Source organism: Castor canadensis, chromosome 4 (assembly GCF_047511655.1).
Source record: "Castor canadensis chromosome 4, mCasCan1.hap1v2, whole genome shotgun sequence".
Lineage (NCBI taxonomy): Eukaryota > Metazoa > Chordata > Mammalia > Rodentia > Castoridae > Castor > Castor canadensis.
This window is the reverse complement of record NC_133389.1, coordinates 118,245,199-118,389,377: the sequence shown is the minus strand read 5'-3', so window position 1 is coordinate 118,389,377 and position 144,179 is coordinate 118,245,199. Positions and strand designations below refer to the sequence as shown.

General features: G+C 34.6%; 1 pseudogene; it reads right to left on the bottom strand.

The window, feature by feature from the left end:
• Positions 1–83,643: 83,643 nt before the first annotated feature.
• On the bottom strand, positions 83,644–117,586 carry LOC109680595 (uncharacterized; annotated as a pseudogene).
• Between the last annotated feature and the right edge of the window lie 26,593 nt (positions 117,587–144,179).

The following is a 144,179-nucleotide window of genomic DNA, read 5'->3' as shown; positions in this document are numbered from 1 at the left end:
TCTATCCTTAGTTGCACAGACATAATAGGGACTTATAGGCTGAGGCCAAAACAGGGCATAATCAAATCTACAAATCCTCCTCCATCCAACACTTAGGCCCTCTTACAGAGGGTTGGTAATGGTTAAAGGAGTATTTTTTTTAACCAAAGTTTATTCTAACTTGAAAGAAAGGAGACGAAAAGATATCTTCCATTAGTATTAACAGTTAACCTATTTTACAAACAAATTTTATCAGATTTAATGTAAAGTCTAACAAGTTTTTTGTTACTTTTGTTTTTTAATTTACAATGGAAAAGGTTTGGCAAATATAGTTTCTTCATTGTTATATCCACCATTGTTTTTAGACTGTGCCATTGTCACAGGAAACTTTCAAAAAAGATTCAGGAAGAGTCCCAAAGAGCCAGCCCTCTGCCTAACATTCAAGATGCTTCTTTTTGCATTATTTGGGAATTGCTGAGGCAAAACCAAAAGTATGCCAAAGCATGCTGAAAACGTCATCCAGGTTCAGAGCTGAACTTGCCCAATGATTGATCTTGATGAATTTCTCTGCATTTTCCCCACGCAAGACACAGTTTTAACTATGAGTTAGACTGTGCATTATTATTCTAATATTTACATTTTTTCTTCCAATATTATTCCAATTTTTACATTTTTTTTCTTTATTGCTTTTCTGCACTGAAATTTGTTATTGGGTCCACATTCACTCGGCCCAATTCTGGATGGTGAACACATCAATTGCTGCCTTCTAGTTGCCAAACCTTCAATTAAATATCTCCATGAATCTAGTCCCTTACCTTGCTATAAGTGTTCATTTAAAAGGTTAAAATATGTGAGGAATCTCCCTGTATAGCTATCCTTATCTCAACTAGAAAAAAAACCTTGGTCCTCCTTATTAATGTTTATACTCTCTCTTCAACAAAATTAGAGATAAGGGCAAAACAGTTCCTGCTTGGAAGCAAGGGGGTAGGGGGGGAAGTGGGGAGAGAAATGACCCAAATATTGTATGCACATATGAATAAAAAGAAAATAAATACATAATAATAATAAAAAAGTTAAAGTAAGGTTGGATCACATTCTCATTTTGAGTTAAGCCAATTTGAATTCAGTTGTATGTCACTTTCAAACAAAGACTCCTAACAGGTTTATTGAACTACTTTGGAAAGTAGTCTCTTCAGAAAAAAAAAAAAAAAACCCAGCAGATAAAACCAATTTCTTAGGATGATGACAATTATGCATTTAAATCACTATCATATCAGGACAGGGAAACAGTAAATGTTTGCTTTTAAAAGTTGAACTGAAATTGCAACTTTAAACAATTAAGCAAGCATGGTGTTTTCATTTCCTTATAGTTCATAAGAACATTTTCATCAACTATTTGTGTCCATGGATGTCACTCAATTGGTTTTATTAGCCCAGCATGACCAACATGCTATTTTTTAAGGAAAATATCTCCTTTCCTTTAAACTCTTGCCCCATCCTTCCCTTTATGTGATCTGGATATAAATGGAAGCTGACATGTGACATCACATCAGGAGAATGGTCTCAGTACAAACATCATGTAGTATGGTTGCACACAACTCTTGACCTCAGTTGATACATTCAGGGAAGGGCTCCTAACACAAGTAAGACAAATCATATTCCCTTCTCTATTTGCCACAAGCAATCATTCAACAGGTACCCTACACAGCTGAATACATCAGACTTCTTTCTAACATTGTAGAAAAAGGAAAGTATCTGTAAAGTGTTATTTCTTTCTGGGAATTTGATGCAATGCATGGGAAATCAACTGCTATGTCTCCTGCTCAGAAGACTAGAGAAGCAGTGGGTAGGGAAGTAGCTCTATGGTATAACTCTTGACTAGCATGAGCTAGGCACCAGGTTTGATACGCAACACTGTTAAAAAAAAGAAGAAAAAGAAAAGCAATGATAGCAGGTCTTTGAAGAGAAAGAGAAGAATGAATCCTATGTTCAAAGAATAAATGCCAGCTGTGAAGGGTAAATATCAATGCTTAAATTTGTGATTGTTTTATGAAAATAAACTCTTCTATTGTAAAAAATCAATATTTCAATTGGGTTTTTATTCTATGAAACCTAATATCTTAGTTTATATGCAAGAATTTATTAATACAAAATATATTTTAAGAAGAAAAATATGTTGTCTTATACTAATTTAAAAGTTTATTAGAACTTAATAATTGAAATTGATTTTAAATGAAAACTAGATATCAAGACTCATAACTACAATAGTTAAGAGAATGTGGTATTGATATTTAAATAGGGAAAACCAGATATAGACTATAGGAAAGACTGTAACAATATTAATAATATACATACCAAACACTAGTCATCAGACTGGACTTTTTCCAAGCAGAAATTGCAAGGTCTTGACTGCAAGGCATCTAGTAGGGTCAAAACCTGTAATGATAAGATAAACAGGAAAAAAAACTGGATTAAGCAGAGGAAGAAGTCAAACTGTCAGGCAGAATAAAGCCTTGGTTGACTGTATTGCACTACCACCACTATATCTATGTCTATATCTATGTCTGTGTCTTTTTCTATGTCTAATCTATATCATCTATCTCTCTTTCTCTCTCTCTCTATATATAGGTACATACATACATATATAGATATATATACATATAGATATATGCATAGATATATACATGTGCCTGTATCATAACCTCTAGCTAACTAATAGTGAACTTATTTGGAAATAGAGTTTGTGTAGATGCAATTAGTTAATTAGTTTACTTAAAACGAAGTTATGCTGGAGTAAGTAGCCCCTAATTCAGTATAACTATGTCTTTTTATAAGAAGACAACCATGCAGAGTCAGAGACACAGGAAGAATGCCACAGGAAAATTGGAGTGGTGCATCTGCAAGTGAAGGTCTGTGTAAAGCTATGAGAAGCTAAGACATAGGTATGAAAGAGATTTTCCCTAAGATAGAATCAACTCTTGATGTTGGACTTCTGTCAGAACATTGATGCAATAAATTCTCACTTTAAACTACTTGTTTGTGGAACTTTATTAAGGCAACCCTAGGAAATTAATACACCAATGAAACAGGGAAGTTTGAAGCAAGAATTGCCATAGAAGTGTCTTAGTTTCTTGTTCTGTGTATTTGTTGTCAGGGCTCTCTAGAGGAACAAAATCAATAGAATGTATACATATGCATGTGTATGAATATATATAGTGATTTATTAGATTGACTTACATAGTCGAAGGCTGATTAATTCAACAATGACCATCAGCATGATGGAGAAACAGAGAACCCAGTATCTACTCAATTCCCAAAGTTGGAAGTCTCAGAACAAGGTGTGTGTGTGTCTGTGTCTGTGTGTGTGTGTGTGTTTGTGTGTGTGTGTTGGGGAAGCAGGGGGCATGACGTAGCTCCATTCCAAGGCTGAAGACCTGGAAGATCCCTGGAGTCCATGTTGAAAGGCTCAAAGTGGAGTCTGATGTTGGTGGGCAATGGCAGCAGCAACAGACACACATGTTCAGGAAGAATGAAGCTTTTATGCTCTGGCTGGCTTCTCTTGTTCACTTTTATTGCCCCTTGGCCTCCCACCTATTGTATTGTGTTGCCCACACTCAGGGCACATCTTCCTCCATTAATTGCTTTCCCACCTGCTAGTCCTCTCTGGAAGTGCCCTCACAGACATACCCAAAAGTGTGCTTTACCAATTTCCTGGGCACTCTCAATCCAGTCAATTTAAAAACAAGATTAACCACCACATTTTGGATTCTAACTGTCAGCTTTTTTGTCTTGATATTGGCTATTCACCAGCAATAGGGTTCCCTGGGAAGAGGACTGTCCTGATCAAAACAGCTGGGCAGACCTGAAGTACTTGGTAGCTGGAATCTGCTTGCAGCAATTCCTCCTCAAATCAAAATTCTGCATATGAATCTCTGTCTACAACAGACAATTCCTTATATGCCACTTAGCTTCTCTGTGTGTGTGCAGAAGTTCCAATCACCTCCTAAATGCTGGAGTGTTCCTGAGCAATTTCCTAAGCAATTGGTCCATTCTTCCAGCTTCTGCCAGTCTTAAGAAGAGTCTTATGACTTCGAATAGGTAAGGTATCATGCCACTCATCAAATCCAGAATCTCTCCAACTGACTTAACCTTACTTATAAACCTAAAGTCTTGGAGGAAAGTGGTGGTGGTTCCCGAAAGGAACAATGATGCTTTAAAATTATAAGTATCTGCATTATATTCCACCGTAGGGAAAATTTTGATCTTTTAATGCAGAGAAGTGGATTATTCTTGCAGACTAAATTGTTTCATAAAAGTCTGATACTCAAAATTGTGGGGAGAGGAGATCCACAAGATATTCTTATCTTTAGTATCAGAATCTCAGGACTTTATCCTGACATTGGTAAAGCAAATTTGCCTTGGATGGGCAGAGAACAGCATTTGAAGATCAGTCACTTGCACTATTATGTCCTAAGCTCTGTTTTCTGCTCTCTTTTCTTTCCATTTGGAGAACATGAGAGCTTTCCTTAAGCAACAAGTGAGACCCTATAGATTTTGCACTTTGTTACTCATCTATCTGTCATGTAGTATCTCTTGCAGAGTATCAATGAGGCTTAGCAGTAGCCACCTATCCCATTTTTCCTATAGCTACTATCTTCTTCTTACATCTTAGGCACCTGACACATTGTGTGCTGTACTGCATTTTCTTCTAGAGTGAAAGTTGTAACAACTGGGTCAACTATATTGTGTTAAAGGCTGGGTCCTCATCACTAGCTGGATAGTGATTGATCCAACTCTCCAAACCTAAATTATTACAGGTTTTCACAGCTCACTCCTAGTAAGTGCTGTGGGGAGGCAGAGTTTGAGATACACATACTCTTTTAGAAATAAACATAGAGTAGGCAACAATGGAAAAAGTGGAACTGGCAAGAGAAAAAAAGTCACTGTGATACAGATCTAATCAAACTACCACCTGCATTGGCAGAGAGATGTAAAACAAGTATTGCCATTCAGAGTGTCTTCCATTAAGCCCAAGTGGCCAGATGTTTACATTTTCACTCATGCACTCAGTTACCTGAACTGGCTTCCCTAGGAAAGATATAACCATGACGGAAGGAACTCTGTAGTTTAAGGGAGAAGTAGTTGAGGCACCTCAGTAGTTGATAGCTGAAAGTAGTTGGTTGGCAACATTTCCCATCACTGGCCAGAAAGCACTTCCTTAAAGGGGAATCTGAGCAGTTGATCTCTGTGGCAGCTATATTACATAGGGAAATGTATGTATAAAGCTGAAGTAGCAACCAAAACAAAATTGTAGCTATGTAAAAAGTATATTCTTTTAATTAAGAAAGGATAAAAATATGAGCCAAAATTCATTTATCATCTATATACCAGATGAACAAGATTAGCAGACAATAATGAGGAAGGAATGACATACTCAAATAACCACATTAGCAAAATCAACTATTTAGAAAAGTGATTTTGACATTCACTTTCTATCTATTATTTAAAATTTTGAGACATTTAAATAATTAAATGGCAAATTTAAACCATAAATATAAAGCCTATTTTAGCATGTAAGTGGTCTCAGAATAGATTTGCAGCATCTAATACAGAGTAAGGGTAGTGAACACACTATTTACTTGAAATAATTTGATTCTCTATAAATAAAGAAGTATAAATTTTCAAAAATCAAATAAATGGAAAACAATTCCTAAGATATTATTATAAAATTAGCAAATTCAAGGCTTCCTACATTGACCTTAGTGTTTTTTCATTGTTGGCTTCATAGATGTTGAATGTCTTTAAAAGTTTTAGAATGAAGAAAATTAAGTTGATTTTCAAAAGCAGCAGGCACTTAAGGATGATTTCTGGGGAAAGCACAGGATACATTTCCAGAAAGGTCATAGTTTATTCTTTCTCTCTATGCCTTTGTGTCTCTGTGTCCTCCTGTATGTCTGCTTCTTTGCATCTCTCTCTCCCCCTTCTTTTCTCCTCTCCACTGTGTTCTTTTTGTAAGCAGAAAGACTTTAACTTGAGTGGGATGTGTTCTTAAACAGAAAAGATTATACAAAGAACCCAAAAGAAAAAAACCAGTGTTTGAAATCATTGTCAAATTATCAGCAACCAGAGATATAGTTATCACAAACACAACAAAACAAAGTTTAGAAGTCTTAATACACAAGGAATTCTTCTAAATTAACAAATAATAATATGATACAATAGCAAAATGGGAAGACACCAATATTAATGATGCATTATTTTATTTTTGAAATAGTTTACTTTTTCCTAATATTACACCACAAGTAACCACAAATTTACATTGCACTTTACATGAGAAACTACTATTACCCTTCATAGTATGATAGTATTGTGACTGCTCATCTGGTAACATTTAGATTTGTAGCATGTAATAGAATAGAAATTTACATCCATATCTTGCTACATTATTATGGGAATATACGCAAACCTAAATGGTCAGAAACAGAATATTTTAATTCAGGATCAGAAAAAGAGACCCTTGTTTGAAATGCTCACATCTTTAAAAGAATTAAGATGTGAATTACTCAAATAATTTTCTAAATATTTCCTTTTATATTTGTAGATTTAGATTAGTACTGAACAAGTTGTATTACTAAACAGCAATAAGAACAATGAAACAGTAGCAAAAGGACATTCCTTCCTATGTGCTATTGCAACTCCACATTGGATATACAACATGAGGGTATGCAGAGACTCTTCAGGCTGTAGCCTTGTTCACTCAGCTTATAGGTCTGTAGGCTGTGTCCCCTTTATTTCTGCCTCATTGTATGCAGAAGAAAGCAAGGCATTTCTCATCTGGGCATAATGTCAATGGTTCTTCCAATTACTTCTGAATAAACTACCTATTTCCAAAACATTGTGGGACCTAGAAGTCAAGTCTACAAGGAGTCCCTCTGTTCCACATTATCTTCAGGATGTCATTTTCCACAGACCTCCAGGAGTATACATGCTGATACTTATTTGGCAATAAGGTTGCAGGCACATTTTGCCTGTCAAGCATATTATGATAAAAAAGGTGTGCCCCTGTTCATTTATGTTCCTGCTGTAAATCTGCTTTCTGGCCTCAGAGCTGATCTCATCAGGAGGAAACCTGGAGCAGCATTTCTAGACAGTTATATAGTGACTGTGACCCTGTGTGGCGCCTTGGCCTTTTCTTTTGGTGAATCAGGGCATAAGCACTGTCTTTGCAGATTTAAATAGACAGTTAGTGGAGATCAACAAGATCGTCTTTTGTGGGACATCCAGAAATTGCCCAGTTAAAATATTAAAAGTGGAGCAGTGTTATTGGCCTCATATGAATAATTTTTTGTTTCATTTTTCCTACTTGACATCTGTATAAAAGGCTTCATGGTAAAAGGGATGATATTATTGGCTTGATGGTGGGCCACCTTCAAAGTGGCAGCTGGGTCCTGATGTCTTTTCTTCTATAATGCATCCCAAGAGATCAGGACACCGGTGTCTACAGTCCTGCAGATTATAAGGTTTTTGGCTTTATGTGATGGGTCATACTGTGCCATGTAGTTAAGCTAGAGCTTGGTTTCCCAGAACTGCTTTCCCTGGTACAGTTGGATTCAGGTTGACCACAGTAGAAATTTGCACCTGAGTTCTGGAAGGACGGAGTAAAGGATACTCCATGTCTATACTCTGGGTATCTGTTGCAGTTCACACACACTGTTCTGGTCTGTTGACTCACCTTGTTGATATAGAACAACAATAGCTGGGCCAGAAGCAACTCTAGCTGCCAACTATACTCTTCTAGCATCTCTGAACCCTGGCCCATGGGCACAGACTGCTCCATGGTGAGCAGTGCCAGTTGCAGTCTGCAGTTCACCAGCACCACTGACATTAGGAACAGTGAAATACAGTTTCTAAGTTCCCATGTGTCTTCGCTCCCCCCACTTCCTGTCTTTCAACTGTCTGATTACTTCCTAGCTGTCTGGCCTGTTGATAGGGTGCCCAGTAACAGAAGCAGAAGAAATAGCCATCTGTACAAGGCTGAATCAGGTCCTAAATTGCAAAAAAATTAACTCTGTAACAAGACTTTTCTTTTATATTACTCAGAATGTATTCCATTTCAGGGCAATCTATAACTCACACACTATGTCTGAGAGAGCTCCCATATCACTCATTCTCTGCAGAACAACCAGAAAGAAAAACACATTTCTCTTTCCCCATTCAATGGATGAATATGTAGCTTTTTTTCCTTGATTGGGAAGATGGTAAGATTTTAATCCCTAAGTAATCATGTCCCTTTGCACTCTAGTGCTGCTGGTTAAGTAGAGACAGTAACTATCTGTCCCTTGGTGAATAAAATGCCAAACCACATACAACACCCACATTGCACTCCCTATTAAAATTTTACAGGTCAAAAATCCAAAACCCACTTAATAAAAATTGTTCTTCATCATAAGCGACAGGAAAGAACAGGTCAATCTATGGAATAATGGTGCAGTAATTAGAAACTTTGTAGTTGATAAAGTGTGACTGCTAATCAATGTTTGGCTAATTAATCAATATTTTAATCATTAGACCTTTTAAATTTGTTTTAATGAGTATTTCCTCTAATTCCCTTGATCCCATTGCTTCTAATACATCTAGTATCACTGTTAAAGAACAAAGTAAGGATTTGTCTGTTCAGAGTGTCCAGTATCTTTAAAGACTTTGTAGAGTAATATACCTCATGTGCACAAATATCTAAGAATGCCTAGACTTAGATGATTAAACAAGAAAGGTATAAAGTCTCCACATTATCATGGAACATTTGCTAATGGCAAAAAGTTATGATTTAGAACATCACATTAAAACCCTCATAAACTTTCCATTCTCAAAGAGCGTTTGGAAAATTGTGTTCCTTATCCACTGTTAGGATTGGGTAGGTTCGTGAAATCTTACTGTCTCCTGTTTCAGAATCCATATTTGCTTTTATACTATCTCTAAACTTCCATTGGCATGCATTCCCATTATTTTTCACTCATCACCTTTTTTTTGACCCCCTCACCTTGCTACTTATTTTCCACTTATACCTCCTCTGCCTCCTCTTCTCCCTCTTATTCAACAATAATTCCTCATTTATGGACTCTACACTGGCTCAAAATACCTCCAGGTAAATAACTGTATTTGGAAGTTATGAGAAGAACATCTATAAGGACAATGTGGATTACATCAACATTTTATTGAATGAGAAAAGATATGAGGTTTGGAAAGGTGCAAAAATGTGTCCAAAGTCTAAAATAGAACCTGAGTTCCCTAGGCACTCTTTTTATGTATTCAGTGTTCTTAGAATTGACTTGGAAATCTGACTTGGGCAGGAGGTTTTTCAACAAGTTCTAAAGGAAAAAAATCTTTCATTTCCCTGTAGTCATTGTGTAGCAGTTACTATTTCCCACAATATTTTCCTTATGTTTATTACACTGAAAAAAAGTAAAGATATAAGTTAAAAATTACCAAGAAGTACATTTGTATGTGCCTTTAAGACAGACTTAGGAACGTGACATTTTGACAATTCAGGAGCTCAAGCTGAGCGCCTATGAGAATATGGAGTTACAGCACTCAGGTCTCCCATAATGACATTGTACACTGTGTTAGTGCATAGCATGAACAGAGAGGAATCATTGGACTGTACAGGTTTCAGAGGGTCTGGAACACTAAACACTGTACCATGCAAAAATAAAAAAATGAAATCATGCCCATACTGAAGTACTTTTTGATATCCTGATTATTTTAGAAATTCAAGACACTTCATAAATTACCATAGTCACTGATGGAAAATACATTTACAGTTTTGCATTGAGTGCAATTGGTTTGCTCTAGATTTTGGTAATGACATATAATAGTCAACAGAGCCCTTGACAAGGATCATAGTATTCCAATTCCTCTGTCTTTCCCACAATGGTGGATTATGATTACCTTTAAAGTAGGATGTGACCATTGACTTGCTTAGGCCAGAAATGACATGTATCTCATTGGGGACAAGGGTTAAAAACCATTAGGTGATATTCCATCTTCTCTGACCTCTGTGGAAGAGATTGTGAAGGTGAGTCCTCTGACATTATGGGTCACTGAAGGATGACAGTGAGCACAGAAACCCCCGAGAACTGCACTGGACCTGTAGCTAGAGCCCCAAATTCATCTCAGTTGTGTGAAGCCTAATGGAGTATTTTTTGAGGAAGTTGTAGGGTGTTTGAAGTTGCTATGCACAATATTCTCCCTTTGCATGTTACTTAAAATAATTTTGTCTTCTGCAGCATGTCAGGAGAATAATATAGTCTCTTCTTGTATATGAATCTGACAAAAAACAGGTAACTAGGTTTTGTGTGTGGCTTTTAGGTAATCAGTTCCATTACTTTGTGATGATATTATCTAAGCCCTATTACATGCTAGAATCACAGTATTCTATTGAACAACTTTAACTCACCTTCTTTTTCTTTGAACTACATCTCCAATTGTTCTTTTGTGCCTTGTTTCTTATCACCCAATATTCAATGTAATTGGTCCGTCAATCACAAGTGAAGAAAATTCATGGAATGTGTTATAAAACACAATTATATCAAGCTTTTTTATACTTTCTGAATAAGGAATTAACTGCTATTTGGGGGGAAAATGCCATAGCCACATCTTTGCAATAAATTTTCTTTTGTATTTCTTATGAAATAGTGAAGGTATCATATTCAAAAATGAAGGATTGAAACTGGTATCTGGTGTACCTATTTTGATCATTTCAACCCTAACTTGTGTGACTCCTATATTAATTAGTTAGCATTATGTTTTGTCAGTCTTCTAGTGAGAGCCTCTGACACAAGAAGCCAAGAAATCTGGAGGTAAGCCATTAAGATCCTGAACCCTCAGATAGTAACAGATTTTGAGTTTTAGGGGGTCAAAAATAACACTACTGCTCCCAACCTGAAATCAGAACCAATTTACAGAGAATGATACAGGACTCAGACAGTCAGAGATCAAAATGTCAGCTTTATTACTGATAAAAGCAATAGTGAAGGACATAGCTTAGATAAGTCCTAATAGGCTTGCTAAGGATCCTCTGAATTGAAGTCACCCCTGCTTCCCATTACCACCAAACAGACAACAAACAAACCCCTGCTGTCCTCAGTAGTAGGAGCACAGCCTCCTCTACCAACTTTATCACATGGCTGACAGCAGGTGGGACTCTACCTTCTCTGTAGGCTGTCAGATTCCAGAGTGAAAAGCAAGACAAGCTGCAGCAAGCATGACTAGCTTATACTTCCATACCAAATGCACTGCTTCCCTCCTGGACAGGAGCTAAAAAGTGGGAGAAAGACTGAGAACCTCAAGCTGGGGCAGAGTTACTCTGCCTTGGCACTACTAACATTTTGGTTCAGATTAATTTTTTTGTTGTTCAGGGCCATCTTGTGAGTGGTAGTCTACCCAGTAGGTACCACCAGCATCTCCATTTGTTTTGACAACCAAAGGGTATTCAAATGTGTTGGGTGGTAGTGGAACTGCAGAATCTCATTTAGGCAGTGAGACCCACTGCTTAAAAACTTCTTTTACTTAGAAATGTGAGTGGGAAAATCTATTTTCTCCATTACTGAAAACTAGCAGTCCAGTAGCATTGCTTACTAGATTTAAAATTTTCCAATTCTTTGAAAAGTGAGCCTAGAAAAGTGCATTTCAAATTGGCAACAGTAAAGTAAAGCATAAGTAATGATCACTCAGACATTGTCAGGAGAAAAGTCAATATTAGCCAAGAATAATGAAAAGTATCATTATTTCTATCATTTTATAAAATATAAATTTTTATGTGAATATTTTTTGCAGTGCTGGGTATAAAATCCATGGCCTTGTGCATTCTAAACAACTGCTATACCACTGAACTACATCCCCAAACCTCATGTGAATATTACTGATAAAAATTAGTAAGGAAGATAAAGATAAAAAGGGAGGAAGTAGAGAATGAACATAACCAGATTAATCCCTCCAATATTTGCATGTTCCCTATATGCACAGCATTCTTCTAGATGTTGTGGGGTTTTATAAATTGTGTCTGTAGTATATCATCTAAACAATAGCTTCCTTGACATGAAAAATATGGGCATTGTGACATATACCCTTAAAACGTTCAATATCAGTATCATGCAGGATATCATTCAGTGCAGTAGAGTTCTCTTCTTTTGTCTTTTGGAATCTATGTTTATCTCCTTAAAGTGAAGAATGTCCTTTCTTTGTTTTCTGTCTCAGTCTGTAAGCCTGATGTCCATTTAGTTACAAAAGCTGTGCAGTGAAATATTAAAAAAGAAAAATCTTACCAATTCCTGGTCTTGGCTCACTGGTTTTAGGGGATTAGACAAAAACCAGGAATAAGAAAATAAAATCTGTACATGATGAGGATACAGATTAGGTTTAGTCATGTACCCCAAAGCAGAAGTTATTTAGAGGGCAAATGAAACTTTTGATCAGAAGAATTGGGGCATACTGAAAACCCAAACAGATCACGGCTGTCAATATTTTTGATGTCACACATACCTTCAAGAATCTGTTAAATACTACATGCCTTTTTTCATAAAGAAATGTGCACACATACATGCACAAATGCACATGATTTTGTCTAGGATTTCAGTGAGTCATGAGGATAAGGCTACCTTTTTGGTCAAAATTCTGAGTAGAAAGAAGCAGGCTCACTGTCTTTATCGGAATAAAAGAATACTTCTCAATTGCTACCTTGAAAAAATGTCTTCAATGAAATTATGTTATCAAAACAGAGTGTGGACAGTTATGTAGGCAATCTGGATCCAGAAATTTTTTTTGAAGGAAAGAGTATGCTTGACCTCAATTATCTTTTGATTATTTTATTGACCAAATTCATGAGTCTTCAATTTGCATTGCCTGTGGCCACAGCTTTGTTCTAAATAATTACATCTAAAAGTCTTCTTTTTCAATTATACCATAACACTAATCCCTTAATTATAAAATTTTAAAATTTGAGATAGAAGAAAGAACAGATTTGAAAGGTATAATTTCAGATATACCTTTCAAAAATGACTTTAACAGGTAGCTATTATGTTCTTAGAACCTAAGTCACACTCCATAACTTGGTTCCATCAATTTTCTTGTATTTCTTTAGATATTCTCCCTTGACTTTCTATCTTTTGTTTAATTTTTCTGTTCTGTTTAATTTTTCTAGTTCTGCATATAACATGTTCTTGACTGCACTATTGTTTACTGTTTGCTAACAAAAAGCATATATAGAAAGTGTTAAGTATCTTCCATTCATCACAGTCCCAACTTGGCACTTTGGTAAGCTACAATAAGAACTAATATGTATTAAGTGTCTATTATATGCCAGGCACTGTCCTAACTACCTTCCTTTGCCATCTTATTTTATTATCAAGAAATACTACCATGTCACTACTTTTATGATTATTCCTATACCCCCAAATAATGGACCTGAGGCTTAACAAATTAAATCACTTTGATCACTACTACTAAAATTTACACAGAAGGAATGCAAACTCAGGCCTTTGATTCCCAGTCCTCAGCTTTTAATATCTTTACTATAGTAGCCAAATGGCATATAAAAGTTGCATTTCTTTAATTTTTTTATTTCTCTTCTTTATAACCACTATTCTTATTTTAAAATTTTTTCATCTCCATACATCTTTCAATATGTGTGTTTTGCATGTAATTCATAAACAATGTTAATTTTAATATTTCTCCAGTTGATCAAGGTGGAAATGGCTATGTTCACATAACAAGCATAGGTATATTGCACACATAATCCCAAAACAGCCTTTCCTACTGCTCTGCTGCATTTTAAGTGTTTATAAAGGTTTGGCTTAACTTGCTCTTGAAGTCTATTAAGTCTATCTCCAAAATTCTTTCTTTTATGGGTCTGAAAAAAAGGTATTGTAAATATTTTAAATTGATACATTGATTTTTCTCTGATTTTAAATGTCTCATACTTCATAAGAGAAAGAAACCTAGTGAAGTGAAATGAAGTGAAGAGAGCACTTCAAGGGAGTTTAGAGGCTGGAATTTTATTCTTGACTCCGGTACTGATCTATTATATGCCCTTGGATTTGACCTCACAGCACTGGACTTGGTGAAGAGGTGTATTGGCTTCTCTGCTAACATGCACTCAATGGGCCAGATCTTTCAAATGAGCCAATTGCACTTGGGATTAAGTTAAGCCATTTGGAGGGGCCTTAACCCTTTTTGGTCAATGAATTTTTTATGCACGAGCAGAATAGCTTACTACACGTTGCCTGCTGCCCTTCAATACCCCTTCTCCCCCAATTGCCTAACTTACGCAGAAAGTGTCACGCTCAGTCAATAACTAAGCAGTACTTGAGAGAAGTGCTGAGCAGTGGAAAAAAGAGGGAATGGCAAGTAAATGAGGCGACCCTCAACAAACAGGTGAACAAACTGTAGAAATCAATGACATGAAACTGGACTGCTTTCCTCTCTTCATTGAATTTAGATGCCTTTTTGTCTCTTCTCCCTTTTGCTGGCTGCCAGAATTCCAGGAGCAAAAGTATCATAGGACAGTCCTACATAGCCACCCCACTGCCTGAGAAAGTGCTCAGTCATTAAGTTCAGTGGTGGTCTCTCTGGATCAAAGTGAAACTCCTGACTGTTGCCTTCTAGCTCTCCATTAGTAGGAGTCACTTCACTTACTTGTTTTAATCTTGGTCTATCAGAGCCATTGTAGCTAACCTTTTTCTCTTGAGTTCATTCATAATAAGTCCTTTCAATGCTGGCACCAGTCCTTTTCCTGAGACTTTCCATACATGTGCCTCTGGTCCCTGTCATTCAGTTTTACCAGATTCCTTCCCTCTAGCTAAAACACAAGACCAGCCTCCCCCAAAGCTTTCCCCAGTCAGTTCTTCCAAGAAGAGCACTGAAGAATATGGGACTTTTGAGAGTATAAATATTCTTTTCTTTGTGATGGAGATGAGATCTCATATTAGATTTCTACACTTCTTGTGTAAAATCCTTTGGCAAACTAGCAATCTAAGTGTCCAGTCCATGACCAGAAAGCTCATTAATAGGCTAAGGAATGAAGGTACTAAATTCCACAACCTGAGGATGCAGCAGGGCTCTTGTGGAGTTTCACAGATATTGTCAATATCTTTGTTCAGTGTGGAGTGTAGAACTGTATTTATATACCTATTTACATATTATTTATAGATGTCTATCTCAAAGTAAAAAAGGAATCTCTCTAAGTAAAAGTAAATGAATGGAAGAAAGCTATATTATTTTTCTGTTAAATGATTCATTTAAAATCTGGAACTGAGAACTGTATGTTAGGAATAAACAATCGTTTAATAATATGTGATCTACTTTATAATAGTGCATTCAGATCAAACTCAAATTAATATATAACTGGATGCCTTGAGCAATTACTTAACTCATTGAGCCTTAGTTTCTCTAGTGTGAAACAGGATAAGATCATATAACTCTATGAGGAATGAGAATAAAGCAAAATAAATTATTTGGCATTGTTTCAGGTATATATTATGAACTCAAAAAATATAAGATTTGTGGCTGTTTCTGCTTTTTCTCTTTCTAGTTGATACATGTGTTTTATAAGCTTTCAACTTTTAAATATTGCTGAGAAAGACATTAGATTTGGAAAGTAGAATAAAAATAACAACAAAATTAAACCTCCATGCATGATTAAATACTCACTTTGAAAGGTGACAAATGGAAGTTTTAATTTAAAATGGGATCCTGACTACCAGCCTCAATTTAGCCCACGAAAATATCTAAGGTAGAGGAAAACTAAAAATCGGCAACAATCTTGAAAACTATAGCTCACTGTCATCCTGTTGCCAAAATCTGGATGAAATTTTCAGTACCATTAAAACTGATGAAACTGTACTGAAACAAACAATTGACAGCCCTTTCTTGTTATAATTTAGAAAAGAAGCAATCCTATTTTCTTGAAAGTTGTCAGAAACACCTTTCATCTCTCTCCCCATACTCTATTTTCCTGGTTCAGAAACACGAGGTCAATGCCAACCAAGACAACTATAAAGGTGTTGTCCTTTTTTAAAAGCAGCTAGAGTTTTGGTAGACTGTATCCCAGCAGCTGTAGCATCCTCAATAAATGCTAGAAAGAAAAAAAAATAGATACAGAGCTAGAATAGGCCTTGAAAATACAATACACACTAAGGATTGTAATTTAGTATGTGCTTCATCTGTACACAGTACTAGGAAACAAGAGTATAGGGGTTCATGTCAGGCCAGAATAACCTCTGCTCACTGAATACAGGTGACAGAAGTTGTGGTGATGGGAGTGTGTACTTCAAAGTACCAACAAACATCTAGATCTAGGAAGGGAGAACATTTGAATTTGTTAGACTTCGAGAAAACATTAGATATACAACACACTGTTTCATGATAAACACTATACTTGAATAGATCTGTGCTCAGTTGAGAATGAATAAAGCAAAGCAAAAGCCAGCTTATAGAAAAAAGAGGACCTCAGTTGGAAAGGTACAGTGGTATGCAGTTGCCTAGCAAATCTTAAAAATACTTAACCAGGTACAGCAGAGAATTTGGACAAATTAGGCACCACTGTTTTAAAAATTCTACATATTCAGGTCTCACTACCCAAACATTCATCAAAAAACCCTTTATGAAACAGGAGCCAAAATCTACAAGAGAGGAGAGGACAAGATGAAAACACAATAGAATAAATCAAGATAGAAGTATGAGCATCATAAAAAAAGATAGTAACACTACCTTAAATGTATTTTTAAGAGGGCTACATGCATGGCCTAATGTTAGAGTGCCTGCCTAGCAAGCATAGTACCCTGGATTCAAACCCCAGTACCATCAAAAATAAAAAATCTTTAAAGAGCTATTTGAGCCACAGTAGTAGCTTATTTTGTAATCTACACAGAAAATTAAGTTTCAAATTGTGATTTCATCCACTCATTCATCGATCAAATGTTTACCAAGTGCTTTCTCTGTGCCATACACTGCAATCAGAGCAAGATATAGCAAGGAAATGTAAAGTTTAAGCCTCTAATCTTTAGACGCTTACATAGCAGAAAGGAATTCAGATGAAAATTTAAATGAACACTGAGTACTAAGAGAAATAGAGTAAATGGTGGATAGAAAGTAAAAGCATGACTGTTTGGGATTAGCCAATCTAGGGGATTCTCTCTGAGAAAATAACATGAAACTGAGAGACACTGCCTCCTGAAACAAGGAGGCAGTCTCAAAAAGAGGAGGGAATTTCTAAGAAGAATATCTTAGTGGCAAAATACCAAAAGGAATGCACTGAATATAAGCAATGAAAAAAAAGAGTAATGTGGCTGAATCCTAATAAACAAAGAGCTTGTGTTGAGATATGATTAAATATGAAGTCAGAAAATGTAGAGTTTTACAATTCAGGGAAAGCAGTTTCAGCCTTATTCCTAATGTACTGGAAGGTATTGGCGGTTTTAAGATTTTTAAAGTCTTAAGGTTCTAAGTGAAATGATCTGCGTTAAGTTCTACAAAATGTAGAATCTAAGACACAGCTTAAATGTGGGTGCTTGTTGAAAAAGTTTGACTCTAGGAATCAGCTATGAGAAATGTGGATGCAATTGAAAAAAAGGGGGAAGAGCATATGCAATACAGACCACTACTAAACTGGAATAACTGCTTACCAAATATTAGGAGACTACCTGAAAACCATACAGAATATGCCATTGAAGTATCTGTCCAAGAAATGTTAGGGATCACTATTTCTTCATCATTTCCCCTTCATTCCCCAATTCCCACTGGTGAGATATCCCCACTAAAGGACACTAATATGTACATGTAAGGATGGTGAGTGAATTCCCAAAGCACCTGGTCACCTTGAACTCAAAGACAGAAGGTGAGAGGCTCATGGTATAAACATGAGGCAAGTTGTTAATAGACTATACATTAAGGAGGTTGGTTACAGATAACACAGCAAACAGTATGAAGCCAGTATAAACAATACAAATAAGGGAAAAATCTGTATAGGTGTATTAGAGACTTGGACATTGCAGGGGAGATAGACATTGCAGAATTAATTGAGTCAAATCACCAAACAAACAAAGAACAACAACCCTGGATGATAGGTATCGAGTCACAAACAAAATATAAAATAGGCAAAGAAACTGGAAAATATGACCCACATATAGGAGAAAAGCAAACAGTAAAAACTGCTTTTTGGGGGGAGGGGCTGGGGTTTGAATTTAGGGCTTCATGCTAGCAAAGCAGTCATTCTACTGCTTGAACCACACCTCTAGTCTATTTTGCTCTGGTTATTTTGGAGGTGTGGTATTGTGAACTCTGTTCAGGCTAGCCTGGAACTGTGATCCTTCTGATCTAAGCCTCCCAAGTATCTAGGATTATAAGCATGAGACACACCTGCCTAGCTAGAAACTGCCTTTGAAGAGACTACCAGACAAAAATGTCAAAGAAACTCTATAAACATGTTTGAAGAAGTAAAGGAAATCATGCTTAAAGAATGAAAGGAGGGTATAATTACAATGTCTAATTAAATAAAATATCAATAAATCTTTTTTAAAGAGAACTAAATGGAAATATAGCAATGGAAAAAATACAATAACCAAAGTGAAAAATTTAATAAAAGTCACGAGCAGTAGGTTTGAGGTGGTAAAAGAAAGAACCAACAAACTTGGAAACAGACCTCAGAGATTATGCATAAGAAAAGCACAGAGGAAAAAACGAAAAGAATAATTAAATGGAACTTCAAGGAAATATGAGACTATGTTAAGTATAACAACATATATGCAATTGGTGTATCTGAAAGAAAGGAAAGAGAAAGGCACAGGAAAATTATTCAAAGATATAATGGGTAAAATCTCCCAAATTTGATAAAAACCAAACCAAACCAAACAAAAAAACCCCTCAGTCTACATTCCAAGAAATTCAAAGAACTCCAAATAGGATTACCACAAAACAAACAGCACCTAGACCTATTATAGTCAAGACTGAAGCTAAATTCAAGGAGAAGATAAATGCAGCAAAGTGTCTGATGACTTCACGTGCAAGGGAATAGCAATAAGATTAACAGCTGACTTCTTATCAGAAACAATGGAGGCCAGAGGTCCAGTGTGACATATTCAAAATGCTGAAATTCTTTTCAACTGAGCAACACTAGCTTTCAAAAATTAAGGTGAAATAAAAATATTCCCATATAAAAACCGATTGAATCAGTTACTAGTGGGCCTGATTTTCAAGAAGTTCTAAAAAGTTATTCAAGCATGAAGCAAGTGGCACCTGACAGAATCTAAGACACACTAAAAGAAAGAAAGCATTTATGTAAGTAATATGCAATGGTGGTATAATTGTATGTAATTGTGTTTTTAAATCTCTTCTCTACTTGACTAATTTAGAAATCAATTGCTTAAAACATTATGTATATTTTGATATAATTTGTCAGATTGTAGCATATTTGTTAATAACAGCACAAAGGAGGGGAGTGAGAACAAACTGTATTGTACTTTAAAAAAGAAAATACATGGCAACTTAAAGCCACAGTAGAAGAGAATCAGAAAACAAAAATAAAAGTTGAATAAAATACACTACAAACATATATTACTTTGACTACCCCTAAGCTTCTTTAAAAGGAAATTATGTGGGGGGAGGTAAAATTTTTTAAACATGGCAATTATGCAAAATGATCATTATACCAATGCATTGTTGGCCTTGTAACATATATAAATATAAGATGTACAGTAGTAGCAAAAAATGAAAGTGAAAAGAATACAAAGTAGTAAATATTTTGCTGGAAATACATCATCATAAACCAAAGCAGACTGGGATAACTGAGGATTTTTTATTAGAGACTATAAAGCATCTATTAAGAAAATTACTCAAAATATATTTCAAATTGTCATTATAGAAATTAAAATGTTACAATACACACCTGTCCTCTTAATACAAAATAAAGCAATAAAGAGAAATGGAGAGGTAATAGAACCTATAAAAATGGAAAACCACATTGTAGCTTAAAATCAACTATATTAATAACAACGTTAAGTTTGCATGGATATGTATATATATGCTGTTTATGAGACATATTTTATACTCAAATATATAGTAATTTGAAAATAAAAGGATAGAAAGTTATACCATGTAAACAACCATAAAACTACCCTCCTAGAAACAGATGTTTCCATTTTTTTCTAAAGACAAAAAGGAATGCTTCATAATTTATAAGACTATAACACACTATATCAGACATCTATAGCAAATAACACCTAGCCACACAAGAATACACATTTTTTCCAGCACATATTTACATACTCTAGAAAGACCAACACTAAGCCACAAAGTAAGACTCAGCAAATTCGGAAGCACTGAACTCATATGAAGTGTCTTTTCCAGTCATGATGAATTAAATTAGAAATCAGTAATAGAAAGACATTTTAGAAATGTGTAAATAAGTCAAAATTAATTAGCACACCTCTAAACAGCCAATAAATCAAAAGTACAACTAGAAAAATATGTTAAGATGAATGAAAATGAAAACACAGTATGACAAAACTTATGTGCTACCGCTCAAAGAATTTTAGAGGAAAACATATTAAATAGAAAGTTCTACAATAACAAAATTACCTTTCTACATTGAGGTACTAAAACAATAAAAGTAAAGTAAAATGGAAAACAATCACAAGAATGGAAATTTATGACGTAGAGAACATGAAAAATAATGGAAAAAATCCATTAAATAAAAAATTGGTTCATTGGAAAGATCAACAAAATTGGCAGACATTAATTAATGTCTAATTTAAAAATGAGAGCGAGGACCCAAATTATTAAAATCAGGACCAGAAAGGAACATCACTATTGACATTCTAGAAATAAAACTAACTAAAAGGGAATGCACTTTATGAGGTTAATATCGTACATCATGATAATTAAACTGCATCAAATAGGTCAACAGTCCTTATGATATCTATTCATCTATCTATCTATCTATCCATCTATCTACCATCTATCATCTATCCATCTAGTCTATCATGTATCTATCTACATATATATATATATTCCTTATGACTATTATTTCAAAATATTTTATTTCACTCTATGTTGTGGTTAATCTTAATTGGTAAATTGATTGAATTGAGAAACATTATATTAATAAGGCACACTTCTAGGGGTGTCTTTAATGGTCATTCCAGAAACATATAATGAGGCCCATAATTTATGTGAATGGATTAATCACTTGACAGATTCATGATGTTGTGGCATTATTGAGAGGTGGTGAAAGGTAGAAGGTGGGGCCTAACTGAAGGAAGAAGTAAGTCACCTGGTACATGTTCTTGGGGGATACATCTTGCCCTAGATCCTTTCTATATTCCCTTTCTCTGCTTCCTGATCACCATGATGTGACCTGCTGTGTTCCACTATACCCATCCCATCATGATGGACTGACACCACTGAAACCATGAGAGAAGTTAAGTAACTTCTCCCTTTAAATTGTTTTTTTCAGGTATTTTGTCAAAATGAGAAAAGTAACTAATATAGAATATTGGTACCAGACAAGTGGATTCATTTATGTGACTAAAACTGACTATGTGGTTATTAAGATTTTGGAACTGGTTTATTGGTGGAATTTGGAAGAGTTTAGTGAAGTGTTTTAGAGGAAGTCTAGAATGCCACAAACAGAGCTTAATAGGTAATTCTGGTGGGAGCTCAGAAGACCAGAATGTCAATAGAAATGAATACAGTAAACACTGTGCTCGGTGAGTTTCAGAAGAAATTGAAGACTCTTTTGGGAATGGAAGGAAGGAAGGAATAGAAATTACAAAAAATAGAAAATTTAAAACTAGAAAACATAAAAGCCAGAATATAAAGTAATATGTCCAAAATCCTTTATAAACCTACTAAATTACCATCGGAACTAATGAGTTCTGTAAAACGTAGGACAGAAGAAAAAAGTGTAAGAATCAACATCTGAAAAATAAAGATAATAATTGCATTTATAATAAAATAAAAAATAAAATAACTAGTCATGTATTCAACAAAAGAAGGACTGATTTTGTTATTCCCAAAACATCACTGAAAAAAATTAAAGACGATCTAAATGAAAAGAAGGATATCCTAAATTCATATGTGGAGGATTTGACTTTGTTAAGATAGTAGTACTTAACAAAGATTTTGGAACTGGTTTATTGGAGGAATTTGGAAGAGTTTGGAGGAATTGGAGGAATTGACTTTGTTAAGATAGTAGTATCCCCTAAATTGATCTATGGTAATAACACAATCTTTATCAAAACCCATCTGTCTTCTTGACATAAACTGACAAGGTGGTCATAAAAATCTTATGTAAAGATGTAATCCAAAATTTCCAAAACAATCTGTAATAAAGACCAAAATGGCAAGTTCATGCTATTTACTTCAAAACTTACTAGAAAGCTACTCTGATCATAGTATTTAGTTTGGTACTAACATAAAGACAGATAGAAAGATCAATGGAGTAGAAGTGAGTGTTTAGTAACAAACCCTTATATTTATAGTTAATTATTTTTTGACAAGTGTGCCAATATAATTCATTGCTTTAAGATTTATTTTCAATAAACAATTGATATATAAAAGATTGGACTTACACCATAGCAAAAACTCAAATTGAGTCATAGACCTGGATATAAAAGGTAAAACTATAAAACTCTGAAAAGAAAGCACAGTAATAAATCTTTATAACTTTAGATTAGGCAATGAATATATTAAAAAGATTGAAAGATCCCAAATCAATGACCTAATGATACATCTCAAACTCCTAGAAAAACAAGAACAAGCAAATCCCAAAACAAATGGAAGAAGAGAAATAATAAAAATAAGAGCTGAAATCAACGAAATAGAAACCAAAAAAACCATACAAAGAATTAATGAAACAAAAAGTTGGTTCTTTGAAAAAATAAACAAGATCGATAGACCCCTGGCAAACCTGACTAAAATGAGGAGAGAAAAAACCCAAATTAGTAGAATCAGGAATGCAAAAGGGGAGATAACAACAAACACCATGGAAGTCCAGGAAATCATCAGAGACTACTTTGAGAACCTATATTCAAATAAATTTGAAAATCTTAAAGAAATGGACAGATTTCTAGATACATATGATCATCCAAAACTGAACCAAGAGGAAATTAATCACCCGAATAGACCTATAACACAAAATGAAATTGAAGCAGCAATCAAGAGTCTCCCCAAAAAGAAAAGTCCAGGACCTGATGGATTCTCTGATGAATTCTATCAGACCTTTAAAGAAGAACTGATACCAACCCTCCTTAAACTGTTCCACGAAATAGAAAGGGAAGGAAAACTGCCAAACACATTTTATGAAGCCAGTATTACACTTATCCCAAAACCAGGCAAAGACACCTCCAAAAAGGAGAACTATAGGCCAATCTCCTTAATGAACATTGATGCAAAAATCCTCAACAAAATAATGGCAAATCGAATTCAGCAACACATCAAAAAGATTATTCACCATGACCAGGTAGGCTTCATCCCAGGGATGCAAGGGTGGTTCAACATACGAAAATCAATAAACGTAATAAACCACATTAACAGAAGCAAAGACAAAAACCACTTGATCATCTCAATAGATGCAGAAAAAGCCTTTGATAAGATCCAACATCATTTCATGATAAGAGCTCTAAGAAAACTAGGAATAGAAGGAAAGTTCCTCAACATTATAAAAGCTATATATGACAAACCTACAGCCAGCATTATACTTAACGGAGAAAAATTAAAACCATTCCCTCTAAAATCAGGAACCAGACAAGGATGCCCACTATCTCCACTCCTATTCAACATAGTACTGGAATTCCTAGCCAGAGCAATTAGGCAAGAAGAAGGAATAAAAGGAATACAAATAGGTAAAGAAACTGTCAAAATATCCCTATTTGCAGATGACATGATCCTATACCTTAAAGACCCAAAAAACTCTACTCAGAAGCTTCTAGACATCATCAATAGCTATAGCAAGGTAGCAGGATATAAAATCACATAGAAAAATCGTTAGCATTTCTATACACTAACAATGAGCAAACGGAAAAAGAATGTATGAAAACAATTCCATTTACAGTAGCCTCAAAAAAAATCAAATACCTAGGTGTAAACCTAACAAAAGATGTGAATGACCTCTACAAGGAAAACTATACACTTCTGAAGAAAGAGATTGAGGAAGACTATAGAAAGTGGAGAGATCTCCCATGCTCATGGATTGGTAGAATCAACATAGTAAAAATGTCTATACTCCCAAAAGTAATCTACATGTTTAATGCAATTCCCATCAAAATTCCAATGACATTCATTAAAGAGATTGAAAAATCTACTGTGAAATTTATATGGAAACACAAGAGGCCACGAATAGCCAAGGCAATACTCAGTCAAAAGAACAATGCAGGAGGTATCACAATACCTGACTTCAAACTATATTACAAAGCAGAAGCAATAAAAACAGCATGGTACTGGCACAAAAACAGACATGAAGACCAGTGGAACAGAATAGAGGATCCAGATATGAAGCCACACAACTATGAGCAACTTATCTTTGACAAAGGAGCTAAAAATATACGATGGAGAAATAGCAGCCTCTTCAACAAAACCTGCTGGGAAAACTGGTTAGCAGTCTGCAAAAAACTGAAACTAGATCCATGTATATCACCCTCTACCAAGATTAACTCAAAATGGATCAAGGATCTTAATATCAGACCCCAAACTCTTAAGTTGATACAAGAAAGAGTAGGAAATACTCTGGAGTTAGTAGGTATAGGTAAGAACTTTCTCAATGAAACCCCAGCAGCACAGCAACTAAGAGATAGCATAGATAAATGGGACCTCATAAAACTAAAAAGCTTCTGTTCATCAAAAGAAATGGTCTCTAAACTGAAGAGAACACCCACAGAGTGGGAGAAAATATTTGCCAATTATACATCAGACAAAGGACTGATAACCAGAATATACAGGGAACTTAAAAAACTAAATTCTCCCAAAACTAATGAACCAATAAAGAAATGGGCATGTGAACTAAACAGAACTTTCTCAAAAGAAGAAATTCAAATGGTCAGAAAACACATGAAAAAATGCTCACCATCTCTAGCAATAAAGGAAATACAAATTAAAACCACACTAAGATTCCACCTCACCCCTGTTAGAATAGCCATCATCAGCAACACCACCAACAACAGGTGTTGGCGAGGATGCGGGGAAAAAGGAACCCTCTTACACTGTTGGTGGGAATGTAGACTAGTACAACCACTCTGGAAAAAAATTTGGAGGCTACTTAAAAAGCTAGACATCGATCTACCATTTGATCCAGCAATACCACTCTTGGGGATATACCCAAAAGACTGTTACTCCAGAGGCACCTGCACATCCATGTTTATTGCGGCACTATTCACAATAGCCAAGTTATGGAAACAGCCAAGATGCCCCAGCACTGATGAATGGATTAAGAAAATGTGGTATCTATACACAATGGAATTTTATGCAGCCATGAAGAAGAACGAAATGTTATCATTCGCTGGTAAATGGATGGAATTGGAGAACATCATTCTGAGTGAGGTTAGCTTGGCCCAAAAGACCAAAAATCGTATGTTCTCCCTCATATGTGGACATTAGATCAAGGGCAAACACAACAAGGGGATTGGACTATGAGCACATGATAAAAGCGAGAGCACACAAGGGAGGGGTGAGGATAGGTAAGACACCTAAAAAACTAGCTAGCATTTGTTGCCCTTAATGCAGAGAAACTAAAGCAGATACCTTAAAGCAACTGAGGCCAATAGGAAAAGGGGAACAGGTACTAGAGAAAAGGTTAGATCAAAAAGAATTAACCTAGAAGGTAACACACACTCACAGGAAATCAATGTGAGTCAATGCCCTGTATAGCTATCCTTATCTCAACCAGCAAAACCCCTTGTTCCTTCCTATTATTGCTTATACTCTCTCTACAACAAAATTAGAGATAAGGGCAAAATAGTTTCTGCTGGGTATTGAGGGGGGGGGAGCGGGAGGGGGGGGAGTGGGTGGTAAGGGAGGGGGTTGGGGCAGGGGGGAGAAATGAACCAAGACTTGTATGCACATATGAATAATAAAAGAAAAATGAAAAAAGAAAAAAAAAAAGATTAGGCAATGAAGTCTTTAACACAAGAATAGCACAAATGACAAAAGAAAAATCAACAAATCAGCTACATAAAAATTTAAACAGTATGAATAATATCATTAAAAGTGCAAAAATAATCCTTATAGTGCTAGAAAATATTTCAAAATCATTTATCTGTAAAGGTCTCATACTCATATTATATATAAATATTACTGACTAGTAATAAAAAGACAGATAACTTCATTAAATTATGGAGAAAACACATCAATAAACCTTTTGCCCCTAAAGAACTATATAATTACATGATAGCCACATAAAAAGATGTTCAACATCATAACTTATTAGAGAAATGCAGATCAAAACTACAATGAGATATATCATATCAATTGAGATGGTTATAATCAATGTAACCTACAACACAAAATATTGGCAATTATTACTGATAAGAATATAACATTACTGGTAAGAATATAAAGCAATACAACTTTGAATAGCAGTTTGGCATTCCTGGTTGTCAAATATAAAGGTATAACATAATCAGCAATTTCATCCTAGATATATACCCATGAACAGGAAAAGCACAGTTGCATACAAAATCTTGCATGTGAATGTTCACAGCAGCATTATTCACAATAGCCAGCTTGAGGAAACCCAAGTTACCATCAATTGATAAGTGACTAAACAAAATAAGGACTACCCATACAATGAAATATAATTTGCCAATAAATAGTAATGAAGTAAAGATGCATGCTAAATATAGATGAACACTGAAACATTTTATTAAAGAATCCATTTTTTGCAGAATATATATTATATTATTATATTTATATAAAATGGCTAGAATTATAAAATTTATAGAGAAACAGTAAACTTTTAGTTGCTTATGGATATGGTAGGGATTAATGAGGAAATGAACTGACTGGTAATACTTACGATGTTTCCTGTATGGGAAATGAAATGTTGCATAATTAGATTGTAGTGATTTTTCTATAATTCAATTCATAAGCTAGTAAGTTAAATTGAACACTTTAAATTAGCATATTATATGGTATGTGAGTTACATTTTTAATAAAAGTTGTTTTTAAAAACATGAAATGTAAGACATTTTCTAGATTAAAAATGACATTAGATCTGACTTCTGCTTCAGGAAGATAAAGACATGTTTTCCCTATATCCCCTACTAAAGTACAACCAGAATCCACTGACATGATAAATTCAATCTAAGACCCTGAAATCTTAGGAAATCAGACAACCTAGAATGGAAAAAACTCCTATCATGTGAACAGTAATCAAAGGAAAGGAGGGTGTCAATATGACTACATCAGACAAAGTAGATGTCAGAACAAGTATTACCTTGATACAACATCTGACAAGATAGTACAAAACAAGTAAAAAAGAAAGAAAGAAAGAAAGAAAACTACAGACCAACATCTTTCATGAAAACTCAATCCTTAACAAATTATTATCAAGTATAATTCATCAATATGTTAAATTATACAGCCTTACCAATTGGACTTTATTTCAGAGATAACTAGCTAGTTAGTTATTGAAAACTAATCAATGTATTCACAATTGAGTGGATTAATGAAGAAAATCATTTGATAACATAATAATGAAATAGAATTCAACAAAATTCAGTATCCTTTAATAAAACTGTCAGAATAGCAGAAGTAGAGATGAACATTCTTAATTTGACAGAATCTACCGAAATTTACAGGTTACATTGTACATATAGAAAAAGACTAAATGCATTCCTCCTGTGAATGGAGCAAGACAAGTTTTTCCTTCACTTATGCTAACTCAATAGAATGCTGAAATTTCTAACCAGTATAATAAACTAAGAAAAAGAAATGAAAAATATAAAGATTGGAATGGAAGAGATATTTCTCTCCTTACAGGTGAGATGTTTGCCTATGTGAGAAATCATAAAGAACCTGAGCACAAACAAAAAAGAAAAAGTCACAGAACTTATAAATGAGTTTGACAAAGTAACCAAGCACAAGATAAAAATACAATAATCCATCAATTACAATACGTACATGAACACTAAAATTAAAAGAATAGTGCCATTTTGAAAAAAACAATAAAATTGAGAGTTCTAGAATGCATTTAATTCCTTATACCTGATTCCCAAGGCATGACCCATAAAGAGATAAACCAGCAAATTAGATTCATTGAAACTAAAATGGTTTGGCTTACTCTCAAGATGTTCAGTACCTTTTAAAACACAATCTGAAAAGAAGATCATAATAGAAACACATTAAAACAAAACACCAGGAACAAAAAATAATATGAGTCAATGTTAAAATTAGATGGTCTTCTTAGAGTAAACATGTCATTTTTAGTCCTTCACACCCTCATCTTATCGCCAGGAGTCAACTAAAACTTTATAGCATTAAATATTGTTGGACAACAATTCTGCAAATAAAACAATTATCTCAGAAGTTATGCATAAGCTAAGCTACTATTTAGAATCAGGTGGCATGTGAGAAACTAAAAATTTATATATTACTAATGGAAGCATAAAACAGATTTATAGTTTTTCAGTTTCTTGTAAAATTAGACACACAACTAACATAAAACTCTATAATTATACTCTTGGGTATTTATCCCAGAGGAAAGGAAAATTTTGATTACATGACAATATCTACAAAAATGTTCTATGTAATAGCCACAATTCATATTATTTTTACTTATCTAATTGCAAATAGATAAAAAAGATACATCACTCAAACAATAAACATAAGATCACTGAAGTGCTACATTAAGATCAGATAAAATAGATTTCAAAACAAAATATTACTAGAGATAAAGAAGTATGAAACTCAATGGGAAAATGACAATTCATAAATATGTAAACAACCAAAAATAGTCTGAAAATGGATGAAAAACAATGACAGATTAAAGGAGTAAACAGACAGTTCTCCATTTATGGTTGAAGATTTTTTAACACCAGCATCTCTATAGTTGAAGAAAACATGAGAATAAAATCAGCAAAGACATAAAATACTTGTTTAACAGCAGTAGCCAACTAGACTACTGATTACTGATTTCTCAACATTAATGCAGAATTAGACAAAATTTAAGAAAAAACACATTTTTCTGAAAAAATGCCTAAAAACAGTAAAAAAGATTTTAGCTCTCTCTATATAAACAAAGGATATACAGATAAATAAGAAAATAAATAAAAAGTCTAGTAGAAAAATATACATAATTAAGAATAAGTTATTGAATAGGTTGGATCAACACCATCAGATAAAAATTTCCAATGTTTTACCACACAACCAAAAAATGAGACCTAAGAGAGATAGAATCCTTTTGCAATTAAATTATAAAAGATATGGAAAATAACAATGCCTAAGCCAAAGTTCCACAAGTTTTTCCTCCTGCCTTTAAAAGTAAGTGGCTAAATAATGCCTGCTCAAGTGTAATTTGAAAATATTTATTACGATCAGGTAAAAACATGCATCCCACTTGTTTTAGCAATTACATTTCTGAAAGTTATTCTAACAGTAATGTGAACAATGTTGGGAGTGACAAATTTGAAATTTCAAGCAGCAATGAAATGGCTAAATTGTATTAGGGGCAGCTGTTGAAAGAAATCTCATAAATGTATTAGAAATCAGATTTCTATTTCAATCTATGAGAGGTGTATAATATAATATTTGATAAAGAAAGGATTCCATAAAACAATTCAATCAAGGAGAAATAAACAATAGAATTTTGTTAGATGAACTTGTTTAACTAACTATTCAGAAAAACCAACACCACTACTCCTTCTTAGTAACTGAATTCCTTCCTTGACTCTGAGTGCTTTAAGTGGTTACTCAATACTTTTACTTTCAGCAATGAACTGTTTGCTCACCAAGACTGAGTTACATAAATGTGCAAGAGCCTTTTTATTTTACTTAAATTTACTGCCATACATAATTTAATTCAATATTATATAAACTGATAAGAATTACAGATAAAAAAATTATTCTGCAAAAATAAAGTGGGTGTAATTGGCATGATTAAATTCAGGTGAATCTTAAAAACAAATTCCTACAGGATTGTGTACAGCTGACAGAATTTTAAAAGATGTGTGGTAATGTCAAAAGGAGACATCTCCTTAAGATTACATGAATCTTTAGGTTTTCATATCACTTTTAAGAAACCAAATGCTTGAAATGCTCAAAGTCCTTGAAAAGATGATAGGAAAGATGATATGAAAAACCCTTCAGGATAAATCATCCATAGGTCAAGCCTTGGTCTCATGCCAATGTGCTATCAAATGCTTAAGTATTATTTGTTTTCAGTTAAAAAAATGGTTATAGAAACATATGTGTCATTTTGTAGGACTCTCGTTTTGCTGACTTTTCAATGATCAAACCATCATCTGGTCCTGATCACACTGCAGCAAAACAAGGTATGAATAACCAGTGGGACCATGGGGTCTTCATACTATGTGTGACCCAGGAATCATGACAGAACCCATAGGAGAGATAGGAGTTTCAAGAAAGAACCAAGGTCAAGTTTGTTTGTCAGTCTATAGAATGGGGACTCAGAGTCATAAGTGAAAAGCAGTTACAAGAAAAAGAAGGGGAGGGAGGGAGGGAAACAAGGAGAAGGAAAAAAGAATGGAAGGAAGGAAGGAAGGAGGGAGGGAGGGAAGAAAGAAAAGAAAAAAGAAAGGAAGGAGGGAGGGAGGGAAGGAAAGAAGGAAGAGAAAGAAGAAAGAAACAAGAAAGGAAGGAAGGAAGAAAGAAATATTTTTTGCACATCAGCATGCATGGTATGAAAGAGTATAAACGCTGATTAGCTGTTTCAAAGGAGTGGCATTTTGAGTGATGTTTGTATTCTCCTTCCACAATTGACCAGAATTTTTGAATAACCAGAAAATTTTGACTATGAACATTATACTGAACAAAATTCAGGTAATTATGTTTTAAAGTAAAGATATGTGACATATAAATTTCAAGTGACTTTTTCATCTCTAATGTGAAAAGAAGTTCCTGTTATGACTGTTTATGGGTACAGGATCAAAAGGGAAGGAGGAGGTAAAGTGGAGAAATTGAGAGACAGAGAAAGAGCAATACAGAAATCAGTTGCTTGGTAAGACAAAGTACTATCAAAGCCCTTTGATAGTATAGAACAAGGAGAAGAGTGGAGTTCTTCCCTTTCTGGATAACTGTTGGCTCATTAACAAGAATTAGTTCGTGGCATATGGGGATTCCCAGAAGATGGAATATGTCTTCCTCCTTAAATTCACATAGGCTACCCAGAAATTCATGAGTTCCTGGAATTTTTATTAAAGTTTTCATATAAACAAGCCATCATTTTGAGACTATAGTTCCTGGTAATGATCTCTAATGATGCAATCAAAAAATGCACTTGGATTATAAAAAAAAGAGGATAAAAAATAAGGAAGACATTTTCTTACAGATAGATTTTTATTAAAATGGTTATTTTTATCTTCATTCATATTGACTGTTACAGCATTATTAGCAAATTGTTATTTTTATGAGACTGTTTCACTCAGGAAATTTCTTAATTCATTACATTTTATTAGATCAGCAGTAATGAACCAAAAACAATATCATTTATTTTTATTACTACTGTAGGTTAAATCACAATGATTTATATAGCCAGATTGAAGCAACGACTGTGTAATTACTCTGTTATTGTCAACAATATATTTTTCTTAAATAAGACACTTTAACCACATGTAAAGTCAATAAATATGGAAACTTGTAAGTGAAAAGAATAGACTAGCTATGCAACCACCACTTTGTACTTATAGGACAATGTGGGTCCATTCTGGATGGTGGGTGTGGGGGATGTAAAGAAACAAGCAAGACATTTGTGTTAATAAATTGGCAATAATGAGCATGTCAAGTGAGGATATATGGTGCTGGAATGTTATTCATAGTATTATAACCATAAGGGGCTAATTCCATTAAATAGAAACTAAATATAACCATTCTATATGGATAATTTTCTGTATGTTTCTTCTCTTTGCATATATTCTAAACTGTGACAATTTTCCTTTAATGTCTTACAATTCCAAAAGTTATGGTCTTGTTAGTAAATATTCTTTCTGTCTTATCTTCTGAAGCCTATGTTAATCCCATTAGTCCTGTCTTTAGAGGTAGTGGAAAACAGCTGCTTTAGAATCTGTACTGTAATCTTGAAACCACTTGAAAACTTACCAGAAACAATTTTCTTTTTCTGAGTAAATAATCTTAACTCAAATAAATGTTAAGATATCAAGGCAACAAATGTTTTGTGCTTTTTTTAAATGGTGTATTAATATTTGCAGCTATCATGAAAGGATTGCTTTCAAAATGTGCAGAGGAAAAACAGTTATGGAGCTACTATCCATTATATTCAATCTGATATCTAAATAGTAGTAAAAGCCAAAAAAAGTTCATAACTCATTTAGCAGCAAAATGTAGCCAGAATAGTTATGCAGCTACATATAGTCTTTATTCTATTTCATGTGATTATCCAACTATTTTGTTGAAGTATATATTTAAGAGTGTTGTAAAAATTCAGTATTTCCTAATATGTAGTGAATATGCCATATTTCTTTCTAAAGTTGAATAAAGAGCAAAGCCATTATTCTGAAACTCTTCTGGCCCATGGTCTTGGATAAGAGATTGTGAATTTGGTTTGTCTTTTCAATGAACAGTGAATCTGCTTTGGGAAGATGAAATAAGGAGTAGAATTTTTGTATCAAGCTATTCTATTGGTTTTTGTCATTTTTAAATATTTCATTATTCTTTCCCTAACCTTTTCCGCAATCTTCCTGGTTAATTCAGAATCAGAATGGACAATACAAAGTCAGATGGTTATGGTACCTCATCAAAGGTGCTGAGAAAGCCTGAGAATGCCCTGGATGGTCTACCTATAGCAAATGTAGCAGGTGGCCTTATCATAAGGCCATAAGGGATCTGGTGGTGAAAAGAAGATTAAGAATTGTCAAAATAATTTTAAGAACACCAGAGTCATCTTAGAGAGGCAAAAGATGAATAAATGTTTTGGATTTAGAAAGTCACCTAACAACAGCTTCTTAACGTGTGAAGAAAGCACGTCACCACGCTGTCAGTGCATTACAGACAACCATCCTGCTCTCAGCATACTCGGCTCACTATAGTGTCCAGTCTACTTTTTTAGGGGGTGCGGAGAGATTGGGGATGGAACTCAGGACTTCCCTATTGCAAAGCAGGTGCTCTACTTCTTGAGCCATATCTCCAGCCCATTTTGCTCTGGTTGTTTTAGAAATGGGATGTGACAAACTATTTGCCCAGACTAGCCTTGAAATGTGATCTTCCTCCTCTCAGTCTCTCAAGTAGCTAGGATTACAGGCAAGAGCCATAGTTGTCTGGTTTTCAATCTGCTGTTACCTTTAGGAAGTCTTTTCTTATGAACTTATTTTATGTTCTAGACTGTGAAGTGTTAAGTAATTGCCAAAGTTTCAATTTATAAATAGAAAGTACAAATAGTATTTATTCTAAACTATAAACAAAGGCTTATTACAACACATTTTCCTACTACTAATCTAGGGCACTTTGAGTGAAAACAAATACGAAAGAAAAAGTTCTGCCATTTTCTGTTTTTTTTCCCACAATTCTGGTTCTTCTTCACTTTTATTCTGACAGGGGGGTTTTAGGTTTTAATTAATTTCTAACTCCCTGAATATGACAGCAGACTAACAAATACGTGCATTGTCATACCAAATGAACACAAAAGAACCTGTTCAGATAGCTATGAATCATTCATTTTTAGTTATAATGCAGGTTCCTTCTTTAAAAAGAGAAGAAAACAAAAACTAAGCAATTTAAAAATTTTCTTCTCATTTTTTGTTGCATATGCTGCTTCCATAATTTGGAAGTCCATTATATTATAACTTTATCTTCATGGATATAACTAAATTGTGGTTGCTGATAGCAATAGTGTTTTTCTCACTTGTTTCCTCTTTCTCCTTTTCCTTGCTGTAAGTGTGAATGAGGGAGTATCTAATATTTTAATTTTTTCTTTTTTGCTTCATTTTGTATAAATTTAAGTCAGTATATCTTGAAGACTTAAAATCATCCAGATTAATTTATTTAAGTACAATATGCTCATACCTACTAAATTCAAAGTTGGTACACCACTCTATGATTTCAACCATTCATAAGAAACAAGGGAAGTGGAGATAAAGCAGAGAAGGAAGAACAGAAGTAACTTTTTAAAATGTTATTTTGGTTTGCAACATTATCTGAAAATGTTCATTTATGAGCAATTTTCAATTTACTCAACAATCACATGTAAATGGCCCAGGGATTATAACATTTTATAGATTTTATCAGCATATGCTTGAATTTGTAAACCTGAATTATGGTTTGTTGTTTAGCCTTCTTTTATGAGTTTTACTATAATCTATGGTCTGTCAGCCCACACATTTCTGACAGATGATGTAGTTATTACTTGTCATATTCATTAAATTCAATAAAGATGGTTAAAGGTGTAAACCCAAGGAGAAAAATTTTAAATGGGATGAAAGCATTAGTGTTAAATCTAGGACAATAAGAAAATTTATTAAAGACCATGGAGCTTGAAGAAACCGAAGACCACTGGTACAAATTTAATGGTAATCCACTAACAAAGCAGGAGTTACTAAGAGAAAAGCCATCTACATTGTTTTATTTTGTCTGTCTTATTTGGTTTGGTCTGGCTTGGGGGTTTTTGGTTCTGTATCAATCTCCAGCATTTGCCTCTCTTTCCTTAGGCCTTACAGAAACAATTAAGTCATCTTTTGCACATTAGGAACAGATCTTCAGTTAGGAAGCTCCATCCACAAAGACAGCTCTCTGCTACTGAAAGCGCAAGTAGCAAATATTTTTAAAATTTGAGTTGTATTCCTTGGAAAATTGTGCATTCACACAATATAAAGTAAGTGAATAGACAAAAGTCTCAGAAAGCAAAATTCTAAGTTCTACCCTTCCTCAATTATTCAAGTTTTTAATGATGTGTAGGAAAGTTTTCTTTTCTTTTTCCCTGTAAAAATCAGTGAATATTTTAAAATGGTGTGGTCTATTTATGCAGAAGACAGTAACAGTAAAAATAAAAAACTGAGAAACAAAAACAGTGAAAGGCAAAGGGCAAAAAGCTTTATCCAACTGAATCAGCAGAATACAGGACTTTTTAAAAGTTAAAGTCCAGAAAGACTTTGGTCCAATTTCTCTATTTCTTCTTAAAGCTGGTTTTCTGTTATCCTGGGCTTAAAATGAACTAATGGACAGGACCTCCCATTTTCTTCAATTCCTTGCCTGTAGAATTTGCTGTAGAAGTACTTTTCCTCACTGAAATCTGTGATGGGTTAGTGAAGGAAATAAAAATATTGCCCTATTGGTTGTGCAGAAAGGAAACAGCATTTTAGAACCAAGGCAGAGGTCAACATTTGTTTGTGCTCAAACTTGATGTCACCATTCTGAGTGGCTTCCAATTGAATGGTCTACCCCTGTTCAGTTGATAGCTCAGCTCACAAAGAAAACATCTTATTTTTGATACATTCCATCCAAGGAAATAGAAGGTACCATTAACCTATTAGAAAAGCCACTGGCACACCTTAGTATTAGAGGAAAAAATTTTAAAGTAAATACTGAATTGTGTAGATCTGAAAGGATTAAAAGTGTCAAGATCAGGTAGCTTGTGTGTTACTGCCCCAACCATACTCCCCATTTTGTCAAAGCATCTCCTTATTTATGACTCCCAATAAGTTTTGTCAAACAATAATTGAACATTAAACCTTATTGATTCTTTGTGTGTTGCTGAAGGCACAGTCCCACCTTAATATGTACAAACTCTCACAAGGTAGGGCTTAAAATGACCTTTCTAGCCTTACTTATTACCATTTATTTTTCTATACCAATCTGAATACACTTGTCTTCTTTTTTTTTGTTACCTGAATGTAATCACAATCTGTGTTGCCTTTTTGCATATTTTTATTCTTCTTGCCCTATTTAAAAACAGCATGGTAGCCAGGACCAAGTCCATTTTGTTTACCATCTTGTGATAAGCACTTATTATATGTTCAATAAATTTTATTAAGTGGATATATTAATTTTTCTGACATTAAGATGAGCCAATCTTCAATTTAAGTTGAAAATAATTTTAATTCTAGGATTTTATATTTCATAATGGTAAGTTGAGTATTGTAGAAACTTTGTATTGGAAATAATGATGATGATAATATTAATAGCAGGAATAGTAATAACTCCTACTAAGATTTATTGAATTTCTACTATGACTAGCTGCTAAGTTGAGAGTTTTCAACTATTTCTTAGATTAAAAATGACTTAAAAATGACTTGTGCAAAGTAATAATAGAAAAACCAGGAATTTGAATTCAGTTCTATCTTAAAGATTGTCCTAATGTCACTGTATTACATGGTTTATAATAACAGATAGAGTCAAGAATTAACTTACACTTACAGTATTTGATTAGTTGCTATCATTATAACTTTATTCTTAAATTATAAGGTAGATACGTGAGAGAAAATTAAAAATGACTCTTTTTGCAAAAGCTCTTTTCTTTGACGCTGTGTGCTTAGTTAGTACTGGACCTGACAAATAGCCTTGGCTATAGGCATATATCTTTCTATTAGGAGTCCTCTTTAATACTTTCCCATCTTTGCTTGCTCACGTCTTACAATATTGCTTCTCATGATTTTTTCACTCTTTCTACTTCATGACTATAATACCTTGATATAAGGGTTCTGATATAACATCATTGTCTTTATCCAAAAATAATGTTGATGTGGCTTTCAAATAAGAATATCAACCACTATCAGGGCAATCATTTGGTCTCCACATTTGTGAGGTAGTTATTATCACCATATTCTATTGCCCCATCTGTATTGGTATCACTAAGGAAATTGAGACTTAAATTAGATAATTATAAGTAGCAGACTAGGGTTATAAATCCAAGCTGTCTGAATCCAGAGGTGGTGAACTTTAAGTTCGGTGGCTCTTGCTGAACAAACACCTAGAATATAATTGCTTCTCTGTCTGCCTTTTGTCCCTCCATGCAGCTCAACTAGAGAGGAAATTTAAGTATAGACATCTAGTCTGTTATTTTAGAACATATTTCTATCAGAAAAGATTTGACAGAAAATTCTAAGTACTCCCAAATATCTTTATAGAGAGAGAGATTTATAAACCAAGAAGTGCTTTATCTGAAGCTGAATTCTACGTGTTTCAACTTAATTTTAATTATCTCAAGAAAGACATATTAAACTGTCTGCCCTATTCTTTTTTACATAGTTTTTATATAAATATTAAAATACACATACTAAAGTACACACCTAAGGTTGAATTAAAAATGTTATGTTCAATATTTAGCAACAAATCCTTTCTGAATTAATCACAAAATTCCCCATGTCTGGATTCATTGCCCTGATTTAGTGGTCACATTTGATGTGACTTGAGATGGTGCAGGTAATATGTGATAAATTGCTTAGCAAATTAGAAATTAGGACCTTTGGCCTGTTGAATTAGGGTAGGGCACCTCTAAATTGAAGAGAGGTAGTTTTCGACATGCAATGCAAGGAACCGAGTGCTCGGCCACAGGTAGGACTTCTTCTTCACTATTATGTCTGGAAATGCACGGTGCTTCCTTGATGGCCTGTGTTGCTTGGGGATTAGATACTCAAGACAAAATACTGAGAGCACAGTTGTTTGGGAAACTTCTTGATATTTACAAAAATATTTCTGGAAGTTCCCTTCCCGCTAGAGACTCCCATTTTAGCAATTCCCCAACTTTCTCAATTCATTTAATATTTGAAAGTTTCCAGATAAATGCCATACAGAAAATGTAAAGGCATGTCTGTTCATGAAGATCATTTTGGTCTAGTCAAGTGTGGGGAAATCATTAAAAATATTCTTAGTTGCCATTATGTGACTATTTAGCCATAACTACATATTCCCAGGCACTGAATCCATTACACTTTTGCTTTGAAATTACTTTTATTATTGAAAGTGGAAGACAGTATAGTGGGAAAACTCCAATGAAGAATTTGTGGTTTAAAACTAAATTAACAAATGTGCTCATCAGTAACATAGTGGACAATGTCAGTTCACAGTGCCCTAAAACAAATTTCTCTTTTTTCTATTTTACAGATACCAACAGTTGATGGAGAAAAGAAATGGTGTTATTAGAAACAGTGAAAAAGTGCAAATTCTAGGCTAGTTAGTGCAATCTCCAGTCTCCAGCAAAAACTGTTGTTTTGTTGTTGTTTTAGAGAATGACAATAACAATGCATACATTCTGGGGAGATCTAGAAAGTAAATAGTCATCTCTGGCTTATTAGTTTCTCAAGGTAAGATGATCAGTAGTCTTTGGAGAAAGACAGTTTTACACACCACCTTTGATTTTGAATTGCTCATCTGTAAAGCACTTTTGTTGACTGAAGGATTGGTGAGTCAGAATGAACAAAGACATATTCACATTATAGCAGATATGTGGACACACACTTCAGTCTAAGTGTCAAAGCACAGGAGACATTTTTATAAAAGGAATATCTCACTTGCCAAGAGTGACACTTGAAAAGTACCTTCACTTAGCATCTCTGTGTCTCATGGAGAATGCACAGCAGTCAAAATGCTATTGAAGAAATAAGAAAAAAATATGCATGCTTTTGCTTAATGATTTCACCTGTATTTTTTTCTGACTGATAGGATACATGTTAAATTGCTTAAGGTATCAGCTGTGCCAGTCATAAATTAACATACATTTTATTTAGAATGTGATGGATTCACATCTATGCCTATGTATCTATTTACTAATAATTTCTATATATCCAATAGAGTTAAAAACGACTCAATAGCCTAAATTTTCCATGTTTGTTCTTTGACTGTACTGGAGTTTGAATCCAGGGCCTTGTTCTTGCTGGACATACACTCTGCTGGTTGAGCCACTTCTCCAGCCCTTTTTGTTCTGGTTATTCTGGAGATAGGGATGTGTTTTTTCTGCTCAGGCCATCATGGTCTGCCATCCTGTTATTTTAAGCTTCCCACCATAGTTAGGATGACAGGCTCATGCCACCACACCCAATTGTTTTTCACTGAGATGTGGTCTTCTTAAAATTGTTTTTATTGTGCTGGGTAGGGGTCCATTGTTGTATTTACAAAAGTCCTTATAAAATATCAAATGTATCATACTTGAATCCAATCCCTGCATCATTCTTCTTTATCCCACTCTTCCTCCATTCCCGGAATAATGTCAGCAGGTCTATCATTTTTCCTCTTACATGTGCACACAATATTTGCACTATATGCACCCTCCCACACCCTTTCTCCAACTCCTTTCCCCTCCCACTGTACCAACTCTCCCCTGCCACCTGCCCCACCCCATGGCGGGATCTGTTCTGCCCTCCTCCAATTTTGTAAAAGAAAAAAAAATGACATTTTTGTTTGTTTAACAGCTATATAGAGAGTTTTCTTGTGAGATATGGCCTTCCTAACTTTTTTTTCCTGGGCTGGCCTGTAATGCAATCTTCCGGATCTCAGTCTCCCATTCTAGACATACTCCCATGCCCAGCTCCAAGTTCTTTCCTTTAGTCTTTCGTTAGCTTACACATACAAACATTTAACTTCTCACCCTATGCATGCTAGAAATTTGGTAACAATTTTCCATTGATAGAATAATTTTAAAGATAAAGGATTTCCTGAGTCTTCAGTTTTCTATTCACCTCTTGCTCTGGTTTCTTGCTTATCCTGTTGGAATGTTGTTTGGATCTCACCTTCTACAGCTGATCTCCACCCTCCCACCCCCACCCACCCCCACCCACCCCTAGCCTAGGTATCACAGTCATTTGCAGTTTCCTAGATGGTTAGGAAAATGGGAGTGTAGAAAGAGCAGAATTATACTCAGTGCCTGGGTATGACAGAGGGTGGTGCTTATATTACATTACAATATCAGAAGGAACTGGAAACTAAATCTAGACACCTCTGTCTTGAAAAGTCCCTTAGACTTTCCTGCTATCCTCTAGTGCTGCTTCCTCTCTGTAGACGGACCCAGACATTTACACAGCTTGTGAACCTTGCTCACTTCTCCTTTGAACAACCTTGTCAAATATATTAAGTAGTCAGTTGATAGAACAAGCAAGACTCAAGGAGAAGTAGAGAAAGCACATTTGTTTTCTCCCAATCCCCCATGTCCAATCTCTGCCCATACACCACTGACTCAAACCCTCTCCATGGCCTTCTTCTCTTTTTTCTGGGTGAAATTCAGCAGAGATTCCATGACTTTTATGGCCATTTTCATATTAAAACAATAAATCATATGAAAAGTTGACTTAGTTCAGTAATCAATATGCCTATGGTTTAAACAATGAATACACTGAAGCTCATTTTAAATTAAAGCTTCTTCCCAGCCCTAGTAGGACCAGTTGAGGCCTAATGAAGGCAGAAGTTCTGGAGCTTTGCTCTGTTGGGTCTCACACTTCACTCCAGTCCCCTTCTTCCTCCACTGTGAACAGCTTTTGATCCTTCAGTGTCAAAAATGGAGGGAGAGGGCAGCAAAGAATGGCCATGACTAGATCCCAGATCATTTGGTGCTCAGTTTGAGAACAGATATTTTGAATTTCAGCGGTCTATTTTCTTTTGTATGGTATTCACATGTTCTTCAGGGGATCCTTCAGTTCTGGAGACTTCATTTCTTCATTTAATTCTTTTAATTCAAACAAAGAATTTATCAAGCTTATTATTCCCCTGCCAGTCTCTGTTTTCCTGTGCTAATTCTAATCTGATTTCTCTCTCTCCTTCTCCCTCTCCTTCTATCTTTTATCTTTCTGTCTCTCTATGTCTTTTCTTTCTCTCTTCTCCTCTTGGAAAGTGTCCATTTAGATTAAGGTTGTCTCCGTCTTTCTGTCTGTCTCTCCTTTGATACTGGCAAGCACTGTGGGAAAACTTAACCCATTCATGCACTTCAGAAATTTACTTCTCTACCAACAGAGAAACCAACTAGCTAGTGTGTCTCAGCTTTAGGAAAAGCTTTTGGGAAAAAATCCTGAAACACTAAGCTCTCTGAGAGTGATTTTGAAACCCTTTCCACTTAACTTAAGGTGAAGGAGAGACCCCTGTCTCTTCTGTCATGATTAGATTGGGAAAAGAATGTATATCTGCTCTCCTTAAAAAATAAAAATCCCTGCAGTTTCCAATCTCATTCTTCCCACTTGTCTGGCATTGTTTCATGACTGAAAATGGCGATTCGGTTAGTGGTGGCAATTCTTACTCAGAGCCAACATCTTTGTTGGCCCAGTTTGGGGATGATGTACCTCATTTTGAAATTTAGGTATGGGTGCTATCTTTTGTTGGGTCTCAACCAAAATTAAGAGAAATATGATTGCATTTCTTCTTCTTAATATATTAAAATCAAGAACTAGTTTTCTCCCTAAAAGAACTCAAAAGACATATTTTGAAATAAGAAAATGTTCTCCAGCTGCAATCACTGTGATTCTGGATTGTCCTCTAAAGATACTGTATTGCACCATGTATCACCCTTAGCTCCAGGGTGAAATTGAAATAAACTAACCTATCACAGTATCTCCACAGGCCTATGGTGCACATTTGGGAAACAAGTATACATAGGTATAAATATTCTCTGTGCCCCTTTGTCTTTCCACTCAGTAAAAGAAGAAAGATTGCCAGAGTGGGAAAAAAATAAACTTCAGTGTAATGAAAGTGTATAGAGGTGGTGAAGGGCTTTTTTCCTCTCACACTTGAAGAGAGAGAGTGTTTCAGATGACTCGACACTCAAAGCTGACTATCAGAAATAAAAATGAGATGAAAAGCCTATAAATTGGGTTCAGTAATATATTTTTGCCTTGGGATTTTCAGAATTAAATAAATATATGTAATTGGCTCATACTGTATTTTTTAAGCAGTGGGCACTTACTAAATGTTAGGCATTGTTTTCATTATTAAAATGAGATGCTCACCTCTATATCCCAAGAACCAAAAGCAGAATCCAGAATATTATAGTATATAATGGTTATTGAATGAATTGAACAACTTTGTGAAGGAAAAATGATGTCCATAACATTCAAAACAAATGTTCTGAAAAATATATTTTTATTCAGATGTTGTTTGTGGAGAGAATGGTATTTTCTTTCTTACTCATGTGTGTTCAAGATTGACATATTCTCTTCCATGCACTAAATGCTCAAAATGCAGTAGTTTGAATAAATAAGAGATATTTGAGACACTTAACATTTTAAATCACTATTTTAAAATCACTACTGGTTATTGGCAGAAAAGAGTAAGCTAATATGAGAATCATGATTATTTTGGCTTTCCTCACCTCTTGCTATTGTTTTAAAAAATTGTGAAATGGTCAAACCTACCAAAAAATAAAACGTGATTATAATAAAATTATATATATATATATAAGTGAAGCTCCCTGTATCACCTTCCAAATTCATTCATTTCACTCTTTTGCCATATAAAATCAGCGTCCTGAACTTGTTGTTTAATATATACATACATATCTATATATAATAATAAATAATATATAGTGCTATCTTTTTTCTTTTCATATATTATATAGTGGTATTCACTGTTCATGCTTCCTCTTCTTCTCTTTGCTTATTTTCAACCACATAACATTTTTAGCTTTAACCAAAATGATACATGTAGTATCTAGTCCATTTCATCTACCCTGTAGAATTCACTATATTAATAAAAGAAAAAGCATTTACCCATTTTCCGATTGATGATATTTAAGTTACTTACCAGTGTTACTTTTATTAACAATGCTGCAACAAGCTTGCATAAAATACTCCCTCATGCTACATATGTGTTACAGTTTTTCTGTGGTGTAGCTGAAGAAACAGAATTGCTGAATCAGCAGTGTTACTAGATAGCTCCAAATGGTCTCCAAACTGGCTGACTCAGCATGCTGGCAGGCAGTGTATAAGCAGTCTCAATTTTTCCAATCTTCATCAATACATGATAATGTCAGGCCGAACATTTTTGCTTATTATGTGTGTGTTTTGGTTATAGTATTGTGGTTTCATTCTGTTATTGTTTCTGTGGATTTATGTGCATTTCTCTATCAATTTGTGGGATTAAGCATGCTAATTGATAATCCGGTAATCTAAATTTTATAGGTAAATTTGTTTTTATGACAGTTCAGACATATTTTCATTATATAATTTTGTATTTTCTTTACTGTGCCTTTGATTTGATTATCTTTTTCTTCTTTCACAGCTTTTACTGAATTAGGTTTACCCAGTCCTCTCCATCTTTATTTCATCTATTTCACTGAAAGCACAACATACAAATATTTTATTGTTTTCTGCTTTATTACTTATATTAGCTTCAACCTTTCTCAAGAAAGTAAAAATTATTTAATATTTTTATTCTCCTTCTTAATACAACCTAAGCTACAACTTAATTCATCAATTGAACACCCAGCAATTTATTGTTCTCAGATTTTAGAATTCAATTTTACCTCTAAAAGATGTATACAGTTTTGTGCTCAATGTTTTGTGTATTTTGTGCTTTGTCTTTGGTTATAATTTTTTCACTTTAAAAATAATTTTACTTTAATAGATCTTTGGGTGAAGATCTATGAGTGATAACCTCCTTGTATGTGTTAAATGTCTTTATTTTGTGCTTATTCTTGAATTGTACATGGCTATATTATTTTGCTACCCCTGTGTAAATTACACACACACATCTCATGAAGAGACAATATTAAGTCATTATTTAACTCATGCATCTGTTAGGTGGCTTAACTGTTGGGGAAACCCTGCTGTATGTGTTTCTTAGGTCTCTCATCCTCATGTGACCAGCAGCAGAATCTGGATATTGTTTTCTCATGAAGATGGCAGAAACACCTAAGAGTAAGGAAGAATTTTTGAAACTCAGGCTTGAAATTGACATCTTACTGCTTCTAACAGTCTATTGGCCAAAACAAATCACAAAACTGTATCCAAACCAAGAAAAAAAATACTTCACATCTTCACTGAAACATACTTCAAAGTACATGGCATAAGGCATGATTACAGAAAAAGAGGAGGAATTGGAAACAATAATGGAACTCTTTCCAGCTGGCATCAGTTGTGTTTTCTCATCATATAGAAGCTATTATTCATTTGTCTTCTGTGACCTGTTATTGAAGATGCACAGGCTACAGTCTAATTAGTGCTCCTACTTAAGCCATTTCCCTTTTTTCTTGGTGGTTTTAAGATGGTCTCTACATCACTGATATTCTGAAAATTAACTACAATCATTTTAAATATGGTTTGATTTTATTTATCCTTGGTACTCAGGATGTGTTCCCTGTGTGACAACTTACATTTTGTTTTTAATTCTAAATAATTATCTACAAATTTGACTTCAAAAATAATATTTGACCATTTCTTTCCATATCATTTAAAACTCTAATTGGAGTTGGATATTCTCAATCTGTTCTTTAGATTTCAACTTTTCTTCCTTCCTACCTTTCTTTTTCCCCCTCTCTGCCCATGTGTCTTTCTCTAAAATACTTTATGATAACACATAATTCACTGATTATTTTTTCACCTGTGTCTAAACTCAATACATACTAGCTGTTGACTTCCCTCCCAGCAATAAAAATTCTCTTTTTCAAGACTTCTTTTGAGGCTGGGTGTGATGGCTCTAGCATGTAGTCCTAGATACTCTGGAATTAGAGACTGAGAGGGTTGCAGTTCACAGCCAACCCAGGTAAAAAGTTCATGAGACCCCCCCCCATCTCAATCAATGGCTGTGCATGGTGGTTTTCCTGTCATGCCAATTGTGCAGAGAAGCCCAAAGAGAATGATCTTGGTCCAGGTCAGCATGCACATAAAAGGAAACCTATCTCAAAAATAACCAAAGCAAAAAGGGCTAGTAGAATTTCTAAAGTGGTAACATGCATGAGGTCCTGAGTTCAACACATAGTACGCCAGAAAAAAAAAATAGCCTTCTTTTGGTTGGGAGTAGCGGTTCATTCTTGTAGTCCCAACTACGTGGCAGACAGAAGCAAGAGGTTCGAGAGTTCAAAGCCAACCTGTCAAAATGGAAACATAATGTCTAAGGGTGGTAGAGTCCTGTCAAACAAGGTAGGAGCCCTGGGTTCATTCCCTAATACTGCTAAATGAATGGATGGATGGATGGATGGATGGATGGATGAATGAATAAATAAATGAATAAAAGATTTATTTTGCATATCCACCATTCTTATATTACAATCACCTCTTTTTATTTCCAAATTTCTTGCTTTATTTATTTATTTATTTGTTTGTTTGTTTATTCGTATAGATATTGGGAATTGAACTCAGGCACACACACTTTTGTTACTGAAGTTATACTCCCAGTTGATTTTGTTCTTTTCAAAATGAAACTTGCTTCCTTCATCTCTCAGAGGAATTAATCATATTTATGTTAAAGTATTTGTTAGACAATTGTATTTTTTTATTTCTTCTCCAGGAATACTTTACTGACAGTGTTGTACTGCCTGCTGTTTATATTAAACTATGAATTCTGATTTGGTAGGTCTGGACTGATGCCTAAGATTCTGTTTCTAGAAAACTCCCAGGTGATGGTAAGGAATACTAAATATTAATGTTATAAAGAGCAAATATTTTTGAATCTTCTAGGTTTTTTTTTTATCATGCTTGAGATATTTATTTTCAGATCTGCTTTGAATGGAAATTATTTAGTTATCTTTGATTGTTCTTCATACCCTTCCCAGTTACCTTCCTTTGTAGTAACTTTTCAGTGGGTCCACACAACTGTCAGGTTTCCTGGTATAAAACCAAGTGTTTCTCTGACCCTCACATATACCTGCTCTGTGGAGATGTTGAAGACACAATGGCTATGTTCAAGGAGGAGGCTCATAGTTTTGCTCATTCCTGATCTTGGGATTCTATGTGTCTTTCTGTATTTCTACTTCCCCATGGGAAGGACAGCAGTTCCTTTTCACATTTGTTTTTTCATGATTGCAGGGATAAATTTCCTAGTTAAACTAATGGCTTGAAACTGTGAATTAAATTTTCATCCCTATTTTACTGCCTTAGATCAAACACTTTAATTTAGACTTTTTCCAGTAGCCAAACTCCTGAGTACAGTAGACTCTTTGGCTTCACTTCCACTCACTAATTTGTATATCTGTTCCATTGTTTTCACAGAAATTTTTGTGAATATATACATGTGTGTGTGTGTGTCATGATACATATTATATATTTTTTTATTTGTTCAAATTTTACCTGCTATTGTTATATACTTGGAGCGGAAACTATGGATCAAAGTATGAACATATAGAGACATTTCAACCTGCTCTCTTTTCCTGTCAAAGCTAAAATGTAGAATCCTTATCTTTGAAATGAAATTTAAACACAGATCTTACAAAAAGTTAATAATTATAGATAGTAAGAAATCGATTCTATCATTTTATATATTGTTAACCAATTAATCTAAAGTTTTATTGTAAAAAAGAGTGTTTTTCAAGGTGAAGGTCTAGAACCATACGTTGTATGTGAAAAAGCTCCAGAAGTTAGAAAAAGTTTTTTGAAGAAATATACCACACAAAAATGTAAGTTCTCTTGTAACTTAAAGAGATGTAAGTCATTCAGATGTATTTGATGGGTAACAAATTTGTATCTACTCAACTTGCAACTGAACATTAATTCATGTATTTCTTGACTAAATTTATGAGTATACAGTGAGTAAGGAAATTTTCAGTCTAAAAATCCCACCATAGTGTTAAGTTTATGAAGCAGAAGTTAACCTTATCTGGTATCACTCCTTTCTTATAAGGAAGTCAAATAATCTATTTCAGAAAATCATTTAGCTAAAACTTTCTTCCAAAAATATCAAAAAAACTTTGTAGGTTTCTCTATTTTTTAACATCTTCTGAGGACTTTTAAGGTTAGTAACAATGGAGTTGTGTGGAATAGTCTGATAGTAGGTCAAGTGACCCCAGACAACCCTAATTCTGTCCCTTAGCAACCGACATGATTTTATGGCAACTTATACTGACTTTGTGTATCTCAGTTTCATCTACAGAAAAACAGAGATTTTTACTTGTTCTAACAAATTATACTGAAATGAGGTAACAAGCACAAATAACTTTTTAGAAAAGTTACATAGGAACAGTAACAAGAAGTACAATGAATTCAAATTAGGTACATGCAGTGCCTCACTGTTAAGATTATGACTAAACTATACTTCCTCAGAAAAGACATAGGCTGAACAAAAAATCAATTAAGGACTGAATTTGAGTCTAATTGTATACCATCTGGTACATATAAAATACACTTCCTTCAAGTCATGATGTGTCTTTCCAAGAAGTCTTAGGTAAAACTCCTTTACCTTGCTCCTTCTTACTGCCATTCTTTTAAATTTTTTTAGCATCCTTCTTACCTTTTGGTTAGTGGGTCATAGCTCAGAATGAATTCCGAAACTAAAACATATTTCAGCAATTAGCACCCTAGAAACTCAAGCTGTGTTTTGGCAATATTCTAAAAAGATGATTTCAGCACCTTTCACCCCCAGCTTGTTTGAAAATTCACATTCCTGTGTCCTTGTACTTGGCAGGCTCTGCAGTGCTAGAGGCACATTCTTAGGTTGGTGAAGAAAGTGTGAGCAACTTGAAGATGCTAAATAGGGACATTAGTTCCATCTGAACTAGATATACCGAGTTAGTGGGGTTTTGTTCCTGTCCTGTTCTCTCTATTTTTAAATGTGATTGTACTCAGAGCTATTCTGAACATTTTAGTTAACTTCCCGCCGTCCACCTACCTATCTTATTATTAGCTACCCTCTTCAGAAATATTTTTAAAGAAGTTAAAAAAGAGATGAAATAAAATGTCTTCCAAACTGCTTCTACCTCTGGCTTCAGAGGAATGACCAGACTCTTAGCTGCTTTTATTCTTCATTTCTCAGAGACAGGGACAACTGAAAGCCAAATACAGGCTAGGAAATTTGGCCTAGCAGAGAAAGTCCTCTATATTTTAAGTCACTTTCTATACTCAGACACAGATGACAATTATCTGTTCAGGAAGAATTTATGTTCAGTCTTCCTCTTTATAAAATAACAATAGCATTATGAACATTAAAATAATCACAATTGTGTTGTGCTGTAAAGGTAAATAATCATTTCTCTTCTCTTCCCTCAATCCACAAATGCATCTCTACTAGTCAAGTTTATGCCTTATTTCTCTCTAAACTGGGTCTAAGTAAAGGGGAACAAAAGTAGATTAGGGTGTCCAACTGATTAGGAAGTGGTCCTTACTCTGATTGTTCCTTGTATTGTTGAAAAATGTATCAATTTTAACATGTGTTAAAATACACTGTTAGCTTTACTATTATTGGAATACTTACTAAAAGATCTCATCTCTTCATCATATGAATCAGAATCTTTGAAAGGGAAATTCAATTGACTATTCATAAGAAAGGGGCCACAGAGGATTCTGACTTGTGTCTTTCAATGATAAACATAAAGCCATCAATTTCCCTACCCACTGTGACATTGACACTATGGCTAGGTGGCTGTGTCAGGACTGTAGAAAGCTGTGGCAAAAAGTAGAGAATAGCACTGTGTTTGAGATGATATTCAAAAGATTTAAGTCTAACATCGCTGGTGTGAGTTGCTTGCAAAATGTTTTCAAGCATATGAATGATTCTAACACAGAACAGCTGGTTTTAAACTTGGAAGACAATCTCAACTAGAGGAAGATGAAAACAGTAGCTAAGAAAGATTCCTTGTCATATTCTCTAGTGGTGTCTGATTAGCATAATCAGAGAATCTTCTTGGGCATTGTTGGGGACAGGTTTATTTCCCAAGTTTTTCCATAGTTCCTCTCCTCTATTAGTCCAGAAAATAGTAATATGAAGTTGTATCACATGCTTTCTCATTTGCTATATTTCAGACTTCTACATTTCGTTTCCCCTAAAGACCAAGTTCAATCCAGTTTCATGATCTAGAATGGATCTAAAATGTTTCCCAAAGACTAACTGCTTGCCATTCTGATTTCTGTTTCCCTTTCTTCTCAGAGAAGTCTTTTCTAACTCCTCAGTCAAAATTCCCTCTTCCATCCCACTTCCTCTGTCACATTTCCATGTTCTATTAGATTTTCATAATAATTAACAATACCTGCAATTATTGGCTTTACTCATCTATTTTTATTCCTTTGTTTGTTTGTCTGGTTTTTTGTTCATCACACAGAACTTACTTGTAATTTCCCTCCAGCAGTAACCTTTTCTAATGTTGGGTTAGACCTGTCTGAACAGAGTGGAAGCCCAATAAACATTTTTTTAGACTAGCAATAAAAACTTGAATGTTTTCTCCATGATGTTTTATAAAATATTTAGGAAGCTTAAGATTATGAAATAGCCACCATAGAGTAACTTTAACATTGCATATTTTACTTTCTTAGAACTTATGTGCTTGATAAACACCACGAATATGAACTTAAGTCTTTACAGAAATGGAAATTTTGTCAAATGCAGGACACAATAACATAATATTATACTTTTAATACAATAAGGACTTAAATGATAAGCGTTTACCATATATGTAGTTGTATTCCTATTTGTAATTTATTGATCTTCCACTATATCATTTTATAAAAAGTTTCATGCTATCTCAGAAACAACACAGGATTCCAAGTATTACCTGTGTGTCTTTCAGTTGCTGTGTGCATGCATGTGCAGGCCAGAGAAGGAAGGGAGAAGGAGCATAGGAATTCCCTGTATTTCATTCTCAATTTTTCTGCTCACCTAAACCTGTTCTAAGAAAGCGAAATCTACTAATATAATTAAATAAGTTAATTTTACCATGTATTAATTGGAAAAGTAAGTATTTAGGAAAAGACACAAAAATGATAACAATTCATTTATCCAAAATTACAAGTCGCAAGAAGACCCAATGAGAGAAGGCTAAGGCAGATGCCAATTTCTGCAAGGTACCATGTTGCCATTTCTTATATTCCAATTTCAATTAGTTAATTAGCTTCCCTCCAACCCAATTTTCTGACTAATTAGAAGTAAGATTTTTATTTTTTTGTCTTTTACACAAAGAAAGAAATTATTCTGCAATCTTTGTTAATATTTCAAGTAGGATGAAGAAATAGACACTGTCACTGTTACCAACAGGTGATATATTAAACAGTGATTCCTGAAACCCTCTTCTTAAACATTGCAAACTCCCTTTAAATTGCACCTGCTTTATGAGTCATTGAGGTAGCTTGAGATTGTCTGACTATCCCTATTACCCTTCACATTTTTTGGAGGTATTTCATTGGTATGACAACATGTCTACATTAGTATATAATAAGCATTTTTTAAACCAGTGGTCAGTCCTTTTATGGTTTGGCATAGTTACACTATGATGATAAATTACCTTAAACAAGTTCAACCTGATAACTATGAAAAAGGTTACATTGTTCTTCAATTATCCTTTTAATCAATCTCCCAGGATAATCATTCTGCCTAAAAATATGTTTCTCAATACTAATTTCATTATCTAGGTGATTCTCATCACTAATCATTAGAGTGTGATTCTCCATACTCTTAACAACTCTTACTTTAACTTAAATGGGTGATTAGATTCAATATGCAGGATATTACCTGCACGGTGGTCTTGATAATATATTCTCCATCATAACTATCTTTGCTTCATCCTACTAATAGATATTAAAAAGGAACAAAGCTCTCTATTAAACCCTTCCCTAGTAAATCATATATCTAAATGAGATTACTTCTAAAAATGAGATAAGAAAGGACTTCCTTTCTGCCAAGAAAGTGCTCTTGTACAACTTTGCCATTATTTCAAAATAATAGAAAAGAAAGTCTTTTCACAATGTTGACAAAACATTTGGGAATTATATTGTGTAGTAGATATAGTAGATTGTTTTAAGGATCTAATGCAACGATAAAGATGGAACACAAGTAAACATAGTACACAGCTATGCTTTCCTGGTTTTGTATTCCTCACTAGACTATATCCAAAGCAATCTTCAATGAAGCGTTCCTCATTTGCTGTCACAACACACACCACCCAGTGACAGCTGAAGGAACATCAATGTAAGTATGGTGAGATAATACTGAGGGACAGAAGTTCTAAAGATATCTCTTGATGAACCTCAACTTCTACATTACAATATGTCAAGAATTTTATATGTCTTTCACTTATGTAATGGTTTTCTTCTCTCTTAAATAATGTCCTCCCACTCATCCTAGTATTTAAACACTATCAGAAAACTTTGCTTGGGTTTTGCCCCCCTTGACAAGCTTATTAATTTGCAAGTCTTAATTTATATCACATAGCAACTCAAGAACCAGTTCTCAAGATAAAACAAAATAGGAGCTGTATCTTGATGCTTTCATATATGTTTATTGGCTATTGAGTATTGGCTGACTATTATTATTAATATAACTGCTATTTGTGCTATGGGTTGTAGAAGTTGCAAAAAATACTTTTTTTCTTAATATGAAAACATCTTGAAATCTGGATGCAGTGACTCATGTCTAAGTCTGTGATGCTCAGGAAGCAAAATCAGGAGGATCATGGTTCAAGGCAGTCCAGGCAAAAAGTTAGGAAGACCCCATTTCAACAAACAATAAGTCATGATGGTACATGACTGTAATATCAGTTATGCTGAAGGCATAGATAGGAGAATTGAAGTTCGATGCTGGCTTAGGAGAAAAAGAATAAGGCTCTATCAAAAATTAACCTAAAAGCAAAAATGCCTGGGAGGGTATGTGGCTCAAGTGCTGGAGTGCCTGCCTAGCGAAAACAAGACTCTGAGTTCAAGCCCAAGTACAGAAAAAAAAAAATTGAAAGGTATTTGTGCTTGTCTATTTCTTCTTTCTTATTTAAATTTAACTTTCAAATGATAAATAAAGCAAAAAAACTGTACATGTTTATAGGGCACCACCTGATGTGTGGACATTGTGTAATGTGTAGGTGAGAGTAAACATGTCTATGTCCTTTGTATCACCTTGACTTACATACAGTAAAGGTCACTCTTTGTGAGACCCAGTTTCATGGTGTTCACAATGCACAAAGTCTAAGTACAGCTGTCACCACAACCATGACACAGAACTTTTTCATCAACTCCTAAATTTCCTTTTGCTGCTCCTTTGCAGTCAACTTTCTTCCCACTCATGACCTTACCAAAAGTACTTTTGTAAAAGCTTAAAAAAGTAAGTGCTTGAGAAACTCAACAGTTGATGGAGTTTTTCATCCAATGAATGTTTTCTGTTATTCCAGATTTTATTATTCTGAAAAAATTAAGTATGTTTATTTGATACTATAATAAAAATCAACATCCTGCATAGACAGAGAATGAAGAGCAGGAAAAAGGCTGCACTATCTCACTCATTCCAATATTAGCTGTGATTTGCTTGCATCCTCCCTTCCCCCAGGAGAGCAAACATATGCTGTTTCCTTTAAAACTAGATCCTGTCTGCTTGCTTCCCAATGATTGTGATGGTGCAAGAAAAGAAAAAAAGTATATCCCATCATTCTTTGTCACAGTGACTTACACTAGTTTAAGCAGCAGACTTCCTAAACCAAGACTTATCACTTCAGGGTTATTTCCATGTGACCTGTGGAGAACACTCACGAACAGAGGAGAAAGGATGTGGTTTTCTCTGCTGTAGGGCTGAACTCTTCAGTGAGAGACTAGAAGGCAGTCCCAAGTGTTGTGAAGTAATCATTAAGTTACACGCTTGTCATTTCTTGTACATTCACTCAGAACTAATGCACATCACTTTTTCCAATTATAATCACTCCACCATTTAACAAGCACAAAAGGCCTTAGATTCCAATTTGCCACTGATGCCTCGCTCTCACTTGCTTATTTCTTGGCATTTCAGTATTGCTAGGTTGTGCATGGCTCCAATAATACAGAGCATTCTCCTTTCCTAAAACAAACTTGCAAACAGGCTTGACAAGAACAGCTGGACTCACATTAGAGAGCAGGCTATTTTCACTGTTAGAGTAATTTTATTTGTTCTTGTAATTCTTTTCTGCTGTTGTAACTACATGTTATTTCTTGGTTTCTTTATTTCCACAGCTAATCATAAATTACATTGTGATATACTATGTATGTTTCTGTCTAGGCTTTTCTTCTGGCCATATCAAACTTCTCTTGTATATGTCTTACTTTCATGTATTTCTCAGATCTGTATCTGTCTTCCCAAGCATACATACACAAATAAGCAGTCCCTGGGCTCAAGAACTATCATTGTCTTCATACTTTGCTAGCTTCTGCTTCCTTCAGTGACTATTAATATGCTGGAATGAGCTGTGAGACATGCTAGCTTTGGATACGCAGACTTAAATATGAGCTACATATAAGAGGAAATTGGTATTTTCATTTGCTGCACATGCTTTAATGATATTAAGCAATCTAATATGGTACATACGCCAGATTTCAGTAATGCTTCTCTTGAGAATTTCAAATGGTAATGGCAATTTAAAATGACAGCCTTACATTTATACAACTCCTTTCATCTCAGAGGTCTTTACACTTTATAAAGTTATATGGAGCAATCATTTCACTTAGCCACCACAGAAATTCTGCCACCTCTAGGGCAAATCTGAGCTTACTTTCAAAATTGACTCAACATTACAGATAATTATGACAAGAGGCAAAAAGCAACACAGTCAATGAAAACCAAACAGGGAATACAGAAAAAGAAAATGATTTCTAAAAGAAATTTTAACCAAAATGTAACAACCAAGCAAACAAACAATTCCTTGAGGTTATTTAATAAACAGGACTGTGCACTCCCACACCAGCCACTAGAGAGCATGTCAGGGATACAAATTTAAGGATAATTCTCTGAAGGTGGAATTTTGATTGGTAAAAGTAAAAATTCAAAAGCAAAAGAGCAAGAATTTTTGCATAGGCAGGAGAAAATGCTTCCAGTATTAAGATTCTAAAACAAGATGTCATGTTCCTCTCTTTGTTTAAAATATTATTAATTTTCCTCTTCCACTGATAGACTTGTACATAAGCTTATCAGTGTACACACATACACACACACACACAAACACACACATACACACACACACACACACATTTTGACACCCAAAATTGTGATAACAATACAAGATATACTAATTCAAAAGCACATTCAAAAGGTTCTACACACATCTGTGATCACTTTTCTTTTGTCCAGTATATTTAGGAATTATACAAGGGAAATTAACAAATTTATATTTAGTTATGAATACCATACCATACACTTAACATACTCTAAGTCATCTGAGGCCATATCTAGCAGAGGACAAATTAGACTCCAACTGTATACTGGAGTCAGGAGTACTCAAACAAGAAGCCATCAAGCCAGCGATAAAATTATCCAAATGGTCATACATGGTCCCTTTTCCTACCTGGTTAGGCCTGTGGTACTGCTCCGTCTATATCCCCAAAACCTTTAAACCTCACAATGCCAGCACCTCGATGTCAGATAGAACAATTCCAATTATTGGTGTAAGGAGTCTTCCAAAAGCAGATTCTTTCAGAGCCCTGAGCACTGTTGAGCAATGAATGTTTTCTCCTTGGTCCTTCATAGCATTTTTCTCTCTCAACTGATCTGTTCTACTTTGGGAGTTACTTAAATATTTAGGGGATTATAGATAAAAGTGGATTTATTTGTGGTTTTTAATTCCTAGATAAATCTTAGGCATTCTCAAGGATACGTTAGCATTTATAAAATTTGTATTTATAGAAATAACAGCTCAGTGAAGAATTTCCTTTAAATAAGTTTATCATACAAGAAATACCTTTCACTTAGGCATAACTGCATTAACTTAAAAACTTGTAAAAGGAATACATGTTAAGAAAATCTAGAAAAGACAAACAAATAGAAGAAAAAGGAAAACATCCCTCCCCTACAAAAAACAATGTTAATACTTTATAGAAAGGCTTATTCCTCCATCCTTTTCTCATATTCATATACATACATATATATATATGTATATATATATATATATTCATAGCTATGATACACTCAATGATGTGCTGGTAAACATTTAACAACAAACTGTCCAGAAAAATTAAAGCACCCTGATTTGTATCATTTTTCAGTTTTTGTGGTGTAAATATATTCACCACAGCTGAGGTCAGTGAAGGTGAAGGTGGGAAGAGCTGTCCACCACTGGTCTTTGTGGGTACGTGTTAGCTCCAGCACTCCACTCACCACATACTGTTACTAGCCTTTTACCTGGCAGTATTTTAAGAATGTCTTTTCTTTTTAGCAAATGTTTCTTTGAAAAATCATTTTAAGGGTGTGTGCTGTTCTATTTTATGGATAGATCATATTGTATTTGTCAGATCCCTTGGTTTTATCCAGTTTTGTTTTTATTATCAACACAGTGGTTAATTTCTTATTACTTACTTAATATATATGTTTTTCTTTTTTTTTCTATTTTTTTATTCATTCATTTATTTGTATGTGCATACATTGTTGGGCCATTTGGGAGAAATGGCCCATGTTTTTATTTTCAACATAGATACTTAAAGCAATCTTTTATCAACTACATAAATAAAAAGAAAAAAAAAACACGGGTAAGGTAAGATGGGGAAAAGAAGAAATCGTTGGGGAACCTGGATGTCTGGTTACCTTAAATGTAGAGTGAAAAACACTTGAATAAGCTATAAAGACCTGGAAAACTTAAATAAGAGAAGCAGGCTGGGTGAGAATTCTCGAAGACTGAAGCACTTCTACTCCATCACAGAGGATATATAAATACAGACCCTATATTGTCAGATAAAATTTTTGAAAAGAAACCTTTTCAACCCTGGAGTAGATGCAACATACATGTCTTCTCCCCTTGAAAGTCCCCACCAGTGGCATGCCCTACAGGGATTGCTGCCCCTGTATTTAATTCTTGTAAGAGAAAGATTTTATCTCTACTTCAATTGTTTATTTTTTTAACAATTTGTATAATATTATTTATTGATAATAACGCCAAAGTTGTGTTTCTAAGATCACAGCTTTAACATTATACTATAGTAGACAAATTAGCAAATGATGGTTTTGAAGTGTTCTTTTGCATCAACATATATTTTTAATGTGAAACTGAAGTATTTGATTAGAGGCTCCAGGTATGTAGCCTCCTTCATGATGTTTAGGGCATTGTCAGATTGTGAAATATGTAACCCACTACTATCAAGAGTTCAAGAAATGTTGATCTGTTTAGTTAAAACAAAAGCTTAGGCCATGATTTCCAAAGTTATTTTATATCTGGCTTTCCCAAGGGGAACAGTTCTTGTGCAAGGAGTGGACCAACAAATTCACTTGCTACCTGCTTCACTGATTTTTATTTGCAGCCCAAAATGCAGACCATTGGGTAAAAATCCATCCTCTGAATGCTTTATACAGTAGATTTAAGGTCATAGCATGCTCCACTCAATCTGGATATAATGCAACAAGTAATACCTATAAGAAACTGTTTTATTCTTTCTTTTGTGAACAGAACACTCTAGTGTATAGAGACACTTTCCAACCCCAGAGGCATCCAGACCTTTCCATACTTTATTGACTAATGCCAAAAACTTTAATGGACATTTCCTGTGTAGGAATTTCTTTGTTTTGACTCTTCTGGTATCCACTATCCTTCATGGTTAATGATACTTTGTAGCTGATATTTCTCAAGGTGGACTACTGCAAATTTAGGGCAAACTGCTAAATATTAATTTTATCATTTTTATGTTCCCCCAGTGTTTTCCAGGTTTGTAAACAAAAAAGTCTTGTAATAAATCCAAATTTTTAAAGACTCAAGTGAGACTCTGGTTTCACAGTCATCTGGTAATATGGTCAAAAGACTTCAGCCCTTTTTTAATCTATCAATTAGTTATAAAGCTTCATGAATTTAAGCTTCTTGCACCATAAAATAGTACTATGGTTTGAATTTGAAATTTCCCTCAAGGGTTCATGTGTTAAAGGCTTGGTTACCAGTTGATGGGGTTTTGTGGAGTTGATTGGTTCATGTGAGCTCTGATCTAATCAATTGATTAATCCATTGATGGGATTCATAATTTGAAGGCATTATTGAGACCTGGTGGAAATGCTAGGAGATGAAGCCAAGTTTGAGGAAGAAGGCCATTCAGGGAGTGCCTTTGAAGGCTGTATCTTCTCTTCTGTGCATTCTTTTTTTCCTCTCTGCTTCCTGGTAGCCACAAAAAGAACACCTCCTTCCCCTCCAGCTCCTGCCACCATGATACTCTGCCTTGCCACAAGCCCATAGTAATGGAGAAAACCAGCCATGCACTGAAATTTCTGAAACTGTGAGTTAAAATAAATCTTTCTTCTTTTTAAATTGTTTCTCTCAGGCGTTTGACACAGTAACAAAAAAGTGACTAACAAATAGAATACTTGAAACTACTTTAATTGCTCACATAGAGTCTTGTAAGGATTGAATGAATAAATGTACAAGGAAGTGGTTTGCAACTTTAATTCCTTTGTAAATGTAAGACTCTTTTATTATTGAATACCAAAGAGGGAAAGGTAGGGCAAAATACATGAAAAAGGAAAATTAAATGAAGAGAAACTGAATTTTTTCCCAGTCATTATTCTAACTTGTACAGAGATTTGATGACTGAATGTGAGAAGTTGATTCAGTTGAACTAGTCTAGGCCAGATGAAAATGATGAATACTGAAAATACATTAGCTCACATTCACATTGTTTACACCCATAAGGGATTTATGTATTCCCCTAAAGAACCAACAGGTCTTCAAAAGGTCCATGAATCTCAAGTTAGTTGAAAATCCAATCCTTGTGTTATACTTTAAAAATTTTCCTGGTCTCAAATTTCATTGTGTAAAGAAGTTTCTATGGATCTACTCAAAATTTCTGGAATCTACTTCAAAATTATGAATTGAAAGATATGGATGAGGTAAAGGAAATGGCATCATAACATTGCAAGTTCAGTGTTATAAAATAAGGACCAAGGGGAGGAAATCTCAGGGTATGTTTTGAAGAAGGTAAAACATGGTTGTCTCACATTTGGGTGATTAGAAATGGGTGCCATCTATTACTGTAATGGTCTTTAATTTGCTCATCCCTTCTTGGATCCAATCTAGTGCTTTCCTGTATTCATGCCTTTGAACAGCCTCCACTGATGGTTAGCTGGTATGGCTAAACTCTGAGGTTAGCCATGAGACTTGCTTTGGCTTTTAGGACAATTGCTAACATGATATAAGCAGAGAGTTAAGCAGTGTTTGTGTATTGAATGACAATTTCTCTTACTGCTCCTGGGAATCCCGAGACCATGACTAAGTGAATGAGCCTCAACGATCTTGCTGGTAGCACGTGGTTCATTCTCCTCAGTCCATATACCTTATATCAGGCACCAATTGCCAGTCATGATACTGAGATTATCTTATATGATCCATCTCAAAGGTAGATAGTGAAACAGACTAAATTTTCAAAGTTAGATTTAGCAAGGTGGGAAAGCCATGGATCTAGAGCATAGGGAATGGTTATCCAAGGCATAAGGAAAAAGTTTTTTGTTTTTTTTTTTAATTTTATCCGTTTCACACTTACTTACATGTGTATACATAGTTTGTACTACCACCTTCCCCCTGCCCCACCCCCCACACCCCTCCACCCCGCTTCGGGCAGAACCCGTTCCTCCCTCTTCTTCCCTGATTTTGTTGGAGAAAAAGCATAAGAGATAATAAGACAGATATATCATTTTTGCTAGTGTCAGATAAAGATAGCTATACAGAGAGATTCCTAGCATTGCTTCCATAGAGATTATAATTTACACTATAAAATTTATATTAGAAGACCTAAGGTAGAACCTCAACAAAGGCCTTCATTTAATTTAAGAAATGAATGGCAGAAAAGTAAATGAAAAGTTTCAGAGCTTTGAGGAACAGAAAGGCAGTGGGGAGAACTAAGACCAGAATGTTACAGAAAACAACAAAGAAAAGACTTCCAAAGAGATATAGCAGGAAGTATCAAAAGTTCAGAAAATACATATAATTTGGCTGAAAACAGGCCTGTGATCTGAGTAGTTTGCTTTGATTGGTGCTAGAAAAATGAGAAATTGACGTGCTTTTAAGGCACTGAGTGGCAACTACCTTTTGAAGAAATGGGCAAAGTAAGATAGGAAGAAGATATTTGTAAGTATTAAGAAAGGCCAATAAAATGTTTTATTAGCAATCTGTTGCCTCAGTAAGTACAAAATTAGCAGCCAGAGAACACTCATAAATTGTCTCTGATATCTGATATCTGTCTTTATGATGAATAGCTTTGGTATAATTTCTAAGAAATCTTTGGAAAATAAATACATTCTTACTTGTTGAATATGGGATTACTTCTGCTCCTTCAATTTTTCATTAAAATGCTAGGAAATGTTGCTTGTTTAGTTATTTTGTTGCACAACCTAAAAAAAAAAATCTGTGAGGATAAAGGAATGGGAGAAGACACAGCAAAGTATTCTTTTATCTAGACTGAAATGGAAGAGTGACTGCCTCTCAAGTAGAAGATTCTGTGTTCAAATCCCAGTACTGTCAAAACAAACAGAACAAAAAACAGAAATCAACAAGGGTTTCCAAAGTAGAGGAGTTAACTGACAACGTTATTGAATGTTGAAATCACCAACTTCCCTAATCCACTTGGCTCTAATAACTTTAGCAATTGGCAGTGTATTAAAACCTTCCACCCTCCTCACCCAATGTCAAGGATTGGAAAAATATGCTGTCTAAAATAAAAGATTCATCAATTTCATCAACTCTTGCACAAAAACAAATGTTGGAGGATGAAGAAGTATGTTCCTTTGAATTTTGAATATAATAATTTTACCTCTTCTCACTTTCTTCTCTTATAAAATGAAAAAAAATTACATAGTATACAACGTTGCTTTAAGAATTAAATAAGGTCTATATAAAGTGCTTATTATGGTACCTGGAAGATAAATTGTTATTCCTTCATTAAACTGATAAATTTTACATACTATGGAATCAGTCTATTTCAAGATACTTACTTATAGTTTTATCTATTGTGAATATTCTTAGACTCTTTTTAAACAATAAAAAAAACCCTTTTGTCCTTTGTCACATGAAGCCTAAACTTTCTACGATACCCACATAAAGTGTACATATTTTTTTAACTCTGGAGAAGTTGTAGTGCTTTGTAAGCACAAAAACAACATTAGTTTTAGGTGGCACCGAGTGATTCCAAGTCCAATCTTGTGACAAAAAGTACCCTGTGTCTACCTGTGCAACATAATCTATTTATGCTGCATGGAAATACCAATTCAGATATGCCACTTTCTTTGAGCAGCAAATAATTATCTGGAAGAAGCATATTTTATCACCATCTATGCTGGTATCAGACAGAAAATCTTCAGTCCCCAGCACATGATCCCACGTTTCCATAAAAACGGTGCTGCTAAGTAGTACCTGTACCTTCACACTCTTAAGTAAGATCTTGACACCTGTGTCATTGTGCATGCTTGGATCTGGACAACAGCTTTTTTTTTTTTAACCTTAATTTGGATGCACTATTTTTCATCAAATGACAAGCATATATTATGGCTCTCCACTCTAACTAAGGCTCTAAAGGCTATTTCAATTTGACTAGTGCAGTTTTCTGCTAAATGGCTACTCTAAGTTACACTGTGCACATCAGCCACCAGAAAGCACAGAGTTGATGAGAGTGCCGTCAACTATCGTGCACATCAATATGGGGTTTATTTGATTTGAAATTGGATTCCAGCCTTCCTTGATCTGCTGTATAAATGGAGAAATCTGTGTTGAAGAAATTCTTCCAAAGTCTATGTAGAATGTGACGTGCTTCCCCCACTCCCCTAGAGTTTGTCTTCTACTTTGATTCTAGCACAAGTTCTCATCTCAGTGATAAATATTCAAAGCTAAAAGTAGAAGGGATTTTTTTTTGTAATGGAACAAAAACTTAGGAAAAATTATTCTATGCATGAATTTCTTCTGTGATATGAAGTTGCAAGTTGCAGACTTTTATAGCAGAGTGGCTTTGTGACCCTTTTTTAAACATTTAAGACTTAGTTCAGAAGTTCACTGAATGTAATGAGGTATGATTCTTAAGTACAGAACCTTCACAAAAATCTTCTAAATATATAATATTCTCAGCGAGACATGTCAGTCAGTCATTGTCAAGATGAAAGTCGTTTAAATGCTAAGTTTCTAGTAAACTGTGTCTATTGTAGGGCTCTATTCACAAAGCAATACTATAGCTGTATGTGTAGAGCATACAGAAATATACTATTTGATTATGGTATGTTGTAACACCGAATATCGTTATGTGAGGTTGTGGGGGGAGGTTGCTATGCAAGTTGCATGCTTATTACCAATATGTGGATGCCTCTTAGGGCAGTGTAGAGAACTTCAGAGAAAACATATTAAATGGGCATGGGGGAGTATCCTTTTGACCCACATAAAAGGGCCTTTGTGTAGATATCCTGAGTGCAAGATTTTATTTCCAAGTGGATAAAGATGTGCAGTTCTTTAGAATCAAAGGTAGATTGGCAACATTTTCAGTAAATGGCAAAATAATTACGAGTGTGTTTGGTATTCAGTGTAAAACATTCATCACTTTGAATGGCTTTGGCATCAAGGCAGCTATAACAGGCATTCCCACAAGAGTAATTTACCATTAATTGATGTCTCTTATTGCAATGGCAGTTGATAAGTTAAAAGAACCTGAATTAAAGAAAGAAACAAAACGCTCTGCCAGTCCTTTGCAGTTCTGACAGTGGTTGGATAAAAATTTGCTGAAGAATGAATCAGATAATAAGCAGTGCCCAATTTTCTGAGATTAAGTGTCTGGACTGACTTGTATGTGTTTAGAATTATATGCTTATGTATTCATATACCTATTAAGTATTAAAATCTAGCTAAGAAAAATGAACTGTTTCTAAAATTTTTTAATTATTTTACTTTTTTATTGTGTGTGTGCTTGATTTATTACAAGTAGCCCAACTCTCCATTGCTTTCTGAATCTATACCCTGTGTTTAAGAAGTTTGCAGCTATTCCTGTCAAGAATTCTGTTTTCCCATCTCTTGAATCTGGACTGGCATGAGGATTTCCTTTGGCCAGTAGCACAAGACAGAAGTGACAGTCTGCCAGTGTGGGGCCTAGACTTCTACTGGTTTTGTTGAACCCCTGCCTACCTGCCATGTAGCTTGTTGGGAGGTGAGAGACACATGGAGCGAAGATGGAGTCAACCTACTCACCAGCCTCTAGTTGGCCCACTGGCTGATTGCAAATTGCTTAGTGATCCCAGACAAAAATCACTGGAGGTCAGCTCAAACCAGAAGAACCACCCATCTGAACCAAGCCCACACTGACAACCTGCAGAGTAATGAGTTAAACAAGATTATTGTTATAAAACACTAAGATAACAAGTTTGACATGGTAGAATATAGAGGTACTAGATTAAAAAACCAAAAAACTCAAGTTTTAATTAAAACAGTATCGAGAGAATGTAAAACCAGTAGTCTGGTCCTAATACTTTCTTTTTCATATTTTGTCCTTGTTTCCTTACCTTTAGGCCTGAAATGCCTTTCCCAAAGGCCCACATTAGACTCATTCTTTAAAGCCCAAATTACATATTCCTCAATGAAGCCCTTTACAATTTTCTCAACCGACTCCTGATAACTTTCTAGAATTTTAGTTTTACCTGTAAATATCAGTTACACTTTTTCCCCTTGTATTTGTGTTTAGTATGAGTAATTTTTATACCCCCTCCAAGACAGGATGGTATATTATGCATATTTGTAATCCCAAAATTGCCATTAGTATCTTGACAAAGCTAAATAATCCACAAATATTTGAATGAATAAGTATGATGACAAATATTGCCAAAATACCACTCTGGGTTCTAGCCTCCCTCTATGCATTCTTGGTATTGTTAAAAGAAGTAGTTAGTCTGTTCACAGAGCAGTTAAGTAAATGTAAAGGTTTAATTCTTTTGATTATTACTGGTATATACATTTTTTTCTTTCTTTTGTGGTGCTAGAGATTGAACCCTTACACATATTAGGCAAGTGTTCTACCTCAGCCATTTTCCAGAAATTTAAAAACTATGGATATTTCCCTTTAGCCTCTTGATTCATAAATTGTGTCATTGGTCCAGTAACCTAATCTCTGATTTTACATAAGTATAAATTTATTTCAAGGTCTTTTATACACGTGAAAATTCAAAAATGGCATTCTATGACTTTAGTTTATTTCTTTAAAATTAAGATACATAATTTTACTAAACAGTGAAAATTTTGTTGGTATTATTAAAGTGCTTTATCTTGTCCTTTAGCAACTATTGAGGTTATATTTCAATTTTATTTAACACCATTTCAAGCTGTATATTGATTTTCTGTGTGGCTAACCTTGTTCTTTCTATGCCACATAGAATTGCAAATATCAAGTTACCTTTCATGTCAATGAGCTAAAAAAAAAGTTTTTCAATAGTAATAATGATTTGGTCAAATGTTTCCCATAATGATTATGATATAATGATAAAGTTAGAATGATGACTACTTGTTCATTTAAGACTTACTTCTCTAGTTATTTAAATCATATAAGCCACTCAACCTTAGGCAAACTAGGCTCTCTTTACTCCAATTTCTCACCCTCTATCAAAAAATGAGAAGGCTGGATCAATCTTTGGAATATGAATAAAATGTTTATCTCCCTGCACCGTGGCCAGCATGAACCTAAAAATGTCTATGCTAACCTGGTGAAACAGTACCAGGAATGGAGGGAGAGAGGATAAAGGAGATGATGGAAGAGTCCCCTCCCTCCTCCGACTATAATACATTGCAAGAACTTTTGTAAATGTCATAATGTACCCCAGTACAATAATAATAAAAATATCTACGTTAGTGTTTTCCAAACTGAGATTTGTGAATGTACAGAGATTTGAGGATATATTCATGAGGATATATTCAAAGCCAACAACTTTTTAAATGTTGTGGTTACATTTTTGTGATGATTTAAATACACACACAAATACATGCATAGACACACAGCTTTAACTAGATCTATTCAGGAAATTTCTATTTTGCAAAATAATGTAAGAGTTATTTTCTTAGAATAAGACTTTGGGTTTCAGTTGCTGTTTTTTGATTTCCAGTGTCTAACTGACATAACCTCACAAACTCAAGATAATTTATCTTTTTAAAAGTGGCTTATTTCATTTAGTATCAAACTCAAGTTTGAGAAGCAATACAGTAATATTAAGTGGATAAATATTTTCTAAACTAACTCATTTAGAAAACATGAATGTGCTCATTTACTCAAATCAGACGGTATTATCCACTGGGCATGATGGCACATGTTTATAATCCCACCTACTCGGGAGTCAGGAAGATCTGGAGTCCGAACCAAGCTGGGCAAACATAGCAAGACCTTGTCTCAAAAACCAAAATAAAAACAAAAATACTAGGGGTATAACTCAAGTGGTAGAGTGCCTACCTGGCATTTATGAAACCCTGGGTTCAATTCTTAGAACAACAAAGAAAAAATAATATTGCTTATAATGAGCCCAGCACAGTTTCTGACCTTGTACTATGGCATTCATAATAGAACAAGGAAAACTGACAATAAATAAAATAAATTAATATGTGGTGGAACTGGGGTTTGAACTCAAAGCCTTACGCTTGCTAGGCAAGTGCTCTTCCACTTGAGCCACTTCACTAGCACTTAGCTAAAAATTTTTGCCTTCAAGAAATTCTTCAAGAATTTCGTAATGTGTGCAGATTTCACCCATATGGTTGCCATTTCTGTATTTCCTTTTGTATATATAAATAATCAGACACTTTAAAAGATTGTCCCATTACTGGTATACAAAAAGAATTAATGGTCCTTTCCTCTTGTCCAATAGAAATTTTGATATCCTATTATAGGAGTTTGTGTCACCTTGGTCATTCATACTCTGTTTTGTTCCTAGTAGTGTGGTGCTGTCTAAGTCTAGATGGAATTATTTAACATTTTTATAGTAAAAATTATATCACAAGAACTAATTAAAACACAATATAGATATTAGCTGATTTAATGCTCACAAGCACAGAATGCAGATACTATTATTATCTCCATGGGACTGAGACATACAGAATTTAGGTATGATATCCAAGGTCATACCACAATTAAAACCAAGATTCAGACACAATCAGTTCAGCCTTAGAGCCTGTGCCTTGATTACCTTACCTCTCATAGGTAATAATGAATGTTCACTGAACAAATTGATCATGGTATTCCAGGTGCCAGTGACTTATGCCTATAATCCTAGCTATTCAGGCAGCAGAGATCATGAGGATTGCAGTTCAAAGCCAGCCCAGGCAAATAGTTTGTTAGAGCCTATCTAAAGGGGGGGGTGGAGCTAGTGGATGGCTCAAGGTGTACGCCCTGAGTTCAAAGCCCAGTACCAAAAAGATGAAACCTCAAATATTATTTATCAATAGAGTCCAACAACATTGAACTATTAAGTTTCAATTAAGACCATAAAGGTATTTTCAAAAGTAGAAAACCATAATACTATCCAAGTTTATTGGATGACTAAAGCAGTTCAAAAGTTCATCAGAATTTTTAGTAAGCACCATCTATATAAGCATTTAAATGTGCCCCACAAAATGGAAAATACTATAATTTATAATCATTATCTGTGTGATGTTAAACCAGACTCAAAAAGTTAAAAAGTGAATAGGAAAATGACAAAGTTACTTACTCTGTTTTTGTATTTCCTATCATTACAGTCTTGGACCAACTAATAATCATGTCTTAGATTTTAGTATAAACCTAAAAGCAAAATAATCAAATTTTAACAATTTGTAATAACAGTTTTCATCTTGAAAGAAAAATGCTTAAATCCAGCCACAGTTGTTACTTATAATTTAAAATTATATGTTTGTCCCCAAATTTTATTTGTAGTACTGAGGTTAGAAATCTATGTCTTTTTCTCTTTGATTTTTAATATTCATCTTATCCTCTGAAATAAATATTAATAATTAGTTTATTGTCTAATTTGTCATTAGATAAATATGGATATGCTTATCACATATCTGGATTACTGAGGACACTGCTTTTCTCATAGGATACATTTAACAATACTTTTTTATCTGAAAGGATATGGAGAGATTGTTCAATTGTCCTCATTTTGAGGGATAGATAGCTTTATTTTCTAATAGTGATTTTTTTTTTTAACCATATTTAGTTAACATTTGCGGGGAGGGACTAGAAAAGTAAAACTGAGGTCTATGCTGTGAACTAAAAATACGAAATGACTCTATCATTTATTAAAAGACATAATTTATTAGGACTTTTGATATTTTACAGATAAGGATTAGACTAATTTATTACCCAAGGAAAATCATGCATTTCCCATTTGTTTATGGCTTGGCAGGGTTATGTTTCTTCCCAAGGAAATATACCAAGTAGTGTATATAATGAGTACTAAATACCATGGAAGTCTATTGCCCAAACTCAAAATCTTTCCATTACATCACATTGATATTTGTGTCATTTTCAGGGCTTGTTTTCCTAAGGAATTAGATTGAAATGTTGATAACAGCTATCATTAAACTGTTTTATTAATGTGCAGTGAAACTTTGTTTATTTTTTCTATTTCCTCTACAGCCTGAATAAGTTTGCAATTTAGATAAGTAGTGATTATCTATGGTGACAAATTTGAAACAGGTCTTGCAATCCTTAATGGAATGAAACTTTGAGTGGCACTGATAATATGAATACTAATACATCAATCTCTGTATTATTTCAAAGTTCTGTGAGAAAATCTTACTCAGTTTCTGTAGTAATGTTATGGGATAGATGGAGGAAATAGCCTAATTTCTATTTTTGTAAATGAGGAGACTAATACAAAAAATGGAGCATTTTCCAAAAGTTAGAAGTTAGGTGAAGACAACTATTTTTCCTGGTTCTCATCTGATATTCTCCTGATTTCCTTTTCTCTTCTCTCTTCTCCATGTAACCTGACAAATATACTGGCTTAGAAAAACTATGTAATGTTGTGTGAGATACAAATAATTATAAAGTGATATTGTTTTTCTGTTGTTAATGTGGTGATTATCTTACAGAAATATGTGTTGTCTTTTTCTTAGAGCAGAACTCATGTTCTGAGAATTGACTTCATTGAGCTGTAAAACCATTGAGGATTGTAGCCCATTGCAATGGCAAGGCTGCATTTGTACTTCTTGGTTTAGAAGGTAGTGATATGAATTTGTAGAATATAATACTTTTCTTGAATGATTTAAGCACTGTAACACAAAAACCATAGACAGAATTTAAGGAAAATTTATTATGCACAAATGGATTCTTACAGAACATTATCCATTTCAGATTTTACAATTGTGCAGGCTTGCTATGAAGAAAGAAGTACTGTCTAGTATATGACCCTAAACATGAACACTGTGATATACTTTAAGGACATAGCAAAGAAAAGGTGAAGTTGTGAAAAGACACATTAGTTGACACCATTTTTATTTGCCTATGAAAAGTGATGAGAGTAATTGAGACAATAATCTAGAAAAAGAGGCCTCCAGTTCCTCTCGATCTAGATCGTCTGACTAAAGAGTGATGGATCATAATTAGTTCAGTTTCCTCCATTTTAATCTTCTTTTTTGTACATGTGGACATGGCCTCCATTTAATTTTTGTAATTCAGCCTATACAGTTGTGTTGCAAGCTTGATGAAATCAGATCTAGTCAAATAGTTGTCCTTTAATGGCTGAAAGCCACCAGAGAGTGATTTAAGGTTTACTATCCATAGATGATGTGCATGGATTTTATTTTTGGAGACATAAATTGCCTGTTTATGGAGTGAAGTGACTTTCTATTTGAAAAATGCTGACTTTCTTCATGTGATACATAATTAATCTACACTCACTTGAAAAAATTTCAGAGAAGGAAACATTTTTAATACTGTATATATTCAGTATAGTTGAGGAAAATGAATAACAGCCAAGGTGCAAATGAAAATCCCAGTTGACACTGGGGATACAGAAATTTTCTAGAGAAAATCCTTAGGCAGAACAGGCCTTCAAGAGAGTATCTCTAGCAACCCAGGATTCTAAAAATAGCAGAAACTGCAACAGCAGCCACCACAGAAGCAACATTTGTGAACCAAGAGTATTCAGTACAAGTTTGAATCAGGGGTGGTTATATTTGGGGTGTCTGGGTGTTTTCAAAGCTCATCCTAAGCAAAAAAGTGTCAAATTAAGTTCCCTAGAATATTCTAATGTATATGCATATGTCTTAGATTTCATTTGCACATACATGCAAAGACCCCTGTATATCATTTTAGAAAATTGTTATTGCCCCTAAATTATTCAATTTTCAAAGAAATATTGTCACCTATTCAGAATTTTGAATATTTTTCAATTCTGAGGAAGAGAATTCTGCATAAACTCCAGGCAAATAAAAGTGTGAATAGTTATATCCTTTAACTAGTTGAGTGATTCTGGCTTCAAATGTTAATCTCTTCTGTCAGTTTAGACACCACTAAATGCAGAGCACAGACTCAAGCCTCTTAAAAGGCATTAATCCAGTAACTTCAGCAGTCACATCTTGGTGCCTGAGAGTTTTGGATGAGAATCCCAAACAAATGCCACTGGTATTAGTCAGTTATTCAGACTCACTGTCTTATCAGTATGAAGAATGTATTTTTTAAAAATGGGTAGGCTTTGTTTTTGTTTTGTTTGTTTAACTGTTGTAACAGTTCGCATTTGGGGAACTGGTTTCAGAGAAGACATTTCTTTGTAGCAACTTCAATTTTAACAACAGATAAACTCTTTTGTAGCAAATCTCCACTGGGGTAGAACTAAAATCTGGAAGTAATCAGCAACCACTGAGCATCAGAAATTCTTCAAAAAAAACATTTAAACACAGCTGGAGTCTGCTAGTAGTTGGGATAGGATTCAGGTACCTAATCCCTTGGGGTTAGTCACCATTCCTCTTCCTTGTCTTGGATGTGGAACTAAAAAGCCCCAGGGTGTTGATGGTTGCAAAGAAACTGTGGCATCTAACTCCTGCTGGGAGCAATAAATAAAGAACTAGGCCTGCTCTTGTGGGTTCCTTCCTATCTTGCTCACTATTGGAGTCTTTTCTTCTGTGCTGGGTTTCAAGAGAAATAAGTTCTGTTTTCCCTCGTAAACAAATCTGGTAAGTAAGAAAATCTATTGCCGTTCAGATAGTCATTTTTGACACATGTGCTTGACCTATAATATAAGCAAGTTTTCACTTCTGAGAATTATGGTGCAATTTTTCTGAAAGTAACACCATTCATAAGAGCTTTTCACAGTAGGTTTGGCTCATTCAGATGGTCTGTTTACTGTTCAGTGATAGGTTCCAGTTAACTAATTGAACCTGATTATTGTTTGTGATTTGTATAGAATGAATCATTTACTATTTCATATCAACCTATTTTGTCTAGGTACATTGGCGATGCTCACAATTCTGTTTAGAAGGAAGGAAGCAGATGCTAATAAATGAAAAGATGACTATCTCTTTTATCTATGGTGCTTCATAAAACAATGAATACAGTAGCCTAGAAATCTCCCAGTAATAAAGGGATATACAGGGGTATATGAATGTAGCACGGGTTGGGTTGCTTTCTGGTTAAAAAAAAAAAAAAGAAAGAAAGAAAAAGAAGAAAAAAACTTGCTATAGAAGTCAAATTCATCTGGAAAAATCTTTCAGTAAGCAAACAAAAAGAAAAATCAGGTAGCCTCTAACAGACTCTTTCTTAAATTCTAATATCCAAATACCCAGCATAATTATGCTTATAAAAACAATTACTCTAAATTCCTTCAGTTCAAACTAGCCATTGATTTCCTTACTAAAATTCACACTTTTCTCTATTTGGCAAGTAAACCAGAGCATAATATTTTGCATTCTGTTAAAATGTTTTCCCCCCTCTGTAAAATGAATGAAAATGTGTTTCATACCATATGCCTGGTATTTTCTAGTTGTACTTGTTCACATATTTTTGACTCTACAATATCTGGCACTGTGAGATGCAAATCCCAAGCATTCTTCAGATATAGTCTTGTGGAAAAGAGAAAACAAAGAAATTGGGTAAAATCTGTTTAATTTCAATTACTAACAAGGTCAGTAAGTTTTAAGAGATATTTTCCATTTGATTTACTTAGAGCAAGTGGATCCTCTTTTATTTCTTAGCAAAACATTATTATCTAAAACATTATCTACTCAGAAATTTCAATCAGTGGTCTTTATCCTTTAATAAAAGCTCTCTCTCTCTCTCTCTCTCTTTCTCTCTCTCTCTCTCTCTCCCTTTCCCTTTCTTTCTACTTGGTGTTGGTTCCAAAGAAGGTTGAATTCACCCAGAAGGAGAAAAGCACCATGATGGTGGGCACCGAGCAAGCTGCCAAAGGAGGAGGCAGAGTGCATCGTTTTTCCTTTAGCTTCTGCTCTCCCTTCAAGGTAAAACCTTCACTAGTGGCCCCACTTAAAAGCCTTCCCTGAATGAATGGATGACAATAGGTGTTCAAGAAAACCTGCTTCCCTTCAAACTCTTCTATCTCTTTTGAAATACTTATAAAGCCTTGCTGTAACAAGAATAATGCCTAGAAACATATGTCTCAGAATGTTAACAGTGGTTATAACTAGATAGTAACATATTTGTTTCATTTTTTGTAATCTCTGATTTTCAACAATGAAAATAGATTATATGTTTAAAAGAACTATGAAATTAGGTTGCTTTTAGAATTTTTTCTTTCATAAAATACTGTGCCAGAAATCTATAACAACCTATCTGCCTACTCATTAACTCTTTCTACTAACCTCTATGCAATTCCTATTAAATGTCAGTCTATTTCTTCATAATCCCAAACCTAAACTTACCTAAACACAATTCTTTCCTTCAAGGGAGTCACAATTCTGGCATTATTCTTTGTAAAACCTGTCTTTTTATTGACCATAGCTTTCATCTTATATTTTTCAGTTTATTTATATATTTTTATGAGATAGACACCATTTCTACTCATTTCATCCTTAATTCTACTGACATTTCCCCTTGACCTTTAATTGTTATTGCTTCATAAGACTTGTGGAAGTTATCATTTTTCTATAAAAACTTCAATGAAACTGTTATGATTAAAGTTCAAAAGAATATTGCAGCTTATTTCCTTATATATGTGGTGCTATACCTGTCATCATTTAATAAGCAAAACTTGATATCTATCAGGTAGGAATTATCCTATGTCGATATATAACTTAAATAAAAATCCTATTTTTGTGACTTTCTCAAACTACCTATTTCAATCAAGTGAGTCAATGAGAAGTAAGTAACTATAACCAGTTGTTCAAATTTTAATATTGACTTTTACAAGAGATGTTACTGAAAAAGCAAGTCAATGATTTGTTGAAAGTTTCTACCTTCATCATTATCCCTCCAACTCTGCAATGGAGGAAAGTAAAAATGGTATTTGTTATATGACCTATGTTACATACACAGTATCTACCCATTACCTATCCATACCCATGCCAGTCAGCCTGCTGAACCACATCTTATCCTACTCATTACCAGAGAGCAACACTTCTGCAAGTAACAGGCTATTTTGGTTCTTGGTAATTTTAAACATTTCTAAATAGAGTTTATTAACTTAATGCTTTTCTAGGAATATAATTCATTGTCATATTAAATAAATTCTTATATACATTCATTCCAGACAACTTTTTAATTACTTTTAAAGACATTAAATCTAGTACTTTATGAAAATGGAACTCAAACTTTATCAAAATAATCAAAATACTAAGAGAAGCTAACAGAGTGCTTACTGTGCTTTGCTACTAAAGAATATACCTCCTTATAACTTAGCATGTCTAGAAAAATCAGGAGCTTTGAGTTTTTTCAAAAACAAATACATTTTGTATGATATTATATTCCTATTTTGAATCATGAAAATAGAGATTAGATTTAATTCATTTTACTTTTCATTTTGTGATGTGTATATTTACAAAATATATACAATACTGGATTAAATAGTACATCCTGGTATTATTGATAAGTCCTGACGTGGAGAGTTTTTTTCAGTGTTCTGGCTCAGTTTTGTTGCTGAAGCTCTGTGTGATGGTGAATTAAGTGAAACTCTCTTGATCTCAGTTTCTTCATATATTAAAGAACAGCTTTGTGCAAAATTGTTGTCAAAATTCCTTCATATCTAAAATATAAATCTATATTTCCCTTAAGAAAAACACAGTTGGTCCACAGATTCATCATAAAATGTTATTTCTTTATACACAAGGAACTAAACAAGGGGATACAACCTGAAATGCCACTGCTTCCAATTAGTCATTAAAACCATGGAAATACTGATATTGAATTATTAGTATGGATTAGGTTACTAGGATAGGTAACAATCCATAGTAACAAACAGAAATAGCAAGCAGATGTTGTCATAATCATAACTGAATTTTTAGTTGAGCATACTGGTACTTTATTTTTAAAAAAAATTTTGGAGACAGGCTTACTATGTAGTCCAGATTGACCTCAAAAAGTGTGATCCTCCTGTTTCAGTCTCATGAATGCTGGAATTATAGGTGTGTACTACGATGCCCAACTAGTGTATTTCTTTGTTGAGACCAGTTTCACCTCTGAGGAATATTTGGTAATATGTGAAAAGTTTTGGTTATACAACTTTCATTTAGTAGATAAAAGCCAGGGGTGATGTCAAACACCTTCTAATGTCTGAAGAGACCACCAGCAAAGAAGGATGTACTCCAAAATGTCAGTTGTAACTTGATTCAGAAGCTCTAATAGTAGTAGAAATTGACAGCTAAAAGACTCCTACTATGAGCATGGTTCTCTACAAGAACATTTTTTTTTAAATTATTCAACAAATCCTACAAAAAGAAACAATAAGAGTACCAAATCACTTAGAAAGTTCATCCTAATGGTACCAGGAAGACGGTATTCTTCAAATTTACAACGTGTTAAGCTTTGGTACCTGAGATTAGATGGATCAGAAACAGGAAAAGTAGAAGAAACTCAGAGTATTATGATGGTTAAGATCAGGAAAAAAAATTATAAAGACAAATGATGCTTTCTGAGGGGAGAGATGTACTCTAAAGTATAATCTGTCTGTTAATTGCAATCCTGTTGCAGGAGCTGAAAGGTATGGTTACCAGGAGGCATCCTATACCTACTTTAATTTTATAGGACATCTGAAAGAAACACATAATAGTGCCATATTTGAAGGAGTCATTCTATCTGTGTGCCAGCGATGCAGACAAAATACTTTTGGGTTGCAAAGCCTAGAACCAGCTGTTGGGTTTGGCAGAATAAGATAGATTTTGAAAACTATTATGTTAGATTTTGTGCAGAGAGAGAGACAGAGAGAGAGACAGAGGGACAGACAGAACTTTTTCTTAGAGTTTGTCTTAAAAAAACCAAACTTGATGATGAATGATGAAAGATGTAATAGTACAACAACAATGAAAATGGAATGATACTCTTAGGAGGAAAAATTAAAAAGAAAAGTCAAGCTTAGCAGCAGAAAAAAGTGAATGAAGCAAGCAAAAATTGTGACTATTCTTCTATTTGTTTAAAATACATAGATTTATAAAGGAAGACTACAGGCAGAAATGTAAGAAGTCAGAACAAGATGTTATTAGAACAGGGAGAGATAAAACATAAACAGATAGAACCCTAGAAATAATTAAGAAGAAAATATCTGTCATATTGAAAAGTGTAAAGGAAACTCATTGTCAGCTAAGGTCCTTAAGGAAGCAGATACCATGAAGGCATCAGAAGTGAAATTTCCTAGGGAAAATGCTTGTGGAAGTTAAAGGAATGGGCAGAAAAAAATAAGTCTTCATGAAGCAGGTTAGACACCCATGAAAGGAAGGAAAGGAAGTAGAAGTTGGGCAGGAAACACTATATTGCAGTGCAACTCTGAGAGTTTAAGATAGGCTTACAGGAATCTCAGCAAGACTGGTAGTTAAGAGTCATTCTTCATTGAGCAGAATTATTCTGGTGTCAGCACTGATTGGGAAAGGCATGGAAATAGCATGGTGTTGAGGATGTTATGGCAGATCTCAAATATTCTGCAGCCAGAGGCAATTGGCTATGTGCACTCCTTACAGCAGGTTCTCTTTAGATAGGAGATCTGACCAGTGTCCTCCATGGCTGCCTCATTAGATTTTTCAGACTGCCTCCCCAAGTAAATCTGTATTCAATGATACAGCTAAAAAACAGATTCAGAAAGTTTGAAAATCATTTAATGGACAAAGTCATTTCAGGCAAATACAGGAAAAGATATATAGTTCATAATCCTAATTTCAGAGGATACCCAGTCCAGCAAAAATAAATTAAATGGCTGAATCAAAATGATAGTGAAAGCAGGATGTATCTGAATTTCATTACTATAGCTACAACAGAGCAGAGAGGAAAATTTGTCTTAAAACTTACAGCAAGTTTTTAAAAATTAAAAAGATTAGCTGTATATTAATGGCTCACGCCTTTAATCCGAGCTACTTCGGAAACTGAGATCAGGAAGATTGTGCTTTGATGCCAGCCTGGGCGAATAGTTTGCGAGACCCCATCTACATAATAACCAGAACAAAATGGACTGGACGTGTGGCTAAAGCAGCAGAGTGTCTGCTTTGCAAGCATGAAGCCCTGAGTTCAAAATCCCAGTCCACTGGAAAAAAAAATTTAAATTCAGCATCTAAGAGGTTAGGCAAAAGCATAAATGGAAAAAATAGATTTGAAATTGTTTAACAAAATAGCAGAAACATCACATCATTTAGAATATGACAATTTTTCTTAGAAAAATAAGAAATAAAAAAAAGATGTGATCATAGCTAACCTGATCAAAAGAACAAGAGAAAAGGGAAAAATAACCACAGAAACAAGGATACTTACCATTACTCTACTATTAACTCTATGTGAAAAATTTAAAACCTGAATGAAATAAAGAATTGTCTAGAAAAAATATATAAATTGCCAAAATTAATCCCCAATTGCATAGAAGGTCTAAGAGACTAGTGAAAAATTTCAAAGATTTTCCATAAAATTTTCCTAAGTACACTAACAGGGAAATTCTACTAGAAGTTTAAAATGCAAATGACTTGGTACTTAATTGTTCCAAAGCACAAAATAGAAAAACTTACCTTAAGTCAGGCAAATAGAGCATTTGTACTAAAATCTGACAGAGTTCCCACTTGCTGCAAAACATATCCACATGCCAGTTTCACTTATCACTACAGATGCAAAAATAAAACTACAAAAATAAAATGAGCCACACATAAAATAATAGCAAATAGAATCTAGCAACTCAATAAAAATAATGTATTAACACTAACATAAGTTGTTTGGAGGAATGTAAATTGTTTACCATATAAACTTTTTTGTAAACTTTGTGATTTTGTCACATTTTTACAACATGGAAATATACATATTTTTAATCAAGGACATAATGTTTTATAACTACTGTGAGCATGTGGCAGTCATGACCAAGTTGTCTGAAAATACTTCTTTCATGTTATTGTAAGATGTAGAAAGTATCAGTATCAAAACCTCTTTTAATTTCATGAAATATGCTAATAGATATTATGGACATTAGAATAGCAAGATGCTGAAAATGAATTTTACAGAATTCAAGAATTCTTTACAGATCAAACGATGGGAAATACAAAGTGGACGTACCATGATGACTACATCCATCTCAGTTGAACAATGGCATTTTGTAAATATGGAGAAAGAACAAAAACATTTTTACTAACATGAAGAATAAAACAAAAAATGACCATTATTCTATTATTTAAACCTGTACTAGAGATAGCAGTCAATAAAATAAACCAAGAGAAAAAATATAGGGATAAAAATTCAAAAGGAGAAAGTAAAATGATTAGATTCTCCATATTTCAATATATATGGTTTTATTCAACCATGTGATTGTACCTCATTGAAAAACAAAATAAAAGATTACAGTATAAAATACACAGAAAATATTCATAGGAGACTGACTTGCTACAGAAAACACTGTTAAAAACTGATGGGGTCCACATGAAAATGACACTAAAGACTCCCTAGAAGTGGAACAGAAATGAACAAAGCTGGAATAATTTGACCTAAGTTATTATAGTACTTTATTGCCACTCTCCCTTGTGTTTAGCCACTGGTCAAGAAGATTTTAAGAAATTTTTGGTTTTGGTGTTTCTTCTTTCTTTCTTTTTTTTTTTGGTGATACTGGGATACCACCAAAAGAAAAGTGCTCTACCACTTGAGCCACACCCTCAGCCTTTTTCCTTTAGGTATTTTTCAATCAGATCTCTTGTTTATGCTCACAGTGTTCTGGACCATGTTCCTCTATGTATGCTTCTGACAGAGCTGGGATGATAGGTATGTACCATGACACTCAGTTTTTATTGACCTAGATGGAGTCTTATAAATTTTTTGCCTGCACTGGCCTTGAACCATCCCTGATGATCTCAGCCTCCAAAGTAGCTAGGATTACATGTGGGAGCCTCCATGCTGGTCTAGAAATTTTTGTGGTAGTCTTATGGGAAAATGCTTAGAAAAACAGAAACATAAAACTTTTTGGATCTGTCATTGTCCCCATTATGAGGACAGGAATTTTGACAGCCATCTTGAGAGATCAGTATAACAAAGGTGTAAATTTTTACTCAACTTCACAGAGGATGATAATACAAACATATTAGGAATCTGTGATGGTATTTGCTCCTAGAAATATCTAGCATCAGATATGTTATTCTAAGAGAAATGCAGGTCCTTCTGAGCACATCATTTATGGTTAGAGATTCTGGTATAGGCAGTTGAAAGCACTGATGCATTTCTCTTAACTCCACAAACTAATAAAGGGAAGTACAAAAGCAGAGGTATCACTGGGAGACCTTCACATGTTATACCAAGGGATATTCCAGTGAATTATGAAAAAAGTTCTTCTTCTACATTGCTGTGGCCTATAATTGACTTTAAGCATAAGAATATATCTTTTAATTTTTTAAAATGTGCAGCTACTTAAAATGTGTAAGGTAGAAAGAGTAGTATATAAACTCATAATCACATTCTGTCTTTAAGAATTATCAACACATGGTCAATTTTATTTCATCTAAAATATTTGTTTCCTGCTCGCATATTATTTTGAAACAAATTTCCAAATAAAAATAGGAACACTTTAACAGTTACTTTTTATGGAGGCTTTGAAAGATATATCATGTAAATTAATTAAGCAGTTATTTATTGATTATTCTTTTAGTTAAATTTAGAGGAATTTCATCTGATTGGGTCAGAGCTCTGTGCAAAAAGCCCTATTTATCAGACCACTTTGTAGGTTGCTGAGCAGCCTGGGTCATTTTGGCACCCTAGAACCATAGCTGACCTTCAATTCACAAAGAATATTCCAATACTGTTTAAATAAGAAGGGGGTGGCAGGTAAGGCAGATTCAGAAGGAGTCGCTGGCTGAGAAGCAGATTGATGCCATAATGGGCACATCCTGTAACCTTACCTTCGATGGGTCAAGCAGTTTGTAGATGCTGAGATACAAAGATAAAATAAAGCCATTACACTAAGATAGTTTGCTTATTTTCATGCTGTCATATTTATAGCTATCCTTGTTTTTAAAAACTAGTTAGCATTTTTATGGTAACCTCTTTTTAAGACAGACACTATATCTAAAAGACATTTATCACAGATGTATGTATTTCTATGAATTTATTTAAAATATATTTATCATATTTTATAAATACATATCAGACAAATCATTTTGCCAAATCTTATCGATTATGTATTTTGCCTAACTTTGATGTATTATAAAAAGGTGTAAAAGTAATTTTGTTCATCCCTCTTAATACAAGAAGGTTCATGTGATATTTTTTTGTTGCTGTGCAGCAACTCTAGATCAGGTATATATAGTCAAAAGAATGAGTAACCCATGTCCTATAAGTGTGGGCTAGATCTGCATGTTTACAATAATTTAAGCATTTATTACTCCCATGTTTATGAAAATGATCCAAATAAATTATAGTATATGAATTTGAGTGTAGTGATGATTATATTGTATTATTTACATTTCAGTGGCTGGGACCATTTTCTCCACCATGGTATTTGCTTAAAGTAATTATACTGACTGAGAACAGTGGCAGATTGAAATTAAATGTTTGGATTAAATATTTTGTCAGCAAACATGTAGCAACTGCTTTACTGCTGCTTCTTCTCTTCTATGCATACTGATTACAAAATGATTACAAAATGATTAGCTTTTATTTTGGCACTGTCCTAAAATACTCAGATAAATGCTGCTTGATATCCAATCTTCTAATTGTTTAAAATGCTGAAAAAATCCAGAAGGAAAACGACCCAAAGAAATTTAAGACAGCATTCTAACTCCTAACTCAGACTTCAGTAGAGCAAATAAAAACTGGTCAAGTTTAGAAATGATCCCTGTTTCATGAAGTCTGAACTTGGGTTAAATATAAACCCTTTCAGGTGTGCTCAATGATAGCAGGAGGAGGGGAATGTAGCATGTTATGCTGAAAGAAGAAACATATGAAGCTATTTTTAAGAAGGTGCTGTGTGGTTTCTTGGAAATTGATTGTCTCTAACAAAATAGTAGTTTAATGTGCTAAGTGGGAGCAAAGAAGAGCATATGGTTTAAATCTACCTTGAAATACAAATGCATTTTTAGTAACTGTCATGGAATGCCCTTGACAAGATATTTTACATTACACTTTTCAGAATCAAACTATTAAGAGTGATTTTCAAATAAGCATTTGATATATTTTGTAAATCTGTAGTGTACACTCACTTACATTTTGGTCAGGGATTAGAAAATGCATTGTCATCTTTAAGATAACTCTAGGGGCTGAATAGCTTTCAATGAGTAAATGTCCCAAAGAATGACAAAAATCAATTGGTAGGAAATGTTAGGAATGTTTCACAGAAATAACACATTCACAGAATTTGTTTAATGCTGTATTTACATATTATGAACTCACTTAAATAGGTAGTTGAATGCCAATTCAAAACTGAATTGTCCCATACTGATGAAGAAGCAGAAGAGTCGTGAGCTAATTCTTTACTTCCTACACCATTTAAGCATATCTTACTTTTCAAAGATCCTAGGGATCATGGCAAATTCAATCTTTGGATGCCCCAAGCATTATTTTTTTGCTTTTATTAGGACCTGGAACATATATAACATGCTGTAGGAACTGAGCTGACACAAATGGAGAATAAGCAACTATTTGGTCTGGTATTATGTATTGGGTACATTCCACATCACACTCATGTACAGGATTCAGTCAAAAAAAGGAGTTTCCATTACACTGTCAGATTTTCTTCATTTCATTCTTAGAATATTCCCAAACTAAACCACCTGGAAACAAACAGGACTTTCCTCAAGGGTCTACTTCTGGAATATAATGATTGAAGAAACATAGGAGAAGGGGGAAAAGGAATAGGTAAGATGGGAAAGGAAAATTAGGTAAAAAACACATTTTAATTACCTTTTTGTTCCATTTGTAGTGCTCCTGACAAGACCTGAAATTCCTCAGGCATATTGTTGCTGAGATTGTATTTGGTTACAAAAGGTATTTCTGGTCATTTTTGGCACAATATTTAAATAAAAAATGTAAGAATCTTCAAGTAAAAGGATACTGGGAGGATTAGACCATAATCTCAAGACATATTCTATTATAATCCTAAACAGTGAAATCCCCAAAGCTCAAAATTCCTAAAGTTTAAAATTCAAAAAATTTAATTCTAGGAAAAACAATTCAAATCTAACAGCATATATTTACATTTAAAAAGGAGAATTTATTTGAGAAATATAAACAATAGAGAATATTTCATAGTCTACCTTACACAATAATGGCACATATTTTTGCAAGTATAAGCTCTCAAGTATACCAATGACAGTAACACAGGTGTAAAAATTATGAGCAGGTTAAACATACTCTTAAGAAATAGTCCATCCAGACACACAGGTAGACTACATTTCCCAAACTTCCTTATGACAAAATGTGCCCAGGAGTCTGAACTTTAAGAGCATGGAGAGTGAGCAGAAGAGACGAGCAAATTGTCTCCATGGGTGATTGAGCTCAAAGGGAATAAGAAAAAAGAACACGAATGAATTCACTGTGGTTTATTTGTCAGATCATTCAGCACTATTTTAACTAATATAGATGTGTGTCTAAAGTAAAACACAAACATAAACAAAATCTAAAATATTTAGTACTACCTTAACAGTTGGCCACAGATGGTAAAGAAATTGATACTAGAGGCCAAAGAGGTTGAAACTGAGGCTCTGAAAAAGACTAAGATTTGGAAAAGTTGTCCTTGCCCCTGAATTCTGACCTATTAGCAATGCTGTCCCTTCTCTACCCCTTTAAACCACTATACGCCACCACCTGTGTTGTTCCACTGGTCTTCGCTGCTTAGCTTGTTTGCTGTCCTTCAGACCATTAATATAAACTTTACTTTTTGATGCAGCTAAAATCTCTTCCTCTGCCATCTTGACATCTGTCCCTCATGAATAGTGCATTCTCATCCCTGATCACTCAATTTCTACTACAATTGGCTGGGATGCTGGAACTGGGATGTATTTAATTCCAATCATATCATCCAAATTTGGTTCCTTTGAAAATCCATTTATTTCCAATACAAAATAAAAGCAATTTAAATTTTATGTATAATAATAGGTACAAGAAAGGCTTTTCAAGCTCTCCCAGACAGAAGCCCAGCAACAGATTTACCTCTTCAATCATATACATTCCCTTAGCTTATTTCTTTCTAAACCACTGGTGACTGACTGACTTGTTTGTGTGGAGAGTAGAAACCACATGATGCAGATAACAAGACAAAAGTTCTTTGGAAAAGTGAAAATGTATAATTAGTGGTCCTATGAGAAGCAAGAGCCAAGGTCAGCTATGGCAAATCTGGAATGTAAACAATCACCTCTCCCCCATTCCCAATCATAATAGCTTATGACAGAAATCTCAGTTGATTCCTAAGCTCTTATCCTCAGAGTTGTGAATAAGAGACTGACACCAATGACACAACTCACCACAGGCACTACAATTCACTTAAGTTGGCACATGTTTGCCAAATTTGCCCTATATCATCTGTATATTCTTTTTGAAGGCTATCATCCTATTTTTCTGTACAAAAGAGAAAGGCACATTTGAAAATGCCACGCATTCTCACAATTTATCCAGAAGACCACTTTTCAGAGAACTTGATAATCCTCATTGCCTTTCTCATGTTAGTTGCATCTTTAAAAGTACAGGAAAATCCCTTGTAATCACATTATAAACTAAGTATAACATACTGCCACTACAGCCATTTAAAAAAATCCAAGTGACCTCTTTTATTCCTAAAGACATAAAACTATTTAATATGATCTGGCACCACTAGAATAGCCTGCAAATCTGACCATTTGAATCTTTCTGTTAAAGGATATATTTGGCTACAATCTTACCAAAATTACCAGCAAACCCAGAAGGAAGAGAGAGACGTTAAATAAACGGGGTTGTGATGAAAATGCCCTTCTTGTGTATTTATGTGTAGAACTGGACAGTACAGTCTCAAAAGTGATTGCTTTGGTTTTCCAGCCTTACTTCCTCAAAGCCTGAGAGGGGCAAAACATATTCTTTCATTATGGAATTTTGCCATGTCTTTTCCTTGATTACAGTCATCTTTCTTTTATGCTCATGTTAAACACAAACTTGAAAACAGTCATACAAAATGGGTAAGAGCTGCCTTGTCTTATTAAAAGCAAACAAATGAATTTGACATATTTTTTCCTGCATGTCACCTCTTGAATTTGAAAAGACCTTAGGAAAATGAAATTTTAAGGTTGTACCATTGACGGAAAAGACATTTTTGAAAATATTTTGTTTTGATTTTTGCTGGAAGGATGTATTCTTTAGTTTATTGAAACTAGCTGAGAAATTGTTTAGATTTTTTTCCCTTTTGTTACATGGTAGTTTCTGTTCTCCACCTCCAGCCTGGCAGCTGATAGAATTTTGAATGGCCATTTCAGATGCTGCATACTATTTGGAAACGTAAAAAATAGTGAAAATAAGATAAAATGTACTTCAATCCCTGTTATGCCCAAGAATTCCAGTAGGCTGAGAAATCCAGCATAGAGTTTTAATAGTTGGGATGGTTTAGCCAAGCCTCACTTTCTTAAGCCCCCTGGTGAGATGATGGTTTAAACGCTGCTGGACACATTGACTCTCACAGGGCTCATGAGGACTTTGATACGTCTCCATAGCCCTTTTTGTCCAGTGTACTTTCCAGTGAGACCATGCAGATAAAATTCTGTGGTTGGTAAATAAAAAGATGACTTACTTCTGATCTTTGATAGTTATTGAACCAATTCAAGATATTGTGAACCTTCCTGGTTATTTCTGTTGCCATTTTAAGAATTGTTTTATTTGCAAATGAACAGAATTTGAGGTTGCAAGTCAATCTACTGTGCATCAAGCAATGTTATCACTTCACTATTTGCGCTACATTGGGTAAATTGCTGATCTCAGTTAACCTCCTTATTTCATACCAAAAGTAAGGACAAATTGATATCTCCCTCATGAGGTTGCTGTGCAATTAACTTTAAGACAGTAATCCAGGTAAAGCATTTAGCATATTATAGATCATTGTTCTTCAAACTTGAATGTTCACATACTTCTCCTGAATTGTTAAAACACACATTCTGGATTAATAAGTGTGGAATAGAATGTTCATTTCTAACAGGTACCTTGATGAGGCCGGTGTTAGTCTTCTATGTATCACCATTTAGTAGGAAATATTTAGGGTACCTAGAATTTATTTGTACCCATATTTTCATTATCATTGTCATTTTATTGTTACTAACACCTAACTTTCCTGCTAATTGCAATTTCATTATAAAAAGGAATATTTCAACTGTTTAATTCCTTTGCCCATTTTATTTACAATACTACATGCTTAATAAATATTTGCCAGACTAATTAAATACAAAGTGCTCTCCATTTGTCTGTAACATTCTTTAATTTCTTTCCCACTACTATGTTTTATGTTCTTTTTTTAAAATTTAAGTATGTTTTTGTTGTTGTCCTGGTTGGAGAGTATCATACTTGAATTCACCCCCTCCATCAGTCCCCTTTATCCCATCTCCCTCAATTCAACATAGTCCTGGAATTCCTAGCCAGAGCTGTCAGGCAAGAAGAAGAAATAAAAGGAATACAAATAGGTGAAGAAACTGTCAAAATATCCCTATTTGCAGACAATATGATCCTATACCTTAAAGACCCAAAAAACTCTACCCCAAAACTCCTAGAAGCCATATACAGCTATAGCAAGGTGGCAGGATACAAAATCAACTTACAAAAATCATTAGCTTTTCTATACATCAATACCAAACAAACTGAGAAAGAATATATGGAAACAATTCCATTTACAATAGCCTCAAAAAAAATCAAATACCTAGGAGTAAACTTAACAAAGGGTATGAATGACCTCTACAAGCAGAACTACAAACACCTGAAGAAAGAGATCGAGAAAGACTACAGAAGGTGGAGAGATCTCCCATGCTCATGGATTGGTAGAATCAACATAGTAAGAATGGCTATATTACCAAAAGCAATCTACAAGTTTAATGCAATTCCCATCAAAATCCCAATGACATTCATCACAGAGATTGAAAAGTCTTCCCTTTTTTTGCTTTTTTTTTCCACATTTTTTTTGTATCTTTTTTTTTTCTTTTATTATTCATATGTGCATACAAGGCTTGGGTCATTTCTCCCCCCTGCTCCCACCCCCTCCCTTACCACCCACTCCGCCCCTCCCTCTTCCCCCCACCCCCTCAATACCCAGGAGTAACTATTTTGCCCTTATTTCTAATTTTGTTGTAGAGAGAGTATAAGCTATAATAGGAAGGAACAAGGGTTTTTGCTGGTTGAGATAAGGATAGCTATACAGGGCATTGTCTCACATTGGAAAAATCTTCCTTAAAGTTCATTTGTAAACACAAAAGACTGCAAATAGCCAAGGAAATACTCAGCAAAAAAAGCAATGCTGGAGGTATCACAATACCTGACTTCAAACTATATTACAAAGCAATAGCAATAAAAACAGCATGGTACTGGAACAAAAACAGACATGAAGACCAGTGGAAGAGAATAGAGTTCCCACATATGAATCCACACAGCTATGGCCACCTTATTTTTGACAAAAATGCCAAAAATATATGATGGAGAAAAGACAGCCTCTTCAATAAATGTTGCAGGGAAAAGTGGCTATCCGTCTGCAAAAAACTGAAACTAGATCAATGTTTATCACCCTGTACAAGGATCAACTCAAAATGGATCAAGGATCTTAATATCAGACCTGAAACTCTGAAGTTAGTACAGGAAAGAGTACAGGAATACTCTGGAAGTAACAGGTATAGGCAAGGACTTCCTCAATAGAACCCCAGCAGTTCAGCAACTAAGAGAAAGAATGGACAAATGGGACTTCATAAAATTAAAAAGTTTCTGTGCAACAAAAGAAATGGTCTCTAAACTGAAGAGAACACCCACAGAGTGGGAGAAAATATTTGCCAGCTATACATCAGACAAAGGACTGATAACCAGAATATACAGAGAACTCAAAAAACTAAACTCTCCCAAAATCAATGAACAAATAAAGGAATAGGCAACTGAGCTAAACAGAATTTTTTCAAAAGAAGAACATCAAATGGCCAAAAAACACATGAAAAAATGCTCACCATCTCTAGCCATAAAGGAAATGCAAATCAAAACCACACTAAGATTCCACTTCATCCCTGTTAGAACAGCCTTCATCAAAAACACCTCAACAACAGTTTTTGGCAGGGATGTGGGGAAAATGAACCCTCATACACTGCTGGTGGGAATGCAAGCTAGTGCAACTTCTCTGGAAAAAATATATGGAGGCTTCTTAAAAATCTAAACATAGATCTGCCATATAATCCAACAATCCCACTCCTGGGTATATACCCAAAGGAATGTGACACAGGTGACTCCAGAGGCACCTGCACACCCATGTTTATTGCAGCGCTATTCACAATAGCCAAGTTATGGAAACAACCAAGATGCCCCACTACTGATGAATGTATTAAGAAAATGTATTTATACACAATGAAATTTTATTCAGCCATGAAGAAGAATAAAATATTATCATTCATAAGTAAATGGATGGAACTGGAGAACATCATTCTGAGTGAGATTAGCCAGGCTCAGAAGACTAAAAATCACGTTCTCCCTCATATGTGGACTTTAGATCTAGGGTAAATACAGCAATGTTGCTGGACTTGGGTCACATGTTAAGGGGAGAGCACATATGGGAGGTATGGGGATAGGTAAGAAAACCCAAAACATGAAAGTGTTTGATGTCCCCACTGCAGAGGAACTAATACAGAAATCTTAAAGACAGAGGTCAATATGGGAAGAGGATCAGGAACTAGTGAAAAGGTCAGGTAGTGATGAATCAACTTGGGTTTAACATATTTGTACATGGAAACAATGCCAGGAATCTCTCTGAATAGCAAAACAAAAATGTTTTGCTTGCTTATGTTTAATGTTAATGTTTATGTTTTCTCTTCAACAAAATTAGAGATAAGGGCAGAACGGGTTCTTCCTGGAAGTGAGGGGAGTCGTGGGCAGAGGAAGGGGCTGGAGGCAGGGGGGAGGAATGGCCCAAACAATGTATGCACATTTGAACAAATGAATGAAAAAATTAAAAAAAAATACTGATTATTAGGTGCCAGTGGCTCATGCCTGTAATCCTAGGTATTCAGGAGGCAGAAATCAGGAGGATTGCAGTTTGAAACCAGACCAGGGAAATAGTTCATGATACCCTATCTCAAAAAACCCATCACAAAAGAGGGCTGGTGGAGAGACTGAAGATGTAGGCCCTGAGTTCAAACCCCAATACCACAAAAAAAAAAAAAAAAGCTGAATGCCAGGAAGATGAGAGTAAGTGCATCATATTCTACTAGAGGGTAAGCATCTTTGATTTTAAAAGCTCCTTGGGTCCTTATATGCAGACAGATGAGATTCACTGTTTTTGTAGACAGCTCCATTAATACATAGCTAAATAAACAATATTAGGTAAAAGAAGTCCCATCAAACTATTTAAAATATAATTTTTACTTTGCATTCCATAGGTCTTCAATAAATACTGGTTGAGTCAATATTAAGATTTTATGCTACTACTGTTTAAGTTACTAAATTGGTGGAAAGAAAAAATGAAAGGGAAATTTCTTGTGGTTTAGTTTCTTGTTTCAGAGAAAACATACGGTCTTGTTGCTAAGGTAACAGTCATCCATTCATGTTCTTCATTCCATCTTTGGGTCATGCTCAATGCTGATCATGTCAGGACTTTAAGAGAAAAAAATTTTTACAAAATCATTTTATAGCTGGGCTTTACTGACTCGAAAATCTATTGCCATGTTTTGTTTATATTCCCCAATGGCCAGATTGTTTTTCCAAGAGCTTGTAATTATTTGAAGTTGTCTCATAGAAAAGAAAATTATACTAAAGAATGAATGACATCATCTCAAGACTTGTTCCAAGTACTTAAAGACTTTATGCACTATAAATAAAGGCCCACATTATTATATAGTTACCAGAGTTTGAGCCAGATTGAAGAAAAATACAGTGCATAAGACACAAAATTTAAGAAGGCATGATATAATTTAAGGGGTGCTTCTAATTTTTATACCCAAAACACTTCACTCACCTCATTGTTGTGTAGACAATGATAGTCACTCCTGGGTTACAAGACACTTTCTTTCTACACATTATAATGAAGGAAAGGAATAATTTCTGTAAGTTAAATTGTAGTCACCAGAGAGAAAAAGAAAGTAATTTTACAGACTGGACTAGATATACACTGCTAAGGTTAATCTCTGTTTTAAGGGCAATGGGATGTCCAAAAGCCGTAGATGGTCAGGATCTCAATATTATAAGACATCTGAAAAATGGAGGCCCATTTGTAGCATCCTTCTCAATAGCTTTATTATCCTCCTTTGTTGTCAGAGCCCCAACTTTGTCCAAATGTCCATGAATCTCTGATTTACCTCATGCACAAATTATGATCAGTCTAAGACAATCATGATATCTCATTCCCTTTGCCAAAGATTACTTAGGAATGGGTGTGTGACTCGTTTCTAGCAATATGATGGAGAGGAGGTCTTTGAGAAAAAAGTTCATTACTGTTAAATAGATACATCTAGAATGGAGCAATTCTGACGTTTTTCCTCTATGTTTTTTTTAAATCTACATGGGTGGCTTGGAACTATGAAAGCTATTTTTAAGTAAAAGGGTAACCATCCTACCCTTTGATTTCAATGTTGAGCTATATCTATATACATTGACCAGTAGTGGAGCCACCTTAATGTTTGTGCTGTCTAAAGTAAGAAAAATATCCTCTTATTGTTGAAGTCATTGTTAGTTTTTTATTGTTCTAGCTAGAACATTCTGTATCCAAAGAATCTTACATTTTTTGAATGTTGGTTGAACAAAATTTGAGCAGTGCTTACATATAAGTCAAAGAATTTTGAAGTGTGAAGAGAAAAGGAAACTATTCCAGAATGGGAGAAAATATTTGCATATTATATCCACGTTAGGTAAAGAAGTTAAAAACTCAACACCAAAAGGTATCCCAATTAAAAAATGGGCAACAGACTTCAGCAGATATTTTTCAAAAGAGGACATAGAAATGGCAAACAGATACATGAATAAGTGTTCAGTATCATTAATCTTCAGGGAAATGCAAATCAAAACTGTTATGTGATTTTACTTCACTCTAGTAGAAATAACCATTATCAGAAAGACTAAAGATAACAAGTGCTGGTGAGAATGTGGAGAAAAGAGAACACTTGTACACTGTTGGTGGGAATGTATATTAATATAGCTATTATGAAAAGAGTGTGGAATTTCCTAAATAAATAAATAAAAATAGAACTACCATGTAGTCCTGCAATGTCATTACTGGGTATTTATTCAAAGAAAATGAAATCGGTATGCTTAAGAGACTTCTGCATTCCCATATTCACTGGATTACTACTCACAATGGTGAAGAAACAGACAAAACTGAAGTATCCTTCACTGATGAATGGGTAAAGGAAATATGGTACATATATGCAATGCAATGTTGTTCAGCCATTAAAAAGAATAAAATCCTGTCATTTGCAACATGACTGAGGTGATGAGTGGAACTGGGAGAGTCATCACTTTATGTGAACTAAGCCAGGCATGGAAACACAATTACCTCATGATGTCTTTCCTATAGGTAGTCTAAAACACATGATCTCATAAATGCTAAGAGAATGGTTGTTAACAGAAGCAGGGGAGAGTGAGGAGAGGGATGGAGAAAGTTTGATGAATGGATGGTAGTCATTATTAGATAGTGATATGAGAAATTTTGATTTGCTATTATACAGTGGGATAAGAGAAAATGATGAGGTACTATGTATTTCCAAAACCTAGAACAAAGAAGTTTGAATGTTTTCACCATTAAGAAATAATATATATTTGAGGAAATAGTTATGATTACCCTGATTTAAACATTATACAATGTCGATATTTATCAAAATATCACAAAGTACCCCATAAATATGCAGTTTTTATGTCTTATGCATGGTTAAAAATAAATTTAATTTAAAAATATAATTAAAGATAAAAGAAAACCTTCCATAATTTTTGGCTAAAACATTAAGAACATAACTTTGTTTAAGAAAATGAATTGGTATGAACTGAATATCGTAAACTAGAGGTTGTTAGTCTCAGCACTACTGACGTTTTTAGCTAAGTAATTTTGTATTGTGGTGATGGACCAATTCACTGTAGAATATTAAGTGAGGTCCCTGGAGTCTACTTACTAGGTGATAGCAGCATCCTTTCTCCAGTGCCAGTTACAAGAAGAATGTATCCAGGCATCACCAAATATCGCTGGGGTAGGTCTGATGGTGAGGCAGAAGTCAATAAAATAAACTCTGATGGAGAACCACTGTATTAGAATTAAATGTCTCTAACAGAAGCATATAAAAAGAAAACAAATCCTCCTTTCAGAAAAACAGAAAGACTATTGTTTATTCAGTTTCTATTTAATAGATTAGCATGTATATTTAATACTTGTTAGTATTTTCTGTGTTTCTAATTCAAGATTTATTACAGTAAGTGAACCCAGATTATCACTATGAAGGCAAAAACTATATTTTCTCTAGTCACAGTGTAATTTTCTGTGCTTAACAGAGTGCTTGGCTTATGGTTGACTTAAGTACTCTGGATAATGGTATGAACATGTGGATGCATGAATGATAGAAGGATGAGAAAATAATCCTTTGAAATACTTATTGTCTTGGAGAAAAACTTGTTCATTGAAAACTCAATTCAAAAATAACTTGATAAGTTATGCGATTCAAATGAAGTGCTACCTGGGGTTTGAACTCAGGGTCTCCCTCTACCATCCGAGTCATTCCACCAGCCCCAAGAGGTAGTATTTGAAAGGGAAGGAACGTAAAGTAGTGTCAGTACTAATGACAATACACATCCTGGTGGTGTCTGTTCTCTGATGAACTTCTATTTATGATTTATATTTTATTTTTATTGTTTTTTTCGCAGTGCTAAGCACCTTGTGCATAATAGGTGAGTGCTTCACTACTGAGCTTCACTCCCGCGCCGAAATTTATCGGGAATGTCTTAGTCTCTGGTGAAATAAAAAGGCTTTACTTTGGAAACTCCTTTCCAAAGTATTTTATTTATCAGAAGAAGAAAATTTAGTCCTCAATACTAAGGAGTTTTTGGAATCACAGGAAGAAAATATCTACAAAGTGAAACTCACCACTTACTTGACAGATTTATTTTAAAATCACCAACAAAATCTATTGCAGATTCATATTTAGACATGAGTACTTACATTGTTATACTTTGAAAAATTTAAAATATGAGCTCCAATATAAATTCTCAGTTCTGACGAACATTTGAAGACCACCTGCTTTTTCTCTCAGTATGTGAGCTCCTCATGGTCCCTTTCAAGGTGTTAAAAGATGCTGGAACAGATGTTGTTTCTCTGGACTAATCATCTCATCAGACAGAAAACTCAAAATTAAACTCTGTAGTACTCCTTCTACCAATGTCATCTCTAGAATGGTGATAGAAACAAATTGCCACAGAAACCTGAATATGAGATTCTTGATCAGTCTTCATATTCTTTAGCTGTTCATAGATGAAGTGAAAATCTCAACTACTGCTAATTATGAGATGAAATGTAAATTCTTAGCTTTGGAATTTTAGGAGTTTTCTTTCCTTGCTTTAAAATGTTTTCCCCAGACCTGAGGAAGGGAGGGGCAAAGTCAGCATGGTGTTAGTGAAAGAGAGAGTATTAGGCACCCAGCACAGTTCACATCAGACCCTTTTAGTTCAGCTTCTGCAATGTATTTACTGAAACAGTCCATAAAAATCATGTAGTAACAAGCCTCTTTGCTGTTCTAAATAGTTTTAACTTTCCTAACAAAGGCAGTATTTGTCTTCAAACTTGAGTCTAGGCAGTTAAAGAAACTTCCCTCTGGTTGGCTGTCTAGATCATTTTGGTTTTTGCTATGAGGTTTCTTTCTTAGTTGATGACATTCCTGAGCTTCCCAAAAAAGCTGAAGGGATTCTTTTTTCTCTTTCACCTGAGAAGTGGGTTTTTACTGATGTTTTTGTCTCCTCTATTGGCCTTTTTCTCTCTTCTTTTGTTCCTATTTTTATTTTTTCTTTAATTCTACCTCTTCCTTTACTTTTTTCTTATACTCATTGTCTTCCTTTTTCCTCTTATCTTTTTCCAGTTTCTTCTTTTTTGTCTTGGGGACTTTATTGACTTCATCTTTTGGTTTCTCCTTGCTGCTCACTGGCTACCTTTCACTTAACTTCTTGTTAAAGAGTAAAGATTCTTTTTCTTTCACACTAGGTGACTTTTCTACACTTAGCTGTTGTTACCAATCTTGAACCTGTTGTCAGCATTTCATTAGCCACAGGGTTTCTCAGCACCAATGCCTCAGCCCTCTGAGCCCTGATCTTCAAGTACAGGTGGGTGCCCTCTACCCTTCCTTTAGTTTGGAAATTCTTAAAAGAACTTTGCTACAAATGCAGTATTTCATAATAAATACAGTATTTAATAACTCTCAAAAAATTCTAGCCCAACTTTTTCTCTTTTTTTTTTTTTTGGTAGTTCAATAAAGACTGTTTACTGTCTTCTCAGCCTCTCAAATAAAGTAAGGCTTCTCAAGTTTTGGCACTTTGCTTTTTGAGCATTGTTGTACTAACTCTCAGAGAGCTTTGAATTTATAATTTAGGGGGGAGGTAGTACTGGGGTTTGAACTCACAGCCTTATGCTTGCTAGGCTGGCCCTTTACCACTTGAGCCTCTGTACCAGTTCTGAATTTATAATTTTTTAAAGACAACTTGAATTTTTATTTTTAGGCTGTAAATGTCTGTAAAACCAACAAAAATACCCAATAAAACACTAAGCAAATGGGCAAAAAATAAATAAATAAGTACTACAGGAGTCCAGAGATTAATGCTATCCTAACAGGGTAAGGATGGAGAACATGATTCTAAGACCCAAACAAACAGCCCTCCAGAGGGTATAAAGAGAGAAAAAGAGACTCAATGAAGGAGCAATAAAACAAGAAGATAGAAATGAGATATTTTTGAGTTTTAAAGCAGTAGGTTCAAACTTTCCTCAAATATCAGGGATGGAAAATGTTAGCAGAAAAAAATCCCCAAGCCACTGCTTCACTGGAAGTTGTTATTCTAGCAACCTTATCAGTTCATTAAATTTGAGGAAGAAATTAAAAGTTTCTGAAGAAAAACATTTAAACACTGATTTTTTGAAGAACAAGGACATTTCAAAACCTATGTTGCAGCACAATATATTTATGGGTAAAAATTCCACTGACCAACCAACAGACACTTAGACAGTGAGGGACAAGAATGAAAAACAGGTCAGGCTAAGGGAGGGCACAAGTAAAGAAGGTGAGTATGAGTGATGTACTTTCTATGCAAGAATGAACATAGAACTCACCATAAGAAGAGGACTAAAGTAGAAAGGGGAAAAATGGAAGGGATTAACCAACTTGGGATACAATGCATATATACGCAGAACTGTCATAATGAAATTCTCTGGGTAGATATCACAAACAATCAAAGTATCCTTTTGTTTCTCTAAAATGGAGGACAGGAAAGTAAATCAGGTCCTCCTGGGGGCTGGTAGCAGTGGAAGGAGGAAGGATACAAGGGAAAGGTGTGTGAATGTGGTGGCAAAATTATGCACTCGCATGAAATTAGAAAAATAAGGCTGTTGAAAGTATTCTAAGAATGGAAGGAAAAGGAGATAAAGGAGAATGGTGAGGGGGTAAATTTAACTAAAATATATTGTAAGCACTTTTGTGGATGTCACAATGTACCCCCAGTGTACAATAGTAATGTGATAATTAAAATATTAAAAAGAAAAAGAAAAAATGCATACACACATACGTTACATACACAAAAACTATGTTGCCAATGATAGATTTAAATTGGCTGAAGGAGAGAAAGAGCTGGTATGGGGCTGAGAAGTTGGGAAGGATGAATTTAATTTGAGGCAGATGAATTTGATGTGTTGATGTAATATGTATATGAGGAGATCCTGGAGCCAGATAGAAGTCTGATGCATTTAGAGCCTACAAGAAGACAGTGTGTGACAGTAGATCTGGGTAACATCCATATGGACACGAAGTTAGCACAGAATTGAAGAAGACAGGGAACTGAACGTAAGAGTATTTTGTAGGCAGAGAATAGCAAGAGGAAATAAGTGAGATAAATTAAGGCATGAATTAACATTTATGCTGAAAGCAAAAGAACCAGTCGGTGAAGAAGGATGAAAACCAGGAACATACAATGGCATGAGACATTCATCACTTGTACATTTCTAAGAAAGCTAGAAGAAGATTGAGACAAAAATGAGCCCTGTATCTGTGAGGAAAAGATAGTCATCAGTACTAAGGCATTAAAAATACCTTTTCAGCTTTATAAACCAATCAAAAGCTCACACAAATGTTTTATATTGCTATAAGAGTCAGAAAACATGCATAAATGGGATCTATTTTGCAAAAATTCCAGAACACAACTTGACATTAGTGGGAGCTGATATGACAAAAAATGAATTTTTAATGTAAACTAAAATAAGCCACTATAAAATCTCTGAAGCCATGTTACTGTATTTAATGATTCTTTTCCAAGAGTTGGACAGCTTTTCATAACTTCCTACACAAGTGAAATTTGGATCATGTCTTAAGGGAACCCCATTTACTCAGTTTAATTTTATTCTGCTCTAGTCCTATTCTAGAATGAAGGAGAAGGTAAATTAGCTAGGAACTGGTAGATCAAAATGGATAAAGGAGTAAGAGACCAGTGATGGAGATGGTGAGAAAAAAATCATATCAGTCCATGCTATTCTAAACACCTTGCAATGTCAAAAAAAAAAACTTGCCAAACAAAACCATATTTAGAAGTTAAGACAAATGATTCTGAGAAGCTGCTTTTTGCTGAGATAAGATTGAGGGAATGCTTCCTTCCAGCCCCTGGTCTTTAACATTTATGAAAATGCTCTTGGACCTCTGTGGAGAGCCCGGTAAACAATGTATTAAACCCATTTATTATCAAATAAAAGTCTGAAGCATGGACATGCTCAAGATATTACTGAAGGTAACCTTGATGACTAATGGCTCAAACAGAATTACAACCCAATTATGCTCAGTTTTATACATTGAGTTTAAGTTGCAGACCTGTCAGGAGGGCTTCTCCTAAGGGAAGAAATCAAAACTGGGTGGGATTTCCCCTGACCCATCAATGCCTTCTAATAACTTGTCCGAATCAAATATTTCCTATTATAAACCTCATAACTCTCGTTAACTAATTAATGTTAAAATAAATAAGAATTTGCTTTCTAGAAATGGGATAGTGGATGAATTTTTTCCACTATTCATTTTGTATTTTAACTGATTGTTAAAATAGTACATATCAAAGTCAGTAAAGTTCATTCTTGCACATAAAAACTTTCTGCTTTAAAGTGCATTTAAAGCACAGAAATGGAAAGAGAGTAGTGGGGGAATGACATCTTGTCCCCATTTGTATATTAATAAGAAAATCAGATATAACTACAACCTAACCTTAATATATCAAAACTCTTTTGCAAAGATTTGATCGTCTAATTCATCCAATTCATTTAGATGTTAGCAGCTTTCTTGGGGGTCTGTGTAGGAGAAAGCATTTAAAGGCTGATTCTATATCTGCAGGGGACAAAAATAGCTCCTATTCTGGCAAACAGATTTTATAGTGTTTTATTTTGGTCTATATTAGTATTTCTTTTTTTTGGCATTAAAGCCTTAACTAATGTCAAATCTGCCCCTTCTACATGCTCTGTGTTATCTTTAAAAACAGAAAACTAATATCCTTAAAAATTGTGCCCTTGGTTTGATAATAACTAAGCACTGTTTGATGACCAAATTGCTGTCATACTACTCTGGAAAGGAACTACAATGATACTGTTCACTATTCAGCCATTTCCAGCCAAGGAGAAGGGAGTTCCTAAATATGAGTTTTTAACTCTACTCTTTCTTGTTTTTTGACCATTAAAAAGTAAATGATGAGAGGGTTGGAAGTGTGGTAGAGAGCCTGCCTAGCAAGTTGTAGAGGCCATGATGTCAAACCCTAGTACTGCCAAAAACTGTAATCCAAAAAAAAAAAAAAAAGCTATTTGGGAGTTGAAGATTGGAGGAGCACAGTTCGAAGCAAAATGTCATGAGACCACCTCAACTCAACCAATGACTTGGTACAGTGGTGTGAACCTGCTATCCCACCTATGTAAGGAAACACAAATAAGAGGTTCACAGTCCAGGCAAGCCATGGTATAAGGTGAGACCCTACCTCAAATGCAAAAAAAGCCTAGTGGAGTGGCTCAAGTGGTGGAGTGCTTATCTAGCAAGCACGAGGCCCTGAGTTCAATCTACAGTAACACACACAACAACAACAACAAAAACCTTCTTGAAAGCCAGATGTAGTTTTTCGTATAGGTAAGAAAAAGAGTGACAGTGAATTCATTGTAGTCTGAATGACACCCAAGTCAGGATCCAGCACTCTGCATACAATATGCACTCAGGATGTTCATATGTCATCTCTCAGAGATTCCAAGCAAAAGAGACAGTTTCCTTATACAATCAGTTGCATCTACAAAACATGGAAATAATTTGCAGTCAGGTTAAATGCCTTTGGAGAATGTGATTCATTGCACTGTTCATGACCTATACCAAATTTGAGTTTGGAAATCCTCATCTCAGTTTGAAAGTATGTAGATTTATGGGTCTGTCCATACAGCAAAGTCCTTTGACGTCATCTCAATAGGAAGTATACGTGGTAGAGGGAATATTAAAGGCAATGGATATGCCTATGTTTCCCAAAATTAGTCAACTAAGGAAAACAATAGCTTATTTCTCATTTCATACTCAAATCCTTTATTTAGCGATTTTAAGGAAAAAAAGTGGTTTAAATGATTTTGCTAGATAAATTCACCAACATCTCACTGAAGAAAGCAGTGAAATGAAGCTGTGCTTCAATCTCAAACTTTCCATAGCATAATATAATATGCACACATGTACATACACATTCACACATTATACACAGACATGTCCACAAGTGTATTGTCTGAATATAAAGCTAGGTAGTGTAGTTAGGTAGATATAGGTTTATATGTTCAAATAAATTATGTTAAATAAAGGGAAAATAGGATTAGTGAAATCCATAATTTTCCTTACATGAATAATTACATTCTTATTAATGAGTAGGTATACTAACAGGATCCATTTCTGCCTATGCACTGAAATACACCAATACGTAGGATCCTGCCCAGTATCTGAACCTCAGTAAGCACTCAGTCTTTTGAATGAACAAGGGAATAAAAGTTAACCAAAGAATGGGAATTTGGGTGGGGGCAGGGGGGAGAAATGACCCAAGCCTTGTATGCACATATGAATAATAAAATAAAAAAAAAGAGATTTGTTCCTGGAAAAAAAAAAAAAAGAATGGTAATTCAAATTTCTAAAAGACTATCAACCATAACTCCTTATAACTACCATAAGTATTGGAGAAGTCATTGAACTCCTTGAAGATAGGAAATCTGCATTAGCTTTAGGGCATTAAAGAAACACCACAGTAAAATTCTGATGCTCATCTTCTGGAATTAGCATGAGACTCACAAGTTAAATGCTTGGTCTTTTATAAGACTGCTGTTATTTCAGACACCAGTCACTCCTTGGGGTCCCCTGGGATCTTAGGTCCTCTGTTTTTCTGACTCAATGGCTGTAAATTTGAGAGTTCCCATGACCCATCAGTTTTGATAATTCACTAGGATAACTCATGGAACTCAAAAATGTGCTATACTTATAATTACAGCTTTATTATAAAAGAGACATATCAGGAGGATCTGCAAAATGGGGAGACACATAGGCAAATTCTGGGAAGAAGTGGTGTCCAGAGTGGTCTTTGGATTCCAATTTTGTCTCTATTACCCTCATCTCCCAGGAGGTCAGGCTGGTCCACCCATTTTCTAATCAGGTAATTTCTTCCTGGTAAGCAGCCTCCATCCTAAAGCTATTCAGGGACTCATCAAATGTCAACTCACTAATCTAACAGAGTCCCACCAGTCAAACATCCTCACAAGTAAATATTCATCAAAATCTCAATGAAAATAATTAACATTATTCCTTAAATTCTAATTATTGCATTATTGGTTCTGTCTTTTTGATCCCTAAAAATTTCACTTAAAAAAAGTTGGTATCAGAGATCTCTGGGTAGCATTGGAATTTTTATTTATTGAGGTCATTGGTTATACTCTCTGGATTGGATTCTGAATCTGAAAAATAAATCATTCATGAGATTGTAGTGTTGGCAAGTTGTTCCAGATTTAAAATTATTTCTAGTACTAATTCTCCAGATCTTCTGTGCTTGTGGGGTCAATAATATGGTCATTTTTTTTAAACCCATAGGCATTTTTTACTCCAGAAGCCAAGCACAGCAAAAAAGTTTCCATAAATTGGGCAAAATATTCAGGTTAAATAATATTTAATCATTTCAGTGAAAGTATAAAGCTTCATTTTTGGATCTTTCCATCTGTAGGATTTAGTCAGCATTCAGGAAGTCTTATCATATGCCAACCTACTCCTATAAAAGAGCAATGATTTAAAAAAGAAGTCACTAATCACTAATTTGTTTACTTATCTGTTGATTGAACATTTACTCTATAGCAAGCATTATGCTTATGCCTGATATAGAAACAAACAGAACTGTCAAAATTCTCCCTCTTGTGGAATTGCATTCTAGGGGTAGACTGGGCAGGAGGTGGGAGGAAGGCAGGCTACATAGAGTGATCACATTACTAAACAAGAAAATTACAGATTGTAAAATTGAAAATTACAGAGTAAAATTGGAGGAAATAACTAGGGGAGAACACAGTAACTGAGGAAAGTACATTAGAAGTTTAGCTGGGAAAGTTATCTCTGAGGAGGAAACATTTGAAGTAAGATTCAAAGATAAGAAAGGGGAAGGTTACTTAGCCAGAAGTCAAAGCAAAGGCTCCAACCTGGCAGAGGAAAGTCTTGATGAGACAAATGATTAGTGTGAGAAATGGAGTGGTGGTGACGCTCTGGCAGACCATTTGGGGCTGCTTGGTCATGACAATCAACTTAGAATTTTTTTTCTGAGTAAAGTGGGATCTCAGCTGAAGATTTTTTTTTTAATGGCCTAGGCAAATGGTCTCATTTCTGCTTTTAAAAGATTATTCCATTGCCACCGTGCAGAAAGATAGAAGAGAGAAGTAAGAGTGAAAGCAGGGAAATAAGTGAAGAATCACTTTTCTAATAGGAAACATTCTCAAGTCCTACAAACCAAAATGTGTGCGTCTTCATATTGGACCTTGAAAACAGGAATTAATTGTCAACTTTTGCAGGAGTAAAATGAGATATTGTATCTAAGGATTTACGTCCTTGAGATACTTAAGGAAAGCAGCCTTTCCTGACAGTGGGTCCTACAAGGTAGTGAAATGATATGCTTGCTACAGGAAAGCGTTTAAGCATTTTGACTTGATGCCCACATTTTCTAGTACCATTTAGGCATGCAGAAAAAACAAAACCACGTGTCTGGATTTGCAGTTGAAATATATGTCACATTATATCATTTGAATGCTAATAATCGTTCAGCAGGAAAAACATCACTTTGCTCTTCCATGCTCAACTAATGAAGGTTTCAGTATCATGAAACATTTTTAAGCTATCTGAATCCTTTTCTTTTCTCAGAAGAAGAAGTTCAGGTTTTATAAAGGAAAGAATGAAATTGCAGAAGTTGATATGCAGAAATGTGCTTTATAAGCAACTCTGTAGTTGGTACCTACTGTCTTGAGGATTTCTATAGTCCCAAATTCATATGCTTAACCTACAGTTTACCTTCTCTTTCTAAACATTTCACTGTGTAGACAGCAAATCCTCAAGAATTCAGACAAACTGAAGTCTTATCTCAACAAAGAAATTGTAGTTATGGCACATATTCAGAAAAAAGGCTATTTCACTTATTTACAACTATGTGGTAACTCTAGTGGATATTTTTATCAGAAGTTACTTTAGGAAAAATATCAATAAGGACCTTTTCTAAATTTGAAACATGAATTACCTTTTTCTTTTTAGTATGCTTAATAATTAAGGATGGGCAATTTAAAAGATCATTGTTCATTCAATACAAGTATAACTTGATGTAAGTGACAGGAGATTTTCCTAATTTTGAAAAATTTTTTAAAATGGCATCATGTTTTCTTTTTCTTAATGCTTTAAATGTCTGGATTATTCCCTGCCTCCCACCTTACCACCTGCTAGAGATGTTTATTTCTTCACATTTCTCCTTCATCCATCCTATGGAGTATATTCAGAAGAACAAAACTGTTTCTTTAATTAAAAGGAGAAAAACAATTTTTAAAAGCTGCCACTGTGAGAAAATGTTTTCTGAGTGAAGCATCAGGGGCTTTGGCTATGGCCTCTGTGCTATTTTCCTGACTGTTTTGGTATTTTAGTGACTGTAAAGAAATGACCCTTAAAGTTGCCGTGTCAGGCTGGTAATAAAATGACGTCTTGGGGAAACCAAACCCTTTCTTTCCCTGTGCTTTCTTTTCCTCCTGTAATTAGACTTGCCATCATTGGGGACTGCTTTTGTTATTAACAGCATCCCTCTCACCTCTGCTCAGGGACAGCAATAGCTAAGTGAAGGCATCCCCTTCAGTACCAGGCTGAAGATTGGGACACAAACAGCATTCACAACACCTGCATTTTTCCTTTGTTAACCTTGGTATCTTCAGGGATCCTTGGTTTTATTTGTAAGGGCCAGCTTGGCATACTTTTCCCCTGTGCTTCTTCACAATATTCTATTATTCGTTATGAAAAACATAAAAAGATAGCTGGTGTTCTGGCCTTTTAAGTTCCCAGCCTGCATAACACTGCTCTGGAATTGGTCACCAGCCAGGACCATCACTAAGGAGAAACATGTGGTTGCCACTTGCATCTAGTGCTTTTCTCACTGAAGCCGGTAGTTTCAATTGAATGCACTGATGTCACTCTTCCAAGTGAATGAACCCCATGGGGATTGTAGAGAAGGACTAGGATTACTTTTTTTCAAGCTAGAAGCCCCACATTTCCCCCCTCAAACTCACCTTCTGCTGTGCCTGCCAGAACCAGGGCAGATGTAACTAATTAGCACACATGCATTTGTTTTCTTCAAGGATCTGTCTGCTCCCTGTGCCTTCTGCTGGGCTCCACTAAGATGCCACCAGGTAAGGAAAGTCATCTAGTCTGTTTCTTCTGTAAGACACATTTAAAGATCTATGATTTAAAGCCCTATATTTCCTAGCCCCCAGTTACCAGAAAGCTGCCAACTACTAACTAAGCAATCTCAAAAAATATATGCATCAGTCATTAATTAATTCATTTTAAAATTTATTGAGCACCTGTGATATGCTAGGACTTGGTTAAGTTGAAGAGAATATAACCCTTGTCTTTATGAAGAATATAAATTGATGAAGGGACAAATAATAAAAAATGACTTCACATAAGGATAAGTGCAACTGAGGAAACAAAGTAATAGAGTGTGAAAGAGAAAAACTGTTCAATGAGAAGATGCCATGTAAGCTGAACTGGAATAAAGACAGGAACTTATGTGACATGCTAGAGGAAAAGCATGTGACCAAGGGATCAGCAAGCATAGAGGCCCAGAGGAAGAACTGAATTTAGCCTGCTTAGAGTTCAGAAGGTCTATATGGCCAGTATTGAGAATGATATATTGGTGTGTGCATATGTCTTTTTTAAAGTTATAATCAATATTTTCTCTACAAAAATTATGGGAGATTATTTTTCCAAAGAAATGGAATTTCTATGTGCAGAGAACAACTCTTGACACATAATAATACTTCATAACTATTTCTTTGAGATAGATTCTTTTTTTTTTTTTTTTTGTAGTACTGGGGTTTGAATTCAGAGTCTCATGCTTGCTAGGCAGGGCTCTACCACTTGAAACACCCTACCAGCCCCCTGAGATAGACCCTTGATTTCTAGTTTGAATTGTTTCAGCAAACATGTATGAGTATTAGTTGCAATAATATTAGTTTCTATCTGTTAATATATTGTTTAATATTCACAAAACACTAAAAAAGAGTAGCTATCATTGATATTTTAAAAGATATGATGTGAAAACTATAGATTAATGCATTTATAAAACTTGTTAAAGATCACAGATACGGAAAGAGTGGACCTGAATTGAAACCCAAGTTAGACTCCCTACTGCTTCTTGTTCATTGGAACTAGCTGATTGTGTGTTAGTCTCTGAGTTAGAAGGTAGACAAACAAAAGTGTTTACGACAGAGGCACCATCCCTAAAGAATAATCCTATTCATTCTGCAAGGTTGATATTAGGATCTCTATGTAACAGATGGAGAAATTAAAGACCAGATGGAATAGGAACTTAGGGTGCAGAGCTTGGACTCAAACATAGATTTCTCTGTTTCTAACATGTCTTTCCCTACCTAAATCCATTATTCAGCCAAAGTTGAGAACTAATGGGACAGTGGAAGGGCCTCTCTCATTGCATTGGATAAGATATTTTCTATGGAGATAATCGCATCAATTAATGGTCTTTGGCTGGAGGCAACAGAAATAGATTCTTACTGGGTTTAAGTTAAAAGAGGAGGGAGACTGCCAGAAGACTACTGAGAAAACTCACAAAATAGAAGGAATTGCTGAGCCACAAAGTTCCAAAGAACAGAAACAGGTAGCCCGGTCACAGTGGACTTGTGAATTTTTTCTGAGGTGAATTAACTGATTCTTTTCCACTTGTACATGTTTCTGTGTAAGTTAAATTTCTCCAGAAACAGGCTTAGAGTAGGCTGGTTTGGGTTGGATTCTCATTCCCGTAGTCCAAAAGGTAAAGATGACTACTTAAAGGAAATGTGGATTTTACTTTGGGGAAAAATAATAGATTACTACACAGTTCATCTCTAAGCCTTATTATTTACAGATAAAGAAATTGAGATTTGAAGAGCAGAAGTGATTTTCCCCCATCTAATCTTTCACCTGAAAATGTTTTTAAAAATGTCATTTGTTTTCATATTATTAGGCCTCTCTTTTAAGCCTTATACCTCTTGTCTCCACTTAGGGAGTCTTTATACTTCCTCACTGAAACTTGTTCATTACAAATGACCAGCCATTTGTAGTTTGGTGTAACTGAAAATGTTACTGTATGTATTTGTAGTATAAATCATATTTTCAGGTACTTAAGGCCCTATTCCCTATAAAAGACACCCTAGGAACTTATAATCCGAGGACAGATATTTTCTGGTCAAAGAGATTCTCCACAAAATTCTTAAGCCTAGGTATCAGTGCACAGCTCCCATTTTCCTATTGAGTAATTTGAGGTAATATTTCAGGCACATTTTATAAAGTCTATGCCTGGCCTTCTATATGTATGCCAGTTTGAGATATTATTCTGGCTTTCTGAATTCTTACCATTAAATTTCAACTAATAAAGATATAATTCTTTCTCCACTTCTACAACTAAAGATTAATGACAATGGATATACTCAAACTTTTGGACCCCCATCTATGTCACATAGATATCATTACAGAAGAGTATCAATCCAGCTGTTATGTCAGGTTATTAGAATTAAGACTTTGTCCAAAACACTATCCTTTTCCAGCAAAAATGAAACCATGCTGTTACTACAGTAATTCTCTTAGGTGAACCCCAAATTGTCCTTTGCCCCATGTAAGCAGATCAGATTTGTGCTAAGCTTGCCACAGTGGGAAGTCACTGTGTTTGAGCTTATTTCACCATTTCTACTAGCTAATAGAATGTTTCAAAACTTAAGTTCAAAGTGCTTGGAACAGTCTGCAGAGAGTTCAGAGCCTTACAAGACCTGAACCTGAACTCCTTTCTATAACATCCACAGTGGATGTTGATAGTCCTTTGGGAATCAATTTCACAATCAGAGTATAAGAAAGATTGAGAACAAGAGTGACAAAGTTGAGGCAGAGACATGAAGAAGATATTTCCTTAAAAGGGATTTTAAAAGATAAATATATTCAGAACATCAATCTCAGTAGCTGGGTGGCAGACGATGTTTTAAGAAATAAGCATCAGCAGCAGGGAAATAGTTTCTTTAATTGTGCAATCACTTTTGGAGCTATTTGGAGTTGTCTGCATAAACTCTTCTCAAATACAAACACACATACACACCCACACACATTTATTGAGAGCAAATACCCATTGCTGTAGTTAATGGAGTGAAATACAGCTGAAGTGGGACAAGGAGAGCAGCAGGGGAGGAATTGTGGAAGCCAAGTTAACTGCTTGATACAAACTGACTTTTTCTGCCTTTTGCAGCCAGACTATATATTACTGTACATGGTATAGAATGGGGTGCTTTCTGCGATGAACAGAGGGTATTGAATAAAGGGTCAGCAAAATACTGTATGTGAGGTTTTCTTTACTCCATTCAATGCAGAAGCTTTTTCCTTATTTTTGGTGCACTGATACCTATAAAATTATGGGAGATGATGATCACCCTATACTTATCAAGACACAGCTCTCATTTTGAATTCTGTTTGGGACTGAGAGATTCCAATATGAGAATCATGTCAAAAAATGGATGTCACAAAACAGCCACCACCATGATGAAGAAGGTAAAGGGACTGATTTATGAAGGTGGATTAAACAACTCAATAGAGTGGCCAAATTATGACTCAACTTCATAAGACTGCCATACACTTTGAAGTTCGAAGGGAATTTTGTGAGCAGAAAATTTCAAGGACAGAATGGTCATGAAAGAGGCAGGAACTTTAAAGATAGTTACCTAGCTGGAATGTTGTGTTCAGGGCTAGGACCAGGGAGAGAAAGCCAATCTAGATTTAAGATTGTTTGCCTCAATGCAGTGGAAGTGCCTTCTCAGAAGTGAAAGACAATTGAGAATGAGAACTGCATGATTAGGGGTAAATGAGACGGCTTAATAGGTCTTTTCCATCTTCAGTGTCAATGAATCTTATTTATTGACTCCTTATTCTTATTTTTCCAAATTCATTAGGGAGACAAAAGGTCTTTAATTTTCATACCAACACTGTGCCTTCAAAATCTAAAGCATATCTCTCTAACAGTCTAGTTACAGAGTCATCAAAACGATTATTGCAGCCACCCAGGAAGTTAAAATAATGGTAATTTTTGCATCATAATAAAGCACTTCAAATTATTTTTTAAAAGAAAAGGAAAGGAAAAAGAAAACCCTTGAAGATAACTTCCTTTCTGGCTAAGATGTGAAAACAATCATTTAAAGTTAGTTCCACGAAGGGGACTTTTTCATTGGAAAGAATTTGGGTACATGTAGATGTGCTCACCCTTCTTGACCTGCTTTTGTGATTACTGCTACTATTGGAAATGACGATTTGGTACCTACTGATCATAAAAGTAAATTTAATACTTTTGCCAAATTGGAGCTTCCATTGGTATAAGTAACAGGAAAAAAGCAAAGTGGGACAGAAGCTGTAGATTGAGGACTGGCTTCTGAATCACTGTGCATGGTAATCCTTCTCCATTGATTTACTGCAGTATTTTGAGTAGCAGCTTAAACTCACTGTGATTTTGTTTTTTTCTGTAGAGCAACAGCAGCCACTGCCAAAACAGGAGACAAGATTTTGACATTTTTCTGGGTTTTCTTAAGGATAGACAAGATTGTTGCATTAAGTGCTTTGTGCTACTTAAACCAGTGAAGGGGAAAAAAAAAAAACCCTTGCCTGCTTTAAAACTTTTCTAATGCTTCAATGCATACAGTAGACACTCAAAAAATTTTAGTTTATTTATAAACAATTTCCTCAGTAATCACATCTGCTTAGAATATGCATTTTTTGATAGCTTTAACTTACTGACAGAATGGTGTTCTTAGATCAAAAGAGTAATTATTTTTTCCTGAAGAAAGCATTAAATATGAATGACAAAACTCTGCAGCTTATCAAATAGAAAGATAATAAATGTTCACTCATTTTGATGTACAAAATGTTGTGACAATATGTGAGAGAACAATTACAGAGAACCTATGACTCTAAGCTCTGGTCAATACCAAGGTGAAAAAGAGGAGGCTGGAGATAAGGACACTCTTGACTTCAGAACATACAATTCATATCACTCTCTGCTAAAAGTGAGGCATATGCTTTAGGTAAAAAGTAAACACAGCTACTTTTGTCTTCTCCAGAAGAGGAGACAGGAATTGAAACTCGCTTGAAGGAAGATTTTTTGTATATGCATAATTCATATGAATATCCACAGCAGGGTCCTAAAGAAAACTCACTAAAAAAATTAGGATCCCTAGTCAGAGTTAATAAACACCTAGGAAACCAGTTGCCTATTCTTTACATGACTTGTAAGGACTGATACATACAAAGTTCATTAGGGTCACTGAGGCAGCTAGCAAATCCAGTGGAAAAATCTTGACTTCACTATTGAGACTCATGGGGTTGGGGTACATGGATGAGTTATCCTAATTTTGTACTTCATGTTCAATTTTAAATATAATTTGAGTGTCTAGGGCACAATTTCCAAAGTACATTTTATGTGTTATTGTCCTTTTTGCAAGATGTCTATGTGTAATATCAAGGAAGTAAGAATGGCTCTAATTTGAAATTTAGCATCCAAGAAAAAATATTTTATGTCCTTTCATTTACATTTGCTGAGAATCTAATACTTTTATTTCTTCTTCTGAAGCTACTGGGAGTTACTCATGCCTATTTTCTCAAGATTTTGCTAAACAAAGGTTCTATTTTTATGATTTTGTTTTCAAACCTGTTTTAAATGTTGTCCTTTTCACTTTAGTATTTTGCATTGTTATGTATTATTGTTGATCTATAAGAGTTTGAATGAACCTTTCAGTGAAGAGTCAACTAGAGGCACACAAATCATCAGCTACCTGGCTTGCAGTAAGATAAAATAATTTTACTTCACTTGTGTTAAGAATGGATAAAAGCACATCAGTTTAAACAAAGATAACTTGTGCAAAACAACAGCAAATTTTTACAAAATGTTGTTTAAATGCACCCTTTTTGTGGTACAGTATGATTGCTATCACCTATAAGAAACTGAATATGGGAAGTTAAAGACACAAACACAACATTTGCTGATAGAAATAATTTATATCTTTTTAAAAAACACCTGTCATAACATTAGACAATTTGAGCAAAAGGAAATAATTTTCATTATGAAAAACTCAACAAACAAATCCTATAAATAATATATGCTGAAGAGCAGTATGTAGCTGAGCGGGATTGTTGCTAAGAAAGATTTTGTTTAAAACATTTATTGGGGGCATATATTACAGTATATCATTTACTGGCTGGAAGCCATGCAATATGTGTCTTTACAAAAAAAATTACCTTGTAATATGAGCCCCTCCAAGGCATAATTATATAATAAAGTTCTTATTGGGAAAACTGGAAGTAGGCCAAGCCTTGTCCAAATATAGTGAATGTCAGAGCCAAATTTATTATCCTTAGCTATTAACAGGAGAAGGCAGGTTTTGTTTACCAAGCCTAATTCTCTCCTAATTACAGCCACTATAAAATAATTACTATCCATGGGATAACAACACAAGACAGAGTGACTAACAGAAGAAACTGCAGGGGTTAGAAAACAGAGTGCAATTCTGTGTCATTTTGAACAGCTTGTGTACTGCCATGAACAAATTAACGGACTTCATTAAGGAATTATGTTTTAAGAGTGTCTTTGCGGTGAAGCAGTAAAGCAATTAATGGATCTTATTTGGTCCTAGATCTGAATTGTAGTGCAGTTTGAGACAGCAACTAAATTTTTGATGTATCAGGTTTAATAGGATTACATCCACATTACTGGGCAAGATGGTTAATGAGTTCAGAGGAAAGACTATTTTGGACAAATGATATCAGCCCCTGCTAACTTTCTCTGTCTTTATGAGCAGATTTCTTACTGTGGAGATTTTAATAATCTACTAAAGACAAATGCCAACTTTTATCTAATTCTATTTCACAACCTGCCCTTATGTCCTAAACTCTGTTGGATTATACTTTTGATGAAATGCATAGTTTTCAGAAAGGCCAGGATATTCTGTGTATCTACTTGCAACCACAAAACTGGGAACTTGAAATATTATTTCAATTTTTGTATTTGCTTTCCACACAAATCAAGATGGAATATTATCCATTTGAAACATGATGCTTCATTAAATTTTCAATGTTGTACGTTCCCACATTCCCTAACCTCTTCCATCTCATCATAGAGCTGTAAAGAAACCTTGTTGTAGATCTTTGTATCCTTAAAACACATGCACCAGAATCAACCACTACTTTTTCACTATGGCAAGGGTAAAAGGTTAAGTTATGTGGTATCTCTTCTCTCCTCCGCTACCAAACTCCATTCCTGTCTGTAAAGGGTCACTTCTCTCCACAGTAGGAAAAAATGCTCCTGTTTTGGTGACTTGGTGAAAACGTACAAACTCAGCACACTTGGGGAGTCTGTTTTAGATACTCCTTTTAATAGGCCTCCAGATGGCCACATAAAAGCAAAAGGATTATTATAGCAACTCCCAACCGGGCCATTACAGATAAAGGTAGACCAGAGCTTCCTTTAAAAAACATTTTTTTGAGGAATATATGACCTGATCATAAGAAAAAAAAAAGTCTTCAGACTAAAAGTGGGAGAAGAAGTTCTAAATTCAGAAATTTATTCTGGTATTGTGTTTATCTGCACAAATGTTACTTTATGCAAATCAAGACACTTGATTTAAAGTTTGTGCAGCAAAATGTGATTTCAGTTCTTTCCAACAATGCCATGACATGTTTTAGTTTTTCTTCTAATTTATAAAAGCTTTTTTTTTCATCCCTTTTTTATTCTCCAGACACTGAATGTTTCTATAGGGAACTAAAGTTAAGAAAGAAATGGGCAATAAAGAGATTCAGGAAAAACTTTTCATGTGGAAAAAGAAAATGTCCTGTCATATATATATATATATATATATATATCTTCCAAGTGGCTTTTGAGCTGCAAGATTGAAGGGGACATGAAATGAGGGTCCCCCAGTGGTTGAACCCCTCCTCATTGTACAATCAAAGGAGTATCATTGAACACCTCATTTCTTTCCCTATGGTCAGAAGCCATAGTAACACAGAGGTTGGAAATAAGACCAGCTGGTTTTACATAGTAAAGTCATGGGTCTGCATTCCTACTTTCTCCTTTTCTATATTTCTCAAGATATTCCAATTCACAGTTCACTTTATTTTTTAAAAATTTTATTTTGGAGGTCTCCACCTATACCCCTCCCACCAATAATGTAAGTACATTTTGGTTTGTCAGGATGTAAATATATGTTACTCCCTGAAAAACTGGACAGACATTTTTTCCTTCCAGCCCCATTAGACTTTCACTATGAATCAATGCCTTCCAAATTCTAGAGTTAGCTTTTTGGTTTGCCCTACTTTGAATTATTTTCATGTTTTCTTGTGTCTCCTTAGAATTTTAGTGAAAAGCTTAAAGAGACAGTATTAAGACTGACTATCCAATTCTCATTTTGAAGTTTTAGTTTTCTTTGTTTTTGTTATGAAATATTTCAAATATATAATATTGCAGAGAATAACACACATGTATTCCCTAAGCTTTAACAGCTGTGATGTATTATAAAAAGCTTGACCTGTTTGCTTCATGTCTTTTTTTCCCCATATAAAATGTTAACAAAGGACGGCTGGGGTGGTAGCTCAGTGGTAAGTGCTTGCCTAGCATGCATAAGGCCCTAGGTTTACTCTAATTCACTGCAAAAAACAAACAAGTAAATAATTATCACTGTCTTAAAATTTGTTTGTAGCTTTCATATCCATTTTTTATAGTAACTACATATCTATGTTCCATAAATAATATGATACATTGTTCTGATTAAATTTACATAAATGCCATGAGTCTGCTACTTGCTTTTTCACTCACCATTATGTTGAAATTTGTTCATGTTCATGCATGTAGAATTGAATCATTTATTTTAATTGCTAAATAGGCTTTCATTGTGAAAGTGAATATAATACAATTTATCAATACATCATCCAACAATATGGCCACCTGTGTTGAGTAATTTAGTAGATGAATTACTTTTTGATTTGTGATGTTTTTGTTTTTATACTAAAAATCTATTTGTGGTTTAAAACTGTGTTTTAAAGTGCAATAAAATGTGAGTGTCAACAGGATAAGCCTTTCTAGAAACTCACACCCCTCTGTTTGGAAGAGTTTATCCTGTAGCAATTGTGATAAGTAGAAAGGTAGAGAGACCACGATGATGCTGGTCATGGTTAAAGAAAAATTTGGGAGTGTGGACAAAGGAGAGAGCTTCTTCCATGTTCCACAAAACAGAGACTAGAACTACCAAAATCCATACCTTCTTCATAATGAATGAAAATGCTGGTCCAGAAACTTTTAAAATTATAATCTATATTCAATTAATATTATAAAGACTGTTCATTGACATGGTAGGTGGTCAAGGACCTGGCAATACATCGTGTCAGTGACTCACAAGTAGTTAAAGAGCCTGAAGATGAATTAAAGTGAAATACTCTGATGGTTCTGCCCTCTCAGTGCATTGGCTGCTGAGTTATAGCCAGTCTGATACGTAATGTCAATCCAAGCATTTACAGGTTCTCTGGGCCTTCACTTCAGTCTTTCTACCTCTTTAGTTTAAAGACTTTTAAACTCCATTTGAAAAGTAAACACTACTATGAATTTAAAATGTTACAGTTCTACCCAGTGTCTAAAGAAGGCAAAGATTGTTGACTCAAGGTCACTATTATCCATTTACCAGAGATCAAGTGTGGAGTGTTGCATGTTGAGGCATCATTTAATAGGAAACTGGGACTGGCAGCATTAACGCCATTATCTGTGACCTCTCTTGTGAGGGAGTATAATATTTCAATACACCTGTTCACTAGGGTCATCCCTATGCACAGGTAAAGTAAACACTCACTTTTTGAGCATATTTCAAGGAACCTGGGACAAAAACAACCTTGCAGAAATCTTTCTTACTAACCTGTCACAGAGTCTGAAATTCACATTGTTTAGAGATAATTCCTTTGACTTGAGGCATTTTATCTAGAAAAGTCTACAGTATGAAATAAACACAATTAAGTAAGTAATACATTAAGATTTTGCCATCCTTTAAGACCTTAGTGGGAATCTTTTCATAAGCATTAGAAACCAGTAACCTAATGATATTTTGGGACAAAAATGGGATAGTTCACTGCTCTGTTTTGATGGGTGAAGGAAAGAAATCTTTATACTATAAAAAGATATCTGATGAGATTTTTGAAGTAAAGAATCAGAATAGGGAAGCAGAGGGAGTACCAAATAGTGAATGCTTTGGAGATTGAGGGCAGAAGACATTGAGAAAGGGACATTGAAGAGCAACATTTTGGTTGCTGTAGTTGTACGAGTATGTGGGTGTTTGAGATGTGGATGTGAAAATGCCACTTTAGGAGTGTGCTCATAGCTAGACTTTCTGTGCACAACCAAGTCTTGTCCCTCCTGCTACACATATTATTTTTTCTTTAATTTAAAAGCTAGAGAAAGAAAATTCTTAACATTTCAAGGCATATGATCTCATCATCTTAGTGTTGTATAAAAACTGTATTTTTCACTTAGTTCTTTTGTTTTTCAAATTTTTTGTTTTGTTGCTACAGAATGAAATTGTCATACAAGTTTAAAATGCTGATACTAGAGAATATCTTTGCTTGGTGCATTTTGTTTGCACAAATTATGCTTCAGGTAAACACCGAGCACTTTTATGTTTGAGTAGGAATCAATTCCCAGTACTTGCCTTATAAATATTGCAGCCACATCTTTGTTTGCAATCATATTTGGAGCTTGGCTTGAACCAGTCACTTTTACATAATGGCAGTCAACATCTCAATGATTCTTATAAACAAGGCCATTTGCTACATTTGAGATAGCAAGCTTAACCTGAAGGATTAAGACAACTTTTTCATAAGAAAGACATCACCTCATTAGTTGATATTGACTTGATGCTTACCAAATTCCAGCCACTGGGAAGCAGTATTTTGTAGTAGTTAAAATCTTGAGTTTTGATAGCTGCTAGACAAGGGTTCCAGTCTCATTCTAACATGACTGTGGACTAGTTATCCTCTCTAAGCATCATTTACCTTATCTTGAAAAACAGGATAAGACCAATTACTATTTCATTATGTGTGAAGATTAAATGAGATAATGTGTATAAAGGGATTAACATATGCTTGGTGCTCATAAAATTCAATAAATCTAATTTCTAGGTGAAAGTATGCAATGTATGGATCTATTCTATCTTTCTGGTCCTTTTCTCTCCTCCCACACTCACCTGGCCTTAACAACTCCTATCTTAAAATGAGTGTCATGGATCAGATGCAGGAAAAGTTAATTTTCATTAGAAGATTCTTTGGTGTTAAGCCAAAGTACCCATCAGCAATGCTTCTCTAAAGTGTCTTGTTTTTTCCTTTCATCTAATTACAGAGACAGCAGCAGGGGAAAGGGCTATCTTTTCTTCTAATGTTGGAGATAGATTCTGAAACACAGATGAGCAAAATCTGTAAGGGAAAGAGATTAAAACATATTCACTTGGGACTTCTATATGTCCCAATAAGATACCAGAACCAAATAGGCAACCTGTGCAAACCCTTAGCCTATTTTCTTGTATTCCCAAACCACAATTGTTAGTCAGTCTTATTCTAGAGTTGCTCAATAACTTCAGGATAGCCCTTTTCATAATTTCCTCTGTTATCTCATATTACGATGCTGTCATCAATAACAATTACAAGAATTACCAAATTCTCTGTGTACTTTTATTGGTAAGAACATGGTGCTGCTAGATATAACTAAATTCCAGAGGTATTACTTAAAAAATAAAACCTATCAGAAAAGTCCCTTGTCTTGTGTCCATATCCTTGAGTTTATCATCTATTAAGCTTAACTATTCAAAGTAGCAAACACAGTTTTCACTGAAGAATCTTTGGTAAATATATCTATTGTGTCTACAGAACTACACATAAAATTCTGTTCTTAACATAGCATTAACATTCAGAGACCACACAGTAGTTTATAGTTCTTGAGACAGAGAATATATTCAATGAAAGTCATTCCCCTAGACTTATGTTGAACCATTATTGTGGAATCAACAATTGACTCTGTATCCAGCTTATTGAATGATCTCAATCTCATTGCTTACATCCAGACTTTAGCTATTTTGATGACTTCATTCATAAATTATTTTTCCAATTGTCATAAATCATTGACTTCAAAAATAGACTATAGATTCTTTGGTGAGACCCAAGTTTCACAACATCATTACTACTAAGAGAAATTGGTGGCAGTTCAAAATTCATGCCTATGAGTAAAGCTGTTTCTCAAACTTTACAATTTTGATATCTTTTTAGTTTAATATATGAAAAGACTATAGATTCATGAAAATACCATTGATTGTGAGTTTCTTCCAAAGATCAATTCTCCAGTGGATTCATCTTGAAAAATAAGTAAATGTACTGCATGTTCTACAACCATTTCACTTGCAAATGAAGGGTTCCTGTATTTGCCCTTAACTTTTCTGGGCAGACATTCAGAGGCAGAACTCTGGCCTGTTAAGAAGCACAGCTGTACCCTGCAGGTAGAATGAAAAGGTCCTAGATGAGGTCTTGAATGCGTGTCCTTACATGGTTCACACTACAACCTAATGTACAGTTGCAGACCACCCCACTTGAGATAATAAATGAGAAATTCTCAGGGCTGTTGAGCACTTTGCAAATTTTCACAGTAGATCAGCACAAACTTAGTTAGCACAGGTGTTCACATAATTGTGATTCATTGGAAAAATTCTCAGTGCTCAATAGTCCTCATACTCTTTTCCTTCTTAGGTGGTGGTTGAATGTGAGTATATTGTGGGGAAATGTGCCATGATGTTGGGCTCCACTGGTGCTTGGCTAAAGGGTAGCAGGCTGATTTTAAAAAAAAATGGCTAAGTGTACCCAATCCTCTTGGTCCATTTGTTTAAGTTTCAGAAATGGGAAGATGATATGTATTCAATAGTTCAATAGATACAAAGAACTCTAATACTTAAAACAAAATCTTATGATACTGGATAATATTAAAACTTTTTACTGAGGTTATTTTAAAATCATTAGATCCCCGAACAATGAATAGATCTTAGTCCTCATTTTTCTTGCATTGTAGCTACCATTTTCTGGAGAATATGCTCACTGCTACCCAATTTCCAGCTCTGCTCATTTCTTAAGGTTGGCTACCATTCAGAATAGCACATGATTTTGAGCCCATGAGTAAGACAGCTCACTGTGCAATCAGCCCTTGGTATCTGCTTTAGTTTTTCTATTTTCAGCGTAAAACAAAATTACATGATCTAAATCTCTTAGTAATGACACAAAATTTGCATAGCTTTTAATGTAACAAATTAAATGACTTAAGTTTATAAAAAGCCTGGGCAATTCAGGTAATGAATATTGATTAGATTTCTACATGGTACTTGACTTTATAGTAAGCAGCCTGAGTTTGAGGGTAAAGAAAAAGAAAAGCAATCTGTCTATTATCTGTATATGATGTGTACATAAATGCTTTTATTCTATAATTTAAAAAAAAACACTGAATTAAAGGAATTCCAAATTGCTCTTCCCCTCTACATTTAAAATTGCTTTAAAATGCATCCCCAACAGTCAGTCGGTATGCCTCCTGCCAATTCCTATGTCATTATCTAAACAAAAATGTTTCTGTCTTCACAATATACAGTATTTATAACTTTATTTTAAGAAAAGTGATCAAACAGATCATATTTTGGTATTTCCTTTAAGTTTCTACATATTTTTTCAAGGACTTGGAATATATATCCATGATTATTTGATTGGATTAATAGTTTTTCCAAGTCCTTCCTAAAAAGAGAGTGAAAATGCTCTCATAAATTATTTCAAATTATCATCTAAAGGTATAAATCTAAGTGTGCATGGGGAAAAAAATCTCAGTAGTCATTAATCTATCTCAAAGCAAGAACTTACCTGGTACCACTACAAAGGAGAATCTGTGCTTCTTCATTGTTCCCACAGTACTACAGACTATCTAAAAAAATGGATATTGTGTCTTTGTTTTGAAGTACAGGAACAAGGGATTAGTACTGTCAGGAATCTGGAATCCTTCATCAATCCCTTACTGCCACCTTATATATACCCAAGTGAAACCCTCAGACCAACAGGCACAATATTAGTAGCAGACACATTAGCCTCAAATCCATACCCTTATCCTTGTGACCTATGACAGATTGGGATGTAACTAAGACTCCATCCACCTGAACTGGAAAGAGGCTTACATGATGTTAATGAGTGTCTTCTTTACCCTGCTTGGTTCTACTACTGTCCTATTAAATCTGTCTAGGTTAGGAAAAACCCTTCCAAAAGTGAGCAAATGTCAATTCTGAGTCACAAGAATTTCATGAAATACCAACAGAAAGAAGTAATTCAAAGAAGAAAAGATTCCAGGAAAAGGTACTTACCAAGGGAGCCAAATGTTTAAGATGTGTTTCTGGAAGATTCTTTTGTTTGTTCTTGATCCTTATCACAATTTGGTCAGAGATAGTCCCAGAGCAAGGGCAAAGCAGTGACCCTCTGGCAGGAGTGTGTCTCTCATATGCTACTCTTGCTTCTGTAGGTGTGCATGTCTAACAGATGAAATGCAAGCCTCCAACTTACCAGTGAGACAGAGAGGAAATTGGTTAGGGAATGACTTTTAGAATCTTAGGTAAAAATAGGAAATCTTATTGATAGATGAGAATATTTAGCTTAGAAATTATAGCTACAGTAGGTTACAAATAATCATATATGTGTTCATTTTCCATACATGTCTATTAAATGATGTTATGTAAAATTGACATTTCTTATATCGAAATTATATGGACTCTGTCTAAACAACACAGAATGTCTGACATCAAGTCAAATAACTAGCAAATTCATGAAATCAAGAACTTGTGTTATCAAAACCATCATTTTTATTAGAGAAAAGTCAGTTTTACCAAATATCAAAGTTCATAAGATATCCGTGAAGCGCAGATCACTACTGAGAATTACAATACTAGTTATATTTTTAAACATTTTTCTATCACTTGTCTTTATTATTGGAATCTTAAAAAATATACATTTATATATTTGTGTTAAGTATTAGAGCACACTTCTATTTATTTCTTCAGTTTTACTTCTAAACTCCAGACATTAGTTGATATGTCACTTTTGATAATGCATTGCATTCTTGAAGCTGTGTTCAAGATATTTTCCAGGCTTGAAAACAAAATGTCTATAAGTTCGATGAGCTTTCTCTCCTCTTCTCTCCTCTCCTCTCCTCTCCTCCCCTCCACATTCCTCCTCTCCTCTCCTCAATTAGAAACATTGGAAATTGAAGTCCTTTATTTCTTTGAAACACTTATCAAGAGTAGTATGAACAGTACTTGCCTACTTTTTCTCAGATAATGATGTAAACTGAGCCTCTTTTTCTATGACTTGGCTAATTGTCATACTCCTTTCAAGTTTGGGTCCTCTTCCAACGTTCATCCTTTGTGCTTTCCATGTTGTGAAATACCAAGTTTTTCAAGTGTCTTTCCCTTTAGCGCATCTTCCTCCTTTTCATCTTAATGACTTTGCTTATTTCTCTCAGTAAATTTGTTTGCATTAAGTACTCCTTTTCTCTCCTCCTCTCCTCTCCTCCCCTCCTCTCCCCTTGCCCCCTCCACTCCTCTTCTCTCTCTCTCTCTCTCTCTCTCTCTCTCTCTTTGGCTATCCCAGGCTATCATGATGCTAATTTATGTGATAATTCTACTATTCTCATGCTGTTCTATAATTCACAATCTATTTGCCACTTCACATTCCTAAAATGTATCTTCAAAACATTACACACTATGCTAACATTTTTGTATTTTTCCCTGCTTCTGAATTTACATAATTATTTTTCTTTATAATTTTTACATTAGGATAGAGTGAGGTTTTTTTTAATTTCCTTTATTCATATGTGCATACAATGATTGGGTCATTACTCTCCCCTTCCCCCCCCCGCCCCCTTCCTCTGCCCCCACCCCCTCACTTCCAAGTAGAAACTATTTTGCCCTTATCTCTAATTTTGTTGAAGAGAGAGTATAAGCATTAATAAGGAGGACCAGGGGTTTTTGCTAGTTGAGGTAAGGATAGCTATATAGGGAGATTCCTAGTATTGCTTCCATGTACATGTGTTACTTTCTAAATTGATTCTTCTCGAACTAACCTTTTCTCTAGTTCCTAGTCCCCTTCTCCTATTGGCTAGAGTGAGTTTTGCATTAATCACTGAAATAATAAATACTCAATTCATCTGTATAAGAAATATAAGAAAAATGGATGGATTCTTTTTTCTTTTTCTAAACTGCTTTGGACATTGCCAAGACCAGTGGAGAATGTTAGAAATGTCATGTTTTTTTAAAATCTGTATGAGAGATGCCTGAAGAGTTTGTATCGTTGTTTCTAATTCTATTCTCCTCCAGAGTGTATTAAATATAACATGATCTTCATGGGCTTAAGATGCTTTGGATATACTTTCCTTTAAGATAGTAGAATGGAATGGATTGACTCCAGTTCTCTTCCAAACGTCTGACTGCCTAGTTACGGTCAGACTATCATGTAGTCAACTTTATTCCCATTTTGAGGAGACAATTCTCATAGGTTGGCCTCTTTTTTTACCCAGATATTATTTAGGCTGCATTAACTTGCCTGTATTACAGAAATTTGAATTTCTGTTAAAGCATTTTTTGGGGGAGGTGGGAGTGGAGGGAAGCCTGTACTATCACATTCACATGTTTTCCAGATCTACTGGTGGTAATTGAATAATTCATTTGAATGAGTTGGAAGTATTTGAAGAGCTCTCTGTGAAAACATGTGGAGCCGCTCTATAAATTCCTAGGCTCTTAGAACCCTCTCAGTCTCCAGTTTCTGCATTTGCTGCATCCAGTAAACTGATAAACAAAAATGATTTATTGTAAAATAGTTATAAGTAAAGAAATGTCCTCTGAGGATACAATAATTGTTTTCATTTTCCTTTCCCCAGTGCCAGGACTATAATAAAATGCTAATAGATGCAAATTATGCATGATCTTTAATGCATACTAAAGAGAGACCATTTCAAAACCAGGTACCTTTTGTTGGTGAATAAGCAGTGGAATATTGTTTCCTTTTTAAGATTTTGTACTAACTGGAAGATTACTTTCTGAGTAGTCTGCATGGGTAGGCCTTCTCCAGTCTACTGCAGTTAGACATTCCTGAGGGAGGTGTGTGGAGTAATGACGGGGAAGAGAGAAGGCACACAAAAACATTTCTGATTCCAAATGATTCCTGAAGAAATCTTGGAAAGAAAGTCAGAGTTCCCCAACAGGATAGCCACTGTAACTCAAAAATAAGAAAATTGAAATGTAGGAAAAAGCAATGAGAAAATAATTAAATTGTGTGCATGCCATAGAACAGCCAGAACACTTCATGCATTTGGACATGGTGCCCAGGAACCGAAGTCATCAGTTGTTAAAAGGAAGCAAAGAGCAGTTGTCATCCTGAAGCTAATTTCATGATGAGACAGTAAAAAACACATACCTGCTATTGTATACCAGGATATTTATAGGAGGTTAAAGATACAAATTAAAGTCCAGGAGCCTATACATTGCTGATTAAATCAGTCCTCCTCAGTCTCACACCTGGGGTCTCAGCTGCAGCATAGCTGTCATTTACGCTATCCATGGCCCACGATTGATGACAGTCATTCGCTGATGAAGCTGTATACATCATTTCTGTCCGAGCTGCACTGGCCAGATGGACCCTGACCATCCATCGCCTGTCAGGGACGCATCTGTTCACACTGCTGCTAGGGGTACTAACAAGTCATTGGCTTTCCAAAAGGACAGTGTCAGCTGGATAGGGCACAACATAAAAACTGGCGTTGTTGGTTTTTTTTCTTATCGAGAGGCAGTTTTTTTTTCCTACCTAAAAGGAGATACATGTCATTAACTTTATATATATGTGCCTATCCATACACATATATGTATTATACATATTGTAGATATAATGTGTGTGTGCATATATACAAACATATAGTATAGCTCTCCATACTATCAAACACACTTTCTCAACTTCATATTGATAAAGATATGGTTTTCCTTCTCAAATTTCTTATTGTTGATGGTACTTTAATAAAATATGAATCATTCAAGATTATGATATTAAAATGTTTCTCTAGATCTGGGAGTTTAATTATCAGTATTTGAGTCTATAGTAAAAGCTAAGGTATTTATGTATTGTTTTCTTTTGAAATTTTATTACTTCCTTACTTGTTTGTAGCAAATAAAACTATTTCCCTGGCTAAAATAGAAAGCAATCATAAGAAAATTTTGTAATAAATTTATACATATATCAAATCATTAGGAAGATAGCTCAAGTATGATGAAGATCATATTTTCATTTAAATCACTGCCATTTAAAAATGATTTTACTAAAAAGGCATTATTTTACAACAGCAAAATGAAGCAGTACTGATGATTTAATTAGTCCTGTGTGTCAGGCATCATCTAAGCACTTTTCTTATATTAATTCATTTAGAACTCTTATCATTCCAGTTTCCAATCAGAGACTGAAGACTTAAGACCGGAAACAAACAAACATACAAACAAAATAACCCTACACATTTAATGTTAGTGGCAGGTTGAGAATTTGAGTCTTTGACACCAAAGTCTACAGATTTATTTTTTATTTTTAGTTTCCAAAAGTGATCTTCAAATATGGATCCCTAGATAACCATTACTGCACAATTTCCTGATATTTTTTTAAAAATTATTAATTTTATAAAATGGAATTTATTTTGCCTTAGTAAAAAATTAACTAGAGATTTCAAGATAAGTAAGAATATGAACATGAGTAAGTAGACAATTAATTACTTTCTTTTTAAATTTAAGGGTAGAATTTAAATTTCAAAATCTGCTTCATTATATGAAGACATGCTTCAAAAAATTTAACAGGCACACACACAAAAGTCCCTAAGTGGATAATGAGGATAATTTACTCAAAATAATATCTAACAAAACAGACTATGTGGGAGGAACAATGGTCAACAGGTGAAAGAAGAGGCAAGTGCTGAAATAAATCAGAAGGGAAAAGGATATCCTCCGAGATCCTTCATGCAGTTTGTATATCAATGTGGGTGCAAAGAAAGCCTTCTGCTCTTTATTATTTCAGTTTCCTAGTTTAGAATAGGAAAAAAATGTACAATATTTGTTCACCAGTGGAAATTGTGTTTGACAAATTTGGGTGAAAACTTTTTTTAAAAGCAAACAATCTAACTTTATTAGTTAGGAAACTGATGAAGAAATAGAGACCATTTTCAAGGTTTCAGAGGAGGCATGTCTGTGTTGGCAGTGTGAGATACATTGCTGAATAATATGAGAGACTATAAACTTCACTTGGGCTGTCTGCCTTGGCAGCAACAAGAGATCCACGGGGAAATTTGTCTATAATTCTTCATTTTGGCCTCATAAATTGGCAAATCACATAGATTTTCATACTATTATGCCCTTAAAATTGAATTAATTTACTTTGCTTTTTGTCTTGCAATTTTTATTACCATAGAAATATGGTAAAACACTGAAACAAACTAAATTTTAATGTACTTTTAATATATTTTTTAAAGACAGTTTGCACAGATATTTCTAGTAAGTCAATATGTGCTGATGGCTCACTCAGTTCCTCCTGCATTCAGATGTGAATGTCCTCCTTCAGAGGAGAAAGGAATATATAAATAACTACAAACAGGATAAAGCATTACTGCATAGTAAAAGTGAGATATTAGAAAAGTTAAAGTGCGCTTGCTTTCAGGTGCCATTCGATAAATGTTTTGTCAGTATTTTCTAAGTGCATGAATGAAGATATGAAGAGTGAATCAGTATAAAATGAATGCAAAAAGCAGTATCTTAAGTATGAATTAGAATTTGAATTTTGTTCAAACAAAAAGCTCAGTTGTGGTGGGCTGAAGAGGCCCCTCTCAATGATGTCCATGTACTAACCCTGGAACCTGTGAACGTGTACATGGATGGCAGGGGAACTTGGCAGAAGTGATTAAGGGTATGGTTCTTGAGATGGGGTGGTTATCCTACATTATCCAGGTCAGCCCAATCTAATTGAATGAGCTCTTAAAAGTGAGAACATTTCCTCGCTGTGATTAGAGAATGATACGTCTAGATAAAGTGTGAGAGAGATGTGATACTGCTGGCTTTGCAGACAGAGGATGAATAACACAAGCCAAGAATGCAAGTACTCTAGAAGTAGTAATACACAAAATCGGATTCTCCTCAGAACCTCCATAAAGAAATGCCATTCTGATACCACCTTCCTTTTACCTTCTGTGACCCATGTGAGGCCTGAGAGAACTATTATGTAATAAAAGTGTGCTGTTTTAAGCCACTAAATTTGTGGTTACTTGTTAAAGCTGTGATAGAGATGAATATGTCTGTTTTGTGTTGTTTTAGCATTCCACAGTTTATGGGTCCACCAGGGTATTTTCCAGTATCATGATGCCATCAAGAAGTTAGTGCTGAAAATGGATATCTCAAATTTGGTGCCAAGTGTTAAGAAGAAAATGATTCATTATTAAAACTTACATAATAAATTAAAATTTATGATTAAGTTAGGCAACATTCTAAAATGACTTAAATTGTATGTTTATTTCTCAAAGAGTAAAATATTTGAATACTAGAATATTGATTGTTCTCAGCATTGGCCAAAGATAATTTGATCAATTTTGCAGTTTATTTTGCCCTTACTTAACTAGACTCCTTTTGAAAAAAAATTGATAAATCAGTAAAATTATTCTGTCAATTGTAGAATTTGGTCTATTTCTTCTCATATATTTCACAGTGTCTAGCATAGTAATGCTTTCCCACAGTATAGTCTTAATTATTATTGTTTGATTTGATTTGTAAATTCTTTAAATACTGTTTTGAAAAATAGTCTCCTGTTTTATTCATCCATTCAAAATAAATGGCTATTCAGAATGCAGATTTCTGTTTGTGTTTTGCTGACTTAAGGTGAATTAAGTATTATTTGTCACTTAGAGCCTAAGTGAAATGTATAGAAGATCAAGAATTCATTTGGCAAGTTAGGCAGTATACATACACACATACACTACATACAAACATACATACATATATGTGTGTGTATTCATTCCAAAGAGTCAGAATTTAGGAAATCTTTGGCTTTATTAAAACCTTTCTGTAAGAATTGGAAAAATTTCACTACAGGAAACTAAAACAAAACTTTGTGCTCAAGTCACTTTTCACATGTAAATTTTTAATGTACTGAGAGTAAGCATGTGGAAAGAATAATAGATGTGTGTGTGTGTGTGTGTGTGTGGTCATATATGTGTGTGCTGGGTATGAAACCCAAGGCTTTCCAGATGCTGGGTAAGGGCTCTATCACTAAGCCATACCCCCAGCCTAGTGTGCATTTAAAATCACATCTATACTTCGTAGCAGTATTGCATCAGAAATTACCTCTGAGAGTTTTGGCCAGTAGTCTTGTCATGTCCATGCAGAGGTCTACTGTTCTCAGATCTCCCTTTGGTTTCATTTGCTACAAGGAAAAGGTTTTGTTTGTTAGTTTGCTTTTCACTTGCTGGTTCATACTGGAGGAATTTCTTTGTTTTTAACTCTATCACACAGGACACAATTCCATTGCCCAATTTTCTACCTCTCCAACACTGAATTGGCACATAGCTGCTCAAAGGAAGAAAGAGAGATCAAGTCAGTTGTGCAAGGTATTGTGCCCTAAGATGCTGGATCTAGTGGCAATGCTTTCTTGCTGCTCCAGGGCACAGTGTGAGCTCTGTGGGGAAGTGTGAGGGCCCAGGCAGATTAGGGCAGGCTTCAGGTTAATCCATTGGAAAATGGAAAACAAAGTATCACTAATAGCAAGTGAAAAAAAAATTAAACAACCACTTTTCCTTTTGCATTTTGACCACAGATTGATAAAACCTGTGTTGGAAACTAACTTAGCTGTACTGATGGTGGGAGTGGGGTGGGAAGGCAATGTTTTCACTTGTTTCTGCTTCCCTTAAATCAACCTATGCCAGGAAAATTCAGCAGTCTTAAAATCCAACTATGAGTGGACACAAATACTGGTAAACTCATTATCTTATGGTACATTAATTCAAACTCATTTCTCTGTTTCCATGGAACTTGTTTGCTTCAATTTCTTTCTTTTCTTGTACCTGGTTAAACCCAAAACGAAACAGCCTTTTTTTTTTCCTTCAGCTAGAAGAGTCTTCATGACTTCAGTCAGTTATTTCTTCCTTAACACAGACCTCTATTATATCTTACTCACATCGTTTTTATCTTATTTAATCTCATCTGAAGATCAAAAGATGTAAGGCAAAGGTATTTGAGATTGTCATTCGTTTTCTGGGGTTCTCACCATTTGACATAAGCAAGAAACATAGCCTTTCTGTAACTACTACTCAGTTGTACAAACGGGTATAATAGCTAGTTAATTATTAATTTATTCATTTGGCAAATTAGTTTCACATACCTAGGCCCTAGAGATCCAAATGAAAAGTGCCTGCCCTCAAGAGGTTTCAACACACTAGATAGAGATTGTGACTGAACTCCCTACATTAAAGGGTGGTGGGGAATGAGGGGAGGGCTCTCCTGAGCCCCCAGACCAGACACCACCTGCGTACAGTGGCTTGCAGTAGTGTGGGAATTTAGGGAATAAATGTAAATCTAAAGGATCCTAACAGGCAATCAATAAAGGTCACTGCCTGCTAAAGGGGATATGCTGAATTCATTGGCACTATATTTTTACTTCCTTTTATGATGTTTCACAAATGGATTTTTAATATTTTTACATCCAAAACTTTAAGATCCTGGTGAGATGAGACCACATGTTTCACTTATCTTCTTATACTTTAGTAGCTAAGAAGTTAAGCTCTGGCTTCAGACTTCTACCTTCAAATCCTACCCTTACCACCTACCGGTCATTTAAATTTAGGCAACTTGGGAAACCTCTCTGTGTCTTTGCTTCCACTTTCAATAAATGAGAATGAAAATATAAATTTGCTTATCTCACAGGGTGTGGCTAGCTTAAAAGAGTTATTACAAAACATTTAGCACAAAATAAATATTAATTATTCTCGTTATTAGTATTATTATTAATATCATATACTCTTCTGCCTTCATCAGAGGATGGTATAATAAGTGTTGAATGACCACAGAGCACTTTGAGAAACTAAGGTCACCCTCTGCTTTTGTACCTTTGTAACTGTAGGAATAGGAAAATCCTCATAGCTCATGCTCTTAGGTTATAAGAGAAGGTGAAGAGGTAATCAACATATTCTCCTCCACCTGCTATTCCCCAACCAAGTGTTTCTTTAAATCAGGAAATTCCCCTGCACTATACAAACTCCTTAAAGCCTTAAAGCCTGGATGAAACCTTATTTATCCTTGTAACCCAGTGTCTCACTCAGAGCCAGGTATCATATTGTAGAGTACACAGTAGGTACTTAATAATATTAGAGGGTCAATGAATGGTTGACTTGACAATGGCTATTGTTGAATCACTATTGCTTGTGGCTAGCAGCTTCTGTAACAAACATAAATATTACCTGGAAGAAAGAATTTTACAGGCAAGCAGGAGGCTGCCTGACAAAAGACATAAGATAAAAGTCATACTGATGAAGGAAAAAGAAATCCAGAACACGAATAGCAAAATTTGAAAATCAAGAACTTTTAAGTTAGAAAAATCTCTGTTTACGTATTGTCTCTATCGTGTTGCAAGTATCTTGGCAAGATACAAAAACTCCCCTTGGTTTCCTCATCTGTAGAATGGAGGCATTCAACCCTGTATCAGAGAATACTGTAATCATCAAAATAGATTATGCATTCCAAGATAAAGCATTATATGAGAGCTAAAAGCCTGGCCTTTGGGCCATGACCAATTGTGTTTAAATTCCAGCTCTGCCAGTTAATAGCGATGGGTGTGTTGATTTCATCCTTCCATGTGTTGGTTTTCTCCTCTATATAATGATGATGATAATAATAATAGAACTGTTATGAGGGTTAAATGGGTTCCTAAATGTTAAATATTGTCTGACACAGAGTAGGGCCAAAATGTATTTGTATTTTTTAAGGCAACCAAGTGTACTGCAAGTATTTCCTCTTTCACAATTCAGTTATAAATGAGGACTTAGAAAGTGAAAGTTCATCAACCTTGATTCTTTAGCCTACTGAGTCCACAGAAGGTCAATGTTTGGGACCTGAGTTTAGTTACCAATGCTTATAGTAAACACTAATATTTAGATTTTACTTTTAGCTATTTTTTCTATTTTACATTTTGTTTAACAGCTTTTTATAAAACCTAGTATTACCATGCTTTTAAAGAGAAATAAAAAAAGTCAACACTCAGAATGAGATTTATATTATAAAATAAAAGGAAACATGTCAGGAGAGAAAATAGGTATCTGCTCATTGTCTTCTGAGAAGAAAACCAGAGATATTTATCTGCTCATACTATGCCAAATGCACAAATGTTTGCCTTTGTTTGTTGGTTTCCTTCCCCAACTATTGTGGGAAATTACCTAGTTTCTTTCTCTCATTATGCCAAAGATCAATAAGCAGAACACTATAGGCTTTAGAATCTTAAAATATTATAGCTGAAAGGGAACAGACATACCAAGCCCAATTCTACATTTTATGGATGAGGTGACCTTACCTCAGAAAAGTAAATTTGCCTAATTAATTTTTTTCATTCATTCATTGATTCAAAAATGCTTAAAAATCATTGCCCACTGTCTTAGAGTTCTACAGAGAAACCAAACAAATAGGATATGTGTCACAAGTGTACACATTTCCCAGAGGAAGAAGTTGGTACTCAGAAACAGTAACTAACACACTCAAGGTCACAAAATATGGAGAATTAAAAGTTAGAAAGTAAGTTGGGGAATTAATAATTTAATCACAAGAAGTCATTGTGTATTATATTCATTTCCTATTTATAAAATGGGCTTAAGTCTCAAAGTCATTAAGGGGCAACTAATGAAATTTTAGTAGTCTATCTATCAATAATATTTTATCAGTGTTAATTTTGTGATAGTAATAATTTATTGTGGATAAATAAGCAATTCTTATTTCTTTTGACTTTTTATTTTGAAATAATCTTAGACTGAGGAAAAAGTTATAAAAGAAGTTACAAAAGCAGTAAATTGGATTCCTATAAATCCTTTACTCAGTTTTCCCTTATGATAATATTTTACATAAATGTAAAAATTACTGTAGTTTCTTATGACCTTGAGGACTTCAGTCAGTTATCCTGCAGAAAACCCCTTCATGCAGGGTTGTCAGATATGTGCTCAAGCTAAGTTAAAGTTAATGTATTCTTGGTTAGAATGACATAGGAGAGATATGCCATTCTCAGAGCACCACATGAGGAGGTAAATTATATTAGCATTAGTCATTGTAGGAGATATTAGCTTTGATCACTTGGTTAAGGGAATGTCTGCTGGCTTTCTCTAAGGAGAAGGCTTTATTTCTGTTTAGAGCTAAGCTAAACTCAGGGTTAAAGTCATTGTCCTCCAGGCTGCCAAGTCTGCCGGTGACTTCTGACACCAGCTGCAATGAGTTTATCAAACTGCAGTCTGAGGAAACAGTCCGCACAAAACTGCCCTCACTCTAGAGACCAGCTGCAATGTGGGGAGTCCTTAGGGCTAACCACCACTCCTGAAGGAGTCCAGGGACTGTCACACTGAAATATGGCACCCTGGTATGCTAATTATTTTAGACCTAAAGAAGTTAAATAACATCAGATGCTGAAAGTGACTTTACTCTGGTAGCTCCTTGTCTGGGTACAGTCCAGGCCAGCTAAAGAGGAAAACAATTATCTATGACCCCTTCCATGAATTTTCATTTTAACTAAATTGTTATCACAGGAAGAAAGACTGAAATCTGTCAACATACTTGGACAAACTCTTTATTTCTGTCCTGTATAATATTCCAAAGAGAGTCATTTACAATGTGTTATATGTTCAGCAGACTCCATGGACTTTATCCCAGGCCACCAAGGTTTCCTAAAAATTACTATTCCCCTAAAAATTGTCTGCATTCCCATTTTCCTCCTCCCTTATAAAAGGGGATATTAGCTTATGAATCATGTTGGGTTCTTCAGTAAATATATCATTGACTGCCTCAGTGCATGTAATAATTTTGTCTTTTTTCCTATTTAATCTGTCTGTTTGCAGTTTATTCCAGCAAAACTTCAGAGTAGAGGGAAAATTTCCCTTTGGCCCTACACTCAGGAATTCCTAAGAGTGCCTTTAAGTTCAACAATTTCTTAGAAACCCTCACAGAACTCATTAAAACCTATTATACTTACAGTTTTTTATAGGTAAAGGACACAAATTAGAAGTGGTGAAAAGAAGCGAGGCTGAGGGTGAAATCTTAGCTGAGCTCCAAACACAAACCTCCCCACATCTGCAAGTACACACTACCTTAATAGCACTGAAGTGTGGAACAGCCACAGTGTAGCCATCCAGACTCTCCCTGGAATATCATTGTCTAGAGTTCTTAATGGGATATCATAATTTAGACATGATTGAATGGTTGCCAAGATAGGTGAACTCAATCACCAGCCCCTTTATTTCCCTCCTCTAATCACATAGCTGGCTGGTCTTTCTGGATAGTTAGCCCTCATCCTGAGTCAGCTTCTTAACAAAAACTCTCTGGGAGTGCTTACCAATGGTCATGTTGTTAGCATAAACAATCAGGTGTCGTGAATAAGAAGGACACTCCTGTTGTTCAAGAAATTCCTATAAATAGAATTTATCTCCTAGGAACCAGGGTTGAAGGCAAGGCTTCTCTTTTCAATTGAGACAAAATTCTATACTCTTCTATTTCTTTTTTTTTTTTTTTGACTATTAAGTATCTTGTGGGGAGATACTTTGAGACTATATTCTCATATACAAATGTCCTTCTTCTTATCATAATTTTACCACTAATGTAGCTGTAATTATTTTCAAAGTGTTAAAAAGAAAAACTGCATATATTTTAGAAAGGCAGGAAGAATTAAAAAAGAAATTAAACTGAATTAGAAAGAAAATATAATGTTAACATTTGGGAAATCTAGGTAGAGGGTCTATAGAAATTCTATATACTATTCTTAGAGGTTTTCTACAAGTCTGAAATAATGTCAACATAAAGAGTTTTTTTATGTAAGTTAATTTTTATGCCAACAAACATTTTATCAAGACTACATCTAAGTTTAAAACCAAAAATATGTATTGGCTTCAAAGATAAATCTTTAAATTATGGGTAATGCTAATAAGTTGTCCGGTTTCTTGTGAAATTATTTATTAATGTATAATTCTCCAGTAAAAGCACAGAGCAATCTAGAGAAGTTAGTTATGGGATAATATCCTCATTCTTGTTCTTGAAAATAGACATGAAGAGAGTTTGGGGGTTTGACCTCTTTATTAAGTATTCTGCTGATCAAATTGTCCTAAGGTCTGTTCAGGGGACTTAAGAAGTAACTCCAGAGAAAGGTGCATTGTTTCAGCCCAGGGTTTTTATAAAATGCTTGACTAATGCTCATTAAAAGCTTTTGGAAAATGATCTTAAATAAAAATAAATTAATAGGTCTGCAGAAATGCAAAAGGATAATGGTAAAAGTGTTAATTTCAATTATACCTCTATATTTGCCAAAAAATTCTCCTAAAATAATAAAATACATTTTGGTGATAGAATGATAGACTAAAATTAGAGACAAAGTCCTGGAAGAGAAAAAAATGGATAGGAGGGGAAATACGTTGCTCAAAATCAGTAAGACAGCTCTAATTTGTCATTTGTTTTATGGTAGTGCTGGAGTTTGGTGAGCCATTGCTTTCCCCACATTAAACAACAGTTTTTCACAACCATGACTCCATTATTTTCCCCCATATCAATAAACTGCCTCATGAAAGAAGGTGTCATCTTTTGAGTAGCTTGGGCCACATTTCCACTGGCAGCAGCTGAGTGACTACACTCTGCCAGTTCCTTGGGGCCAGTCCAGTAGTCTGCTTGCCAATGTTCTGGGAGAGGTCCAGCGACCCTTTGGAAGTTGAATGGCCTTACCTGGAAGAGCTCTGGCAGTCAGAACTGAGCAATTCCCTAGCCTGAGCTCAACAGCCTAGGGGACATGGGTCAAGAGTCCTCTGCTGGCTAAGGCTCAGGTGATTTCAGAGCAGGTAGCTGGGGGCACTCAGTAAACCACTGAGATAAATCAATTAGAAACCAGCTCACAATAAATTAAGGGAAAATTCAATGGCTATACTCCAAAAGCTATAAAAGAAATCCATTAGAAATTAGAAGCATTGTATAGATCCATAAAGAGAATTCTTGGGAAGGTGGTGAGCACTAATTTTTTCCAATTTCTTTTTTTTTCCTGTTTGTTGCAGAAGAGCACATCACAACGGTACAGAAGCACTAAATTAATTTTTTAAATGTATACATTATAAAATATTTATGTTATATAAAAATGTGTATACTCATACTTGCTCTTCAAATTCTAATGCTATGTATAGCTCCAAGTTAAATGGTATAGAAGTAATTTGGTTTATAATTTGTTTCTTGTCTGCTAGTATTGTTAGGATGATTGTAAAGCATGGGCTGTAGTGTAGATTGAAGACAATATAATATATGAAAATAAATTTCTCTTATGAATAAAAATAAAATTGATTCTTCAGAACCGAAACAAAAGGACCACCAATTTAGCCTTGAAAATGTATTTAATTTTGTTTTTGCATAGAAAACAACCATATTGATTTTCAATTTAATATCAATAATGAAGAAAATTCATCCCCAACTCTTTATCAGTGGTTTAAACAGTCTATTGACTCAATTGGTAATCTATTTGTATCAATCAGAGTTGAGTAATAACATTTCAGTGTTTAGACTAATAGATAATTATAAGATGATATCTGTCAGAAGACAAGTGAAGACAACAGAGGAAAATTACAAAAGCATGAATATTTCAATTGAAAAATTCCATGTTTTAAATAGTCATTTTTATTTAAGATGTGTTAGCCACTTCTGAGTAATATTGATTCATGGGTCAGTCAAATAATTACCAACTCATTAGATTGGTATTTCAGTGTTACCATATAACAAAGTTACAAAGATGTAAGACACTATTCTGACCATGAAGGAGCTTGCCATCTTAACTATATTCAGAGTGCTATCTAGTTCACTCTTAATCACAAGTCTTCAAATTAAATAAGACAGTAAGTCATTTAGTGGCCTAAATCCAAAATGACTATATTTTAATCATGTATCCTTTAAGTAACTAACAGTAGATAATCATAATTCAAATGACCAAAGTTAAAGGAAATATTTGTCATTTATAATAACATTTCAGGGGACTCTTATTCACTGTTGGTGGGAATGTAAACTACTGTGGCTGCTATGGAAATCAGTATGGAGGTTCCTTTAAAAGCTAAAGACAGAATTACTGTATGATCTTTCTGTACAGATGCCAGCATAACCATGCACTGTTCACAAAAGCCAAAGTGTGGAATCATCTAAGATGCCCATCGACTGATAAATGGATTAAAAAAAATGTGGTTGGAACTGGGGATGTGGCTCAGTAGTTGAGTGCCTAGCATGTATGAGGCCCTGGGTTTAATCCCCAGTATTGCAAAAAGAAAAAAGAAAAAAACAAAAAGGAAGAAAATGTGATATGTATACACAATAGAGTACTATTCAGTCACAAAGAAGAATGAAAATATATCATTTTCCAGAAAACGGATGGAACTGTAGATGATCATGTTAAATGAAATAAGGCAGACTGAGAAAGACAAACATTAGTTGTTCTCTCATAGGCAGAGTCTAGTCTCTAAGAGTGAATGACAGGAGTGCAAAACAGGTTCTGTTTGAGGATGGATACAAGTGGAAGAGGGGAAGGTGTACACACGTATGAAAATAGAACAATAAAACCTGTTGAAATTGTTTAAAGAAGGGAGAAGGCAGGTTGAGAGATAGTGATAGAGGTGATGAATTTGATTGGGTTACACTGTATGCATACATGAACTATCACAATGAAATTCCCTTGTGCAACTAATATATGATAATAAAAATGTAAAAAAATAATCTTTTCAGAAATCAAAGGAAGTTTATGATAAAGCAAGGAAATATTTAAACAACAGGAAAACATGCTTCCATCTATGAGCTTTTTTTTTTCGGGATTCATATTTTACTATATTGGTGTGTTAGCTGTTTCCTGCAATGCATCTGGGAGAAAGGCTAAGCTTTGCAACACTGAAAAAAAAGCTCACATATTCTTGTATGTTTGGAATTTTAACCCCAGCCAGGTGGATTTTATGATCTTTGGTACATAGGACAAGACAAGATGAGGGCTTGCTATTTTCTCTGGTGTGCTTTGGTAAAACACCCTTACATTTCCGGACAAGGACACAATACACTATAATTTGGTTGCTTTCAGAAAAACCTGTTGACCAGTTGAAAATTGTGTTATGAGATAATAATATGGTAAAATTTACAATGCTTGCAAAACATGTATTGATATTTAATCAGGCTGTTGTTTAAACAGCTGATCCTATGAAATTTTACACAAATATTGAATTTTTCTGGTATCATTCTGGACATATTCAGGGATTCTTCTATATTACTTTCCAAGTAATAGTATCAAAATAGTATGAGGTTCATAATTATTCAGCACTTAACTTTTAAATGTCAGCACTATGCTCCGTTAGAATAACTGCATTGAACCGGAGGCTTTGTAGCATCACACATGAAGTGTTTCCAGATATCCCTTTTGTTCCTTGTCCTTAAAGAAGAATGTAAACAGGTCATTGTAAAATTATGTGATTTTTCAGATAAAATAGCATAGGATTTCTATACAGTTAAATTGTTCTTTGCCTAAATATGTTACTTTATAGCCAAGTTTTTCAATGAAAAATCTGTGATTAATAATATTTTTGTAAAAGCTCTGTGCTGCTTACCGTGATAAATACACAGCATATCTACAATTCTGGGTACAGAAGTTAGAATCAGTGAGAAAAACAACAAAATACCAAACTAATACTTGTTTAGCAGCCTACAGTTTATAAAATATATCCACATGAATTTTCTAGCTTGACTTTATCACTTAGGACATGGTATTTTTTACCATATATAATAAAAAGAAACAAATGTGTAGAGAATCATGACTTCTGTAAGACAAAGTCATAAAGTCAGTACACAGTAGACCATGGAGAGCTGCCTGCATCCTCTGATCTTAAAGCTCACATGCTGGCTAACACAACATTTTGCCACCCTCCAAATTACTGCTGATTCATGGGAACAATATCCAGATTGAAGGTCACTCATCATGTGAGAAGGTCAGAACATAATCCCATTCAGTAAGGTAAGGTCTAGATAAACATGAAAAAATTTATTTTCATTGGTGTACTTTAGAAAAAAAAAAGTCTAGATGGAGGTTGTTTCAGGCTTAATAGCAAAGCTGCCCTTTTAGGCAAGCAGACTTCTTATTGCCTTCTCTCTCATAGCCTCCTTATCACATTATGGCTGCTGAGACTCAAGACTTCAACCTAGGTCACTCATGTCCGAACACTACTAAAAGGGAATGTCAGAAACAAACCTTTTCTTTTAGCAGAAAATTAAACATTTCTCTCAGTGTATTCCACTTATACCTCAATGGATAGAACTGAATGTTTAAGAAATTGGTTTAAGGAAAAAAAGGAAAACCTGTTTAAGGAAACTGTTTTAAGGAAAATAAAGAGAATGTCAGAGGAAGAAAGCTAAAACGTTTCTTGTCCTTACAAAGCTTATGTTTAATATCAGAAATAATATGAATATATAAACAATCTCAACCCCAGGTAGAAAATGAGGTTTGTGTTCTTATAGAAATGTGGATTAAAGTTTTCTAGGCATTGGGGGAGGAAAAGTTAGGACTGTTCTTGCCAACACTTTTTTTTTTCTTTACTTCTGGACCAGTTATTTCCATTAGTTATGTTAAGCAGGACTTTCTAAATAGCAAATGACTGATGTTCAAGAAAAAACCAAAAGGAACTAATTAGTCCATACACTAAAAAACAGAACCATGCCTGGATCCAGGAGTTGAAAGCAATTTCATCAGGGCTCTGTCCCTCAGATCTGTTTTCTCTGAGCTGTTTTCATTCTTAAGAGTGTTCCTCTGATATGATTGCAAAAATAATTGGCAGCTCTGGATTTATTTGTCCTCTTAGCCTAGTAATCTCAGAGAAAATAAAAGTATAACACTTCTCCTGGGGACACACTGCCTGCCCTGGCTTTTTCCCACTGCCTATCTATGGAAGCCTATCACCCATGGCCTTGGCTAAGCATGGGGGGAATCTGAATGGCAGGCTTGAATCAGGTGATGACTTTTGTGCCTGTGAGTATTGGGGGAGACTTTGGGGTGCTGAAAGCTATTGATTAGCAACCTCAATGAAGGAAGGGAGGATTTCCTGAACAGTGAAGATACCTAAAGAAACAGAAAGCAAAAAATGCCCACTAGGAAGAATATATTGCAATTCTAAGAGTAAGAATAGTGACTTTCTACACACTTCAGTCTCATGGTACCTAAGCAGGAAAATGCTAATCCAGACCTTTTTACCTTTTTTGGCTAATAGAACAATAATTATATAAACTGTCACAGTGCTGCAAGTGTGGCTAATATAAATGGCACATTGTCATTTCTGGTAACCACCTGTTGTAAGAAAACAGGAATCTTTACTATCTCTTGAAATTGTAACTTTAGACGGTGAGGCTGTTTATGTGTTAAAGCTTTTCACAGTACAGTGTGAATATTAAATTTCTCTAATGATTTTAATGGTATAATTCTACTCACTATTTTTTCAGAATCCTAAGTATATTCTATATATTTGTGCTGGATATTTGATTTTCATTTCATCACATTTTGTAGAATGTGTTATCTATCCTGAACACACACAGACACTTACTCTACAACTTTCCTTGACCCTAATTTTCTTTTTCCTCAGAAGAGTGGGCTGTTCCTGCTGCCACCATTTATCATAACAGTTTTTCTTCTTAGACTCTATAATGTGGCTTCAATTCTTAATGCTGTCTGCAAACTTCACTCTGGAGTTCACCTAATTCAGTGGCCCCATCTCAATCCAAATTTTCCTTGACCTGGATGTGGCATTTTTTTTGTGTGTTAATCAATTTCTCCTTCTTTTCTCTGTTGGCTTCCACTATGGCCTTTCAGTATTTGACTCGAAATTATTAATCCAACATGGTGTCCCATTTATTACTCTCCCAGAAATAAACTTTCTTCTGAATCTTCTTTTCTGGAAAACATCTTCTTCAGTCTAAATTCCACCCTTCCTCCAAGTCCTGCCTCACAGTTTCCTAATCATTCCAGTCTATAACAGTTTTCCTTTCATTATACTCCAATTTTATCAATATCATTCTTTTTGTTAATTATCTTTTTCTTACAAACTATCCCAGTATTGATGTTGTCAATTCTTTCAAAATAGGACCCTTTTACTTAATTCATTTACTGGATTATTCTTAAGTCATTATTTAGTACAACATAAGTGCATTACATAAATGTTTTCAATTAAATTTGTTCTCTGAATAAGTATCTTCAATATTTCTGTGAAACCACAGAAATTTTGTTAGGGTAGTAGGATATGTTTTAAATTTAGAGGGTAAGAAAAATGGAAAAAGAGTCAATTATGTAAATTAAACTCTCATGTTCCTAAATGCAAAATTTCTGGGAAGGAAAGGTGTGTAATGGCATATCTCAAGGGATGAATACATTCCAGAAACATCAAAGAATAACACTTTAATCTTTAGAGCAATTAATATCCATTTCAAAAAATTAAACCCTCCAAAATTAATATCAGCATCACATTTCACAGATACTTAATATTTTAACATTTCCACATTTTAATCAGATTTTACAGTATGAAAATAAAGCCATTATAAAAGACAGTTTACATTGTCATTAATTCTACATGATTTAGAATTTCATATATATCAAAAAACTAAAGGATAGAAAGGATTAAAGGATATAAAGCGTTTTAATTAAGAGCAAATAGCCAACCCAGAAAGGATGCAACTCAAACGCAAATCTTAACATCTCTTATGTTAATAGAAGTAAAAATATTTCTTCCAGTTAAATATGTCAGAATAAAATAGTCTTGAAATACATCATTTTTTGAAACAATCTACATTCATAGATTTAAAGATACCAAACCTCTCCTTGTCTAGTGTTTCAGCAACTGAAACACTTCCTTGTGATAAAACACAACCTTCGTTGTTTCAAACCTCAGCTCTTAAATTTCCTTCTACTTCCTTTACTGTCTTGTGCATTTTAAATGTGTGACAAGTAGCTTTCTCTTTGCCTAAATTCCTACAACTTTTGAATGCAGCTCATTCTTCTTGTCTGTGGAAACAATTCTGAGTCGGGCTACTTCTTCTTTTACTGAACTACACTTTTTAAATGTTTATGTTACACATGAATCTCACTTCTATACAAGAATGAATATAGAATTTTTAAACCTCTTGAAATCACTGTAAGAAGGGGACAAAGGTAGAAAGGAGAAAAATAAAGGGTATGAACCAATTTGGGTTATAATACATATTTACATGAAAATGTCACAATGAAACACCCTACATAGCTATCTCAAACAAACAAACAAAAATATGTTTTTTCCCAAAATGGAGCACAGGAAGGTAAATCAGGTCCTGTGTGGGGGTTGGTACCAGTGGGAGAGGGGAGGATATAGGGAAAGGGTTAGGAGGGTGAATATGGTTGAAATATTATGTATTCATGTAAGAAAATGGAAAAATGAGCCCTACTGAAACTATTCTAAGAATGGGGTAAGGGGGAATAAAGGAGAATAATGGAGAGGGTGAATTTAACTATGGTATATTGTAAAAACTTTTATAAATGTCACAAAATGCTCCCAGTAAAACAATTATGTGATAATAAAAAAGAATGAAAAAAGAACTGCACTGGAAATACTTTAAAAATTGAATGCTCTTTGTTGTGATCTTAAATAGCAGTTCCAGACCCCACAAAACAATCTCAGTTTTTATGATCACTAACTGAGCATCAGGCTTTCATACAAAGCCATCAGGAATACTCAAAAGTACTCCATTTTTCATGTTGCCTCGAAAACCAACTGAGAATGAGAGGACTCATTCCTTACCATGTATGTTTTCTTTTGTCAGTTGTCTTTTCATGTGTTGTTTTTCATTTTAATATTGAATTTACATTTAGAGAGAAGTTGTAAAAGATTTACTGATTTATTAAATAGAATAAATTATTTCTACTTTGATAATCAAATTAATTCAGTTGCTTTTATCTCTGAATAGAAATTTCTAAAACATTTTCTGTACTTTCTGCTGCTATAACATTTAATTGGGGGTGTATCTTACTCCCCTTCCTATCTCCTTACCACAGGGCCCATGACTTTATAGGTTTTATTTGTTAAGCTACCACCTTCTGGAAATGATCCATTTATGATTTATTGAATTTTGCTGTGCTAATAATATAAAGAATTCCTAAGAAAATTTCAAAGATTCAAGATGAGTAACATTTTTTTGTCAAGGAGAATAAGAGAAAAATGTTTTCAACTATATTTTACATAACATGAAATATTTTGATATCTTTGTTCTGGAGCATTCACTTATTACTTAATTGATACAAATATTTTTCTTTGATAACATATTGGTATATGTATAGCTGACAGTTGCAGCAGAAGCCTAAGACCAGAACTAGAAGAGTTTGTGAGGAAAGTTAAAACCTCTAGCCAAAAGCAAGACAGGAAATGTTCCCATAAATTAAAAAGAGCTTCCCCTGGGCTGTTTTGCAGGTGAGGCAAAGTATAGCAGAGGTGAGGCAAGGTGTGGCTGTGTTTTTCCCACTTTTAACTCACCCTTTCATTGAACTTCATCTAACTAGGATCTTCTATTCCTGACTCTCTGCACCTGAAGACTTGTTTCCCCAGAACTATATTATTTTTCCCCCACACCTGCTAGTATTTTCAGCACTTCTCAAATAAACTCCTTGAATTTACTCCTTGTTGCAGGGTCTGTTCTTGAGACAATGCAAGCTATGACAGTAAGTAGCCTATGGATTCTAAGGCATTCATTCCTGTAGTTGCTTTCAGACCAGAGATCCCAGGGGTGGTTCAAGATTTGGAAGCATCATGGGACCTAGGAGCAGAAGTGGCTTGCACCTTTTTCTTGGATGAAACCAACAGAGATGTGACAAGATTTTAGGGGAAGGCCTAGTTTCATAGTGTGCCTAGGCAAGCCAGACCATAGGCAAATTCACAAAATATCCATGTCTGCAGTTTGTCACAAAAGGGGCAGAGAATTGAAAAACTTGAATGAGTGCTATAAATCTGTCTCAGAAACATCCTAGAATGAATGAGGTCCATATTGCACTATACAACCATATACTTCGACAGTATGAGATTAGGTGTTGTGGCGTGTTTAGAGCTGGGTAGGAAAGGAAGAACCAAAAAACAAAAAACAAAAAAACCTGAGACCCTGAAACCTATCACCTCAGTATAAGGGGACTCTTCAATCTGTATTAAACTTTATTATAGAAGGCAAAGACTATTGTATTTCTTACACATTTGAGTTTTAAAAATAATATTCATACCTTCTATCATACTGTGGTATGACTGGATTATAATTTTGTATTATTCAGTCCTTCCCTATCCTATGGGAAATCCTGTCTCTGTGATTTGGGTCTTGGCTTTCTAAACATATTTTGAGCAACGGAATATAATTTAGCTTGCCAAATGTCATATCTGACCAGAATATTTAAGAAGAATTGTGTGTCTCAACTTGAAAAGTGTTTAAATAACATAAAATGGACATCAGGCTTAAGAACATCTTCAGTAGAGCAAAGATGTGAGGCTGTGTGACAATTAACTTAGTTTTTACATGTACATGCTTCAGGTAATCATAAATGAAACTTAAGTCACCTTGTAAAAATGGCACAAAATGAGTATCTTTAACTAATCTCCTGCTGTCTAAAACCCTTACTGTAATAACCAATCATTGTAAAGTTAACTAACTTCTTTATTTGCCATTTATAAGCGAGCCTATGCTTCCATGTCTCTGAGGTGTTTTTCAGCAGTTTCCTAACTTGAGAACTCTTCTTTCTGTAGGCACAATAAACTTTAAAAATTTTAAATTCAGACAATGATTTTATTTTTGACAAAAGTTATTGCTTCACTTTGGGAGCATATGTGTAATGTGAATGAAAATAAATGTCAATGTCTAATGTGTAATTCATTGAAATTAAAGGAATGCTTATTAACACAGCAATGCTGACACATAGTAAGGTTGGAAATTAGACCAAGGTGACCAAGAAAAGTTGTAATACATGTCACCGAGACACTTTCTACAGATGGGGCAAAATTTCCAGTTTATCATTCCCTGTTTTGCTCTCTGAAATTCAAGAAGCAATTTCACTAACACAGTGATTGAATGTATCAATACACAGGGTGAGGAGAAAGAATGCGAAGACTAACACTATTTTAAAGCTTTCTATGAGGAAGTTTTGATCTCATTATCATGAAAAGTTGGAAGGCTTTCTCTTTTTAAGTGATTGTAATGTTTAAAATGCAAGTTGGGAATTCACATGAATGCCTAGAACTATGAGTCACTAAAAAATCCTGGAAATGCTGTTAAAATAGCTCCACACTCCTCCTTCCAGCTACAATTTTCTCAAAGCATTTTAATTCTTTGGAATATGCAGTGTCGATAGAAGGACAGGGGAGATTGTCAAGATTTTCTTAGGTATTTTTTACAGGCATTCTTGAGGCATAATTGACAAAGTATTACATATACTTACAATGTACATAAAATGTGATGTTCTGATGTATGCACTATAAAATGATTATGACAACCAAGCTATTTAACATATCCATCATGGTATGATTTATAATAACCATGCTGTACAATATATTTGTAGTACTTATTCATCGTAACTAAAACTTGGTAACCATCCTTGTACCATTCTTCCTTCACTTCCTGGCAACCTCCATTCTATACTCTGCTTTGGTGAGTCAGAATTTCTTAGACTCCACAGTATTTGTATTTTTGTGCCTATTCACTTATAATAATGTCTTCCAGGTTCATCCATGTTGCCACAAATAACAGAAATTTCCTTTCTAACACTGGATAATATTTCATTGTGTGTGTTTGCATACATACCATGTTTTCTTTAGCCACCTATCTGACAGTGGACACTTATTTCTATATCTTGGCTACTGTGAATAATGCTGCAATGAACATTTGAGTACAGATAACTGACATACTGGTATTATAACTTTTAGATATAGATAAAGTAGTAGAGTTACTGGACCTTACTGTAATTCTATTTTTCAGTTTTGGGGGGTAACCTCTGCACTGGTTTTCATAATGGCTTTATTAATTTACATTCCCACTAACTGTGTGTGCTGGTTCTCATTTTACTACATATCAGTTTCTCTTTTTGCTAATACCCATTCTAACAGGTACGAGAAGACATCTCATTGTGGTTTTAATTTGCATTTCTCTAATGAATAGTGATGTTGAGCATTTTTTTCACATACCTATTAGCCATTTGTATGTCTTTGAGCAGTGTCTATTGAGGTCCTTTACTAATTTTTTAATCTACTTCTTTTCTTGCTGTTGACTGGTTTGTGCTGTTTACTATTTTTAAATCTCTGTGAGCTATCTTTACCCTATATATTAAAGCTTTATTTTTTTGATGACTCCTTTCATATTCACTTTAAGTCAAAATGTTTTTAGAAAATAGATTAAGGAGTAAGTAGGATAAGAAGATTATATTTTTCTCTCTTCTGCCATAAGGACATAATTTAGTTCTGTGGTTCAGCAAACATTTGCTAAATGATAGTCTACTGCTTAAAAGAAAAGAAATCAGTTCTCATTTTCTGCATGTGGATTGTGCTATGGTTTAGGTGTGACAAATTTTGTTTCTGGTTTATTAGGTGTACATGAAGTATTTAGCTTCTAGTATTGTCTGTATATCCTCTTGACTTATTGACACATGCAATAAAACAAAACCTTAACCAACATCCTGCTTTTCACTCTGCTCCAGAAAAATTTTCATGAAGACAGAAGTATTTAATGACCTGTTCAAATGGGTTTTGAGGCAAAGTATTTAGTTCTCATTAACTTTCTATATTTTTACCTCCCAAAATACTGACCTTACATTCTGCTGGTTGCACTAATACAAAGAATGAACTATCCATGCTCCTTTGGAGCTTGCAGTCTGTATCCCAGACCTTCCTGATTTCTCAAGGATGTTACCTTCACCTGTTGTACCAAAGCAGTAATATTTTTTCCTGGACACCCAATTTGCCTATATGTCCCATCTTCCCTTACATTAAGGAATGGTTTTTTTACTTATTTGTCATCAGTGATGTGTGAGCAGAAGTGATGCATCATACTTTCAAGTCTATCCCACAAAAGATTCCTGCGTGTTTTCTGCCATGATATTTACCTTCCTGGGAAGAACTAGCAAAAAACAGAGATTCTGAGAGTTCTTAAATTTCACTGGGAGAAGATCTGCTCACCAATGAGGATTAACTTGGACTCTACATAAGCAACAATAAATTGACCTGCTATTTAAGCCACTGATATTTTGTATTAGTCTGTAAGAGCAGCTAGCATTACCTTGACTAAGGAAAGTGGCAAGAATGGAGTTAAGGAAAACAATTAGGAGACTACTAGAAAACTCCATCTCTTTACTCCTTTAAAAAACTTAACTCCTCAAAAGAATTACCAATGTCTTCAGTTTGTTTTCCCTTCAGTCTTTCATTTTCATGCCACCACCAAAACCTCTCTCAACCTCTACCATTACCCTCAAACTAATTGTTAATTTGAATGATCGTCCATCATTCACTATGTATAATTGCTTTTTTCACATTGTTCTCTGTCATTCTCTCTTAACTCTTACCTTACCTTTTGCTCGACCTTCAAACACCTTTACAGGATCTTACTTATCTTTCAATCTGCACAGGTTTCAGGGCCTTAGTCTCATTTCTCATACCACTTCTCTGTCAATATCTAGGTAATGGTACCCATCCGTGAGTAGAAATAAACTCATCTTTGTATTTGGGAAAAGACTCTCCCCCAAGTTATAACTACAGTTTCTATTTCTGCTTTACATCCCGTGTGAACATTCAGTGACTCATTTATCTAACCCACTCTACATCCCAAAGATAACTCAAACAAATAATCCAAGAGAAAACTTTATTCTTCACCTGGATTATTGAGTAACTTCTAACTATTCTCCGTTTCTACTCTTGACATCTTATAATCTGTTTTCCACACAGACTGATATTTTGAAACATAAATTAAGCTATGTTACTTCTTTGTTTAGACTCTCCAATTCCTTTACATCTCCAACACAATGTAGTGCAAGTTCTTCTGGTAGCCTATAGGTCCCTGTATGTTCTGGATTTCAGTTACATCTACCATTGGACCCCCAACAGCTTAACTTTTAGGCTACAGACCAATTGCATAGATTGATGCTCAAACAACACCATGCACCTGTCTCTTCTGACTAAAATGGTTTTCCCCTATTACCTACATGATTCATTACTGTACTTTTTGGACCTCTGCTCAAAGGGATCCTGTCCAAAGAGTCTTCTTCTGATTCATTTACTTGAAAATAGTGGCTTTTCTACAACCATCACTTTCTGTCCTCTTGCTATATACTATTTTCTCTTCGGAGCATTTAATTTATTACTACTTGACATATAATACATTTCCTTCAGTATAACATAGGTGCCAATAAATATTTGTGAATAAAAGAAAAAACAGAATTATGAAAAATGAGAGAAAAGTGAATATAAATCATGATAGGCTAGGTAGAAGACAAAAAGCCTCTTGTTTTTAAAAAAAAAGAAAAGAAAACAGCCTTTAATATCTTATTTCCAACTAATGCTAATGACTGGCAAAGTACTTAGGGTATACAGAGGTGGTCCATATATGTTCATGAGAATGGAACATATTACTAAGCCACTTCTATTACTAAGTAAGTGATTTCTAAAACATGTACCATAAAATGTGTAATAATATGTCTTTATTATCAACAATGTTCATTATATATCTACTGTTTATCAGACACTGTTTGAGGTCTCAAGGATTCAGTAGTAAAAAAGATACCGATAAAAATTTCTGACTTCATTAAATTTATACTGCAAGACCACTGACTTAGGGTGGAATTTATTATTTTCTTTTTAGCTTTAAGATTTTGAATGCTCCTCAAAGGTCCATGAATGGCACAACTGGAAGGTGGTAGAACCTTTCAGAGGTGTCACCTAGTGGGAGGTCCTATGGTCACTTAGGTATATCACAATGAAGGGAATTGTGGGACCCTGGATTCTTTCTTGTTCTGTTTTTTGATCCTCATGATGTATGTGTTTTTGCTCTTCTAGACAGTCCTATCATGATGTGCTGCCTCATTAGAGGACCAAAGCTATGGAGTCACTCAATCTGACTAGAACCTTTATAACCATGAGCTTAAATAAATAATTCACTTTATAAATTAATTAACTAATATATTTTTATTGTAGTGATGGAAAGCTAACTAATAGACTTATTTTATAAATTTTCTAAAATTTGCATACATTATGTTGCACAATGGGAATTTTATTATTTTATAAGAAATGACAATGAAAAGGCTTTTAAATAAAAATTAATAAATGCCAAGATTTTTCAGACACAGTATTAATCAAATTCAAACTAAATATATTCAACTTCCATATATCTGCCATTAGAAAATCCTCACATTACATGCTCTCCCTCAATATGACTCCTGATTATTGTAAATACAGTTTTTGCCTAATTTGATTTCATAGCTCTCTGTTTTACAAGGCCTACTTAAAATATTTTCTAGAATTAGTTTGGATCTAAATAAGACATAAAATCCATTATACAAAACAGACCACACACAACACTTTAACGTGACTATCAAGATTGTCTATAATGATCTGGAAGATATTCTCCTTCAGGCACAATTAGACCACAGTTAGGACATAGCATCTTTTGTCTTATGATTTTCATATCTAATCCTTGAACCACATTGGCAATGAATGGAAATTAGTGAAAATTCTTCCTTGTGGACTTCCTATGTCTGTTCGAAATATTAGGCCCTTCTATGCAGTCTCCCCAGCCTACTCATTTATCACAAATATTGTGATGATCCCAAGCCTGTGACACCGGTCTTGTGCCCTAGACTCACAAATCTACTTGGAGTTCTCACAGACACTTCCAACCAGATCATTCCAATACTGATCTGGTCTGTTTTACATCTAGCTAGCAACTGTTCTTCCTGAGACCTATTTCTGAAATGTGTGCTACTATCTACTGAGTTGTCCTACCTGGAATACAAAGTTTACTGTGATCCTAGTTTATCCTCCCTTCATCACCCAATTAACTCAGGCAATTCCCTTGAATGGATCTTCCTGTTTCCACATCTTTTCCAATCCAACTAGGCAAAGTGTTTTTCTCAGCATGCAAATCTTAACTGCTTAGAGATCAGGGCTAGTTCCCTATATTGTCAGTATGTCATCTATGTGTCTTCAATATTTGACAAAGTCCTCATTATCTTACTTGTCACTGTCTCACTAGCATGAATTTTCACAATATACCCTTCCTTCTCCTCTTTCCCCTTCTCCCTTCAATGTTTTATGTTTCCTGTGGTTCCCTGAACATACCGTGCTTCCCCCACCTCTAGCCTTTTACACATGCATTTCCAGATGTTTCCCACAAGTAGACCTGCTCCTTTAATGTCCCTTCCACATAAGACACATCCATACCTGAGCCTCATCACTCTTGCTATTCACAAATGAGTTCCCTTCACTCTGAGATTGTAAACTACGGTAGCACATAGGACTTGAAAGACACTTAAAAGATCATATTTAATAAATAGTTATTGAAATGAATGACTCAATAAAGAAATGAATGAATAAGAAATTACAAAATGGCACTGGAAAGACCCAGAAAGACATGGAATCGTGAGCAGATAAGTGAACAGATATCCTTTTCAGTGGAGAAGACAGATCACTTTTAGAGAAATATTTCAATTGATTGAAGCACTGGTGGCGATCTGCTGTGGAATGGTTTCCAAGAGACAATTCTTAACACATGACAAAGTCTTAAAGATGAAAGTAAAGAGTCAAGAGTGATCCAAAGCCTTTTGTTGAGGAATTACACAAATACAGAGAAACCAAAGACGATATCTTGGCAAATTTAGGAAATTTAAGAAGAACTCATCTATTAGGAAAGCAAACTAAATATTCATCATTCCTAATTTAAAATGGCTACAAATCAATAAAAAAAAGATTTAAATACTCAGTAAAGCATGATAATAGATAAAATTCATTTTTCTGTAAAAATTGCAAAAAATTTGGAAAGTGAATATAAAAGGGAAAAATGGTAATTTTTAAAGATGTCAGTCTATTCCACTAGAAAGTATTAATAAAACTATTGCATGTACTATTTTAAAGATAATTTTTGAACAATTCTGAACTTTACATCAGTGAGTGGGAATGAATAATCAAAGAAGATAAGCATAAAAGTAAATATATTCAGGTATTATGTCTGCTTCTACTTCTTAACCTTCATTAATTAACATTAGAATTTCAAATTTTTAAAAATTTGGATGCTTCTGCAATACTATTTTTGTCTTGCTTTTAATATAGTGGGTTTGTATATGTCAATGTAGATATTAAATCCTAGTTACATTTTATGAAAATCAGAGTTTTCTCCTTGAGCCTATTTATTATGCTTTCAAAAAAAAAAGCTATTTTATGATTTTCCTAGTTACAAAGTTTATGTATTCACATCGTAGGCCATTTGGATTATATGAAAAAAAGAGCAAAGAAGAAGCACTTAAACCATGAGGAAAGCCATCAGCCAACACTGACTCCAGTTCTGCATTGGTACTTACACCCAGTGAGGTCTGGTATTCAGGAGGAAGGCACCAGGAAGGCTTCCATGGTTATTTTGGGGTGACATCCACTCTCATTGATCCAACATATATTCTGATTTTCCAATACTAAAGTTTAATAAGCTTTCTATTACATTTTTACATTTTACATTTCTATACATTTTTATTATGACTACTACTTATGGTCATAATTTTAAAAAAATAAAGTATTTTATGTAAAAAATATTTAAACATTTTTAAAAGTGAGAATAGATTATATTTCCATTTTATGGATAATCTTCTAAACCAGGCAGATATTTATTTAGAAAATCCCAAAGGAGATAGTGAGGCATGGGATGATTGATTTATAAAATTTCTAACTTTTCTCACTTTTTAAAGTTGAAAAACAAAACACTGAGATGTTCAATTTGTATCT